Source organism: Neofelis nebulosa, chromosome 12, assembly GCF_028018385.1.
Source record: "Neofelis nebulosa isolate mNeoNeb1 chromosome 12, mNeoNeb1.pri, whole genome shotgun sequence".
Lineage (NCBI taxonomy): Eukaryota > Metazoa > Chordata > Mammalia > Carnivora > Felidae > Neofelis > Neofelis nebulosa.
Window position 1 is genome coordinate 79,321,628 of NC_080793.1, and position 144,179 is coordinate 79,465,806.

A 144,179-nucleotide genomic window follows, 5' to 3' on the forward strand; every position below is an offset into this window, starting at 1 on the left:
GTTGTCTCTATTAAAAATTAAAGGGGGCTGCCTTTATTAGCTCTGAAGAATTTATATTTCGCTTTGGGGAAAAATGGTGGTATATTGAAAGCAAAAAGGTAGGGGTGACATTGTTAGGAACTAGAGAACATTCCTTGTTTTTGTACATGCAGCGTTCTAAGGGAAAAACAGATCTTTGGGTTAACTGCTGATGAGCGTAAGACAACACCCGATGAGAGAGAAGTCCTCTGCTTTTTATAGTATTTTCCTATTTTATAGTATTTTCCTATTTTTCCTACATACCACATGTAGGTATACTTAAACGAACCCACAGAGGTGTTAGTTTAAGAAACCACTTCTGTTGAAAGGACTTCTGGTAAGAATGGAACAATTTTCAAAGTAATACTTTGTGGACTACAAAGTACTGAATTAAGAAGGGTCATTCCAGAGCCACCTGCTACTAAAAAATAATCATTCTGGCAAATTTTAAAACATTTTTCTTAATGTTTATTTATTTTTGAGAGAGAGAGAGAGTGAGCACAAGCGGGAGAGAGGTAGAAAGGGAGACAGAATCTGAAGCAGGCTCCAGGCTCCGAGCTCTAAGCACAGAGCCTGACACAGGACTCAAACTCATGAACCATGAGATCATGACCTGAGCTGAAGGTGGATGCTTAACTGACTGAGCCACCCAGGCGCCCCCAGAGCTTTTCAAAATAAAACGTAGGAAGTTTATTATTATTTTTCTTTAGAACTATACACACACACACACACACACACACACACACACATGTATATATATACACATACACACACATACACCTACGTATATGTGTGCACACATACATACATTTAGGAATGTATTTCATAGATATTACATTATATTTATTTATATTTACATTAATATATATAATACATATAACTGTATGTATTAAAATAGACCCTTTTCTTATGGTGGAATACACATTTTGTGAAGGTAGCATTAAAATAACTAGGTATATCAATACACATATACTTTTGAAAAATCAGCCTTGGATTTTTGACCATTTTTTAAAAAAAATATTTCTATTTTACTTTTTTCACCAGTGATAAAAATAACACATGTTCTACGTAGAGAAATGTTAAAAGTACAAAAAAAAGAGGAAAAGAAATTCAGTTTCTTTATTCAAAGCTAACAATTTTGATATATTTTTTTACTTGCAAAAATAACACTTTTAGTGAATGCATAGCCAAACTATTTTTGCACATGTTTCAGTTTGCAGTATAAAAGAGAAAAATTAAAGGAGCTGGGTCTGTAAATAGGAAACAGCTATTAGCAAATTAATTAATGCCTAGTGTCCTATTTGTTGTTTTACCATGAAGAATCATTATTGGCTTAGCTTAGGATCTGGGCTTTGATGAGAAATTCATTATGTGAGATATTGAGAGTGTTGTTATGTTTGCTTGTGAAATTATACTGGCCTGTGGAATTCAAGTAGAGAATCATTACCAGTAGGTAGAAGTAATTAGAGAGGACCAGAGAGACCCGTAGTTCAAATAAGTAACAATAATCAATGCAGAGGTAATCACTGCATTATTAATTTTCAAGGAAAGAGAATCAAGCTCTTCTTGCTATATTAAACAAGGGGTAATGGGAGTCAGAATACAAGCTAAAGAAAATAAAACAGAACTCTAAAAGAGGGAACGCGTAGGAAATGCAGTCAGGTGTTTGGAGCGGGAGCAGATTCCAAAATTGGGGAAGAAGCTCAAAAGCACAGGAGATCAGAAATATCTTCCTCGTCAATGTTTGGGGGTAAAAACCAACCTTTGGCTCCAATAGGGAGAAGCTGGAAAACCTTAAAGACTAAGCTACACTTTTCGTGTCTCCAACCTCACTGCAGTCTCACTCACAGGCCTACCCCACCTGTGCCTTCCAAGCTTTTCCTGTTTTCCAACAGATCCATACCATTCAGGAGGAACTCTTCAATCTAGTTCAGGACCTAACCTCACTATTAATCTCTACATAAAAGTAGACTTGTTCTAGGGGATAACATTGTTTATTTTTCTATTTTCTACCTTTCTTCTTCTATCACTGTATAGTGAAGGTAAGTCTAAACATTTTCAGGCTAACATTGGCTAAAGATATTATTGTATTATCATTAAATACAGAAGGAACAAAGTTGTTTTCAAAGCGTGTAGGAGGATACGAAAAGCTGATAGGGGGCTATAATTAAGATTCCAGGGATGATGAACTAGGGTTTGATTTGGATTTGGAGAAAAGAGAATATGCAAACATTAAAGAAAGTAATAAGATAGTTTAGACTGTTTTGAGGTCTTTTCCTTAGGATTCTATTTCATTAAAAGGATTTCTTTCTAAGAGGCTTTTAAAACATTTTTTTGGTGGGACAGCTAATGGTGTTTTTCTCAATATCCAGTGGTGTGTATCTAAGTAACAGAAAGTGAAGACTCAATTTTTTGTTGCTGCATTAGACAAGCACTTCTAGATCCTTATCTGGAAAGTACCGAGTACTGAGGAAGGTTGGTTCCCTCAGTGATATTCTCCTAAGACCAGGAGTGAGGCGAACTACAGCCTGGCTGCCTTTTTTTTCTTTCTTTCTTTCTTTCTTTCTTTCTTTCTTTCTTTCTTTCTTTCTTTCTTTCTTTCTTTCTTCCTTTCTTTCTTTGTTTTTTAATATTTATTTTTGAGAGAGAGAGAGAGAGAGCACAAGCATGAGTGGGGGAGGAACAGAGAGAGGGAGGGAGACACAGAATCTGAAGCAGGCTCCAGGCTCTGAGCTGTCAGCACAGAGCCCAATGCAGGGCTCCAACTCAGGAACCATGAGATCATTACCTGAGCTGAAGTTGGGACGCTTAACCAACTGAGCCACCCAGGCGCCCTGTGGTTGGCTGCCTTTCTTCAGAAATAAAACTTCATTTTGATAAAGAAATAAAGCCACACCCATTATTTTTATATTGTATGCAGCTGGTTTTGTGTTACATAGGCAGAGTTGGACAGCTGTAACAAAGAACAAAAGTTGTACAAGTCAAAAATATTAATTCTCTGATTCTTTTTTTGTGTGTGTTTACTTTTTGAGAGAAAGAGAGAGAGACAGAGCACAAGTGGGGAAGGGGAAGTGAGAGAGGGAGACACAGGATCTGAAGCAGGCTCCAGGCTCTGAGCTGTCAGTGCAGAGCCTGACGTGAGGCTTGAACCCACGAACTGTGAGATCATGACCTGAGCTGAAGTTGGATACTTACTTGACTGAGCCACCCAGATGCCCCTGTGCTAATTCTTAAGTTAATTTGGAGTCAGCCTTCTATACTGTAAGCATTTGGGTATATATTAGAAAGTGTGAAATTCCCTATGTAATTTCCTGTAAATTTTATAAGTATTAATATAAAATATTTTCACTTTTTCCCAATTTTAAATATTTACAACTTTTCATTATGATTTTTCTTTGACCTCTGATTTGTTCCAAATAGATTGTGTTTTCTGATCTATTTTGTTATTGTTGTTGGTTATTAAGTGCACTTAATTGTTCCCTGGCCAGAACCTAGTTTGACTAATCTCAACTATCTGTTGAGTATAGCTCTAAGTTCTAACATATGGTCAACTTCCACAAGTAACCTGTATGTACTTGAAGAAAATGTTTATTCTCTAATTGATAGGTTCAGTGCTTATTATCTATATTCCATCAGGCTTTGAATTTTGTGCTTCAGGTCATGTCATTATGGATTTTGAAGTTACTTATTTGATCTGTGTTTACTTAGAGATGCATATTTAAAATTTTTACAGGGACTATGGCTTTGTTCATTTATCTTTGTAGTTATGTTAAAATTTTCATTATATATTTTGAATCTAATGTTATTAAATAATTACAAGCTCATAATGGTCACATTATTCTGGTGAGTTTCAACTTTTATCTTCATGAATTGCCTTTTAGTCTTTAATATTGGTTTTTACCTTAAGTTGCATTTTTTTTTCCCCTGGCAACATTTATAGAACTATACTAGCTTTCTTTTTGGTAGGTGATATTCCCTGTATCTTTCTCAGTCCTTTGGATTTTCACACTTTTCTCTTCTTATATTTTAAGTATGAATAGCCTTCATACCATATGATAAGAATTAAAAAAAAATAACCTCCAGTCTGAAAAATGTTTTTAACTTAAAAGTTTAGACCACTTATATTTATAGTGATTGATAATTGGATTGAGTGCTCCATTGTATTACATGCTTTCAACTAATCAATTTTTTTTAATTTTTTCTAGTTCTTCTTTCACTATGTTTTCCTCTTTCTTTCCCTCCCTCCCCTCCCTCTCTCCCAATTTTTTTTTTTCTTTTTTTTTCCATTCCATTTCCCCCTGCCTATTTGGAAGTTGATGGTTGTATGCCACTTATTTTTCTTTGTTTGTTTTTACACTTATACTCAGAATATAAAATTAAATAGTATGTTTACCCTCTTCTTGAAAACTGATAATCTTAGAATTCCTTAATACCCATTAGTTCCTCTCATGTTAAATACTATTATTTTTTATTATTTTAAGTATATTTCAAGTAAATCTTTGTCCTGATTTTTAGCCCCCAATGTATATTAAATGTGATTCCTTTTTTTTTTTTTTTTATCACAGTCAGTATTCATTTAGATTTACCCCATATTAAGCAAAGTCTTTGTTAATATTCTTTCCTGTCAGGCATCATATTTATGGTCTGAAGTATATTCTTTAGTCTTTATTTTGTTCTTGCTGAGCAATAATTTTTCTGTGTATAGAATTCTGTATTTACAAATATATTTTCTCATCACATGGAAGCTGTTATTCAGTTGTCTTCTGGTTTTAATTATTGTTACTGAGAAATCTGTCATCTGTTAAATTCCCATTCCATTGTGGTTGAGCTCTCATTTCTCTTTGGCTGGTTCGAAGAAATTTTGTTCTTTGGTGATACGTGATGCGTTTTCTTGTGAAGTTTAGGACAGGTTAGATCTAAGAATTGTCTTAACAATTCTTTAAAAAAACACAAAAACCTCTTTCCCTTTGAATAGCACCTATTTCCTATTCTTTCTCCCCTCTTTTTTTTTTCCACCAAAATTTCACTTATGTATGTAATCTATCTTATTTCCTTTTATCATTTCTGTCTCTTGACTTCCTTTTCATATATATTGCATCTCTGTGTTGTACGCAGGGTAGTTTGACTTTCTCTTCCAGTTAACTAATTCTTCTTTTGGTTGAGTTTAATTCAGGAATCAGCCAGCTTTTTCTTAAAGGCTAGATTGTAAATCTTCCATGCTTCTGGGACATATGGTCTCTGTGACAACCATTCTACTCTGCACTGTAGCATGAAAACGACTAAAGGTGATACATGAACAAATTGGCCTGACTGCATTCTAGTAAAATTTATTTACAAAAACAGGCAGCTGGCCCATAGGCCATAGTTTTCTGATTCACACTCTAATCTATCAAGTTTTTAAAATTATTTTCCAGTTTTAGAAGTACCATTTGCTTCTTTTTCAAATTTACTTTTATATGTTTAATAGTCTCTTATACCTTGTACATATTTTCAATCATCTTTTATTAAACATATTTTAAACATATTACATGTAATTATTTTATTCTATTCCTGTATATTGATAATTCCAATATCTGAATTTTCTTTCATTTTTTTTTTATACTGCTTGTTGTTTCTACTGACTTACACTCATGGTTCCTTGCTCACTTGTGTGCTTTGTTATTTTTATTGTGTTACTCATTTTTTCCCGTTAAAATTTAATGAGGACTGGTAAAGTTGTATCATTTCAGAGAAGATTTCTATTTTTTTCTAGATTCTCAAGAGACTACCAATCAGGAAACCTTTTAAAATTCTCCTTATGAGTTGATTTTACACTACTCAGGTAGTGTGAATTCAGACTGAATACATGTATTTTTTGTGGTCACCAAATCACAAGAAATATTTTCTTCTACATATATGACAAGCCTCCTGTGGTGGCCATGAAAATGTCCCACTCATATGTCCTACTGCAGGGAGCATAATTATCTGAGGGCCCCTTTTGCTAATCTTCGGAATCCATGACTGTGTTTGCACTGAGGACACATTTTGCACGACTGCTCCCAGCGAGTGTCTGAGCACAGTCAGAATACTAATGCGGGGCTTTTTCGGCAAGATATGGGAGCCATTTAACTGGGGATTTTACCTCTAGAATTCTCCATTGGCCTGGCCAAAACTGTCTTGGACTGTTCTACAGTCTAAAACCCTTCCTTATCCTCATGCCTTGTCTCTTATAGTCATGTTACATCTGCCTCGTTCTGAAGGCTCCCTTTACCTTCCCTGGCTTCACCGCTGTATCCCTAAGAGGCATTTCTTCCTGCACATCTGATCCTGCCTTGGAATCTACTTGTCAGTGGCCTCAAACTGACACACTCCCATATTTTTGTCTTGAAAATATAAGACCCCAGATTATTTTATGAATATATATTTGTTACATATCCATACCCATATATGTGTACATATTACTGGTTACAGTTACTCACTTGCCTAGGGATAAGATATTGTTATATCTTGCTATTTTCTAAAAAGGATGTTAATCTAACTTAACTCAGTATAGGAAATACAGAACAATATAGACAATGTAGAATAACTGTATCTCAGATGCTTGTCAGGAAATTGAACTAACTGATCTTAATACCCGTCGAATCTGGCTGATTGCCCAATGGTATAAAATCTAATTGTTCCTCTAGAAGCATTAAAATGTGGCATGTATTAAACTATAACATTATCCATCTGCTGCATATGTGGACCTCATTGTTTATTTCTCTCCATTCCTAAATACCACCATATCCCATCCTGCTACTTTTAGTTACTCTTTGTCTGAGTTGTACTTTGGCATATATTGAGGGAGCTTCTGAAAGACTTTCATTACGTGAATTGTCCAAACCAATGAATGCTGTTGAAGATGTTCTTAACAGAGTATGAAAGGTGACCCAAAGGAAATTTTTTTCTCTTGCCCCAATTTTAGAACTAGTGTTTCCCTTAAACTAATTTGTTATAACTGATGCATACCCGAGTTGTGGAACTGACCATATTTTCACTTTTATACTGACTGCTTCATTTTGTCATTTTACTTTGCTTTTCTAATATATTTCATATGTATGTATACATGTATATATTTGTATTTTTATGTATTCCTATGTAATACTACATAGTGTAGCATACTTTGTTATCTATTCACCTGTTAATGGACATTTTTTTTTTTTACCCTAACACTATATGTATTTATTTATTTGACTATCTTTTTTGGTGCACTTTCTGCTCTGAAATCTGTCATTTTTTTCAGTTTTTTTTTTTTATCCTGCCATAAATATTTATCTGTATGGTTATGTAGTCTTCAGTTATTACCTTTATGGTTGGATTATTTTCCTTCAAATGGGTACACTGTAATTTACTTTTACCGTTTACATTAATGTGGCAGCGTCAGAAGTATTAAACATAAATATCCAGAAGCTTTCTCCCTTTCTCCTTTCTTCAGATCATTTTGTTTGATGACTTCTGGGTCTTTCTGTGGTGATCTGAGAATATGGTGGAGAGGTAACTTGGAGGGGTAAAAGAAGTCAAGTTAGATAGGGAAGGAAAAAGAAAGTGAATCAGGAGAATCATCTAAGAGTAGAGTTTTATCAAGGGAGAGAAACAGCTGAGGGTAGCTGCCTGTGATATGGGGGTTAGAGAGAAAAATAGATAAAGTATTTAGGATGTTTGTTGTTTGTTGTACAGGATAATCCCTTCATCACCCCTCAGGAATGCATTCTGAACAATACATGCGATTCAGCAAAGCCTTTGTAATCCAACTTGAGTTTCTTTAGGAAATAGTAAGAATCCTCATGGAAACACAATTATATTTGTTTCACAGTTATTTCGTTGTTGTTGTTATTTTACAGTTTTAAGTAAAGCTTTAACAAAAGTAATTGATATGTTTTTAATACTCTTACCTGTGCCTTTGGTGATAAAGTTGAAAACACTGTCTTTAACTTGAATATGAAGAAGTCTGGCAGAGTCGTTTTATTACCTGAAACAGAGAAATTAAAAATGGCCTGTCAACAGGATAGGGACAAATCCAATAGGGGTTATTCAGTATATTCAGAAGCAGGAACAACCTAAAGAATCATTGAATAAAGTGGAGAGATACTGTTTAGACAAATGTACCATGCAAAATATCTGATAGGAAACTAAAAGGCAAATGGTTTAAAAAATAATAGCCAATATCAGGGCACGGCTAATTTATATGTTAGCATTTTCACATTGTGTGTGTTTGAAATTTGCAGCTTTTAAGAAATAATGAAGGAAAAAATCAAGAAATAGTGATTATTTGAAATATAACTTCCAGGGTCACCTGGGTGGCTCAGTCAGTTAAGCACCCGACTTTGGCTCAGGTCATGATCTTACGGTTCATGAGTTCAAGCCCCATGTTGGGCTCTTGTGCTGACAGCTCAGAGCCTGGAGCCTGCTTTGGATTCTGTGTCTCCCTCTCTTTCTGCCCCTTCCCCACTTATACACTCTCTCTCTATCTCAAAAAAAAAAAAAAGAAAGAAACATTAAAAAAATTAAGAAATATAACTTCCAGAGAGTCATCAAAGTTTAAAGAATTTTCTGTAAGTGTTTAACTTCTTTTAATAGATGAGGAATATTTTCAGAGGTCTCTAATCAATACAAGGGCAGATGTAGACAACATGTTTAAATATTAGCACGAGAAATTGGGGTTGAGAAGCAGAACCTAATTTTGGCCATAGGTGCAACCTGGATGAAAGCAGCCTGACAGAAAGGTCATGGGCTCTTAGGCACGCCTGGGGATGTCTTACGTGTAAGGAACCGTAGCTTTGTTGGATGGATAAAGTCTAGCTTGCTTGCATACATAGGTCCATCTCAAATGATCTTCTTCGGAGGTCCCTGCTAGCTTTAGAACTCTCCAACTCATTTCAGTGATGAAGTTAGAAATGAAATATTGATGTGAATTCTGATTAAGCAATCAGCCGGTAGGTTCAGGAGAAGTATTTTCGTGATCAGTGGCGATGGAGTGAATCTCTATTCTTAACATCTCCACTTCCCTTGTGTTCTAAGAAACAGAATTAGTACAAACATATCTTGACCCTTCTTTACTATTGAATACAATAATCTAGGAATATAAGATGTATTGACAAATACAGAGATTTTGTAACATCCTCATGTAAAATCCTAGCCAGATTGGCTGTAAGTTCATCCATTACCAGCACTTCTTTTCAAGCCTTGATTATCAGGAAGGTGGTTACTAAACTCTTAACGATGTCATAGTCCCTAACACACTGTGGAGGGGATTGGGTTGATAAAATTTCCCTTTTTACTGCATATATTGCAGCAGTTGATGAATTTTTTTAAGAAGAATAATCATTTTTTAATAAAAAATGAAATTAAGCTGTATAATGCAATAGAAACAAAGATGGACATTTAATGTTAGCCAGTGTGTTCTTTACTTACCTGACTAAAACAGTATAATTCTTTGCTGCCTTCCTTATCTCTTACTATGTGTTTCTGCATATATTCAGTATACTTATTTACACCAGAGAGGTGTTTATTAAATGTTTGATAAATGAAAAAAAAAAATTAGACATGGACTTACCAAGTTAGCATAAAACCAACAAGCACATCCGAAACAGATGCTTGCTTCAAGAGCTGATAGCTAGATATCAGTCATATTTATTTCTGTTTTCATGGTTCCCAGTGAATTTCCAGTATCCTTCATCTTCTTTGTGTTCTTCTTTACTGTGAACTTGGACACAAGTGAGACACAGTCTTTAATGGTAATCCTTCAATCTAGAGGCCCCATATGAATTTAGCAACTGAAATGCTTGGATTACTAAAGTCTGACAGCAGATTTCAGATTAATCCCGGAGTTTAGAAGCTAAACTGAGTGTGGATCAGTGTTTCCCACAAAAAAAAAGTGACATCCTTTTGCAATTCAGTTTTCCAACTGATAGGGAGTGACTATTGCAGATAATGTTTCTGCATTTAAACCCATAAGAATTATTGTGAAAGCAAGCGGAACTCATGAGAGACCAGGGGGTTAAAGTGAAGGAACCCTTGCAGTGAAAGGAATCAAGGATTGTCTTTAGAACCCATGCTACCTGAGCAACCAGGTCAAAAAAGCTTCCTCTAATGAAGATCCATCCATTACCATGACGTGCAAACTCTAGCTGTAGATCACTTTCATGGTCTCCAAAGAAGCTGAGCAGTTATCAGTAACATTCAAAAATCCACTGGAAAGTCATTCATTTCACTTTATGGTCCTAATTAGCCATTTGTATAGTTCTATAATTAAATATGTTCCTTTCTCATCAAGTTTTTCACTTTAGTAATGATACCACTGTGCCACAAACAGGCCCCATGCTGCTGGGTTTGGGACTTATTCATAGCATTTAATTGGTCACCCAGTGGTTAGCCAATAACCCCTTCTATGGGAAGCAACACTCTGAATGCTGTTAATGGGCTAGAGGCACAGTGATTGCCTCCTGGTACCCAGCAGTATTGGGAATAAAGCAATTTCCTCCACTGTGTTGTGTGCCCAATAGCTAATCCTCTCAACTCCTGAAATGCACACTATTTGGTTATAAGTATTTGTGCTGGCTTACTTACCGCTGGGTTGTTAATAGGCAGTGATTCTTCAATGCTCCTTCAGCGAAGTTACAGTCTGCTTGCTGACTGCTAATTAAAACAAGTTTGCTCTCTAAGACTGCAACTAAAAGGTAGCAAGGTCATCTTATTTAATGCAGTAACCTTTTATTTAACAATGTTGATACACTACTCATATGTGCACATTTTGTAAACTGGCAAGTCTATTATTGATTGCTTCAAAAGAACAAAAATCGAGCCACTGAGTAGTCTGCTTTCCTTTGAAGTGAAATTGTTAAAACTCCCGAGTCTGGGCCTCTGTTATATAGTTGAAACACAAGGCTGGCTGCAGGATTCTATTTACGATATTTGGGTTTCTGAAAACAAGAAAAACACCGACTGTACTAACCATGAATGCTCAAGCCATTAAAGTAATACTTGGCTTCATTTCCCATGTGTTTTGTTTTAATTATAGTTTGATGTATGAAGAGACATTATAGGGACTCCAACTTAGAAAGAAAACAATCGGTAGATGGCACTTCCCAACCGCCTGTTTGGTGTAAATACACGAAGTCTTAGAAATGGGGTTCTCGACAATGAAATAAAATAAAAATCAAGGTGACTTGTCACAGGACAGAGACCATCATTTTTTTTTTTTTTTTTGCCATTAAAGTGCACCGATATTTTTATGTCACGTCTCATTGAGAGCCGGGGGAAGAGAATTCTAATTTGCAAAATTTTTGATGTAGGCTTCTTCCTTAAGATTCTTGGGATTCATCTCTAGCGATGACAAAGAAAACAGTGCAATATACTCTACAAGACAATATGGTACCCCTTCCTGCCTTGGGCACCTTTTAGAGAGCCAGGAGTGTCAAAGTGAATTATTCAGGGCTCTCAAAGTTATTCTGCCTCAAAGTTAAACATTATTGCTTTAGAAAATATAGTTCTAACTCTCAACCATAAAAACCTAGAAACAATTTTAAAATTCTCCACTCACAACCAGAAAGAGGAAGAGGCATTTTAAAGACAAAATATTGTAACTGTGGAAAAGGCTATGTTGTCTCCTGGGGCAAGGTGACATCACAAGCAATTTGTCTCTAGTGTGTAAAGCAAAATACATTTTAGAGGGGTTTATGCCACAAATTCAAATACCATTTGGGAATTAGAATGTCCTGTATTATATTCCAACACATTGGAAAATGTGTTCATATGTAGCTGTAATGATGTAGATACAAGTACATATAGTCAACAAAGAAAAAAAATCACTTTAACATTCTTTTCCTGTATACAGTGATAAATCGATACTATTTTCCTTCTGCTTCTGTGATAATAAGTAGACCACTTAGATATATATTTAAAGTGTGTAATAAATCACTAAACTGAAGTGCAAAAAATATATTGTAAGACAAAAGCCAATAAATTATCTTTAAAAATCCTGTCTGATGACACTTGCTCAGACCATTCATTGAACTGTAGTAGAAACAACTTATAATTAGTTCGACTTCAATGAATGTAGTAAGTATAGACACACCTACAGTTGTAAGTGTACATACATACATCTCTTCATTAGTAGTGATGACTTACTGATAGTGAAAAATAACAACAGAATACTTCCAGGTTGTAAATCTCTTTCAGCCATTAACAAGTTACCTGACCTTAGGCATTATTATTTTCTCTCTTTGCTCTTGTCTGCTCATAGGGAAAATAATAATAGATCTATACTACAAATAGATAACTATTATTCATTATATCCTAAGATTTTTTTGGAAATATTATTCATCTATATCCATCTCTATATCCTTATGTTATATATAAGATATGTGATACCTACAATGCATATATACAAACTCTTATTTAATTTGTATATAATAAGGAGAATTCTGAAAGTACTTTTTATCTAGTATTTTGTGCATCAGAGTACTAAATGCAAAGACTGGGGAACAGTCTAGTGTAGAAAGTAAGAGCCAAAGATCCACAGTCAGGCTTCTTGATTCTGTCACCCGCTATCTGTGTGACATTGGACAGTTGATTTAACATGTGGGTACCATGGTTTGCTTATCTTTTCAATAGAGTAAATCATATCTACCTCAGAGAGTTACTGGGAGGACTAAATGAGATAATGTACAAATTGCTTTAATAGTGTCTGGAACATTACAAAGACTCAATAAACATCAGCTACCATCATCATTATATGCAAAATCTCATTTGATTCCTGCCAAAACCCTTAATGTATTCATTCCTTTATTCAATATATATATATGTATATATATATACATATATGTGTATATATATACATATATGTGTATACATATATACACATATATGTATATATATATGCTATATATAAACATTTATAATATTTATATATATTTTTAGTATCATATGTATATCTGATACTGTAAGATGAATATAATATAATATAATATAATATAATATAATATATGTTATTTGTGCTTATAATTATATGTTATCAGGTGCTTTAAATTCCTTTAGAGGCCATTAAATTTGAGTAAATGAGCAAACAAATAAATTCTTACTACAGATGTGATCAGTGCTATGAGAGAAAGGAAGCTCATACTGCCAGTAAAAACAGAGCTTGGATTTGAACCCAGGCTTGGTGACGAGGGATTTTATGTACTTAACTGCTCTGTGGTAAGCATCACCAATGAGTGGTGGACACTGGGCTGGAACAACAGGGAAGCTAGGTGTGGAGGGCTATGAGAAGTAGTCAGCTTCAGCAGAATCAGGGCTGTTCTTTTTAGCACACAGGTTAAGAAAGAGCAGGAGAGGGAGAGAAGTGTCGTGGGGAACATGCAAGAAAAGAGCACTTGTAAGAACGTTTCAGATGTACCGAGCCTGGATTCAGTCACGGGAGCCATTTGAAGGTCAAGGCATCTGCGGCAAATAAGAAAGACAGGAAGGAGACGAAGAATGAGGAGGGAAAGGAGGGAATGGAAGAACATGAGGAGGAGGAGGAGAGAAGAGAAAGGAAAGGCTTTTCACAGTGAGGTTGGTAAAAGAAGGGAATAGGAAAAGAAGTAGGGAAATAATTAAGAAAAATATGAAAATACGAAAAATAATTAAAAGAAATTTCTTTGGGTTCCTGGGTGGCTCAGTCAGGTAAGCATTGGACTCTTGGTTTCTGCTCAGGTCATGATCTTATGATTTGTAGGTTCAAGCCCTGTGTCAGGCTCTGTGCTAACAGCATGGAGCCTGCTTGGGATTCTCTGTCTCTCTGTTCCTCCCCCACTAATGTGCACAGTCTCTCTCACTCTCTCTAGCTCTTCCTCACTCTCAAAATAAATAAACAAGAAAAGAAAAATACATTTATTCTTTGTAATACCTAGATATCTCATAACAACAAAAGAAGGGCAAAAAATATATAAGAACAGTTGAATTTGTAAGGAGAAGATTAGATGTTTGATGTTCTTCCACAGGAATAAGCAGTTCAACAAGATATTATGTTGTAGGTTTCCTGATTCAGGTAGGAAGATAAGTCAAAGGAATACACAGTATTTGAGTTTATTCAAATAACAAGATCCTAAGCTGAACTTCAGGTCAGCAGAAAGACTGGCTTTATTTGGTTGTTGCATAAAGACAAAAATACTCCCACAAAGCTACTTGGGGAACTTGTAGAGATAATTCAGGCTAAGTGACCTATGAATTTTATACTGGTATCAGTTCCTAAAGATGTTGTGAGTTTACAGTACTAGGAACAGACATATCAGGTTTTAAATGACATTAATTAGCATGAGAGTTACCTGAAGGAAGAGGGAATAAACTTGAATTGCTCCCAGAATTTTCCCATTTATGGTCAGAAAAGGTTATGATTGGGATCTCTGGGACAAAGACGTTTCATTACAAGATTTAATAAATAATATGTGTATAATGTGTCACCAGGAGCAGTGTTCTGGATGTGAAGAAATAAGATTAATAAGTTTTTTACAGTACTCAATGTATGGTGAAAGATGTTAACTAGACTTATGGTAAGAATCATTTCACAATAAATAAAAAAAAATCATTGTACACATGAAACTACTATCATGTTACGTGTCAATTATATTTAAATTTTAAAAAGATACCTCGCTTTTTTAAGGAATCTATTGCACAAAAAAGAAAGAAATATTCATTAACTTATTGAGCAGTTTACAAACGTATAAGCTTTCACTAAATATTTGTTTATTTGTTTATTCATTTATTCACAATATGGAATTTATTGTTTTTAATGCTTCCTGGTGGATTTAGTTGCCCAAGGAATGAATACATTTGATATTTTGCAGAGACACACATTTTAACCGTAGGTAGTAGGAGTCGATGCGTCTCTCTGGCTGCCTTAAATGGACACTTCACAGTGACTTAGCCGTCGGTTATTATCCTTGTCGCTACAATAGTGCAGTATTTGAGATAAAATCCTGTTTGTTTGTTTGTTTGTTTGTTTGTTTTTTGTATAAATTGGCTTCAAAAAGAAAGTCAGTGGCTAGTGTGATAAGAGTATTCATAGACCTGTCAGGTAGGTTTTCTGACACAGACCTCGGGAAAACTGAATTAATTAAAAAGAAACGCAGTGCAGTGTTTATGAGAAAAGTGACAGCTACTCTTAACTATTTCAGCATGGAGAAATGTTCTATTAAACGTTTCCAGAGGAGTCAGAGAAAGCTCCATTAGAGACGCAACTCTTGTGCGGAGACGTGAGGGTTAGGAGTTAAGAGGGCCGGATCTTCTGGTCAGAATGCACAGACTGCCCCTGGCCTGTCTGGTGGCCTATGCTAGCATATTGGCAGTTGCGACTGGAACGTATGGGCAGGCATGAGCTGTTTCAGAGATAGGAGTGACAGTGTTTGAGTATTGCATATGGGGGCAATGGGAAATAAGAGTCTGACAGGACACCCCAATTTTAAGTTTGAAACAATTGGTTCCTTAGGGATATAGGAAACAAATGCATAGGAAATAAGAGAGGAAAGGCAAGTCGGATGGAAAGTCTATACTCTTAAAATGGAGAGAATGAGGGGCGCCCGGTTGGCTCTGTCGGTTAAGCGCTGACTTTGGCTCAGGTCATGATCTCATGGTTCCAGAGTTCGAGCCCTGCATCAGGCTCTTTGCTGACAGCTCAGAGCCTGGAGCCTGCTTTGGATTCTATGTCTCCCTCTCTCTCTGCCCCTCCCCCACTCGTGCTCTGTCTTTCTCAAAAAAAACAAATAAACGTTAAAAATTTTTAAAAAATCATAAATAAAATGGAAATAATGATAATACCTCATAGGTTTGTGATGAGCATTAAATGAGTTAATAAACACAAAGTACATAGAAAAATGTCTATAAGTGTAATCACTTAATAAATATTAGCAGTTATTAAGAGGTATATTAGCTAAAATAACATATAATAAGCAGATAGACTACCATGGTAAATAAAATGCTGCATACTGGAAAAAATTCCAAAATAGCATAAAGAAACAAAAGCATACTAGTTAATTAAATGGTCACTATGAATCATGTTACATGAAATATTTATCGAATCAAATTTGTTAAAGTGATGTACAGAAGTGAAATCTGATGAGTTAGCCTTATGGGACTAAGATACACTTGTTTTCAAATTAAAATGGTTCTCTGGAAGCATTAGAAGTTGAATTTTTCTATAAACTTTGAGGTGGAAATGGGTACTATGTGCAAATTCTTCATGAGTATGTTGCATTAAAAAGGATGCTCACTTAAAGAAACAAGAAAGGGAACAACTGAGTTTATAATCTCAGGTCAAAGACATTCTGTGAAATTCCCTGTGGCCATAAGCAGAACACATCAAGAAATGTTTTTCTTTTAAGATTTTATTATTATTATTAAATTTTTTTAATGTTTATTTATTTTTGAGAGACAAAGAGACAGAGTGTGAGCAGGGGAGGGGCAGAGACAGGGAGACAGAATCTGAAGCAGGCTCCAGACTCTGAGCTGTCAGCACACAGCCTGATGTGGGGCTTGAACTCACGAACAGTGAGATCATGACCTGAGCTGAAGTCAGGTGCTTAACCGACTGAGCCACCCAGGTGCCCCAGGAAATGGTTTTTACAAAGAGACAGTGCTAGAGTTTGGTATAAGAAATGAGAGGACAGCTTGGGAGAGAACAAGGAACCAAACAAGAAGCTGGATGGAAAAGGAGCCCTCAGAGAGGAAGGAGAAGGAACACACTTAAAACAAGAATTTGCATAAGAAGGTAAAAGACAAAGGGAGCCCCAAACCCGGAGAAAATGGGACTGAAGTTTCTAAACAGATATGAAAAGGAGGGGAAAAGGTGGAAAATGAAATCAACATCATATCTCATAGGAGAAGAAAAGGGAAATGAGTAATTTATGAAAGCGTTGATGAAATAATTGAAATCACACAAATTTTGGGATAGCAAGTTAAAATGAAAACTTTTTAAGACGACAGTAGGAAAAGAGATTTTACTTTTGGCACATTCTGAAACATGAAGTGAGATATGTTTTAGCATTAAAAAAATTGATCATTTTTAGATATTATGGAAACATTTACTGCAAGTTTTAGGGCCGGGATTAAGGGGTTTTGCATCAGTTAACAGTGAGCAAGAGCCACGCAAGGATGATATTTATGTTAATATACATAAGATTAATTTGTGAAACATTCAGAGTATGTTGGAATGCATTAGATCATACATAAGGCTTTGGAAAGGTTTAAAAATGAAATGTGTAACAATCTCAAAAAATCCCAAAGAGGAATGTAAAAAATAAAACCATTTTAATTTATGGTGATACTTTACACGTAACATAAAAGATAATATTGGAAAGGGATTTCAGCATTCACAGAAACATGCAAGTAGATGAAAATTATAACTAAAACTTCTCTCTGAAACCAAATATTTAATTGGGATATAGAAACGGAGATGCAAAATCACTTACTTAAATGCATATGCTAACAGTTTCGAGTATTTAACAAAAAGGGTGGAAATACCTTAGCAAAACTGAAAAAAAAGGTATGAGTAAAGATCACTTTTAAGTTTTCTTCTGATGATTCTACGATGTTGGATGAAAAGGGTTAACCCCATAGTGGGTAATTTGGCAGCTGTGTATGGACTGTGAGTTAATTCTTGTTAGAATAGAAACAAATGCAATGTGTAGTAGGGATGATCAAGGATGTGGGAGTTTGCACCTTTCCAAGATGACAGAGAAGACGGAGGCATCATTAATAACGATGTAAAGAAAACTCTTAAGAGAAGTAGATTTGTAGGATTTAAACACCAAATTAAACATTCCCAGCGGCAAAAGTGTTAACCGAGTGCTTAGGTAAAGTAAAAGTAAAATGATATAAAGAGGAAGGATAGACAATGTCATAATTTTATTTAGAAAGTATAAGGATGATAACAGAGGGATAATGTCAGGAACGGATCCAAAAGTTGCTAACCGAATTCACAGTTTTTCAGAGGAATGATCAGCAATAGATACAGATTTAGAAGAGAAGCAAGAGATTTAAGATGGTTCAGGTAAAAAAAAATAAGTTGTTTGCAGGGCTATCTCGAAAGAAAGAAAGAAAGAAATATATTTACGTGTGTTTTTAAGAAACTTAAAAAATGAGTGATTTACGGGTAGACATCAGAGTTCAAAAAATGATCTATGATCTCCTTGGTCTGGTCACTGCAGAAGGACAGTGCTTTGGGACTAAAAACTTCACTGCTGCATTTTTCAAAACTGCTGGGTCTGATCTGGCATTCATTCTCGGACTGTTGTTTTCAAAGGCATGAGAGAGAAAGGTGAAATGATCACGACCATGAAACAGAGAAGGTTAACAATGACATGTTTTAGAAATGAAAAGAGAGGATATTAGAAACTAGATGCCACTGATTTCACAAGTACTGGTTGCAAGATTTTAAAGGAATTTTGTTGCAGGGGATGGTGAAAAATAGCACAGGATACAGTATTCAAGATAGAGCATAAGACCACAAAAGGATAGAAAATATCTGCCGTGATTTTGGTAACCATACAATCACACACCATGTTGAAAGAAGAATGGAAACATTGTACATGTGAATCAAGGGGGGAAAAAAAAAACTTTTATTCAGGCAAATCATGAATTTATTTTTTCAAGATGTTACTTTCCCAAAACAAGTTAGAATGAAGTAAATGCATTCTTATTTTTATCCAAAGGGTGGCAAGCAAAATAAACTTCACAGGGCCTAAGCAGGGCTCCCTAAATAGTCTGTTACTGGATGAAGGGACTTCAGACCCTTTAAAAAGAAAACAGTTACCAAATTTGGTTGAAGTAAAGATGAAAAAAAAATGGTAATCCATAATTTGACCCTAATCAGATTGTCTATCTGCAAATAATCATTTACATAAAGAATATGACACATACACGAACAGTATCCACCAAGATGAAATAGAAAGCAGTTGTTAACAAACACTATTATAGGTAAATGTAGCAGAGGAAATACTGTAAATGCCCATAAAAGTTTTTGTGGGGAAAAATCTAGAAAATGAAATGAAAACAAATGAAAGTGAACATGTCTGGAGCTTTGGGATTTTAGAAACACATTACAAATCGTATGAGGCAATTTTTGGTGATAAATGTCCTACCTCTAAGTTATGTCAGATTTACATCACCAAGGTGCCCTATCCTGGGGATGATACACTCTCTGGCCTTAGTGGATTTTATTTTATTTATGTTTTTAATTGTTCAACACAGAAGGCAGTTCATATGTTAGACACTTGCTGAATGCTATTGTGATTTCCTATATTTTATTTTATTTTATTTTATTTTATTTTATTTTATTTTATTTTATTTTATTTTATTTTATTTTTGTAAATAACCTCAGTAAGGCAACATGCAAGATGAAGAAGACAAACTTAAAATTCCGTATGCTGACTGACACTTCGATAGGAGTCATTTATTCAAGCAGATGTTCATTGATTTCCTGATGTATTCTGGTTACCAGGCTAGAAAATGGGGATTTGCACTGGTAAACAAAGTATATAGGACACTTACTCTCACAGCAGGCATTCGTGTTTGATTTGTTCAATACCGTCCCCAACCAAAACAAATCCTGGTATGTAGTATATGCTTAATAAACATTCATTGAATAAGTGAATGGAGTTAAGGGATTCATTTGGGAAATAGGTAGTTTAGTAAGTGTGGCAATATGCAGTGTGATCTACACAGTGTTGAGAAACACCTTGTAGAGGTACCTATTCTGTTAGGAAACTATTACAGATTTTCAAGATGAGACAGTATGAATTGAAGATAAATGTATATGTGCATGTGGGGATGGTGGGAGCAGGTGGAGGAGTGAGAGGGGATCTAAGTAGGAAAAAGTATGCCCTGAGACTCTGAGGAGACCTTAAAACAACCTAAGAAACTCCAGGGATAGGAAAGCTGAGTGTGAAGGATACCTAAGCAAAGGGTTAGAATTGAAGGTCAAGGTTCTTCGTACATTGTACTAAGGAGGTTGAATTGTATGGTAAGAGCAATGTAAAGTCATTGAGTTGTGTTGTAGAAAACACCTTCTTGACATCTTTTGTCAAGGTGGTGGAATAAATTATCTAAAACCACTCTCACCACAAACAATTAAACATTCTGACTGAAAACTAACAAAAATTCTTTTTAACATGTGACAACATTCTTTTTTTTATTTATTTTTATTTATTTATTTATTTTAAAAAAAAATTTTTTTTTAATGTTTTTTATTTATTTTTGGGACAGAGAGAGACAGAGCATGAACGGGCGGGAGAGGGGCAGAGAGAGAGGGAGACACAGAATCCAAAACAGGCTCCAGGCTCCGAGCCATCAGCCCAGAGCCTGACGCGGGGCTCGAACTCACGGACCGCGAGATCGTGACCTGGCTGAAGTCGGACGCTTAACCCACTGCGCCACCCAGGCGCCCAACAACATTCTTTTTTTGCAAGATAGGAAGAGAAAAACTCAGTTGAAGGACACAGGGGCTAAGCATTAGAGGCATAAGTATGTGAACTGATACTACAGATATGCTAAGAACAGGGAGCTATTTTATTTCTCCTGATGGCACACTTGGGCAGGGAAGGAGGCTCTGTTTCTGTAAGAGGCAGACTTAGAACTGGAACATCAGCATAAAGTCAGGGCTTTTAAAAAGCCTTGCTCTCGCGTAAAGGGTACCTAAGAACAATTCCACTTTACTGGCATAGGGAGAAGGGAGTGCAACTTGACTCTCCTTGACTTGAAGTGAACAAATACCAAAGTGTTTCCTGAAAACTTTAACCCCCAATTCTGTTTCTCTTTGTGTAGGATCCAAATTTTATGCTACTTCTATGTTCAGTTTCAGACTGAAAACAACAGTAACAACAGCAATAAGAACAACACTTAGTATCAGGGTTGTGATTCATTTAGTTTCTGTCAAACAGAGGAAACACAAAACTCCTTTAGGAAAGTACTCTTACAGCACATGCCCCACAAGATACATGTTGTTAGTTCATATTACCCAAATTAAAAAATACACAAATGATAGTCCACCAAAAGCAAGATTTGGCAGGGGGGGAAAGAAAGTTGCAGTCTCAAAAACTCCAGACAGCAAGACAATATTAATTGAAGTAATTGAATTCCAAAAAAGGCAAATGACACAATGTGTGTGTGGGGGGGTATTGGCATTTTGAGATAATTTCAATATAACTTTAGAATTGCAAAATACATTAATTGAAACTAACAATACAATAAAAGTGTCACGTGGAAGTTTAGATGCGGATAAAGAGAGAATGGATAAATGGAAATATTGATGGGGGGAAACTACCCAAAACACAGTATCGAGATAAAGACATGAAAATTACAAAACAGAGGTTACAAGAAACTATTTCATTAAAGAAGTACAATATACATCTAATAGAAGTGATAATAGGAACACTAGAGAAAATATGGTTGGAGATGATGACTAAAATTTTGTCAGAACTTATGAAAGTTTCCAAGCTTCAGGAAGTGAATTAGTTCAGAAAAGAAAATCAGAGTGATTCCATACCCAGATACATGGCAGTGAAATTGTATCCTTTCAAAGACAAATTCTTAGAAACTACTAGAAAGCAAATACAAATTTTAGCTGGAATGAAGGAATGGTCTGAAGTGCTTTTCTCAAAGGCAAAAATAGGGATCGGATGAAAATAGATTATGTTCTGTCATAGTGTTGAAGGAAACATTTTAACGGTATACCCATCTAAAAACAAACTACCTGAAGAGAAGACAAATTAAATGTTTTCATGCAAGACAGAGATCACTTATGGAAAGATTTTGAGGGGAAAAAAATTAAAAGTTTGTATATTAGGACGAAGTGAATTAAATTCAGAAAGAAGGATTACAGTGCAAGATGAAATAGCAAATTTTTGGACAAATCAAAGTACTTATGATATGAAATAATGGCAAAATATTAATAATAAGAGCAACTTTTTTGATGTAGAAATAAAAATAGCACTAATGTAGACAAGAGTAGTGCATTCATTGAGGATGATGTTTGCTTGCAAGGAAGATGGAGAAATTGAGTGTATAGATGTAAGTAACTGTGTACCATAAAATACAGAAAATGTTATGTACAGCCTTCAAAATTGTAAAGAAGGAAGAGAAAAAGAAGCATAATTTCACAGAAGGAAAAAGGAAGAAGAGACCCAAAAAAGATGCATCACAGAGAGCAAGTCCCAAATATATTTTTTTTAATGTTTATTTATTTTTGAGACAGAGAGAGAGACAGAGCATGAATGGGGGAGGGGCAGAGAGAGAGGGAGACACATAATCCGAAACAGGCTCCAGGCTCTTCGCGGTCAACACAGAGCCGGACGCGGGGCTCGAACTCATGGACGGCGAGATCATGACCTGAGCCGAAGTCGGCCGCCCAACCGACTGAGCCACCCAGGCGCCCCGAGCAAGCCCCAAATAAAAGGATACAAATAAAATCAAACATTTTGGAAATCACAAAATTTTAAGGGATTAAGTTCACTAGTTACGAGAGAGACTATGTTCATGGTCAAAAAATAACAGCAACCACACCTGGCTGTGTGCTCTTACTGAAGATACATACAAAAGACAAGAAGAAAGGTGGCAGAATGGTAGAAAAAAAATAGAGGTTGAGATTTTAGGGGTTCACTCTCCTTGTGATTCCTTCACTTGTAGTGTCCTGAATTTCCACGTCCTCTGACCCCTCAAGCTGTAGGGCTTCTGTTCTCCCCGCACGAAGCTGTGTGCAACTTGGAGAAGGCACTGAATCAAAAGCATAGCAAGCTTGCAAATCCTACCAGGAGCAGTTCTGTCTTTTGAGGGCACTCTCCCAATCCCAGTCCCTCTCCTCTCTGACTGGTCCTTCCTAGGCTCTAGGCTCTCTTCTAATGTCTCTAGCTGCTCTGTGGTTGTGAATTCTGACAGCTATTTGCTACCTAAACCTGGTAATATTGCAGTTGTCTCCACTTCCAGAAATAGGGAGAACAGAATGTTCCCTTAAGCAAGAAAACCAAAATCTTTTAGGTTTTAATCCAATAAGTAAGAAGTTTTAAAGAGCAAGTCTACTCTAGTGTCTGCCTGCTTTTACTGTTTTCCATTGCCTCCAAATAGTTGTTTTTAGTATTTTTATTCAGTTTTAATAATTATTTTCTGCGGGAGGAATCACTTAAAACCTTTATACCATTATTTCTAGAACTTCCACCCCATTTTGTTTTGCTTATTTTTACACTTTTTTAAAATGTGAAAATGAGGGTGCCTGGGTGACTTGGTCAGTTAAGCGTCCGACTCTTGGTTTCGGCTCAAGTCATGATCTCACAGTTTGTGAGATAGAACCCTATGTTGGGCTCTGCACTGACATTGTGGAGCCTGCGTGGGCTTCTCTCTCTGTCGCTGCCCCTCCCCTGCTCATGCACTTGCTCTCTCTCAAAATATATAAACTTTCATTTAAACAATGTGAAAATGAGGAGTGCCTGGGTGGCTCAGTCGGTTAAGTGTCCAACTTCAGTTCAGGTCTTGATCTCGCAGCTTGTGGGTTGGAGCCCCGCATCAGGCTCTGTGCTGGCAGCTCAGAACCTGGAGCCTGCTTTGGATTCTGTGTCTCCCTCTCTCTCTGCCCCTTCCCCACTTGGGGTCTGCCTCTGTCTCTCAAAAAATAAATATATGTAAAAAACCATTTTTTTTTAAATGTGAAAATGAATACATATTAACTTTGTGTTAAGATGAAGGCCATTCTTCAAGGTTTCAGATTGGGGTGTTAGTTTTTGGTGTGAGGTGTTTTCAACAAATTCATTCCAGAATATTCTCAAAGTTCAAGAGTCCTATCTAAGTGAATGGTGGCAGATGAACAAGGTCAGCGGAAGAATCTTTTTTTCTGGAGCTGTAGGTTAAATACATTTTCATCTTGGCTGCATTGCTGCTGAGTTCTCATGAGGCACTGAGAATTCGGCACCGATAGATGAACCATGTACACCGTTGAATGACTGCAGTCTGTTTTTTTCAGATTATCAATGCATTTCGCCCAAACCTACTAATGGTATTGGAACCACCCCTTTTGAGATTTTATCAAAGGGTATTTTCATCTGAAACCTTTTTATTTTTTAAAAATTTTTTTTTCAACGTTTTTTATTTATTTTTGGGACAGAGAGAGACAGAGCATGAACGGGGGAGGGGCAGAGAGAGAGGGAGACACAGAATCGGAAACAGGCTCCAGGCTCCGAGCCATCAGCCCAGAGCCTGATGCGGGGCTCGAACTCACGGACCGCGAGATCGTGACCTGGCTGAAGTCGGACGCTTAACCGACTGCGCCACCCAGGCGCCCCCATCTGAAACTTTTTTAATTAAACATTGTGTGTAGTGAGTGTAGTAGAGTCACATTTTTTTCTAGGATTCAGATTTCTGATTGTATAAACTGAAGACAAATAGTATAAAATTGATGCAAAATTGTATGGTTAATTTTGTTACTTACACTTTTTTAAAAAAAATATGGAACCTAAAGATGGACGTTAAGTGTAAGGATTTATTGAAGAAAACATAGCTCTGTGTTTTGAATTTTCTAGCTTTATTCTTCTTCACTAAATGACAAACCACATATCTGCATTTATGAATTGCCTGAGCATTATATTTCAAAATGTGTGATCTTGAGTAAAGGTTGATATGGCCACATTGAACTCACGGATGACTGTTATTTCTATTATTATGTATGCTGACAATATTTAGTATCTCAAAATAGCACAATGTATTTAATACTAGGGAATAAAACATACAGAGGTACAAAATGGGTACAGAAAGTTTCGGTCGCAATTTTGACCCTTACATATTTTATACACTTTCTCAATTTCAATAGCATATTTATACTGTGAGGATTTTTTTTTAATTTTTTTTAATGATTTTTTAATTTATTTTTGAGACAGAGAGAGACAGAGCATGAGCAGGGGAGGGGCAGAGAGAGAGGGAGACACAGAATCCAAAGCAGGCTTCAGGCTCTGAGCTGTCAGCACAGAGCCCGACACGGGGCTCAAACCCACGAACCGCGAGATCATGACCTGAGCCGAAGTCGGACGTTTAACCGACTGAGCCACCCAGGTGCCCCTTATACAGTGAGGATTTTATATGTAAATTTCTAGCCAGACACTTTCTGTTTAAATAATGTAGATACAGGCATAAACATATTTATAGGTGGATAATAAAGATGCCACTAAACTGTGTGGATACAGTCTATTCTTTTATATCTGCCTTATTCTTTAAGTTGAATTTTAACAGATAAAATTTAAGGATTCATTTTGCTTACCTTCCTGTTCCTATTGAAAGGAATCTATGTGCTATCTGTCTTCACTCAAAATAGACTGAAATGCATGACACTTTCCTCTTGCAGTATTTTCCCTTTCAATGAGTATCAAAATGAATGTTCTTAAAGTTTTTGAAAACAGAGTGTAGACATGGTTGGTTTTACTCTGTCTGTTGTTATTTGAATTGGTCCTTCCAAATTATAGAGTATTTATAAATTGTACTGGGTTTAGTGAGCAAAAGGGCATCAGAAACTATCTCATTTTTCCCCTTAAAATTCATCTTGGATTCTTACCATAACCATATAAAACTTTGAAAAGGAGCTGATCAAATTTTAATGCAGAATCATTGCTCAGTAATGAATGATTAACTATATGGTACTGAAGCATACTGAAAGCTTGTGAGGAGCAGAAACCCCAAATTGGTGAGAGAGGTTCTAGAAAGTTGGTGAAATTACTAAGATAATTCTTCTCTTTTTCACTTGTGACTTCGCTCAGTATTTCAGCATAAATAAATAAACAAACAAACAAATAAATAAAGTCTCTGTAAAAAATATTTAAATGTGGAGTTCAAAATAACTTGAATGTTGGGTTCAGAGAATTTTGGTTTAGGCAGCTGACTGGTTTCCTCCCTAATTACAGATTTTCTGAAATTTCTCATTCATTTCCAAGTTCATAATCAAAATGCAAAAATTGTTGAAGCAAGATTGCACCATCGGAAATTTCAGGATTACTTACTGCACTTAAAATTTCTTTCTTATCCCTCATCATTTTCACTTGGCTCTTTTACAAAAGGTAAAGTTGAGGAATGCCCCAACAAAAGATACAGATTAAGGTAAAAGAGATCTATAGGAAAAATAACATAAGGATGTGGCTTTAGAAAACAGAAAAAATTGGGGCGCCTGGGTGGCTCAGTCGGTTAAGCGGCCGACTTCGGCTCAGGTCATGATCTCGCGGTCCGTGAGTTTGAGCCCCGCGTCGGGCTCTGTGCTGACAGTTCAGAGCCTGGAGCCTGTTTCAGATTCTGTGTCTCCCTCTCTCTGACCCTCCCCCATTCATGCTCTGTCTCTCTGTCTCAAAAATAAATAAATGTTAAAAAAAAAAAAAAAGAAAACAAAAAACTGAAATAGATGGGTGCCAACATTAAGTGAGAATAGAGAGATGGCAACAGTAATGTAGAAATAAAGAAAAAGACAATGAAAATTAAAAGGAAAGAGAAAAAGGGTGTAGCAAAGGAAAGCAATAATATAGTAATCAAAGAAGGTTTAGGAAAAAGGAATTATAAAGATGTATTCCTATGTTTGACTGATATAAATCTTATTGAAAGTTCTTGTCTTTTCAAACTATGAAATGAAATGTATTATCTAGCATTTAAAACAAAAACTTTCCTGACCTTTTGTTAACAGAAATATAGTCATGCACCACTCAGAAACAGTAAATACCTTCTTTTGAATTTTATGGATTTCTAGTGTCTGGAAGTTTTATTTTTCTGGAAAGACCATCTGTGTTATTATTGAAAAAAATAAGTAATACTACCTTGAACTTTAATGCTAAGTAATATCTAAAAACCCTTCTGACTTTTTTAAAGTTACAATATAGGATAAGATTGAAGTCTTGGATTATCACTATATTATTCCAGAAAACGTTAACTTTCTGCAAAATTATGTCTACATGACACAAAAAACAAATGTATACTTTAATTCAGTGCTTCTTTGTATTACAAGCAATTAACATTTATTCTCCAAGGAATAACTTTAAGAAGAGCTGTTCTTTATTCGTGTTCCTTTATCAGTAAGTACTGGTAGTGTCTCCAATTATATATTTATTTTCTGTCTTATAGAGGTATAATTATAAGACATTTAAAGTGTGCAGCATGATGATTTGATAAACATGAATGAATGAAAGGATGCCCCTCAATGAGATAATTAACACATTTGTCACCTCACGTATTTACCTTTTTATTTTTTGGGGTGAGAACATTCAAGTTCTAATCTCTTAGCAAATTTCAGTTCTACAATACAGTGTTATCAACTGTAGTTACCATGTTATACATTAGATCCTAAGACTGTGTTCATCTTACAACTAAACATGTGGAACTTTTTGCTAACCTTTTCTGTTTTTTTGGTTTTATTTTTACTCCCTAGTCCCTGGCAATCACTTTTCTACTCTTTCTCTCCCTATTTTGTCTTTCTTTTTTTAATTTTCTTTTTTATTTTTTTTAAATTTACATCCAAATTAGTTAGCATATAGTGCAACAGTGATTTCAGGAGTAGATTCCTTAGCACCCCTTACCCATTTAGCCCATCCCCCCTCCCACAACCCCTCCAGTAACCCTCCGTTTGTTCTCCATATTTATGAGTCTCTTCTGTTTTATCCCCCTCCCTGTTTTTATATTATTTTTGTTTCCCTTCCCTTATGCTCATCTGTTTTGTCTCTTAAAGTCCTCATATGAGTGAAGTCATATGATTTTTGTCTTTCTCTGACTAATTTCACTTAGCATCATACCCTCCAGTTCCATCCACGTAGTTGCAAATGGCAAGATTTCATTCTTTTTGATTGCCGAGTAATACTCCATTGTATATAGATACCACACCTTCTTTATCCATTCATCCATCGATGGGCATTTGGGCTCTTTCCATACTTTGGCTATTGTTGATAGTGCTGCTATAAACATGGGGGTGCATGTGTCCCTTTGAAACAGCACACCTGTATCCCTTGGATAAATGGCTAGTAGTGCCATTGCTGGGTCGTAGGGTAGTTCTATTTTTAGGTTTTTGAGGAACCTCCATACTGTTTTCCAGAGTGGCTGCACCAGCTTGCATTCCCATCTCTATTTTTTAATTCCACATGTGAGTGATACCACTCACACTCACTCAGAAAGTATTTGCCTTTCTGTATGGCTTATTTCACTTCGCATAAATAATTCATCCGTGTTGTCATAAATGACAGGATGTCCTCTCTTAGGGCTGAATAATATTTAATTTTATGTGTTAATATGACATATATATATATCATATATACACATATGTAATATATAATTTTTATCCATTAATTCATCTACTGACACTTAAGTTCCTTCCATACTTTAGCTGTTAATGACTAACGCTGCAATGAACATGGGAATGCAGATATCTCTTCGATATCCTGTTTTCATACCCAGAAGTGGGATTGCTGGGTCACATAATAGTTCTATTTTTAAGTTTTTGAGGAACCTCCATACTTCTTTGTATAGCGCTTGTATCTGTTTACGTATTACCCAACAGTGTGCAAGGGCTCCCTTATTCCATGTCTTTGCCAGCATTGTTATCAAACAGACATCCTAACAGGTGTGAGGTGATATTTCATTGTGATTTTGATTTGCATTTTCCTGATGATTAGTGATGTTGAGCATCTTTACATGTATTTCTTGGCCATTTATATGTCTTTGGAAAAATATTTATTCAAGTCCTTTCCCCACATTTTATTGGACATATATTTGCCATATATATATGTGTGTGTGTGTATATATATATATATATATATATATATATATATATATGTATGTATATATGTGTGTGTGTATATGTGTGTGTGTGTGTATATATGTGTGTGTATATATATATATATATATATATATATATATGCACTATTGTGTTATTTGTGCTTACTTGTGCATTTTGGATATTAACCCCTTATCGATTTGTAAATATTTCTTCCCATTTCATAGGTTGCATTTTCATTTTGCTGGTGGTTTCTTTTGCTGTGTAGAAGCTTTTTATTATTTTTTAATGTTTATTCATTTTTGAGAGACGGAGAGAAACAGAGTGCAAGTAGGGGAGTGGCAGAGAGAGAGGGAGACATAGAATCCGAAGCAGGCTCCAGGCTCTGAACTGTCAACACAGAGCCTGATGGGGGCTCGAACTTGTGAACCGTGAGATCATGACCTGAGCCAAAGTCTGATGCTTGCCCACTGAGCAACCCCGGCACCCCGCTGTGTAGGAGCTTTTTAGTTTGATGTAGTCCCTCCTGTTTGATTTTGCTTTTGTTTCCTTTGCTTTTGGTGTCAAATACAAAAAATTATTGCCAAGACCTGTGTCAAGAAACTGACTCCCTATGTTTTCTTCCAAGAGTTTTACGGTTTCAGGTCTTACATTTGAATCTTTAATCCATTTTGAGTTGATTTTCTGTATGGTGTTAGAGGTCCAGTTTGATTCTTTGGTGTGTAGCCATCCAGTCTTTCCAACACCGTTTATTGAGGAGACTGTCCTTTCCCTATTGTATATTCTTACCTTCTTTGTTGTAAATTAACTGGTTGTATTTGCGTAGGTTTATTTCTGGGCTCTCTGTTCTGTTCCATTGGTCTGTGTGTTCAGAGAAAGTTTAAAAGACAGTTTTAAAAGTTCCCAAGTTTAAAGAAGTCAAGAAAAATAAAATATAATTTCATTAGGCTGGATAAAATTTTTACACTACAAAGTTTTACCCTGGAAGACAGAGACCCAATTTTATAAGTAGTGAGGACATAGAAAGGAGAAAGAAGATGTGATATATATACTATATATATATATATATATATATATATATATATAGTATATATATATATAGTATACTACTCAGCCATAAAAAAGAATGCCATCTTGCCATTTGCAACAACATGGATGGAGCTAGAGAGTATTATGCTAAGCAAAATAAGTCAGTCAGAGAAAGACAAATACCATATTATTTCACTCATGTGGAATTTAAGAAATAAAACAAATGATCATGAGGGGAAAAAAGATAGAGGGAAACCAAGAAACAGACTCTTAACTGTGGAGAATAAACTGATGGTTACCAGAGGGGAAGTGGGTGGGGGATGGTTAAGTAGGTGATGGGGATTTAGGAGTATGCTTGTCATGATGAGCACTGAATGTTGTATGCAAATGTTGAATCACTAAATTGCACACCTGAAATTAATATTAAACTGTATGTTAACTAACTGGAATTTAAATAAAAACTTAAAAAAAAGTAGTGGGGACATAGTAGACACTAATAAATGTGATATAATTGGAATGAACCAGGAAATCATGTGATTTTACTTGTATTATATCAGCAATTACATAAAGGAAGCCAATATCCCTGATTATAAAGTAATTTTAATGTCACATATGATATAATAAGTTCTTGAGGGAAGAGAATAATGGGCCCAGGATACTGTAAGTTTAACCTACCTAAACCTCTACTTTGCACCTGGAGTGTCCATTGACTGGAATCAATCCACATCACTGCAAATCTCCAGGTAGTCATAGAGTTTCACTTGCATCCACTGGACTTACTGTCTTTTCCTGAATGAAAGCACTTCTCTTAAAGTTCTGCCAGGCACACATGCTCATCCCCTCAGTTTCTCCCTAGTCAGGGCACATTCGTGGCACACTTCTAGCTTTGACTTCTGCAAATGCAGACTTTGACTTCTGTCATTTCCTGAATGACACAAGCTCATGGAGCTGGAAAAGCCCAGTGGGAACAGAGCCACTGAGAGTGTTACCAAGGTGGGTGGGGGGTGGGGTGGGGTTGGTGGGAGGCTATTAAATATTTCATTATTAACACCACATTTCTTAAGACATTTTCATCAGACTCATGGCTTTCTATACTATAAATGCATACCTTTAATTTTGTTTTTCATAGACTATTCTTTTTGAAAATAAAATAGTCCTGATTCTATTTAGAAAAAAAAGAAATCAGGAGAAGAAAATAAATACGATGGCTCAGAACTGTTTTCCTTCTTTTTCCTTCTTAGAGACCCCTCATTCGCCTCTGTCAATACGCCAGCTTAAATATTACATAATGCCAAGAAATTAGTTAATATAATGTCCTTTCAAAAAATCACAGCAATCAATACTCTCAGAAGAGACATACTTTCTTAAGTCAGGCATAGGAAACCACAGGCACAGTTGAGTATCAGTGAATTAAGATACTGTAGGAAAATGAGTGCGGCTAATACTCGTCACTCACTTTGTCGAACATGTCCCCTGGAGCCTGGGGACCTTGGGATCATAGCTACTTCAAAGTAGAATGGGAAGATAGAGACCCTGTTTGCTGAGTTGCCAACTAATTATCTATGAATTTATTTTGGCTTCAAGTGCTTGAAGGTCTAGATCTGAGCTCCTCAGACATGAGATGTTAATTCATAAAAGCAGATAAATTACTTCACATTTATTTCTAAGCAGCTTGGAAGAACATAACGGGAAAACACTCCACTGCCGCCTCATCCCCACCAACAGCTGCAGCAGAAGCCTTACTTGCTCACTTGGGCCGAAGTCCATTTACACAAAGCCTGTCATTGCCTGAGGTAGTTAGGAGTGAGTGGTTAGCTTCTGAAAGCTTTACCTAAACCGTTTCAGAGCGAATTTGTACTGTGATCAGCACACTGTTCTACAGGGAACATTCGTGGATCAGTCATGTTGGCACAGCCTTAAGACAGAGACGATGCCTCACACAGAAAACTGGAAGGGCATCTTGATGTAACTACTTTTCTGTGTCTATATTCCTTATAGAACTATCTCATCGGATATATCCCTGACTTGGAAGCTATTTCTTAAATAAAGGGCGATGAGGAGGTTGGAACAGTGTTTGATAATGAAAAAAAAAAATCTTTTATGTGTATGCATGAAATCTTCGTCTTTAAAATACTGTGAATTTGGCTTTGGTCTCTGCTTCAGCCAAGTGTTTATTTTACCACTCGGCTAATCAGCTTTTGGCAAAAATATATGTAATGTATTTCCCCTGGCCTGATGAAGACCCTGGGAACTCCATAATGGTGTCTGTTTACCTATCCGTCTGCCTATCTATCTATCTATCTATCTATCAATCAATCATCTATATTTATTTATTTTACCTCCCGTGATGAATTCTAGAGGTTGCTAATCATAGGGTACAAGATTTACACACTAAATTCTAAGCTCGTTGCAATAATCCTTTGAGTAGTATCAGTGCCGAAACCTCCTACGAGTCAGAATGCACGTGAGTATTAGCATTCACAGGGTTGAAGCTGGAAGAATAGATTAAACTTCATTTGCCTGTCAGTTCACAATGAACAGTCAAACAAACAAAAGAAAATACCAAGTTGAGAGAAACGAAGTCACACATGTGGGGATACTTGAAGTACTGAGAACGTTGTGCTAGGGTATGTTCTGATAGTCTCAGTGTAGAGTAGACTGCTGCCAGCGTAGAAAATATTTGTTCATGGCTCATGAAATGGTGGGAACTTTACATATTCCAGAAGTATGACCTTATTCTTCATGGACCAAAGACATGTGTCTTTTAGATTCTAGTGAATTCTGCTTTTAAAGGGAAATGAAAAAGAAAATATTATTGTCAAATCAAAATCCTGATGCCAGTGATGATTGTTCATGTGCTTTTGGATTCTACTGTCATCATGTCATGGTGGCCGTGACACCACTGGTTAAAGTTGGACACCCCAATAGCCTGCTAGTGTTATTGCACTCTTCTTCATGTCCATGAAAAAAATGTTGGGTAGGAAAAATGAACAGATGCCTGGCATACTCTCATTTAAGAAGCAGAGCTATAAGGAGAAGGAGGATGAATGTTCGATGGAAAGGAGTTTCTCTCTTGGTCCGTCATTTCGGAGAAAACCAGTGCTGGCATCTCCTGCTCCTGAATGTAGTGCATTTGAACACAAATGGGAAATCTAATGGCATTATAAAGCACCTTAAAAGGAAATTGTTTTGCCTAAAGAAGTTTACAAATAAGGGAAGCATTCATTAGTAAGAAGGCAGGGCACTGCAGCAGAGGGCCTCAAGAGAGACCTTCTCACCCCATGAGCCACGGAATGCTTCACCTCACTGCGTTTATTTCAGGAAAAGATGGCTGAATTTTCATTGCTGAAGGGTAGTCATGCTACAGGCTCTATGGTTAAGTTGCTATGCATGAAATACCTTTGAGCTGAATTCTTAAAACCTAGAAAATGAGGTTATAGAATACATGCGCAAACACACATGCACAAACATGCCCATAGACACTATATGTGTGTGCATACACAAAAGCAGTCGTCTAGAGAACCAGTGTATTTGGGGTTAACATTTTTTAACAATACATTTTATTTATTCTTGCTCATATTCGGAACATAAGGGCTGTTGAAATTTCCCTCCTTTGTTTTGATCTGTCTTTTATACTGCAGCTATGTAGGCAGCCCACATTACCTGCAGAGTAAAACAAAATTTCTTAATGTGACAGTAGGTCATGGTAGTTCCACCCCCACCTTATCTTGCCAACTTCATCTAGACATACCTTAAGGCTTTCATTCTTATCTCTCACTTAGACTTAACTCTCTACTTTATCTTTTCCACTAGTAGACTGTCTTTGAATGTTTTAAGATTCAGGACAAAAGTTTCTCCCTTCAAGAAACATTCTAAATAGCTCCAATCATAAATTAGTACTCTTTCTTTCCCTGGGTCAATAATATGTTCATTTTTTTTTTCCCCGCCCTGTGCTATAGAGGGACAAAAATCATCTGTGTTTCCAGGACAAAGGACACTGTCACAATGATCCCAGTTTTTTTTTTTTTAATTTATTTTATGTTTATTTATTGTTGAGAGAGAGAGAGAGACAGAGACAGAGTGTGAGGGGGGAGGGGCAGAGAGAGAGAGGGAGACACTGAATCTGAAGCAGGCTCCAGGCTCTGAGCTGTCAGCACAGAGCCCGATGTGGGGCTCAAACCCACAGACTGAGAGATCATGACTTGAGGTGAAGTCAGAAGCTTAACCAACTGAGAACCCGGGGGCCCCCACAATGATCCCAGTTAGGGCTACCATCATCTATTTCTGAGATTAACAGGATGGTTATTACTAACTAGCTCTCGGCTGAAATCTTGTTCCGACAATCCATTTTCTCAACTGTTGAGTAGTTCTCAACTGTTACGCTATAGCATGGAGTATAATTCAAACTGTCCAGAGGCTACATCACCAGATTTTAATGATATATTTTAACCAGAGTTTTATCAATACACTGTTAAAATAGTTTGAGAGAATGCTGAGCAGTGTGGATCACATTAAAGCTGTGGGATTCAGCTTGCTCCGAGTCCTAATATAATGTAGACTTTATACGAGAGAAAAAAATCCAGTGTGTACTAAAACGTGTAAACAATTTGCCTTTGGTGAAAGGCAGTCGGTGAGTGCAATTCAGCCTGTGGATGTTCTTCTAGACACCGTAGCACCACGGTTATACCACTGTAGTGTCTGCATCATCATTGTTATTCAGGGGCTCATTTTGGCTTTCAAACTTACACTGCCTTCCTGTCTGTCTCTGGCATTTTTGATATATGTCCACCATCCCTCACCCTCAATTCTGAAGTTGAAATGCTTTCGCAACCAAACATTTCATTTTACTTCATTTAGTGACACACGTAATCTGAACTGATTAGTCTGATTGAAAGTGAAAATGTATACATTTTGGTGGGAGTATTTTCATGTATTTGATTGTGGGATTTTTTTTTTTTTTTTCAGATCCCTGTGGGGGTGATATGTAATATCCAGTATGGTTACATTTCTACTTTTCTAGAAGCCCAGCATATTCTGAATTCTAAATCATATCTAGTCCCCCAAGGTTCCCAAGAGATTGTGGCCTGCTATTTATAATAGGTCCCTCAAAACAAGGTTCAGGATTACTAATATTCAGTGAAGTATTCCAAAAGGCAAATCTTACCCTGCCTCTTTGCTCCTTAAAACTCAGTGTCTCTTACTCTTAAAAACTGAGAATAAACTGAGGGTTGGTGGGGGGTAGGAAGGAGAGGAAAGTGGATGATGGGCATTGAGGAAGGCACCTGTGGGGATGAGCGCTGGGTGTTGTATGGAAACCAATTTGACAATAAATTTCGTATTAAAAAAAAACACAACTCAGTGTCTCTTTATCAACCTCTAAATCCAAGCTCCTCAATCACCACCCATGGGCCTTTGTGACTTTGCCTCTGTGAACATCTCCATCCACTGCTCTTGCCCAAGTCATACTGAAGTTCATAGAAGTTGCCCAAATTCTCTTGGAATCTACTGGCTTTCCATTTACTTCTCAGCCTGATGCATTTTTCTCTTATAGCCAGTTCACTAACTCCTACTAGGTTTTATGTTATTGGTTTCATTTACTTACCTTGTAATACTTGGCTTGTTTTTGTCCCTCTCATGGGCTCCCATGGTATCTTGAATTTTCTTGAACGGTAGAGTTATTCTATGCTATAGAGTCTCCTTTTCTACTAACTCTACTTTACTTACTCTGTTCTTTTATATCTTTATATCTCTTGTTGGCCTCATTGTGTTCTCAGTTTTTAGTAGAATAGACACACAATAAACATTTATTTAATAAATGCAATCAAGAATAAGTAAAATATAGTCTTTTAGGGTGCCTGGTTGGCTCAGTTGGGTGTCCTACTTCAGCTCAGGTCATGATCTCGCAGTTCGTGGGTTCGAGCCCCATGTTCGAGCCCCCTGTGCTGACAGCTCAGAGCCTGGAGCCTGCTTCGGATTCTGTGTCTCCTCTGTCTCTGCCCCTTCCCTGCTCATGCTCTGTCTCCCTCTGTGTCTCAAAAATGAATAAACGTTAAAAAAATTAAAAACAAAATAAAATATAGTCTTTAGTTGAATGTAACTCGGAGGGGGAGATTATATTTGTTGATTTTTGATGATGTAGGTTGAGTTGCATGTAGGGCTTTTATAATCCAGCATAACCAGTGTGTGAGATGGTTTAGCTATTTCTCTCAAACTCTAAGTGCTCCAGTCTAGTTTTTAATGGATTATGTTCAAATATTCCTGTACTAAAATCACTGATGAGTACCTGAAATGAAAACACCAGGTTTCGTTAATAAAAACAAAGCTCTTGTGTGCTTTATAAATCCATAACATGAATGATGACATTGACCTTTGATTAGGAAAACGATGTCTGACAATTTTTTCATAGTCATATTTTGATCATTTAATATTTTAATCACATGAAATTTTTAAATTAGTTCATTATTTATTAGTTATTTTTAGCTTATGAATTATCTCACAAGGTTTTAGGGGAGTCTGAACAGGAAGACCAAACTGATTAGAATCCCTTTAAGGTGGTTTGAATGATATGGTGTGAGGAAAGAGATGCATTTTAGAGATCCAATTTTTTTTGGTATTTTTTAATTTTAATAGAATTTCGAATTTACAATTAGTGAGAATAGTAAGTAGTGAAAAGAACTCCACTATTCTTTTTACCCAGATTCACCAATTGTTACACACACACACATACACACACACTCACACACACACACACACACACACATTTTCCTTTTCTGAACCATTTGAAAGTAAGTTGGAGACCCCATGCCCCTTTAACCCTAACTAGTTCTAAGTGAAGTTCCAAAGAAAAAGACATTCTCTCACATAAGTATAGCTCAGTTAACAAAAATCAGGAAATTCAATATGGATACAGCATAGTTATCTAATCCATAGTCCATATTTAAATGTTAAAAATTATCCTAATGATGCTTTATAGCTATGTGTTTTAAGTTTAGGATCAAGTTGAAGATTATGTGCCATATTTAGTTGTCATATCTATTTGGTCTCCTTTAATCTGGATCAGTTCCTCAGCTTTTCTTTCTTTTCAGACCTTGATATTTTGAAGAGGGAAAGCCAATTTGTTTTGTAGAACGTTCCTCAATTTGGGTTTGCCTGTTGTTTCCTCATAATTGTTAGGGCAGGAATACCACAGAAGCAATGTGTCCTTCCCAGTGCAGAATATCCAGAGACCCGTGGCGTGGGTTTGTTCCAATAATGATAAGGCTCTCTTAGTTAAAGTAATTTCTTTATCCAGCAAATATTTGTGTATACCTGTCAAGTGCTAGGAACTATGCCAACATCTGTTTTAAATATATTCGATATTTGGTCTGACCAAATTGCAGTAATGATTAGAAATAATTGGGAATAAGAGAAGACATGGACCCTTAAGGAATTTTGTATATCAGTAAAAGAAAGACATAGATGTAAAGGCTAATAATTTGAATACAATTTAATAACTATTTTTAGCCTATTTTCTTAAAGCTTTTCTAATTGCTCTTTTAAAAGAGTTATCTTCCTATTCTGCCCATCCATAACAGCATAATATCAAAGGGACATTGTATGATTTAATGTCTCCAGTTCTGGGTTTTAGTCTGTATACTCTAACCTGTTGACTATGAGAACTTAAGCAAAAGGCACGCGCTCTCAACATGTCTGTTAAGTGAGGATAATGATAGGATTCTTATTAAGTAGGTTGTTACTGGTAGATTAAATGAAAATATATTTGTGAAAACAATTGGTAATCTGTAAATTTCACACACTGGTCAGATGCATTATTTCATTTTGGTAAGTATAATTTAAAGAATTAAAATATTTGCAGCCCATAATCAAATACAGATAATGGTACTAAATTCTTCACGGGACAATGTTAAGGATCAAATCTGATAATTGTTGTGGGAAGTATGTCACACACACCAAATTGCTTATGACAATTTTGTTGATTTGTCAATATACACACTTCTATCCATATTATTTTTGTATAACTCTATTGCCTTCATTTTTGAGAGGAAACTATGTCATTGTTGTTTTTTTTAATTTTTTTTTAATGTTTATTTATTTTTGAGCCAGAGAGAGACAGAGCATGAACAGGGGAGGGGCAGAGAGAGAGGGAGACACAGAATCTGAAACAGCCTCCAGGCTCTGAGCTGTCAGCACAGTGCCCGACGCGGGGCTCAAACTCACGGACTGTGAGATCATGACCTGAGCCGAAGTCAGACGCTTAACCGACCAAGCCACCCAGGCTCCCCTATGTCATTGTTTTGTATGCCCTTCTGTGGCCTCTTCATTGTATGGCACTTAGTAACTTGGTTGATGTTGTTGGTTACATGTTCAAAAATTATGAGCTATAGTTGTTTTTACTGCATGCATTAAATATCACGCTATTGAAGTGCTTTGTAAATGTTTCTAGAACTCAGTTTATGGAGTAGGTTCAATAATCTCATGGATATATTAGGCCGGATAATGGTTGACTGCATGGAGGCAGAGGACCAGTAAATGAATAAAAGACCTGGCTTCCTACCAATTGTATTCTTGCAGAAGTCATTTGCTCTTTTTAGACCTAGGTTTTTCCTTCCTTATATTATATTATATGTTCCCTTCATTTTTTTTTGAAAAAATATTTTTTTAAAGTGTTCTCCCTTTCCTCAATTTTTGTCTCTGCCTTAAATGAATTCAAGAAAAGGAACATCTTGAACATATGTTTGAAATATAGTAGTATTAACTTAGAAAGTTATAAATTAAAACAGAATGAAAGCCAGTAAACTAGCACATGACTGTCTTAGTCATTTTACAAATTCACAAGTAATAATAAAAATGAAAAAGTTACATTGTGAGGCCTGTTTGCATTACTCATCGTTTCATCTTTTCCCACATAATCCTTTTTGGTCTCCCAAATAATAGTTACCCATGTGTCACTGGAAAGATCTGAAATGTGCATAAATGATAGTAAATGGTCTCTTCCAACTGTGACCACATCCAATTTAGCCTTGAGTAAAGAGCATTTTAACCTTGGCACACACTGAACACCATTTCCTGTCAGCTTCAAAGAGCACGCTTAAACCCAATTCCTTCAGATAGTTTCCTCAGCTTTCTTGGCTTCTGAAGAGAGTACAATTTATTGATGACTCTGCCCATGACTAGACATCCAGTGTCTGTGTTCTCAAAGACAACATTTTAGCTGCCTGAGTTTTTGGTAATAACACATAATAATCTTGTTTGAGTAATTTCTCAATAGCATTAAAGCACAGTGTATCTGATCTGTAGCCCCTTATTATGACTGATTTCTCTCATTGGTGCCTTCTAGGCCAGCAGCACATGGTAAGTGTTATTAAACCACCGTTAATATGGACATAAGATGATTTAACAAAGTAGTCAACTGGATAAAAAGCTGAATCATCTCGTGCTCAGAGTACACTGCAGAGTGAGATACAGTAGAAGAGCAGTTTATTCGGAGGAATATCTTATCCAGGGCTAAATGAATGGCTTGAGATGAATTTTCCTAATTGAGTAGAAATGTATGCTAAATACCAAATGTATGCTAAATACCAGTGTAGGCTAAATAACAAATTAAGCGCACACACACACATACACTCAGACACACAAAAACAATAACCCAAAACCAAAACTTTCTGACCTAACTCATCATAAATATTAACCTAGGAAAACTAAGGTACATGGAAGAATATAGAAACAAATCGTCTCTAGAGTCTATGATATATTTATGAGACCGAATTATGTAGAGGAAAACATGTTGACTTTTCAGAAAGAAAAAAAAAATACATGAACTTTATAGCTCTGCCACTTACTATGAGTCAGATTTTTTATTTCACTTCTTTAAACCTCAATGTGAAATGGACAAATAATACTGATTCTGAAGAGTTACTATGAGAACAAATTAAAAGACATATCAAAGTCCCAAGTGCAATGCCTAGGACTTGAGCCTTTAATAAATACCAGCTGTAGTTAATTTGTTCAAGCCCTTTGATAGAAAGAATCACTGCGTGGTATATGTACTTACTGATTGAATTGTTATTTCAGCAAAATGAAGATCTTTTTCTCTTATGTCCCCCATCCTTTTTGCTTTTGTTTTTAAATTTCATGAGTTACTGGCATGGTCATTGTAAGGTGGGCACAGAAATCAGACAAAATGAACATAACCCACTTGGTATTATATTAATAACTTGTCAAGAAATTGGTTGTCCAGCAGTTTAAAAGTAAGGAATAAAATAAGATCTAAACATTATATTCTTTCTTACTCTTTTGAAACTTAAAGATAATACTTAGCTAATGATAATGTTTTTTGTTTTTATTTTGTTTCCATTCATAGGACAAGAAGTTGTCAGGTAGTTAGTGAGGATCAATAAGGTAAGAAAATACAAGAAAACAAACAAAAATCCTGACTGCTTGAAATTTATATAGAAGATGAAATACATATGTAAGCCAATATCAAAATAAAATTAGCAAATTAATAAATAAACAAAATTTTAAGAAGACCAGCTATAACTTCAGGAGTTCTCGTTCAGATACTAGCATATCCTTAATTACAGTTTAACTGCCCTTTCTTTTGTGAGTGTGGCAGAGATGTTATAAGTAGAAGATGCTAGTACTTAAGTGACACTTTTCAATGCCTGTAGATCTAATGTAAAAATCTAGAAGGGCAGTCATGATAAGCATGGTTGTCTTCCATTTCAGCCAGAAACCATACTACCTTTCCACATATGAGACAGTCAACCATTTCCCTCACAGTCTGGGCAGAATGGGATGTGAAAATCAAAAGCTAAATCCCTTGAAAGCAGAGACAAAGTTTTCCTTTTCTATACCCATCAAAAATGGTCACCAACAAATTCCAATTTACTAAATAAAAGTCACATTTTTGATTGATGACACTATGGGAAATTTTTAGGAAAATCCCCAAATGGTTCATGGCATTGTCAACATAGTACCTTGTAATAATTTATCCTTCTTTTGGGAATGATCACTACTCATAGATTAATACTTCTGTTCCTGTATAAAGTGGACAAAGGTGGCTGTGCCCTGTGTCTGAAGAATAGTCTCTTGATGTGTACAGTGGGAAAAAAAGAGTAGTGACTACTAATCCTCCATGTGAAGCCACATTTCATTTGATTATTTGCTGACTGGCTATTTGATATGACTATCTCTGGAAAAAGATCAGACAGACATGCCTCCCTTTGTACATTCCAATAAAATGAAAGGAAATCCAATAGGATTTCTCTTTGTTCTCACATTTGTTACTCTGGGAAAGCAATAGAAAACTAATATACTAACCACATGGTTAAATTTAATTGGACATTTAACACCAGGCTCTTAAAAATGTATGTGGGTGTTGGAGAAGAAGACATCTATTTATTAAAAGCAGTGTATGGAGAAAGAAGCCTTGGCCTATACCCTCATCTCTTCCTGGGCTATGGCTAAGCTGTATGATGCCCTGCCCAGAGCTACTGACCCTCTGGAAATCTGTGGATGATGTTTGGGTCTCAAAATGTTAACTGAATAAGCAAGATCCATACTGCCCAGCCCTGTATGAGGGATCAGTCTTATAGCAATGGTCTCTCCTTGTCCACCACTCTCATAGGAAGAACCCAAGAGTATTTATTGGTAGTTGGGTTTCCAGAGAAACAAAAGCAATAGGATATATAGATATTGGTACATAGAGATATAAGTATAGGTATAGATATAGGTTTATAGATACAGATATAAGAGATACATCGATACATATACATATATAGATACATATATGTAGATATAGGTTTATAGATATGGATACAATAGATATATAGATACATATACACATATATGCATATGTATGCATATATGTGAGGAAAGAGAGAGATACAGAGAGACCTAATCTAAGGAACTGGCTCACTCAGTTATGGAGGCTGAGAATCCCCATCATCTAACATCTGCAAGCAGACCCAGTAAAGCTGGTGACATGATTCCAATCCAAGTCTGAATATCTGAGAACCAGTGGTGTAAATCCCAGTCCAAAGTCAGGAGAAGACCCATGTCCCAGCTGAAGTAGGAAGGCAGGAAGAAAAAGGAGTAAATTCCACCTTCTTCCACTTTTTCTTCTATTCAGGCCCAGAAAGAAAACTGACAGTTGTTCACCAACATCTGGGAAGGCAGTTTACTGAGCTCACCAGTTTAAATGCTGATCTCATCCTGAAACACCCTCACAGATATACTCAAAAATAATCTTTAGCCTGGACAGCTCATGGCCAGTAAAGGTGACGCAAAATTAACCATCACTCCCAGGTTGTTCCTCAAGGGTGTCTAGGCCAAACTTGTCAGAGTAGCAGGTGGATTCTCCTTAGTGCATTTTCTCTTAAGACCAATGAATTAGAAGCACTACACCAATTGTTATTGGCTCAATCACTTTTATTTGCTTAGGGGAAAATGCTAGGAATTAAAAAAACAAAACAGCCTACGATGAGGTGATCAGTGACTACTAGAAAATTCTTACTTTTCCTAAGTAAATACGGCTCATACAAAGGCTGATACTTGGTAACTTTTCCTCATCTCCTAAAATCATATCGTCAAAAAGAACTTTAGATATCCCCAGCAATTTCAGTCAATCCAACAAATATTTAAGGGGTACTTATTTCTAAAATAGTTTTAAAAAATTATCAATGTAATAAACACCACCATTAATTACCAGGCACTGTGTTAATTGCTTTATATTTAATATATTTAATGCTTCACTGTAATAATAGAATATATACAATTATTAGTCTTTTTTAATTGGATGAAAAGACAAGCCACCATGCTCTGTGTTATGCCAAGGAGTCTTCTTCCTGAACTCAAGAAACCTATAATCCCAGAGAAAGAATTTGCCAATAGCATATAGTATAGTAGTAATATAATATAATATAATATAATATAATATAATATAATGATATAGCTTGAAGTTGGAATTGAGATTACTTACTCTTCATAACTGTAGGGAGGTGATGCCTGCATAGAAAGGTAGGAATGACTTCATGGACTGGATGGGATCTGAGATAAGTCTAGAAGGATAATGTTACTGACTCTATTCATTGAGCAATTAACATGCATTAGGCTCTACATATAGCTTGTCTCTAATCATTATTATTGTACTTCTAAGAAAAGTGTTATTGTTTCTATTTTATAGGCAAAGAAACTTACCAGATAGTTCATTAGTGGTTTTCGAACTTGAAAGTGCATCAGAATCATGTGGAATGCTGGTTAAAGCACAGATTTCTGGGATCCACTCTCAAAGATTTTTTTTTTTAATTTGACACTATCTTCTATTTCTTTTATTTATTTATTTTTATTTTTTTAAAATTTACATCCAAGTTAGTTAGCATATAGTGCAACAGTGATTTCAGGAGTAGATTCCTTAGCACCCCTTACCCATTTAGCCCATCCCCCTCCCATAACCCATCCAGTAACCCTCAGTTTGTTCTCCATATTTATGAGTTTCTTGTGTTTTATCCCCCTCCCTGTTTTTATATTATTTTTGCTTTCCTTCCCTTATGTTCATGTTTTGTCTCTTAAAGTCCTCATATGAGTGAAGTCATATGATTTTTGTCTTTCTCTAATTTCGCTTAGCATAATACCCTCCAGTTCCATCCACATAGATGCAAATGGCAAGATTTCATTCTTTTTGATTGCCGAGTAATACTCCATTGTATATATATATATATATATATATATATATATATATATATACCACACATTCTAATCCATTCATCCATCGATGGACATTTGGGGCTCTTTCCATACTTTGGCTATTGTTGATAGTGTTGCTATAAACATGGGGGTGCATGTGTCCCTTTGAAACAGCACACCTGTATCCCTTGGATAAATGGCTAGTAGTGCCATTGCTGGGTCGTAGGGTAGTTCTATTTTTAGGTTTTTGAGGAACCTGCATACTTTTTTCCAGAGTGGCTGTGCCAGCTTGCATTGCCACACTCTCAAAGATTTTTAACATTGTAGATCTGAGGTGCCATTGGAAATTTTGCATTTCTACCATGTTCCCTGGTGATGTTAATGCTGCTGGTCTGGGACCACACATTAAGAAGTATGGTTTAAATGATTTTGACCCATACTAATCTCATACAGTTAGTATACAGCAGGGTTAGGACATGACTCACAGGCCTGTCTGCCTGTATCAAAAGGCTGCATTTATTCTTGCCATTGAACCTATACATTTTCTAAGTCCGTTTAGTGAATGAATGCATTTAGGAAGTCACTTCACTTTGTCTAATGCTCTTCTTCCCTGTCTCCTTTACCCCATCAGTACAACCTGTTTTCTTTTATAGCTCAAGGAAATAATTTACTCGTTGGCAGTTACATGCGCGCTAGAGCAGGTCAACAGAGACCCTCAGAGAAACACACCATACTGAAGAGTGACATCTAAGACATGACCTCTAATGAGAATTAAGCATTATCCTTTAAACTGTAAATTAGTCTTTGGAAACATCTATATTTGGTATCCGTAAAAATCACCCATTTTTTCCCTGCTGCACATCCTACATTTGTACAATGCTTTATTAAGTTTTGAAAACTCCTGTACAGTTGCACTAATTTCTTTGATCCCCACGGCAACTCTGTGTCTGTTGGCAGGGCGAATTTTACATCATTGAAACAGGAAGCACAGGATCAGAGGGTGAAGTGATTCCTCAAGGCCCATTGGCTGGTAAGCCTTATGAATTTCCATGTTGTATATCTTCTAACCAGTAGAAAAGGACTCAAGTGCATCTTTAAGGATTTAAAGGATAAGGCTTTTTGAGAACAGATTTTTTTAATTTAAAATATGGTTATCCTTAATTACTGAAATAATGATTTTCTAATCAAGAATTAACAATGGGAGTTTTTGATAGTGGAAGTAGAAGTAAAATTTTCAGTTCTAATCATATTGCTGACATTAATACAGAGGGTTAAATATGATTCCACACTAAATAAAAGTAGAAAAAGGCAAGGGAAATTCAGTATTAATTCCACTTTCTCAATATACATATATCTCTAATAATTCCACTTATATAACTAGAGATTCACTGGGTCTGCTGCCCAGAATAATGAAGATTACCCTTTTATAAAAAGAATCTAGAACACTGGTAGTTTTGAAAGATGGTTCTTTTCACTTACATTGGGCAGGAAAAACATTGTACTTCATGCAGAGTTTCAACACTAAGGGGAGATTAGTTAGGAAAATGATATTTCTTCCTTTTTTGTAATAATTGAAGAAATTTATGATACTAGGCCTTTCCCAGACTTAACTAGATTACCCTAGGCACTTAGGGAAAGAAGTCCCTAATGGAGCAGAGATCCTAAAAGTAGAACAAAAATTTCACAGTCTTTTACATCAAGAGGGACCTCTGTTTTGTGCCCGAGGTCCATTCAAATTGAAATCCATGCGGTCCCTCTTTTACACTTAGAAAAGCCAAGCTTTTTGAACATACTTTGCTCCTCATATTTGCCTCTGAGGAACTATCACAAAATGAACCAAATGTTTAACATGGCAAATTATGTTACTTATATAATAGGATTCCTGAAAATCTGCAGCACCAGGTTTTCCAGCACCCGAATCTTGAAAGGGACCTCAGAGGAGGGGAAACGTGGCAGCAGAATGTGTCGCCTAAGGTTTCCTAGCCAGAGCTTTGGGGAAGCAGCAACGGTGGCATATTCCAGCGCTTTCTGATTTGCAGCAAAGCTGAGCTAACTCGGTGTAGGAGAAGAGGTCAAGCTTTTTCTGTGGCAAACAAAGTTGAAAGCAACAAAAGCTTGGGGCGCCTGGGTGGCGCAGTCGGTTAAGCGTCCGACTTCAGCCAGGTCACGATCTCGCGGTCCGTGAGTTCGAGCCCCGCGTCGGGCTCTGGGCTGATGGCTCGGAGCCTGGAGCCTGTTTCTGATTCTGTGTCTCCCTCTCTCTCTGCCCTCCCCCGTTCATGCTCTGTCTCTCTCTGTCCCAAAAATAAATAAAAAATGTTGAAAAAAAAAAATTAAAAAAAAGAAAGCAACAAAAGCCTTGCAAGTGGTGGTCCCAAGCACTAACCAAAGAACAAGCCTCCTGTGTACTCCGTGGAGAGGTCTGGGGTCGTACGTTGGCTCTTTTAGGAACCTCCTGCATGGAGGAAAGAGCATGCTCACAGACTTTGTCTTCAAATACAGGGCTGATGACACACATCGACAAGGTCCTGTTCCTCACAGTTGAACAGATGACAGGATTTACATTTTTTCTGATCACCAAGTTGTTGATCTCCTATGAGTAGCTCAGTCAGAGGCATCCTTTTGTTCTCTATTGGGGACAGACGCATTACTGTTTATGAGCTTTGAGCATCCTACACATAAAAGTGCATCCCAAAGCTAAATTTCAACTTACTTTGTATCTGGAATCAAGGTGTTTAAATAACGCAGACATGCTCAGACAAAGACTCATTCGACTGATGTTCAGTGAGACTCTAATGACAAGAGTTTCACATCTTAATAATTGCAGCTGCACAGCACAGAAGCTTACTAGTTCATTTTTCCTCAATTAGCCTTCCCGAAAGATGCTGAATATTCAGCATAATTATTTTAGGGCCAAAAAAATTGCCTTCGGTGGTAACGGTAATCACACCTATGGCTGATCACTTGTGGCAGCAAGTCCTAAAAGAGTTTGATGTATGGGTTTTGTATTTGTTATTTACTTTACACGTAGAAAACTAGATTGAATGCAGCAGGCTGCATGTGAGATAGTTAAGGGAAAGTGTCAGAAGTTCAAGTTACAAGTTTGCATCGTTTTAATTTAAAAATGTGATTATTCATCTTGAAATCATGGTTGACTTTTGCTTTATTCTTTCTTTAAACATGTGTTGCATATTGCCTGTAATAGGCACTGTCGGGTGATAAAACTGATCTCTCCCAGGAAGGAGCTTACTTACCATTTAGTTAAAAATACTAGCAATAAGGTTCCTGTTACAGAGACTCTGCCCAGGTAATGCTGGACACATTATAAGACCTCAGAAAACCCAGTGTTGAATGAATGAATGAATGAATATTAAAAAAAAAAAAACCTTACATATATGAAGAGTAAATACAACTGTTGCCAAATAGTTACACCAATAAATATCACAGACATCCTGCTACCAGTGTTAGAGAAAGGAGGGAGCAACATGAATTCTGATGGTTAGGAAAGATCTCTTTGAGCATCAGCACCCTTATCTGTAAAATGCCTATTTATATCAGTTCAACTAAAATGTATTAATTGAGATTGTCTGTGAAAATGCTTTGTTAAACCACAGATCTCTGCTCAGTAAAAGGACATTGTATTGCATAAGGAAGAGTGGAATTTGGTCTCAGTTGATGGTCCTGATTTGGTTGGCCAGGAATGCAGTAAATGTGCATTTCTGTGACTGTAGAAAAGAGGAAGCCATGCATGCCCAGGAGACAGCAGAGGACGTTATGCCCACCTAGATTCATATATGGAGTATAGGGTTGCTACTGGAAGCATAAACTGGCATTAGAGGGGTAAAATTTGAGGACTTTGTCTTCTAGAAAACGGAGCCTAAGTGAAAAGTTTCAAACCGACGGCATGATGAAGAAGGTAGGGTTTTAATAGTGTAATTTGGAGGATTGTGAAGAGCAGAACTGCAAGTTAGGAGAGTTTAAAGTCTGGGAAGCCACCAGCAGAGTATTAGTTTAGTCAGATGATACTCACCTAAACCATGGGGGACAGGACAGGAAGCCATGGATAGATAAGCCCTTAGGGTGATCATTGAATCTACTATCTTAACATATAATATGCAAAAGATATATATATGTATATGTATATATATATATATATATACATATACATATATATATATATATAAATGTATCCCTGTGTTTGCTGATATTTCAATAATTATGGGTTTTTTTATGTAAGTATATCATTCTCAAGACTCCATTTTGCTCAGGCTACAGATAGGCAGCCTTCATGCATGATTTACTCGTTTTCTGTTAAAGCCAATTGAAATGACCATAATTCAGCTGCTAAAACAAAACAAAAGTTGATGATTATAAAGTACTTAAAGGAGATGTTTAAAATTGATTGATTGGGGGGCTCCTAGGGGATTCAGTCAGTTAAGCATCCAACTTCTGCTCAGGTCATGATCTCATGGTTCGTAAGTTTGAGCCCCACGGCGGGCTCTATGCTGACAGCTCAGAACCTGGGGGTTCTACATTAAAAAAATTAAAATTGGTTGGAACATCTCAGTTTCACTGGTGATCAGATACAATTGAAAAAATTAAGAGATGAAAAAAAGTCTTCACTGGGTTGTCCCTGATAATATTTTATAGAGATATTCTGAGGAAGTTTTCTGTAAAATGTAGGCTATGGAAAAATAAAATGAACTCACCCTGTTCCTTAGCATGCAGTTTCACTAGGTGACAGATGAAGTATCTGTAGTTAACAATAGGAAGCAATTTTTTTTTAACAATTTAAAATTTTTTTCTATTTTTTATTCAGGAAGATTAATCACATGCAAATTTAGTTATCAACACTTTGTGTGTGAGTGAAAAATCCTTGATAATGTGACCTCCATCAGACCTTTGTCATATTTTTATTTCTGACAAACTAGAAGAACAATATGGAATGATATATGTGGAAATTTTATCGAGGTGTCTGAGTGAATGTAATTAAGAAGAGGACTTGGTTTTAAATATGCTTTTGGTATCTTTGAGCATTAAATGCAATAGGTTTTGCAGAAATTAAGAAAAAAATACAGTTTCTTAAAAGAAAATAACTATTTGAAGTTAATTAAAAAAAAAAGAAAATGGAAATAGAGTTGGGAACAAGTGAATTAGAATAATAGCATGGAGAAATTGCTGGATAATATTTTGAAAGTATGGTACAGATCATCTCCAATATGGATATGGATGACTTTTCTTTAGTCCTTATTATAAGGACGCCTGGGTGGCTCAGTCAGTTAAGCATCTGACTCTTGATTTTGGCTCAGGTCATGATCTCACAGGAGATTGAGCCACGCATCAGGCTCCACTGCCTGCTTAAGATTCTTTATCACTCCCTCTGCCCCTCCCCAGCGCATGCTGTCTCTCTCTCTCTCTCTCTCTCTCTCTCTCTCTCTCTCTCTCTTGCTCTCCCTCTGAAAAAAACAACCAACCAACCAACCAATAGCTGAATATAAAATGAGAAAAAGCATAAATAAGAGTTATGAGGAATAGGAGAGTAGGCTTTAAACTTAGACATGTCCTGGATGTCTTACTTTTTTAAGTTCTCTTACTTAAAATAGTAGACATTATTTAGCAATTGACTTCTAATATTTTTCTATTTCAAAAGTTTAGGCAGCAAATGAGATCCTGTACTTCATCATTTCAAAAGAAGAGGATTTATTGATGATTAAAATGGTTAGAAATATTCAAAGAAATTGGCTATCTTCTTAGAGTTTAATCAGACAAGAAGAAAAGTATTGTGTCGGTATATTTAGCTGCTAACTACCAAGAAGTGCTATTTGCTAGACACTGAATTCTTTACATGGCTGGTGGAAATTCTCTGACAGATGATGTCTTATCCGGAAAATGGAGACCATAATAGTAATTACTGCACCTATCCTCTTAGATCCGAGCCTCTATACTTTGGAGTACCTTCCTTGAAATTTTTGGGATCCCCTTGGGTGCCTGGGACCAGCCAATAATACTCAGGAAGGGTACCCTGAGCTCAGACTCAATTCCCTGTGGGTCATGGTCAGTGGTCATGCCACCTTCGAAACTGTCCAAGTTATCCTTTGATACCTAGGATTAGCCAGAGGTGGCAATACTGTCATGGCAGGGTGTCCTGGACCTGCTCTCGTCCTGCTCCCTTTCTTCTCTCCCACCACACCTCCTGTGGTAGTCCATTCTGGCAGCTCGAATAAAATACCATAGATGAGTTAGCATATAGACATCAGAAATGTGTCACTTAACGGTTCTGAAGGCTGAAGTCAGAGATCAAGGTTTCGGCATGGTCGGACGGGGGCTCCCTTCTGGGCTGCAGACTTATGTATCCTCGCATGACAGAGAGACTAGGAATCTTTCTGGGGCCTCTTACGTAAAAGCAGTAAAGAGGCTTCACCTTCCTGATCGAATTGCCCTCAAAGTCTTCATCTCCTAATACCATCATCTTTGCAGGTTAGGACTTCAACATACACATTTGAGGAGGACAAAAACATTGAAACCATAGCACTGCCACAGGGGCTAGCACCACACCATAGATGTCCCACGAATTTCCAGGACTCATGTCTACGGGCTCAGTTTTGAGCCCTATACTTGGGCCCTGGTTTGTAGAAGGCAGCCTTGCCAACAGATAACTTTTTTATCGCGTCACTTGAACTTGGGCTATTGAAATGCTACATGCACGCTGATCTGGGTCATTCAAATTATTTATATGGGACGCCTGGGTGGCTCAGTCGGTTAAGCGACCGACTTCGGCTCAGGTCATGATCTCGCGGTCCGTGAGTTTGAGCCCCGCGTCGGGCTCTGTGCTGACAGCTCAGCGCCTGGAGCCAATTAAAAACAAAATTATTTATATAGCCATGGGCCCTGCACAAAATATTTACACAAAAGCTCTACAAAACCTGTTAGCTACATTATTATTCACATAAGATCATCTAGAATAACTGATTAAGATCTGTTGTTATAATAGGCATTTGTGAAATGTAAAACTAGTGACTGACATCAGGCAACCAACTTTAGTTTCCTGGGAAAAGACATTTGGAAAGTGACATTTTAGCACAATAAAGAAGGAAGGATGGTTTATCAGAAAAGTCACATTTCTTTAAGTATATTTTGCTTTGTACAAGACTCAATATTTTGTCCCTTTTTACCTGCAGTTCACCATGAAATAGCAACGTCTGTCATGGCCTAACATACCCGCTTTTGGTAAACTCTAATCTAAAGAAGTGTCCAGAGCCCCAGAGAAAATGCATTCTCAGAGAGGAGCTGGAGTCTGCAAAGAAGCACCACCCACACACATTAGCCCCTGCAGGTGGCAAAGCATTTACACCTTTTCCTTTTGTACCAGCCAACCATCAAGTGCTTTCTACGTCCTCCTGCTCCCTTTCCCTTTACTACCTTCTTCCAACACAAACACAACCCATCTTCGCTTTCAGAGGTCATGACAGTATATGTGCTGCCGAAGCGAGCACTAGAGGTCACGACAGTAGAACACAGTCCTATATAATCGTGACAACGGAGGGCTCCAGGCATAAAGTGTATCAGGTTCTAAAATATTGCGGGCAGGAGTCAAAGAATGAGTACTGGTTTTGGTAGAGGAACTAATTTCCTCTACCGAATATTGTACTGAAAATGGGTCATATTTGAAAAGAAAAAAGAATGACTAGGAATGAATATACCAGCTTATTATTATAACAAAATTAGTAATAAAACAGCAAGGAGACTTTGTCCATAGAATTTCCTGAAAGACACACATGAATCAAAACTAGGTTGTATTATTACTCTCAATTTTCTATCTTAATAACATGATAGTGGTCAATGGGTTATTTAAAAACATGTTTCATTTTTCTGTTTTTCATTAGAGTTCCGGTTTTCCAAAGTATTTGAAGTGTGTTGAAAGGAAAAACCACTTAGTAAAAGACATATGAAAAAGACAGATTGGAGTTAGCAGATGTTGACCAGTTTATCCAATGCAATCAATGTAGGGAAAATTGCATTTGCGATTAACAAAACTATGAATATATTTATATTCATTGGAAAGTTTAGAGGGAAAGAATGGAGAGGTCTGTATTTAAAAAAGTGCCAGTCTAAAACTCTAGAGACTACAAAAAAATGACCAGAAATGTGATATTGGATAACACACAAGTCCATCTGTGCCTCGTTCTGATCGTTACGGAATAAAGTGATTAAAATAAATTATCTCTTGGATCCTTTCCAGTTGAAACATTTTATGCTTTAAGGTCTTTATTTATATCATTCTATCAGGTAAGATTTGATAATTCAGGAAAGAAATAATAAATTTGGGGAGATAAATTGTATCATACTAATGTAGCAACACATTTCATTGTATTTAAATTAAACTTGTAATTAATAAGTACATTCTTAAGGAATATATAAAACAGTTTTGAGAGATGAGGTTTGTTTTTTCATTGTGTCTTACTTAATTTATCATAGTTAAAAAAAGCTTACTCTGTCTATAAGTAAGCCTGTATACATATATATGCATACACACACACACACACACACACACACACACACACACACACACGTATTGATTAACAGTCCTAGTCAGTTCATAAGAATTTGTAATAAGGTGTCTCCTGTTGCCTTAAAATTGCAAAAGATGTGAATTGAGAGGGAACACTCATTAGTTCAAAATATATACATTATTTTTAAAAGAACAATGTATATTGCAGGATTGAGTAAGCCATGGAAAGAAAATTGTTATGGGGGATTAGATATAACCATTGAGTGAAAAATCAATGGGATAGAATACTTGACTCCACTGATACTGTATCAAAAGGAGCTAAATTAGAGGTAATGTAATTGAAAATTCTACAGAGTTTTTTGGATGCTTTCCAAATTGCACAGGTGTGATCTTTTGGACTCAGAGAGATACTATGTTGGCAATGCAGAGAAACAGGTGGAAAAAATAACCCATCTTATGATAATGTGTGAAGACTAGAAAATATTGATGGCACATTGATATGATTAATAGGATGTAGGATTATTAGAAGGAAAACAAAATTGGCAGCATTAGTACTTGAAATAGGAACAGCTGGAAGAACTACTGAAGGTGCAGTTGGTGAGAAGGGAGAATAGACACTGACTTAAAACTTGGGTTGGAAAGGATCTGCTGAAAAAATTTGGAAATTTACTATTTTGGTGGCTTCTGAGAAAAAAAAAATAAAACTTATATTGCTTTAGCCAACAAGTTAAATTTTTCCGGAGCACAATCATTAATTTTATTTTATTTTATTTAGCAAGTGTTAATGTTGCCATTCTTTGGTGAGGAAGCAAGAAAATAGAATCATTAAGTGGCTTTCTGAATTGGTATAGATTGTGGTAACACTGAGATGAAAAAGCAGGTACTCTTGTTTCACGGAGGACTCTCGATACCATTATATTTAGTAGCTTGACACTGGAAATCTTTATAAAAATAAAGTATAAAATAGACTATGAGAGTCAAAAAGAAAGTTGCTGTTCATTATTTAATAGCTTTAGTTATAACATTGTGTACATAAGGGTAAGCATATTTAAGAAAGCTAGAAAAGGAAATCAACAGAAAGAGAGGGGGAGAACATTGGAGCACCTGGGTGACTCAGTTCGTTGAGGGTCCGACTCCTGATTTCGGCTCAGGTAAGGATCCCAGGGTCATGGGATCGAGCCCCAAGTTGGGCTCCATGCTGAGCATGGAGTCTGCATAAGATTCTCTCTCTCTCTCTCTCTCTCTCTCTCTCTCTCTCTCTCTCTCCCTTTCTCTCTCTGTCTCTCTCTCTCTCCCTTTGTCCTCTCCCCCACTTGTGCTCTCTTTCTGTCTCTCTCTAAATTAAATGAAAAAAAAAATTTTTAAAGGGGAAGAAAATTAATTTAAAAAATAAGAATAGAAGAAGCCTATAATATATATGCAGAATTGAACTGCATATAGAAAAAAATGATTAGAAAATATCCAAAAAAAATTTTTTTTTAAAGATAGAGAAAATCAGTATTAAGTGCTGCACATTTGTCAAAAGATTTTTAGGAGTCCTGTGCCTGTCACCTGGGCCCTTTGTGACCTGTCTCCACAGTATTCTAGAACCTGTCTCCTACTTTTCATCATAGAGTCAACGCCCCCCCCCCTTCTAGATCCATCATATTTTGTGAATCTGAATACTTTACCCCAGAGTTTCATCACAAACACATCTCATTCACTTATTCTATACTTGTTGTGTACCGTCTTCTAGCAGTAAATTCTTCATTCTTGGATCTTCTGTAATATATGTGACTCTTCTTTGACAACTACCTTTTTTATCTTTCTGAAATTTAGTTCATGAGTAATTCTGTGTTGCCTTTGTAAGTAGGAAGCAATGACAGACATTTTTTTTTTATTTTGAAATTTTAGTATCTATATCTAGCAAAGTGTTAGATTAGTTGTGGATATGTATTGTGGAGTAAATAAATAAGTAGATGATTGCTTGGTCCTTGAATGAATCACACTACTCCGTGTGCTATATAACATATTTCATGGTGAAGCATTTATTTTACAAAATATTTGAAACAACATTTGAAGTAAAATAAAATTCTTAGTTTAAATTATCAAAAAAAGAACAAGATATTTAAGAACAAGGTAGTAAGGGGCACCTGGGTGGCTCAGTTGATTAAGCGTCCGACTTCAGCTCAGGTCACTATCTCATGGTTCATCAGTTTGAACCCTGCGTCGGGATCCGTGCTGGCAGCTCGGAACCTGGAGCCTGCTTCAGATTCTGGGTCTTCCTCCTTCTCTGTTCCTCCCCTGCTCATGCTCTATTTCTCTCTGTGTCTCAAAAATAAATAAATGTTAAAAACTTTTAAAAAAAGAACAAAATATTAAGAGTAAGAATAGCTGTATATACACTGATGTCCCCTCTCTTTATCACAAATTATTTTCCTGGTCAAAGAAACAGCAGAACTGTTGGTAGAACCTAGAAGTATCCCTAAGAGTTCTCCATAGATGTCTGGAGAAAAAGAATATGGTGGCTTTCATTCCCTGGATACTACACAAGAAGGAATATAAAATATCTCAGTGAATAGGCATAAGGGTTTTTCAGTATTGATATAAAAACAAAAACATGTGAGTTGAACTATGACTTCTGACAGTAAAGTCGGGAATGCAAGTGAACAAAAAGAATTTTGATGAGTTCAGAAAAAATAAGAATGGGATAAAGGAGAGATAAATACAAATATATGTAGAATCAAATATGAGAAAAGAGAAATAAAAAAAAACCAATGGGACCTCAGAATAAATGTCTGTGGACTGAATTCCCCTTCAAAAAGGCAGCAATATGGTGGTAGGAGACTGAAAAACAAAAATCCAGCTATGATGTCTTTACAAAGACATCTAAAATGAATTGGCAAAGGGAAGTTTAAAATAAAGGGCAGGAAAAGCTATATCTGATGTATGTAAAATAAGATAGCAAAAGTGGCAATATTAATATTAAAGCATAACTCAATAGCAAAAGATTTAAAAAGAATAAAAAGGGATTTATTTTTAATAAAAAATTTAAAAATATATAAGCGATATGTCTATGCACTAAATGTGTATGGAGAACACATTTATGAAACAAAAAAATTATAATTACAAGGAAAATTTGATAATTAAAAAATTGTATTAAGTAATTTCACTACCCGTGTTTCAGAGTTTGCCAGCCAAGAAACAAAGCATAAGGGTGGTTAAGAACTTCATTAATACAATCAAGGTTAAGAATACACATATTAATATCTTCAGAAATACTTCTCAAGCACTGACAGTCTATACATAATTTTCTAGTCATCGGGAAAATAGTAATGCACAAACAACAGCAATAACGGGAAAAATCATGTAGAAATTTGTGTCTTTCAAAGAGAGACTGCACATTCTTCTCATGGCCAAAGAAGTGTTCTTGTTTGTTTGTTTGGTGTTTTTTAAAGAGCATATAATGGGCCCCAAAGAGTATAGTTGCATTTCATAATGATTTGTCTGAATTTCCATTATTGAATAGTAGTTTTAAATAAATGAACAAGTAAGTGAATGATTTCTTGGTTTTTGATGCTAAAAACTATATAAACACTTGCAGCTTGGAAAAAAATATATAACCTCGAGATAAAAGACAAAGTAAACAAAAAAACAAACAAAACAACAACCAAAATTATTTAGAAATAGTGAAGAGAGGGGCGCCTGGGTGGCTCAGTCGGTTAAGCGTCCAACTTCAGCTCAGGTCACGATCTCGCGGTGCGTGAGTTCGAGCCCCGCGTGGGGCTCTGGCCTGATGGCTCGGAGCCTGGAGCCTGTTTCCGATTCTGTGTCTCCCTCTCTCTCTGCCCCTCCCCCGTTCATGCTTTGTCTCTCTCTGTCTCAAAAATAAGTAAACGTTAAAAAAAAATTTAGAAATAGTGAAGAGAAATTAGGGGCCACAATAAAGCTGTACTTAGAGGACCACAAGGTGTTAAGTACTCTTAAAATTAAAAAGAAATGATATTATTTAAGACTGCAATGAACTTTAGAGGATAAAGTAAAAACAGAATGAAAGAAATAAGATGGCAGGAATGCATAAGATAAAGTACAAATTATAAAACAGAAAGCAATAGGCAAAAAAGATAAAATCAAAAGATGATTCTCTGGATAGATTCCTGAAATGGAAAAAAAAAATTGGTGAGTCTGATTAATGAAAGAAGAACTGTAAACATAGAAATGGTTAAAAATGTATGTGTAACTTTCCAGTCTTAATTTTAATATCTAGAGTGAAGGGATAGTTTTCTGGAAATATATAAACTAATACAATTGATTCAAGGAGCCAAATAACCAGAGAGGAATGGGGAAGATAACTGAAGACCTCTAGTTTTTTTTAATTTTTTAAATTTTTTATTAAATTTTTTAATGTTTATTTTTGAGAGAGACAGACTGAGTGTGGTGAGCAGGGGAGGGGCAATGAGAGAGGGAGACACAAAATCTGAAGCAGGCTTCGGGCTCTGAGGTGTCAGCACAGAGCCGGACCTGGGGCTCGAACCCACAAATGGGGAGATCATGACCTGAGCGTAAGTCAGACGCTTAACCAACTAAACCACCCAGGTGCCCCAAGACCTACAATTTTTAAACACTGCCATGTTCACCTAGTTTTATCACAATATTAAATCAAGCTTTTAAAAAGCAGAAAATTCCTTTATTAAAACTATCCAAGATAATATAAAATTTTAGAAAAATCAATGTTTTATGAAATTGTCATGCCCTTATATACAACTTAGAAAAATAATTTAAAAACTCAAATCATGATTAAATAATAGGATGAATATAAATACTAGAAGTTAAATTAGATAATAGTAGGTTGAATATAGTAATGTATTAAACTTAACTATTATCTAATACCAACACTAATTAGAATTTTCTGGAAAAATGAAAAGACATTTAAGACCATAAAAGCCATCAATATAATTCATAAAACCAACAATAAAGACTCAAATAACATTTAACAATATTTAGCAAAAGTTCCACTTAAACTGCTATGGAAAATAGGCACAGATTGCAACTCAAGTGTTAAAGACTGTTTGAACCAGGAAACTGCATTGAAGAGTGAAATAGTAATGCTCTTTTCAGTAAATTTGGGTTTACGTTATCACTGCCATAATTGAGCCTCATTTTGGAAGCAGTAATTAATGAAACAAGATAAGAAAATGAAGTAATAAATATAAATATTTAAAATAAAGAAATGAAAATATTTATGTTTGGCAAGATATATTTGCTTACATTGGAAGCCTAAGAGTCTTGGACAAAACTAACATAGGATTACCAAAAAATTAATCCATTGAGTATGTATGAAGGAAAAAGTTAGCAGTAATTAGTTCAAGATAGAAATGGAAGTGAAAAGAAGTAATTTAGAGAAAGTTAAATCATAAGAAAAAAATCTGAAAGTTTTTATTAAAGTACAAAAACAGTACAGTAAATGAACATAATATTATAAAATGTTACGTTGCATTGAAAATGTAAACACTAGGGGCGTCTGGGTGGCTCTGTCGGTTGAGCATCCCACTTTAGCTCAGGTCATGATTTCACAGTTTGTGAGTTTGAGCCCCGCTTCAGGCTCTGTGCTGACAGCTCAGAGCCTGGAGCCTGCTTCAGATTCTGTGTCTCCCTCTCTCTCTCTGTCCCTTCCCCACTCGCGCTCTGTCTCTCTCTCAAAAATAAATAAACATTAATAATTTTTTTTAAAAAAGAAATTGTAAACACTATACTATTTTCATTAAAATCAAATGATTAAAATATATGTGCAACTTACACCTAAAAAATTGAAAGCTGTACAAAATAATTTAATATTCGTTGGGAAGAAATCACTTCAGAAGAAAGTCTGAAAATAGCAAACGGCAAGGAGGAATTGCATTATTATTATATATGAAGTTTTAAAATATATCACAGTTACTAAAAAGAAATTGTATAATTTACATTTAGAGAGGAAATAATTATTTAATAAAGTACTGATAAGAGTGGCTGTTTATTTATCAGAAAATACCTGTTCGATTATTTACACAGAAAGTAAATATAAATTTGCATGGATAAGTACCTGTAGCAAAAACATACAATAAAACCATAAAATAAAAAGACAAATAAATGATTGGGAGAATATTCACAATGTGCATGAGAGATTCGTCATGCCATACCAGTAATGTGAAAAACATTATAAGTTATGTTTTAAAAAGAAAACACCATCATTCGATTTTCTATAGGCAAATGGGAACATACAAGTAATACATATACAAAAAAATACAAAGTAGCCAATTAGCATGGTTGGTTGGTTGTTATGAAAAAGAAAGTAAATTAATATGAAAGTGAATAATGATGTCATCTTCATCATTAGAATTGGCATTTTTTTTTAATTATTTACTTTTAATGTGTATTTATTTTTGAGAGAGAAAGAGAGAGAGAGCGTGAGCAAGGGAGGGGCAGAGAAAGACAGACACAGAATCCGAAGCAGGCTCCAGGCTCTGAGCTGTGGGCACAGAGCCCTACGTGGGGCTTGAACCCATGAACTGGGAGATCATGACCTGACTCGAAGTTGGATGCTAAACTGATTGAGCCACCCAAGTAACCCAGCAATTATTTAAATAAAGGGTACATGGGACACCATGGTGTGGTGTGTGAGTTCAAACCCTGCATCTACCTCCACACTGACAGCACTCAGAGCCATCTTGGGATTCTTCTCTCCCTCTCTCTCTGCCCCTCCCTGCCTCTTGTTTTCTCTCTCTTCCTCTCTCAAAATAAATAAACTTAAATAAAGGGTACAAGTAAAGTGTTGGAAAACAAGCAAATATATCAGTACATCGAAAATTATTGGTTAAAGCCTGAATAGTTACATCATTTTGTAATCTGGCAATTCATTTAAGTGAATATTCCACATAATTTTTGACCCAGGATCTCACTTTGAAGAAATTATTTAAGAGAATTAATAGCATCAGAATGTATAGTGACTTTGCATATAAACACATCCAGAAATTGTATCACAGTGTTGTCTGGTTCAGCTAAGATGTGGAAATTAAAACTGTTTTTCAATAGGGAAAGATTGATTATGGCAATACAGAATATTACACAACAAGAAGAAAAGTAAGTTACATCAATATATATAATAACCTGAAAGATGTCACTAAGTGTTGTAGTTATACATTAGATGTGTTTTGTGTGTGTGTGTGTGTGTGTGTGTGTGTGTGTGTGTTTGTGTGTGTGTACATATTGTATAAAATGTGACTCCTCTGATTTCTGGTATGCAGTTCTCAAATAACACTCTAAAAATATAATACTTGTTTACATGTTGTTACCTTTGAGATATACTCTTTTGTCTGATTTGTGCAAATAAAAGGTTATATCTTTCCTCCTGGATTCATTACCCTCAAATAAAAGAAGCAGAATGAAAGAATTGACCCACTTTGATGACAAACTTGAGAGCTGTTTGCATAGAAACAGATGTTTGGTTCTGTGGGTAGATTTTATGCAGGGAAAATTATTGAAGATAGATTGCTCACCTTATCCCTTCGATGATATTAGTGATCTTAAATAGAAACGAACCATTTTGTTGTACTGAAAAATTTATTTCTGAACACAATATCCTTTTTTCACTCTTCTCTAATGTTGTTATGCATTTCCCCATCTTTAACTATCAGTTACATTCTGAAAAACCCAGGAGTGTCTCACCAGTCTGGGCCTTACTCTGCAGCTCCAGACTAATATCCAACTAAGTATAACACATCTCTAATACCTCACAGACCTTAATTTTAACATAATAGAAGCAGAACTGACAGGAAGGGAAGATTCTGTGAGGTGTTTAAGGCTGAGCTTGAACTTTGTGTCTGATATTTGGTAGCTATGTGATTTTGGGCAATTTATTTAACTTCTTTAATTGTTAGTTTTCTTAATTAAAAATGTGGATGTTAATAGATATCTCATAGAGATGCTTGGATTCATTAGTTTAGCTTGGATCTAGTGATTAAAATATTTGTTATTGGTTTTATAGGCTTACAACATGTTGCAGTTTTGAACGTTCCAAAATACGAGTATTTTTGTGGGTATTACATTGTTATTAAAGATGCCCTGAGGGGCGCTCGAGCGGCTCAGTCCTTTAAGTGTCTGACTCTCGATTTCATCTCAGGTCATGATCTCATGTTTCATGAGTTCAAGCCTGTGTTGGGCTCTGTGCTAACTGTGTGGAGCCTGCTTGGGATTCTCTCTCTCCCTCTCTCTCTCTCTCTCTCTGCTCCTCCTCTGCTCATGCTCCCTCCCCAAAATAAATAAACATTAAAAACATTTTTTTAAAGATACCCTGAGCAGCTTCTCCATCGCAGTACCACTCACGCTTCTGACAATCTCAAGCCCTCACAAATCCTCTTTACCTCCTACTTCTTAGAACTCATTATCCTATCTCCTGATAGTTTTCTGTTCATGTAGCCTGATCCCTACTCACCATAACAAAGGCAAGAAGAACTCTCTGATGTCTACTTCTGTCTTGGCGAGGGAAAGAGATTTGTTTCACCATGGGACCATCCTTCCCTGACCAGTGAGGAGAAAAGTCAAAGTTGCAGTTTTCAGATGTACTGGTTCAGACGTAAGGCTCTATTCAGGTCACTGAACAGAACAGAAAGTTACCAAAGCAAACAAGACTAGCTCCATCAGAGAGATCACAGCAGCAAGAATGATGTGGTGGCAGAAAGTTAAAGAAGCACCAGGACCAGGGAGCAGAAAATATTTTATAATTGCAGAGAAGCCTTAGTATTTGTAGATTCTCACAAGTTCATGATTTTCTTGATGTTTTAATATATGCATATGTATAGTTTTTTTATCGAAAATATATCAAATATTTAACAGCAATACTTAAAATGTGTTCTAAGTAATTAAACAACAATAACAACAATGTAGTATTCTTACCTGAAAGGAGAGTACTGTAGTTCCGCACTGAAATGCCAATCATTAATTTGGTCTACAAAATGACAAGACACCAGGCGTTAAGGGCAGAGTTTGGCACAGTAGCATGGCCACACCAGGCCAGATTTGGTGAGTCAGGCTCAACAGAAGATAGATTTTTCTCATTCTGGGGTATGTTGTTGAGGATTCAAGCAGGAGATTTACTAGTGGGAAAGAGAATAAGTCTAACTGAATAGTTTTATGTTGGAAGAGATGATGTGACTAGGAAAGCAAACAGATCAGAACTTGACCTTGGATTTGGGTTGGGGAGAAAGAGAAGAACTTGATATTTCCTCTATTAAAATTAATATTTGAGCAGCTGTGGAAGATTTCTTGGAAGAAGATGTAGATTTCTGTGTTTGACCTACTGAATTTGTTGTGCATTTAGAACCTACAAATTGAAATATTTAAGCGAGTGAGAGATTCCAAAAAAATAATTAAAGGGAAAAAAATACAACATGAAGCAAGATCTGAAATCTTTCTGCTCTCAGTGTTAAGAGAAGTTGTTAAGATAAAAGTAGCTGCCAGTCTTTTGTTCATGGAAGTGTATAAGGATTATATATCCAACTTTTTTGGTGGGGTCTCATCACATATTAGCCTGCATGCATAAGGAAAAGACCCAGAGGTATTTGTCAGAAATGTGAGATCCTTGCTGCTAAATGTCAATCCACCCAAAGTAGGACCTTGTAGGCCCTGAAGGGTTGACAATCCTCCCAAAGCATGTTACAGCCAGAGAGCCTGGTACAGGGGGGAATAGAGCTCAATTTCTAATACGATTTAGTCTAAAGATAATTAGAAAGCTTAGTTCAGTCCCTAAAACCCTTCCAGAATTCACATGAGTTTGCTGGAACACTAATGGACTTTGCCTCATCATAAATTTCCGCTTGAACTTGCTTATTCTGAGTTATTTCAGTATTCACCACAGAGAAGTTAGCGTACAATTTTACTGCTTGGGTATCTTCCATCTCAGGGAGTGACTGATGATCTAGTTAGCGAGTCCACCCCCAGGTGACCCCACAGGTCAGTCTCCACAGATTGCCCCAAAGAGCAGCAAACACTAATAAAAATAAGATTTGAAAATGGGACAAGAGAGAAAATAAAAAGAAACCCACTCAGATATTGATAGTTTAATTACTCTTTAATAGAGAGCTGAGGGACAGATAAGAGTCAGAAACTCATCCTTCTCTTCATTTTATAAATGTTGGCATTAGAGAAACTTTTAGCTTATCCGAACTCCTCTCTCTTCTTTTATAAGGAGATTCTAGAAGATCCAATACGAACAGCAGACAGAGCCAAGGTATAAACTGAGTTTTGTTTTTGTTTTTACCTCTTCTCTTCTCCTCCCTTTTCTCTTTTGTTTTTTGTCAGATACCTTTGTTGAGCAGTATCCACTTGTAGGACAATATTCAATGCCATTTAGCCTTCTCAGTTTAGCTAAATGCATAGAGGCACTGTGCTTGAGGAACCCACGTGTCCTCACAGAGCCTGTTTTCTCACAACTAAAATAGTCATGAGAACACTTCCTGCTTCACTTATGGACCAAGATTATTGTAAATCTTAAGTAAGATCACACACACACACACACACACGCACACATAGTTGGGCTACATATAGCAGTTATAGTCCTCAAGTTTTTACAAAATAATTTCTAAGATATAGGGGACAGCTAAAAAACTACGGTTTAATTTCCTTTTTCCAGAATTAACCTCACCATTGTGGTGTGTTTGCATTGAAGTGAAGTGGAGAACAACTAAATTATGTTCCTTTATGTTGGAAATGTGAGCTAGTCTGGGAATGACCATGACTTTGGGTAGAGATTCTCAAAGTGTGGATCTCCATGACACTTGGAAGAGTTCATGAGATCAAAATTATTTTCATAATAATGGAAAGCTATTATTTGCCCTTTTCATTTTTTTCTCTCATGAATATATAGTGTAGTTTTCCAGAGACAACATGACATGTGATATCATAACAGATTGAATGCGGAAGATTTGAAAATCCAGCTGTCTTCTATCAAGCCAGGGATTAAGCAGCTTTTTTTAAATGTAAAGCAAATGCTATTCTTCTCAAATTGTTTTGCGATATTGGAAAATAGTTATTCTTCATGAAAGCATGTTGTTTATACTAACATGCAGGAGACTTGTTGCTATTTTAAACTAACCGAATAGCTAAATAAATATATTTATATTTTTTGCTCTAATTTAAAATGTAGTAGATTCTGATATGTACACTCAACATAAACAAAAATTCTTAGGGGTTTTCACTAATCCTCAGAATATAAAAATCCTGAGGCCAAAAATATTTGAGAACCACTGACTTAGAGGCTAGCAGAGGTTGGCTAGTAGATTGTTAAGAGGCAGTGATAATAAATAATCATATTAACAAGTAAAATGTTTGCAGCAATTTAGAATTTACAAATTGCTTTTCATTTCTTTCAATGATTTGAATCCATACTATTTTGCATTACTAGGTAGTATTCCTTTTCATCATTTCCGTAATCCTCCCGTGGCTTCAGTTCCCAGCTGTGTATTACGCTGAAGGCATTGGCAAGGGGCCAGTTCCCCCGCCAAGTTCTTAACACCAGAAGGGTGGAATAGTGAAGTCCAGTTCTAAAAATGAGAGTCAAGAGGAATGCAGCAAAGACGTCTTTACTTAAGGCTCAGTTTCCTTTTGTGAACCATAGTGGCCTCTTTCAGGTGAAGTTTGCTGGATTCCAATGCTCCAGTCAGCTTCTGCACCTGCTTTTCTTTAGGTCCTGCAGACTTTTTTTCCCTCACTTTGTGATGCCGTTCATAGGGCTCTCCTTGCCGAATCTGCAAGACCCACATTGCTCTGAAGGGTCCACCTATTTTATTTTTTCCCGTGATATCTAGACCTTTTAGGCCTCCTTGTTGTAAGCTGTACACCCACTTCCTGTTCTGTTCTTCTGAGTTGTTAAAATTTCTATTCCATCTCCTGTCCTGCGTTTTGTTTTGTATTTTATTTTATTTTATTTATTTTATTTTATTATTTTATTTTATTTTATTTTATTTTATTTCATTTCATTTCATTTCATTTCATTTCATTTCATTTCATCTCATTTTTGTTGGCTAGATGTGTAGAACTTTATTTACATTTATGTAAAGGAAGATAGGGGGAGAAGGGGGAGAAGAAAATTTCCGTGCTCTGTTTTATGTATGTATGTTTGTATGAAGTATGTGTGTATGTACTCAGACCGCATAGGAAAGAAATGAGTTTGTGTTATGCGGAAGAGGAAGGAAAATTATTCCACTCAGAGGAAGGAAATAAGTTCAGATGGAAGACCTGAGAAGTATAGATATGCTTCCTTTCTTGATTGTCTAACCGCAATAAATAAACTCAAGTGAAAAGTTATTATATTTTAAATGACATCTCTTAGAAAGCTCAGACATCTATGAAAACTATTCTGAGAAGTTTGGGCTGATTCTTTGACATGAGGGCTTACTGCTTATACAGTTCTTAACTCTAGGGCATTCTGAATGATGGTAGATAGAAAATACTGAAGGCTGAAAAGATGAAGAAAGGAAAGGAAAATGATCGAAAGGAAAAAAAAACATATTTGTGAGGGTCATTGTTGGTCACTAACACATAGGGAAAGGGGGAAAAAGTACTCATGCATAGGGCAGAGGCTAGAGAGAAATATAGAAGAAAAAATAATTTTTCTAGTAGGCTGGTGAGATAATGGTTTACTTTCTCCTTTCAGCATTTTCATTGATTTTTACTTGTTATATTATTTCTTAAATAACATTTTGCAACCTGGTCCTTGGGAGCTAATGATTAAATAAATGATTAATTTACCAGGTTCTAAAACATGATTTTAAAAGTGCTATCAACCTTGAGGGGGAAGAAAAATAACTAGCAGTTACGTAAACAATTAGGTTGCAAATTGAAGTGTCAACACAGGCACTAATTAGTCTGCTGAGGTCACTTTTCATAGATTTTCAAAATAGATGTCATTCAGTGAGTTCATTTACATTCTAGAGGGAAAATAAAAAAGGTGTCATTTCTTGTTCTTCAGTTCAAAAACATTTTCCCTGAGAATTGGCCTGTCTAGCCAAAATGAAACAATTACTTTTACACTCGTGGTTAAACACAACAAAACAAAACAGAATCAACAATTTATCTAAAGAGATTATTTAAAAAGTCCTCAGTCCCATCAGAGACAGATGGTTTCAAGTTTTCTTTTGTGCTTACAGAAAATTTAGCTCTATTGAATTGTTACTTTGAGCACTTTACGATAGAAGAAGAGTACAATGGACTTTGGTAAGAAGATACGTAGTTTTTAATTTGCAGAAGCAGGTGGTGCACTATTGTTGTAAACCCCGAATAAGAGTCCAGAGCAGAGATGGTAACCCTGTAATGAGTCTCCTAGAGGAGAGGCCTACAAGAAATAACACAAAATAAATGAAGCCTGCTTTAATTTTGGCCTGTTCCTTGCCTTATTCTTCTAAGATTGTACAACTTCATGGATTTAGAGATTTAAAAAGATGAGTATTTAGACTCTGTCCTAATCTATATGTTTATTGTTTATTGTCATGCTTTGTTTTCATCAGCACATAGTGAATTATTTGGGGTCAGGGTTTAAGATCTGTTCATCCATATACCCTATAGTGATTATAACGATATACAGTAAAACCTTGGTTTGGGAGCATAATTCATTCCGGAAACATGCTTATAATCCAAAGCACTTGTATATCACAGCAAATTTCAAGAACCATTGACTCTGTTGTGATCATGTGACGTTTGGCATCATGTGCTACTCCTATTGCAAGACATCGCTAATTTATCAAGTTAAAATTTATTAGAAATGTCTGCTTATCTTGCAGAACACTCACAGAACAAGTTACTCGCAATCCAAAGCTTTACTGTGTATTTTTTAAAGCAGGTGGTTTTTCTCAGTGAATAAATCAAAGGTAGTAGCATGTCACCAGTTCTCACTTCTACTTGTGTTTTCATTCTAGGTGGACAAGACGATATTATACATGTCCTCATTGAACACTATTTATGGAATATCTATCATATGCCAAAGCATGACAAAGTAAACATTGTCCTAAACCCTGGGGATATAAATATGAACGAGAGATAGCAGAAATTATGTCTTAATTCAGTGCTTCTGTTGTCACATCCCCTGTGAAAGCACCGAATTCATATAGTTCCTTGGTGGTTATATAGATGTGTGAGTTTATGAAACATAAGAGTTTTCAAGTGACAGACACATTTTTGATTTAATAAGTTGATGTATAGTGGTATCTTTTATTAGACAGAGGATGAACATTAATACTCATTTAAAGCAAAAACTTTATATCCTATCATTTACATTTTATCCATAGTGCCTAGCCTAGCAACTGTCACATAGTAGGGACTCAATAAATATTTGTTTACTTGCTCACTGAGTAGAAGATGAATAAACAGTGTTAGGAGAAAACATAAGAAAATTTAGTGGTCAAGTATCTTGAATTCACTGAGGAAGAAATCGAAGCCCAGAGATTTGAAGGGTCCTACACTTTAAATTGAATTCATTTGTGACAAATGCGATCCAGAACCCTTTTACCTTGACTGAGAGTTGAGTGTTGAGTTCCTAGGACGTGCTTCAATGCCACATCTTAGATCATTTTCTAAGTAAATTGCAAGTTGGAGAGGATAATAGCACATGTTAATTTTTAAGGTGAGTTTCAATACTTCTCTGAAAAAATAAGCTATGAACTAGCTAGACTTACTAATTGTCTGTATAGACCTGTATATTCTATGAAGTGATTATTACCTTCACCAAATTAAATTGTTTAGCTTAATCAAAGTCAGCCAGTATCCTATTGCTTAACTTAGTCACCTGCTTTGAAGCTAAATACTCTTATGAAGGGTTTTAAATATAATGAGGTCATCATGTTTTGCTTAAAGTGAACATATGCTAAGCACTCACACTTCTATTTATGATCCAATTTCTGCTTTACTCATTTACTAATATAAAACATTTTGTTCCTGTTTTGAAGTAAATACATACTTTTTTCTGTTATAAAGTCTTAATATAATTATAATTATTAGGATCTACTAAGTATTTTTGGGTCTGTAACAGACATTGCATTAGACATAGTTCAGTAGTCTGACATTATTGCTTTATTTTAAATACTTTTCTTCTTAACTAGTGTCCATTAATAATTTGTACTTGATTGAGTTACAAATTTCTTATGAATATATATGAAGTAATTGCTTTTCATTATTAAAGTGGGGATAATGTTGACTGATAAAGTTCCAGAAAAAACAAAACAAAACAAAACAAAGCATATCCTTACTTTGATATAATCTAGGTTATTCTGGATAACATAATGGTCTTCAATTATGTTTCTCTCAGATTCAAATGTAATTGGAAGCCCTTTTCAAAACTCTTGGAAGGATTCATTGATTATGAGAGTCTTGTATCCCTGTTGAAATTTCACCTTCCTAATGTGATAAGGTTGCAAGTGCAAAAATTTCTACAGAAATCTTTGTAGCAGAAATTGCAGTAAAAGCCTAAATTTCCCAATAGGAGAAAAGGAAAATGCAGTAATTAAAAACATATATATGTGTGTATATGTATATCTGTGTGTGTGAGAGAGAGAGAGAGAGACAGAGACAGAGAGAAAGAGAGAGAGAGAGATGTATTATATAATTCCAAAGAAGTTCTTTATCCAAGAGGACATACCAATCCTAAATGTCTGTACAACAAACAATAAAGCATTAAAATATGTGAGGTAAGACTTATAGAACCTGAAGGAAAGATAAACAAATCCACTATTACATTGGATTATATACCCTTCTGCCAGTAACTGATAAACAGGCAGAACATCAGCATGGGTATAGATCTAACAGACATTTGATCAAACTGACATTTATGGAATACTACATCCAATAGCAGAATACACACTCTTCTCAAACTCACATAGAACTTCACCAAAATAGACCACATGTGGAGACATAAAACACACCTTAACGCATTTCAAATAATAGAAATCAGAAAAGTTTGCTCTCAGATTCCATTGGAATTAAACTAGAAATCAATAACAGAAATAAAGCTGGAAAATCTCAAAGTATTTTGAAATTAAATAAATATTTCCAATATAACATTGGTTAAGGAAGTTGCAAGATAAATTGAAAAAATACATATTTGAACTAAATGAAACTTAAAATACAATGTATCAAATTTTGAGGGATACAGTACTAATGATGTTTAGAAGGAATTTTATAGCATTAAAAACATACATTAGAATATTAGAAAGACCTTAATTCAATAACTTAATCTTTCATTTTAGAAGAGAGAGAGAGAGAAGGGCACCTGGGTGGCTCAGTTGGTTGTGTCTGACTTTATGAGTGAGTTAGAGCCCCACCTCGGGCTCTGTGCTGACAGCTCAGAGCACAGAACCTGCTTTGGATTCTGTGTCTCCTTCTTTTTCTCTGCCCCTCCCCCAATCACACTCTGTCTCTCTCTGCCTCTCCAAAGTAAATAAATGTTGAGAAAAAATTTTTTAAAAAGGAGAGAAAGAGGGAAAAGAGAGGAAAAAGAGGGTGGGGAGGAGGAGGAAGGAAAATAAGGGAGAAAGAAGGAGAAAGAGAGAAAGGAAGGAAGGTTGAGAAAGAAAGAAGAAAAGAAAAAAGAAAGCAGGACCAATAGAAATAATAAAAGTTAGAAAATAAATTGGTAAAATTTAACACAGAAAACAATAGAGAAAAGCAACAAAATCTGAAGTTCCTTGATATGATCTAGTTCCTTGATATCAATAAAAGTGATAGACATTTATTTAGTCAATTAAAAAAAAGGGGGAGACAGAAGACACATATCAGAAATAAAAGAGAGATAATCACTAGTGATTCCCTGAACACTAAAAGGACAATGAAGGAATATTATGAACAACTTTGTACCCACAAATATGATAACTTAGAAGAAATGGATCACTTTCTTGAAGAAAACAAATTTCCCAAACTCACAGAAATGGCCTAAATAGTCCTATAACTAGTAACAATATGAAATGTTTAATAACTTTTTAAATAAAGAAACAGGTTCAAATGTATTTATTGGTGTATTTTACCAAACATATAATAAGAAAAAAAAATACCAATTCTTCTCACACTAGTCCAGAAAATAAAAGTGAAGAAACATTTCCTAATTAATTCTATAAACTCAGTATTATCCTAACACTTAAACCAGATTAAAAGATTACAAGAAAGGAAAACTACAGACTAGTATCACGACTGAATATAGGTGCAAGATTCTTCAACAAAATGCAGGCAGATCAAAATCTAACAAGGTGTAAAAAGAAAAATGCTCCATAACCTAGTGAGATTTATTTCAGGTATGGAAGCAGGTTCAGTATCAGTCAGTGTAAACCACCACATCAATCGTGTAAAGGGGAAAATTATAATTTGAGAAGGAAAACAAAACAAAACAAAACCAAAAAAGGATAGATATGTAATAGAAACAAATACGTATTTGTGGTTGCCTTTTTCTTGGTGGAAGAAATAACAATTTTTTTTCTTCATGCTTTTTAAAAAATTAATTTTATTGTGATGAATATTTTGAAAAATATACACATTAAACTTCTCTTGTTATTATTGGAGTTATTTTTAATATATTTTCTTTAGTAATAGTAGTTTTCCTATGATTAGGTAAATTCATATTACTTATCGAGTGTGTCTGAACAGGTATGTGAAACTACAGTTATTTCAAGCATCGATGGACAGAACATTATACTTTGAAGTCAATCTACATATTTTCCCCAGCATTAAGGCAAAATATGACCATATCCAGAGATGCTTTTAATTGTAAAGAAATAATTTCTTTAATTGTTTTTAACATCCTGGCAGAAATGATGTTCTCCATTTATTAGTCTTATTTTCTACATTATTTAATATGACAGTAATAATAGAAAAGATTATCCTTGAGATTAGTGTTTTATACCTTTGCCAAACTATATAGCCAAATATATATTACAAAATTTTGCGAAGAAGCTATTCCATGGAATCAAGGTTTCTATTTTATCTCTAATGAACTAATTAATAATATCTTTCCCAGATAAACTTCTTGCTCTGTGTGTGTGTGTGTGTGTGTGTGTGTGTGTGTGTGTGTAAAACAATGAGAAGCTATGAATATAATGTTTCTGCTTTGATTTTATGTACAAGCCCTTATTTTACATTATCTTTAATTCAGTAAACTATTTCACATCATTTTGGATGTAATAAAAATCTTGAATAAACAGATTTATGAGGAAATAAGTGCTCAAAATTGGGCAGTCTCTTACTTATTTATGATAATGGTTCTTATGTTTATTAACTAAAATGAGAAATATAATTATCTATTTCTTGAAAGTCTGTCAGTTAGAAGTATCTCCTAATTAAATCTCTGTGTGGAAGTGTCAGAGTATCAGCAGGATATAATTCATTTATGTATGAACACGCAGGGTTTATATACATAGTTTAACTTCTCAGAAAGATGCCTGAAAAACTTAATTTTGAAAGCAACAAATATACGAAGAAGTATGATGAAAATTATGAAAAGCAAAGACAAATATTTTGTTAATCTGCACAGAAAAAATTAATTTCGAGAAACATGCGTAGGGATTTCAATGTTAAAAATGCCATGAAAAGTAATTGCATGATTAATTATCATCAATATCATCATCATCACAATTACTTTGAAATAACCTCATGACACAATGTTCATTTTGGAATTTAAGAATAAAAAAACGAATAGCTTTACTTGAAATACTTCTTATTTCTGAAGTCTTTAATCTCCTGCTTATCTCACATTTTTCATTTTCTTTTTCTTTAGTCCTTTGGTTATTATTTGCCTAGTATATATATTTTCAGTTTTTAGTCATTTTGTGTACTTTTGGTTTTATTTTGTATTATTGGTAGTCTAGTGAAATTTTGTTTTATTTATTTTTTTTTTGTTTTAGTCCAGATTGAAAAGTCAACAATTTTTTAACCAGTTCATTTAGCCCATTTATATTTATTGTAATTTATAATGTTTTTGTTCTTATTTCTGCCACTTTATTTTCGATTTGTGTTTCCTATGATCTTTATCCTTCTTCTGTCTTTTGGATTAATGAAGTTTCACTAGGTATTTTTGTTTGTATTTTTTATTTTTATTATTATGTTTATTTTTTATTTTGTGAAATTAGAATTTTTGCTTTTTATTCTTTCAATCTTTATGTTTTAAATATAACTTTACCTGCAGTTGTTATGAAGCTCAGATTTACTTAAACAATTTTCCTGAATCAATCTTTCTCTGTTTTTTTCTGAGTTTTTCTTTTTTTTTCCTTTAGTGCATATAATGTCACAACAAAATAGTACACTGCATCTACGTTGCATTGATTATATTTATCCATTTTGGGAATTGTGTTTCTTTATTACAAGTAAAGGTTTCATCAATTCTGATTTTCTGTTTTCTCTTAAGTTCTGACATCTGGGGATTGTTTATGCTCAATAAAGCATGTAAAAGAGAATTTTGTTATATTTTTACTGTCATTTCTAGGTGTTTATATGTATTGGAAGGTTATTTTAAGCGATCAAATGAAATGAACCAGCAGACTAAATTTTTTCCTCATTTTCTTTGTATATGAATAAATCTACTTTGCACTCATTCAGTCATCACAGGAAGGCACAGAACTTCCATATGACATGGTGAGCTGCTTTATGTAACTGTGCTTGTTATGAGGAGATATATTTGTTCTACATAATAGATAATCTATGGGAGATCTCAGAATTCGCTAAATGTGCCTTAAATTGTCTGGCTTTTTCAGCCCCACACCATGCTGGATGGCCCAATTTCATTTGTTAATTCCCTTCCTTTGTTGTCTTCCTTATTCTGCTCACCAAGTTTTTCCTGACCTCAAAATTGGCATCCCTCCTGGCTAGGTTTTTCTGAACCATGTTATAACATGAGTGAACTTCAAAACATTAAGTGAATGAAGCTAAATGCAATAATCAGATATTCTATCATTTCATGTACTTGAAATATTTGGAAAGGGCCAATCTATAGATATAGAAAGTCTCAGGTTAGTGGTTGGAAGTGGTAATGAGGATTGATTAGAAATGAACATTATTTCTGGAATGAAAAAATTATTATAAAATGATTGTGGTGATAGATGCACAATATTCGGGGTAAATTCACCAGAAATACCAAATTGTACAGTTACAATGGGTGGGATTTATAGTATACAAATTATACTTCCAAAAAGCTATTTAAGAAAAATAAAGCTAAGACTTCCTGAAGTTTCTCTTTTCTCTAACCTGAAGCACTGATGTGAATCTTGGGAATAGGCCACATTTATTGCAACCTTGGAAAGGATAGCTACCTGCTAAGTGGTTAGAGAGGAGTGAGCTCAACTTGGCTAGTTTTTATCTGGAATTCTTTTACTGAGGATACAAATGTATGTATTTTTTCATTTCATATTTAAAAAAAGTTTATTGTTTATTTTTGAGAGAGAGAAAGAGACAGAGCACAAGCGGGTGAGGGGCAGAGAGAGAGGGAGACACAGATTCTGAAGCAGGTTCCAGGCTCTGAGCTGTCAGTACAGAACCCCACATGAGGCTCGCCCCCACGAACCATGAGATCATGACCTGAGCCAAAGTTGGACGCTTAACCGATTGAGCCACCTAGGTGCCCCTCATTTCATATTTTTAATACATATTATGTATCTATCTGTGCTTTTTAAAAAAAATTGAGTAGTATTCCATTGCTTGGATGTACCACAGTTCATTCATTTACCAGTTGAAGGACAAGTTAGGTTCCTTTTTTTTTGGCAGTTATGAATAAAGCCACTAGAAACATTTGCATACAGATTTGGTGTAAATATAAATTTCATTTTTTTCTTGCTGTGGGATCCCTGGTATGTTTAACTTTGTGCATATTTAACTTTGCAAGAAACTGACCTTTTTTCCAGTTTCCATTTGGCCAGCAATGTCTGAGAGTTCCAGTTGTTCTGCATCCTTTTCACAACTTGCCATTGTCCTTTTTTAAAGCCGTTTTATTAGATGTAGTGAAGTTTCGATGGGATTTTAGTTTCCTTTTTTTTTTTTTAGGGTAAATGATGTTGAATGTCATTTCCAGTCTTTAGCTAACTGTCCATGATACTGCAATATTGGAGTAATATTCAAAACACTTAACAACTACCAGTATGGTGTGGGTACCAACCAATAACTACAGACACAGAGCAGATGCATCAGAGCAGAAGTTAGCTGTAAATAACAGTCTGGACATAACTGGATATATTAGTTAACATCAGCCCAGCATATATCATTTCATATGGATATGAACATAATTATAGGATAATTTCTAGATGTAGAACTGAGCGGGGAAATAACAACTGCTTTTAAAATGTGGGTACTTTTTTTTGCTAAATTTCCTTTCATAGCTGCTATGCCAGTGAACACCACTATCACAGAGGAGGAGACTGGTTGCTTTCTCACATGTTTGGTGCAGCAATGAGATCGAACTCTTTGCTCTTTGGCAAAATGCCCAATGAAAACTGGTCAGAGAAATTTAATTTGTGTTTTTCATATTACGATTGAGACTGCCTTTTCACATGTTTAGTCATGTATATTGTCTTTTCAGTAAATTGTCAGTTTATATTTTGTGTCTTTTTTTTCCTTCTAATGCATTCACAGTGCTTTTCTTAGGGGATTTTAACAAGTTTTCATATGTATAAACATTATTGCATCGTGACATGATTTATAAGTAACTTTTTTCTAGTTACAGTTTGTGTTTTGGCTTTTTTATTGTGAGTTTTTCCATGAAAACTTTCAAAATGTAAAGGTTAAATAAGTTAAATTTAGTTTTTTCTTTTATGAATTCTAGCTTTATGACTTATTTATAAAAGTCTCCCACATTCTATAATTAATTTTTAAGTTCTATATTTTCTTCTAATTCTATTATGCTATTTATTTTTCTTTTTAAAATTTAAATATCTGATCATGTAGAATTTATACTGATGTGGATTATTTTGCACAGTTATTTATTTTTTCAAGTATATTAATTGAAAAAAAAACCATCCCTCACTGAGTTGAAATATCACCTTCATCATAATAATAAACATAATTATCACATCTATTTAAGTGAATTGAATTTTTTATTTTGTTCTATTGATCTATCGTCTACACATATGATGGTAATACACATTTTAACTATTGTAGTTTTAAAATATATTTTGATTATTGGGGAAAATTTCTCATATCTCTCTCTTTCTCTCTCTTTCAATATCTTGCATGCCTTTTTAATCATCATGAATTTTTGTTAGAACTACATTAAATTTATTAATTAAATTATGGAGAATTGACATCTTATAATGTTGAAATTTTCTGTCTAGAAACATGGTACAACCTTCATTTAGTTCAGTATTTTTTTTTTAATCTCTTAGATGCTTTGTCTCGTTCTATCTTTCTATTTATGTAGATTTTTAAAAGTTTATTTTTAAGAATTTTACTTATGATTGTTATGATTATTTTATTGTAAATCGGGTCATTACTTGTTATTTTTATAAGGCTGGTGAATTTGTATATATGAAGTTTATTTTTTCTGTGTACTGGTAATGTCTCCAGCCCCTTCACTGAATTGCCTTTTTGCTTATGATGCTTTTGAAGTTGGCTTTCGTGGGTTTCCTAGGTAGCTGGAGATTTTATCTGTAATTAACTAATTTTATTAATTAATTAATTTATTTATTTATTTCTCTAATTGCATCAGTTAGATCATTTAGAACAATTTTAAACAGTAATAATTTCAGGGTAAATTCTTGTGCTTTTCTTGACTATAAATGGGTATATGTTTAGTGTTTTTTTTATTTCAGAATGATGCTATCCTTGGTATTGTAAACGATGTTAAAGAAATACCCATCTGTTTCTGTTTTATTAAGGATTTAAAGTTTAATAAAGAAAGATGTGGAAATGTGGGTTTTTAGTGAGATGATTATAAAACATCGATAGGCATGATTAAGTTACTTTTTTTCTTAGATCTATTCATATTGTAATTTATATTAAAAGTACTATAATATTTCCATAATTTTATGTGGTTTTTATTTTCATTGATATTCATAAGTGGCATCAGGTAGTTCCATATTTTTAAAATTTTTGCTGCTCTTGGGAACAATATTAAATTTTATTTATAAGAGTGTTTTAGAAGAAATTCCTTTTCTATGCTCTTAAGTATTTTAAAAATGAGATTACCCTTTATTTTGGGATTTAGCAGAATTTCACGATGAATCTATCTTGACCTTATGTTTTCTATGATTAGTTCTTTGCAAACTTTGCTTTCCCCCACATCTATTCTAATTGCTTTGTTTAGATCTTCTATTATCCTACGGTCTGTTATAGTACACTTTGAATTATTTAATTGAGGTTTTCAGATGTTTTGCTTAGAGTTAATAAATTTTTTTATGGATCCTTTAATTCTCTCAATTTCTCTAGTTACTTTCTATATAGTGTTTCTTATTTGCTCATTCACCTTCCCTTCATTTTCTAATTATTTGCTTAATAAGGTTAAATAGTAGGGTTTTTTTTTTCACTTTAAATTTTTTTAAATTATTTATTATTGAGAGACAGAGAGACACAGAGCATGAGCAGGGGAGGGGCTGAGAGATGGAGAGACACAAAATCTGAAGCAGGCTTCAGGCTCTGAGCTGTCAACACAAAGCCCAACATGGGGCTCAAACTCACAAATCGTGAGATCGTGACCTGAACTGCAGTCAGACGCTCAACCGACTGAGCCACTCAGGTGCCTCTTTTTTTCACTTTTAAAAGAATCAGCTTGTAGATTTGTGTTTAACTTTTTTTGTTTCTTTTTATAATTCAGTATTTTCTTTTTTTTATTAGATTTTGTGTCTGTATTTTCCCCTCCATTTTTGAGTTATATATTTATGTTATATATACATTTTGTTTTTATGTTATTAAGACATAAACATTTAGCACTGTGAATTTTCCTCTGAGCGTTGCTTCATATATGCCCATGAGTTTTGATCACTTTTTTTTTTCATAATAGTTTTTAAAATACATACTTCAAAAAGTTTCCAGGTGAGTCAAATATTTCTAGTGTTTTTAATTTTCTACATTTTTTGATTGTCATCACATAATTTCTTTAGTGCACCTTTATGTTTGTTTTAAGGCCAAATACAAGTCAATTTTTATGAATGTTCCATGAGCAACAGTATTTAGGGTAGTGAGTTACCAGTAACTATATCTAAGTCCATACCTATAGCATACATATGTATATATCTATATCTCAATTAAATAAACTTCACTGGTTATACTGTAGTTTTTAATGCAGTTTACAAAATATTTATGGTTTTTCTTACTTCTGGACATAGTATAGAATTGTATCTCTCTGCCCCCACCTTGTGGTTGGGTGGGGCAATGAAAAGAATGGCAAGCAAAAATGACACATGCCATTTAATTGCTGGAGAGATGCCCCAAAGTGTTCTTTTCCTATCTAACACAGAAACTAACCACATTAGAGACCATGGACAATGTGCCATCTGGTATCCCTGAGTGAGTACTCTGAGCAGAGACCCCATCTAATCCTGGAAGACATGTGATAAAAGCAAAAAATAAACTGTTGTTTTAAGCCATTGGGATTGAGGTCCTGTTTGTTATTGCAGCTAAACTAAGCCAATATTGACTCAATCTTAATAATCTTACTTAATTTTGTTCACTTGATTTATCATTGTTGGGAGAATTACAGTTTTTGTCTACTGATGTGTTTTTGCCAATTTCTGCTTGAATCTCCTATAGTTTTTGTTTTATGAAGATTGATCTTAAATTAACTGGCATCTAAATTTTAATAAATGCTATATTATCATATTAATTGTACTATTTATCATTATGAAATCACCTCTTTATTTTCACTTAATGCCTCTTTGCATTATTTGTTTTAATGTTTTACTGTATTTTTGAGAGTGAGGGAAAAAGAGACAGAGCACGAGTGGAGGAGGGGCAAAGAGAGAGGGAGACACAGAATCCAAAGCAGCCTCCAGGCTCTAGCTGTCAGCACAGAGCCTGAGACAGGTCTCGAACTCACAGAGAGATCATGACCTGAGCCGAGGTCGGACACTCAACCAGCTGAGCCACCCAAGCACCCCTGCATGGTTTTAAAGTGAATTAAAATAGCAACACATGATTTATTTTTGTCTTTGTTAGGTTTTTGTGGCCATCTTTTTTATTTTCAATATTTTTAAGTCACAAAGTTTTAGGTATATTTCTTCCATAATCATAGAGTTTGGGAAGTGTGGAACATTTTTGCATAAATATCCGAAGGATGTATGATCACTCTCAATTCAGTCTTACCGTATTTTAAGACTTCTGTTTTTAAAATAGATTAAAAATTTTTTTCAATGTGTGGTTATTTTATGGGTTTGTTGTTGTTGGCTTGACTTTTGTTTTTTGCCTGATAGAAAAGTCTTCAGTTTCTCTGGTGGTTAACTTTATATTGTATTCTTAAGAATACACACACACACACACACACACACACACACACACACAATGTACAGATATATAGTATTTCTTAAGTTTTCCACTACACACAAATTTGTGATACAATTTATATATTTCTTCCTTCTTACCTTCTTCTTTCTCTCCTCCACCATCTGAAATTTCTTGTTTATTATATATTTTTCACAGTATTTTAGTGCTTACACCCATATAAAAGTATATAAATTTTTTAATTTGTAGGTTTGTGAATTCTATTTTGAGTTTTAGCACATGCCGTCACCACTATGCTTTTTTTCTTCCTCGAGCTCCCAATTTTTCTTAGTTTTAATATTCCTTACCATAATTTCTCTTTTTATTAGGACTAAACTTAAACAGATGTTTCCTAGCATTGGCTTGGAAATGTTTTGCATACTTTCTTGGTTGGTTCTATTATATCCCTTAAGGAGAATTAATGGGAACCTTGTTCCCTTGGTTCCTGTGTGTATACACTCATGCTTATTGATGGTTATTTTTGTATTAGAGTGAGGATATTGGCAAGTAAAAAAAAAATTCTTTGTTTTTTTTTTTTTTTCATTTTTAAAATTGTAGGTATTGCTTCACTGACTGCTAGCTTTTAATGTGGCTGTGGAAAGATCAGAGATCAGGCTGATTTTTCTCTTATAAGTGCTTTTATTGCTCTTCCAGTTACTTCTTCAAATTACTTCTTGAAATATACAAGATACTTTTTTTTTGAAGTATGACAACTTTATTAGACTTGGGGCAAGATTCTTTAGTTGGGTCAGTTTGGATATATTTTCCTAGTGTCATGGTAATATGTAATATGTATGTAATATGTAATTAATATGTAATTCTTCTTTGAAAGCCTGTTTTCTTGAATTACATCTTTTAAGTGATTGTTCATTTCTGTTATTCCCGTTTTTTTTTTTTTCCCATGGGTTCTAATAGTGCATTTGGAGAATCTCTTTTTGCACCTTCCATATCATTTCTTTTAATTAGTAAACGTGATTTTTACAGCAGTTTAGGTTTACAGCAAAATGGACAGAAAGTATAAGAGGTTCCCATATACTCCCTGTCCTCATACCTGCATAGCCTTCTCCATTATCAATATCCCTCACCAGATTGTTACATTTGTTATTATTGATGAGCCTACACTGACACATTATTATCATCCAAAGGCCATAGTTTTCATTAGGATTCACTCTTAGTGTTGTCTATTACATGGATTTTGGCAAATGAAAATAACATATATCCATCGTTGTATCATTCTGAATGGTTTTAGCACCCTGCAGATTTTCTGTACTCTGCCTATTCATCTCTCCTCCTGGCACCTGGCGACACTAATCTTTTCATGATCTTTAGAGTTTTGTCCTTTCCAGAGTGTCGTAGAGTTGGAATCAGACAATTTGTCGTCACTCCAGATTGGCTTCTTTGACTTAGTAATATGTAGTTAAGTGTTCTCCATGTCTTTTCATGGCTTGATTGCTCATTTGTTTTCAACACTGAATAGTCTTCTGTTGTCCTGATATCCCACAGTTTATTCATCCAGTCACCCCCTGAAAGACCTTTTGGTTGCTTCTAAGTTTTGGCAATTATTAATAAAGCTTCTATGTAGATACATATGCAGGTTTTTGTATGCTTTCATTTTGTGTGTTTTAGCTTCTCAATTCCTTCGGGCACAGACCATGAAGTACAAGTGCTGGGTTGTGTGGTAAGGGTATGTTTTATCTTCTAAGGAACTGCCACACTGACTTCCAAAGAGACTGAAAAATTATAAGTTTAATGAAGAAGAATAAAACCTATTAAATGTATTTGTAAACAATAGAAAAAAGTTACTCACAGAACAAATATATTTATTCATATTGAGTCCAGTTTTCTTCAAACAGAAAGCTAAATTTTTGATCCCAAGTGCACTATCTGAAGGAAGAATTGATTTGAAAACTGAAAAAAAACAGAGACACAAACATGTAGCTCAGTTTTGAGGGTAAATTTATTTGTAGAGATTTAGCTTTTTATAACATTAGTATTCATTAATCTTTTTATATTTGACAAGTACTTCATCATTTTTTACAACTTATTTCTCATATAAAACATATGGACCACCCAACAAATAACTAAAAACAAAACAAAACAACTCTCCTTATTTTAGCCTCTGTCTATGCCAGTTCTGCAAATCATTTTGTAAAGCTAACAAGGCTCCTCTAATCCTATTAGGTGTATAAAATTTGTATGAAACCTCTCAACATTTAATAATGTCAAAATTCCATTGAAATGCTTAACTCTTATTTATTTTCATGGCACCAGGCCAAAGGGAAATATGCAGAGACTTAAGTCCATGGACAGAAGTGAAACTAATGTTTAAAAACACCTTTTGTATGCCAGGCATTCTTTGGCTTACAAATATTCTATGTCCTTCTTCCAACAATTCTGCAAGATAGGGATTGTAATCCTATTTGTAAGTGAGGAAATAGATGCTCAGAGTATTTGGTAAAACAGTGATAAAACTGACTCTAGTGGGTGATCTCGCCTACTTCAATATGCTGTATCCCAACAACAGTAAAAAACACACTCCAAATTCTTTCACTGACTAGGAATATCAAATAAAAGGACTCTGGAATGTGTGTCTGAAACATTTTGTGTTTAGTGATGAGCAATAGCCTGATGCAATGGGTAAAACTTGGTCTTGTAAAAAAAAATTTTAAGTTTATTCATTTTTGAGATAGAGAGACAGACAGCATGAGCAGGGGAGGGGCAGAGAGAGAGAGGGAGGGAGACACAGAATCTGAAGCAGGCTCCAGGCTCCAAGCTGTCAGCACAAAGCCTGATGCAGGGCTTGAACTCACAAACCGTGAGATCATGACCTGAGCTGAAGTTAGATGCTCAACCGACCAAGCCACCCAGGCGACCCAAAACTTGGTCTTTTGACCAACGTGAACATTGATTAAGAGATTGGACCTCTTCTTAATAGATATATTACCTTAGGCCAATTATATAATATTCTGTGTTTCAGTTTTCTCTTTTGCAAAATACAAGTAGTAATAACTACCTTGAAGTGGTTTTTTTTATTTTTTTATTTAAAAAAGTTTTTTTAAGTTTATTTTATTTATTTTGAGAGAGAGAGAGAGAGAGCACGAACTGGGGAGAGACAGAGAGAGAGAGGGAAAGAGAGAATCCCAATCATGAGTTCTATGTGGGGCTCGAACTCATGAACCGTGGGATCATCACCTGAGCTGAAACCAAGAATCAGATGCTTAACTGACTGAGCCAGCCAGGCACCCTGAAGTCTTTTTAAGAGAATTTTCAACCATCTATTTTAATCATGTAACAGTTTTTCTGAAACACCGTGGTTTCAATAAAACTGCATTTTAATATATTAGAAAACATACCTGTTTCAGTTGTACAAATTGTTGTTTTTCCTATATTACTAACCCGATTTCTCTGGCTGCTAAAATGCAAAGGATTTTTAAAAAATATACACATGGTTAGATTTCATTAATTCTGTATTTATCTAGAAAGTAATGCAAAGGGTCATTCTCCCAAGAGTAACTCCTTTCTCCTTTTCCTTTTTTCTTCCTCCCTTCTTCCTCCTTCCTTCCCTTGCTTTCCCCCTTCCTCCTTCCTTCCTTCTTTCCTTCTTTCCTTCCTTTCTTCTTTTCTGGCCTATTTGTTTACAATCAGACTGAGGGGAAACTGGTGAAAAACCATGCTCTGTGCCCCTCGTATCAAATGTTTTCAGTTTTCTTTAGCTGTTTTGTGTAACAGGATTTTATGATTTTGCTCTAAGCCACCTGGGTGGCTCAGTTAGTTAAGCATCTGACTCTTGATCTCAGCTCAGGTCTTGATCTCAGGGACATGAGCTCAGGCCCAGCTCTGCACTGGGTGTGGAGCCTACTTAAAAAAAAAAAAAAAAAAGCTCTTTAAAAAAATAATGAATTTTGCTTAATCATTTTAGTTTATGGGTCTCTGAAATGAGACTTAGCGAAAATGTCACGCAAATACAGAAAATATGCCCCCAAATCCTACAGAATCAAGGCTTTGATGTTCTGATGTCTAGGGAATTTCATTTGTGTGTGAACCCAAATTTATAGTATAAAGTCAGGTCAATTTTCATAAAATAAGCTTGATTGGAAAAGCACTTGTATCTCCTGCTGACCACCCCAAATCTTCCCTACAAATTGCAAATGCTGAAATTTGCGATTTCTTTATATTACCAACCCTTTAAAATTTAAATTCTCCATAAGGATAACCTAGGTAGTAATCATAATCATGAAATTAATATCCAGATTGTTTTCCTTTAACCAGCACTCTGGAGAAAATGGATCTGCAATTGAACAAGATCATAGAGGCAAAGGGAAATTGGAAGCACGTTGAACAAAGTAAAGGACAAGTGTAGGTGGGTGGGGCCTTACACCACAAAGCACTAGAACATCGGGGATTAGGGCCTTTGTGTAGGTTTGAGGAAAGATGCTGAGGCACAGAGGACAGATTAAGGATGAGATTTTTCTCACTGGCAGTTGTGCTTTAGATATGCGTTGCTTGTAGTGAATTAAGTACTTTCTTGGAACGCATGTGAGACTCCATTTCCTGGGTTCCACTCTGGAGAGTGATTTTTTGATCTGGAACGGGCTGTGGCGTTTGCACTGCTAACAGTGTCCTAGGAGATGCGGATGTGAATGATTGTGCTTTGAGTGCCAGTGGAGGATACGCAGAAACCCTAGAATTGTGGCTCCCAAACCTGGATGCGTGCACACTAGAATCACCCAGGGAGCTTAAAACCATCCCCTGGCCACTTGCTCAGAGATCATGATTGAATTGGTCATGATGAGTGAAGGCAATCAGGACTTTTTAAAAGTTCTACCGGATGATTAGTATGTGCAGCAAGTTTGAAACCACTAAAGGACAGTGCTAAAAGGGCCACCCTTGTAGTGTGAATGATGAGGTTGTTCCTTCAAGAATGAGATTAACCCAGGCCCCTGGGTGGCTCAGTTGGTCAAGCATCCGACTTCGGCTCATGTCATGATCTCATGGTTCGTGAGTTCGAGCCCCATGTCAGGCTCCGTGCTGACAGCTCAGAACCTGGAGTCTTCTTTGGATTCTGTCTCCCTTTCTCTCTGTTCCTCCCCCACTTGTGCTCTGTCGCTCTGTCTCTCAAAAATAAATAAATGTGATTTCTTTTTTAAATAATGATATTAACTGCAGAGTGCTAACAGGCAGGCAATTACTACCCTGTTTCCACAGATTATTCTGAGGGTAGGCAGACCCTGTGCTGATCTTCACATTGTTTTGAAAGAAGATAGAAATCCAATATTTTGAGAAATCTCTATAATATTCAAATATTGACAACCATTTCAGATATACTTTAAAGTACCATGTGAATAAAATGTAAGGTGTTTGGGACCCAAAATAGCCCACAAGACACAGGTTGTAGACTTTTAATTCTGAGAATTTCCAAGCAAATGGTCTATTGGTTCTAATTAGTGTCCAAATATGTGTGGGTTTTTCAGGTAGAATGACATGTAGTTCTTAAAAACAAATTGAATTTACAGCTAAGTTGAAGGGATGACCTTTTCTGAATTTGATTGAAGGCAGTAACCCAGATGAAAATGGCTTGAAAACTTTAAGTAGGTACTCAACTATGATGAATTATTATCATTTTGAGACAGTAAGTAAATTCTTAAGATTTGAAAAGAAAAACCACTTTATTTTTTAACTGTTTTATGTTTATCATTTATTTTTTGAGAGAGAGAGAGAGAGAGAGAGAGAGAGAGAGAAAGCAGGGGAGGGGCAGAGAGAGAGAGACAGAGACAGAGACAGAATCCAAAGGAGTCTCCAGGCTCTGAACTGTCAGCACAGAGTCTGATACGGGGCTCAAACCCACAAACCGTGAGATCATGACCTGAGCAGAAGCTGAACACTTTACCAACTGAGCCACCCAGATGCCCCGAGAAAAACTACTTTAAAATGAAACTCATTGTCCTAATGATTTGGGTTCTAACAATGTGCCTCACCAATGTATATACACCATTAAATCAGATCACTCAACATCTAATTTTGTCTTTATATCTATCCAGAATATTAGATTGTGCTGTAACTGTAGGAAATTTTCTGTCCCACAACTAATCAATTCAGGGATAACTGCCCTGAAATACTGTACATTTTGTAACTATAAAAATTTCATGCTGTGTGTGTTTAAATTTGCAGTGCTATAAATGATGATAACTCAACTAAAATATTATTAAAATTAAATATGTAAAGTTAAAAAGAACTCTAAACAAAACATTTTGTTTATACTGTTAGAGCATCTGTTAGTCTAACAGACCCTTCTGTGTAATTATTGATGAGGTCTATATAACAGCTCTCTTACTACTGAATTAACTGAGTTTTTAAAAAATACAGCAAGTCTGTAATTGAAATATGTTTCAGAATTTTCACACACATGCGTTGCAAAATGAATGTATCATATAAATGTAAAGCATAAAAAGGAAGATGCGTCAGGAGTCCTTCCATACTGTAATAAATACATAAAAACAAATACCTCTTGCCTTTTACCTAGCATCCCATTATTATTCTAAGTACTGCAGGTGAAATGGAGACTCAAGTATTTCCAAGCGGAAGGGCTATAATATGATTTTACATAACGTTAACGCACATTCTGTGCCAAGAACTTTCCTCCCATCCTTTGGTTTTAATAGGGATGCGATAACAGAGACTCCGTTTCTCCAATCAGCAGTCATATGACCCTGACAGCTAGTTACTGTGCTTTTGTCTACATTCTTAGAATGCAAATCAGAACAAAAAGAAACCTACAACTGCCAAAAATGACTTACAGCGGGGGTCAAAAAGTCAAATGTCTACAGGGGACAAGCAGGTGACATAAATGGGGGAAGAAGGCCAGAAATACATGCCCAGTCAGTCTACAGGCAGAGCAGCTCTTCAGATACAGCTAATGGCTCTTGTGAACAGTTGTAGGCATGTGTTGTAGTATCAGATTGTACAACATAAGCCAGAAATCTGGATTTTTCAGGGAGAATATTCTGCTTTTTAAACATTTCTCATGTATTGAAATGCCTTTATGACCTGTATAAGCCCAATAAAATATCTGTGTGCAACATCAGTCTCTGGCATAAAGGGACAGAGATTGACAACTAAGGAAGCGGAGATAAAATTCTAAGAACAACTACGTTACAGAAAACACATGTTGGAGAAATGTTGTATAAATACTTGTGTGCAGAAACAAGTTCTTTGCTAAAAATGGGTGAGAAAAAGTTGGTTAAGTGTAAACGAGGTGGGGACTGGGGGCTGTGATTACTACAGACTTTTCATTCATTCATTTGTTCATTCATTCATTCATTCAGCAAATATTTACCAGGTCATGTTGTAGATACTGGGAATATGCTACTTAGAGAGAGAGAGAGAGAGAGAGAGGGAGAGAGAGAGAGATTTTTTCCCTTGGAGTTTACACCCCGCTGAGGATATAGCCAAACAAATAAATACCTGATAAGCATTAAGACCAAGCTATAATGCAGTAAGTGGTATCATAGATATTCAATTATATATGGGATTATTAAGTTGTGAGGTTTATGAAAAAAAAATGTTCCCTTCTTCTTCCACCTATTCTGTAAAGAAAAAAGATAAGAGTCTTTATATGCATTAGGTTTGTGTCATGGGTTAAAAATAGATGCTTATTAAATGATAGAGACAGAAAGTAGAACGGTGGTTGCTGAGAGCCAGGGGGAAGAGGGAATGGGGAGTTAGTATTTAACGGATCTAGGGTCTCATTTTTCCAGGGTGAAAAGAGTTCTGGAGAGGGATACTGGTGATAGTGGCTCAACAATATAAATGTACTTGAAACTCATGAAATGTAAACGTAAAAATAGTTCAGACAGCCAATCGTGTTATTTTATTGTGTCTTTTAGATCATTTTATTTTTATTGTATATTTTACCACAACAAAAAAATGGGGAAGAAGAAAAGCAGGTAAGGGCCAGAATGTGGCCTGCGGGCTATAGTTTGTTGGCCCCTAGTTCAGCATATATCCTTCTAGGTTATCTCATTCTGATAGGACATTGCCTTCGAACCATTTTACAATCTGTAAATTGTCAATAACTGATAGCAGTGCAGAATAATAATTTTCTAAACACAAGAAAATAAGTTCTGTTCGATGAAAATTCAATTACTTTCTCCCCGTAGAAAAAGTCATTTCTGTGTTTGTCTGTAAATTCATTTCAACATTTATTTTATATAAATTTGTGTTTCTTTAACTTTTCTTTTGAGCTGTTATGGCATCCTGACTGGTTTCCTCATTTAATCAGTTAAATGAAATCATACATGTTTGTCTTATAGCTTTAGGAGGTTTATGATTTAACCTCTTTTGGAAAATCATCCATTAACATCATGCATATTGTTGACACCTATTTTTTTGAGAAAGAAGTTGTATTACTATGTACATTTATAGAATTGTGTGGCTGTCCATTATAATTTCTTCCTGGGGATATTAGTTGAATGGGACATTTCAACCAAATGGTTTTTTTTTTTTTTAATTTTTTTTAATATTGTGTTTTCACTTTAAAAAATTGACTGATTTGGGGCTCCTTAGTGGCTCAGTCGGTTAAGCATCCAACTTCAGCTCAGGTCTTGATCTCGCAGTTTGTGGGTTTGAGCCCCACATCGGGCTCTCTGCTGACACCTCAGAGCCTGGAGCCTGCTTCAGATTCCGTGTCTCCCTTTCTCTCTTCTCCTCCCCCACTCATGCTCTGTGTCTCAAAGATAAATAAACGTTATTTTTTTAAAAATTGACTAATTATTATCAGCAAAGTGTGTGTTGTACATGGAAGTGAAAAAGTCCCAAGTGAGGCATTCCAATCTTGTCATCCCCTGTCCTCACAGAAGGTAAGAACCTAAGACTTCCCTTCTTCCAAGCTGAGATGCAATGATCAATTACCTTCTATCTGAATTTGTGTTACTTGCAAGTTGCCCCTTGATGTAAATGAAGTATTGAAAAGTACCCTGAAGAAAACTAAAATGGAGTAAGGGGATGGTGGATGGGTAGAGTCTGGGGTAGCATCACTAACTTTCATGGAAGCCTCTTTGGCTGCCAGCGATAGCATCCATCTGGTCTCCCATGCAGCAATAATTTATACCATATAAACCTCACAAAATCAAGAAAAGCATGAGAAGTTTTGTATATGTCAACACAGAGCAAGTTCTGTGTTCTATTTTTGATAGTTAGGTGCAACTTAACGGGGGTCACACTTTCACATGAGCTGGTTGATGCAGAAAGGAATTTATTAAAGGGCAATAAATGGCTTTCAGGCTGAAGACACAAGTTTAGACTGAATGGGGATGTTGGTTTTTTAAAGCCACCCCATATAACTGGGGCTCAAAGAGAACCGATGATCTTGCCAGCATCAGAAGCCTTGCCTAATTGGGAAACCCAAGTTATAGCTAGCTGCTGGCTCCAGATCAGTCAGCATCTACTAAAAGGCAACCAGCAAAGCGGAAGCCTCAAGCCCTGCTTCGTTTCCCACTGAATTCAGTGCAGGTTGTCCGCTGGCATCTGATAGGTGTGACCTAAACCACAAACCTAGGTCTAGGGAATTCTGGGAAATGTACCTCGCGACCCTCCACCTCTGTGATACAGGAAAAGACTAAAAACGAGGTCAGAATACATGCTGGGCGAGTTAATCTATGTATCCAACACACCACTTTCCCCAGATTATTCACTCACAGGGGTGCCTATTCTAGCTCTTCCCGTTCTCCAGTTGTTTTCGGAAAAGCTAAAGCTGAGGGTGATGGGAGTGGGGAGATGTCCACCCTCAGGCACCACTGCCTCCCGGCTCTTTTAAACCAACAATGTGCTGTGTATAGTTTAAGGTTTGTTCAGCAATTGTGAATAAAGCTGGCATAAACATTCACATACAGGATTTTGTGAGAACATAAGGCTTTATTTCTCTTGGATAAATACTCAGGAGTGGCATGCTGAGATGGGTGGAAAGTATATGTTTAATGTTATTAGAAACTGCCAAACTGTTTTCTAAAGTGACTGTACGATATTGCTTTCCAACCAGCAAGTTAGTGGAAAAAAAAAGATTGCTTAGTTCTTTTTCCACTTATTTTGCAATAAATGAGAGTTCCAGATATTCCATACCATCACCAGTACTTAGTATTGCTAAAATTTGGTTGTAGCCTTTTCTTGTAGGTGTGTAGTGGTAACTGATTGTGGTGTTAATTTTCATTTGCCTTTAATTAATGATGAATGATGTTGGGCATGTATTCATGTGCTTTTATGCTATCCGTACATCTGTTTTGGTGAAACATTTTAAAAAAATGCACGTGTATTATTTCATTGGTTTTTTTCCTGCTAATGAGTTATGAGAGTCTGATTTGGTCTGAATGCAAGTGTTTTATAAGATATGTGTCTTACAAATACTTTCTCTTAGTCTGTGGCTGGTCTTTACACACACACACACACACACACACACACACACACACACACACAGTTAAATATGTTAATTTCTTCATTTATTACAGTTAATGAACCGATCTTTTTCTTTTTTTTTCTAAATTTATTTATTTGAGAGAGAGAGAGAGAGAGAGAGAGCTAGCGGGGGAGGGGTAGAGAGTGGGAGACAGAGGATCCGAAGCAGGCTCTGTGCTGAAGGCAGAGTGCCCAATGCAGGACTCAAACTCACAGACTGCAAGACCATGACCTGAGCCGAAGTTGGGTGCTTAACTGACTGAGCTTTCTAGGAGCCCCAGTGAGCCAACTTTGATGCATTATTAACTACATTCTGTAGTTTACATTGAAACACACTCTCTGTGTAGTATTGTTACATGGGTTTTGACAAGTGCCTAATATCACATGTCCATCAATATGGCATTGTACAGAAGAGTTTTGCCACTCTAAAAATCTCCTGCGCTTCATTTTTTTTATCCCACCTTCATACTTCTGAAACCCCTAACAAACAGTGATCTTTTTACTGTCCCTAGAGTTTGCCTTTTGCACACACACATAAATTTCATCAAGACAGGAAAAACAGCAGATTACCAGCTGTGTTCAGATTGGTTTCTTTCACTTAACAATATGCACAAAAGTCAGGTGGATCAGCACAGATGTGGGAGTCCTCTCCCTGCCAAGAGAGCCCTGAACAAAAGACTCCTGCAGTTTTATTGAACTGGGGGATGGGAAGGGGAGTTAGGAGTACTGAGAGTAGAGAAAAATGTCTTAAAGGGTCCCTCTGCACCCCCATAAGGAGGCTTTGGCTGAGGTGCCTGCAGAAGGTCTTGGCTTAAGGATCCAGATCAAGAGACCTTCAGAGTGAAGGCACCAGGCTAGGAATGCAAGTATCCATAAGAACATGGCTGCCCAGGGGAACCTGAATCCTTGACTGCAACGCCCTTCAGAGATGGCAGAGGCTGGAGGAAGGAGGGCAGTGCTCCCCTCAGAGGCCTGTCAGATAGAGCTTTGGTCACTGCCTGTGGGTAGGCCTGAAAAATCACAACTAGATTTTTTTGGTCAAATGCCAGGTCCTCAGAAGATTTCATTCATTTTTGTTTCAGTATGCTATTCCCTGATGACATATGATGGTGAACATCTTTCGGGTGCTTATTTGCCATCTGTAAATCTTTGGTGAGGTGTCTGTTCAGATCTTTTGTCCATTTTTATTTATCGACATTTACTTATTTATTTATTTGAGAGAGAGCAAGATCTCAAGCTGGGGAGGGGCAGAGGGAGAGGGAGAGAAAATCTCAAGTAGGCTCTACACCCAGTATGAGCCTGATGCTGGGCCCTGATGCTGAGGCCCATGGGTCTCACCACCATGAGAGCATGACCTGGGCTGAATTCAAGAATTGGACTCTTAACCAGCTGAGCCACTCAGGCACCTCTATCACTTTTAAATTGAATAATTTCTTTAAAATTTTTGAGTTTAAAGATTCTTTGTATATTTTAGATATAGGCCGTTTATTAGTTATGTGTTTTTCAAACATTTTCTCCCACTCTGTGGTTGTCTTTTCATTTTCTTAAGAGTGTTTTTTGGGGGCGCCTGGGTGGCTCAGTCGGTTGGGTGTCCGACTTCGGCTCAGGTCATGATCTTGCAGTCCATGAGTTCGAGCCCCGCATCAGGCTCTGTGCTGACAGCTCAGAGCCTGGAGCCTGTTTCAGATTCTGTGTCTCCCTCTCTCTCTGACCCTCCCCCGTTCATGCTCTGTCTCTCTTTGTCTCAAAAATAAATAAACGTTAAAAAAAAAAAAAGAGTGTTTTTTGTCAGAACAGATGTTTTGGATTTTAATAAAGTGCAACTTTACTTTTCTTTTTTCTTTCATGGATTCGTCTTTTGGTGTTGTAACTAAAGCTTCTTTTCACCAGACCCAAGGACACATAGAGTTTTCTCCTGTGTTATCCTCCAAAATTCTTGTAGTTTTATATTTTACTATTAGATATATGATCCATTTGAGTTAAATTTTATAAAATGTGTAAGGCCTTTGTCTAGATTCATTCCTTTTTCTTTTGAACATCCAGTTGTTACAGTACCAATTGTTACAGCAACAAGAACAAACAAAAACAACACAACAGTGAAAACTGCCCTTTCTTCATTGAGTTGCCTTTGCTTTTTTGTCAATGATCAGTTTCATATGGGTCTACTTCTGGCTCGTTTTCATTAATCTTTTTGCTATCCTTTTACTGGTATCATGGTGTCTTGATTACTGTAGCTTTGTAGTAGGTCTTGAAGTTGGTTAGTGTTGGTTAGAATAAAGTTTGACTTTATTCTTCAGTATTGTGTGTTGACTGTTCTGGTTTTTTTGGTTGTTGTTTTGTGTTTTTGTTGTTCTGACACAAATTTTAGAATCAGTTTGCAAATATCCACAAAACACCTGGAATTTTGATTGGGATTTATTTGAATCTGTATATGAACCTGGGAAGAACTAACATCTTAACAATATTGAGTCATCCTATCCATGAATATGGAATACTTCCTTTTACTTAGATCTTTTTTGATCTTTCTCAGCAGAAATTTGTGGTTTTTCTTATATTGATCTTGTACATGATTTGTTAAGTTTATACCTAAGTATTTGATTTTTGGAGGGTGCTAATGGAATTATTTAATTTGTTTCAAGTTATATTTCTGGGCAAAGGGTTGTTTATAATATTTCCTTCTTACCATTTTAATGTCCATGGGACCAGTAGTGATGTCTCTCTTTCATTTCTGATGTTAGTGATTTATTTCTTTTCTCATTTTTCTCTTGGTTACCCTGGTTACAGGTTTATAAATTTATTGATTTTTCTAAAGGGCAATTTTATTTGTTCGTTTGTTTGTTTCATTGGATTACTCCTTTGATTTTCTGTTTTCAGTTTCATTGGTGTCTGTGATAATTTTTATGATATTCTTCCACTTGGTTTGGCCTTATTTTAAACTTTTTTTACTCTAAATTTGTCTCTTTCTTTTTTTTAAATTTTTTAATGTTTATTTTTGAGAGAGAGAGAGAGAGAGAGACAGAGCATGAGCAGGGAAGGGGCAGACACACACACACACACACACACACACACACACACACACACACAGAATCCAAAGCAGACTCCAGGCTCTTGCTGTCAGCACAGAACCTGATGCAGAACTTGAACTCATGAACTGTGAGATCATGACCTGAGCCAAAGTTGGACACTTAACTGACTGAGCCCCCCAGGCACTCTTCCTCTAAATTTCTAAGGTGGAAGCTTAGGTTGTTGATTTTAGGCATCTTCTAACATAAGCATTTAATGCTATGCACTTCCTTTTAAGCACTGCTTTTGCTGCTTCAACAAATTTTGTTAATTAGTATTTTTTTTGTTTTACTTCAAAATATCTTAAAATTTGCCCTGAATCTTTTTTTTTTTCCACTCATGTGGCATTTAGAAGTGTGTTGTTTAATATCCAAATATTTTGGTATTTTCTGGACATCTTTCTGTTACTGATTGATGATTTAATCCATTGTGGTACGAGAATTCCTTCTCCTTCTCCTCCCCCTCCCCCTCCCCCACCTCCTTCTTCAATAGATATGAGTTTCTGATTTATATTTTTTTCCTTATCCCTGAGGAATTTTTTTGACATTTCTCACAAGATAGAACCATTGTTAAAAATTCCTTTAGTTTTTGTTTTTCTGAGAAACTCTTTATTATTCCCTTCACCATTGAAGGATAGTTTCACTGAATGCAGAATTCTAGGTTGGTGTTGTTTTCTTGTTTTTCTCTCAACATTAAATTTTCCATTCCATTTCCTTCTTGTTTGCATGGAAGCTGATGAGAAGTCTGATATAATTATTATCCTTGCTCCTCTATAGGTCAGGTGGTCTTTCTTTTCTCTTTGCCTTTTTCAAGACTTTTTATGTATTTTTAATTTTCTGAAATTTGAATATAATGTGCCTAGTTAGATTGGGGTGGGGGACTTTTTGGCTTCTTTCAAGATTTTTTTCTGTATGTTTAATTTTCTGAAGTTTGAATATAATATACCTAGTTAGATTGGGGTGGGAGACATTTATCCTGCCTGTTCTCTGACCTTTGGTCTGTGTTTTGGTATTCATCATTAAATTTGGGGAATTCTCATCATTGTTGCTTTCAGTAGTTTTTATTGTTTTCTTTTCTCTTTTTCTCCTTCTTCCGGTAGTTCCATAATGTGTATGTTACATATTGGAATTGTTCCAGAGTTGTGTTGTTTTGTTTAAATCTGATTTTCCATTTGCATTTCAGTTTTGGAATTTTATATTGACCCATCTTTAAGGTCATGCTTCTTTTTTTGGCCATGTCTATAGTGAGCCTATCAAAGGAATTCTTCATTTCTATCACAAATTTCTAGCATTTTCTTTTTATTTTTTCAGTTTCCATCACTGTGCTTACCTTATTTATTTTTGCATGTTGTTTTTTTCCATTAGAGCTCATAATATATTAATCATAGTCATTTTATTTGATTTATTTTTAATGTTTATTTATTTAATTATTTTTGAGAGAGAGAGAGAGAGAGAGAGAGAGAGAGCATGCACGCGCGCACCCGAACATAAGCATGAGTGGCGGAGGGGCAGAGAGCAGGAGACACAGAATCCGAAGGAGGCTCTAGACTCTGAGCTGTCAGCACAGAGCCTGACACAGGGCTCAAACCCAGGAACTGTGAGATCATGACCTGAGCCAAAATCAGATGCCTAACCAACAGAGCCACCCGGGTATCCTATAATCATAGTTATTTTAAATTCCTTAACTGAGAATCCAAAATCTGGGTTTGGTTCTGATGCTTTCTTTGTCTCTTCAGATCGTGTTTGTTGTTGTTGTTGTAATTTGTTTTTCTGCATTTTAGCATGCTTGTAATTTTTATTGAAATTTGTTTGTGATATACAGTAAAACCTTGGGTTGAGAGTAGCTTGTTCTATGAGTGTTCCACAAGGCAAGCAAACATTTCTAATAAGTTTTAACTTGATAAATGAGCAATGTGTTGCAATACAAGTAGACTGTGACGCCATATGTCACATGATCACAACTGAGTCAATGGTTCTTGAAATTCGCCTTGATATGCGAGTGCTTTGGATTACAAGCATATTTTTGTAATGAATTATGCTCACAAACCAAAGTTTTACTGTATTTGGCAATAGAATCTGAGGTAATCAGGTTTTTAGTATGAAATTCATGTGAATTTACATAGGAACTTTGTGTTTAATTTCTGTGGCAGCAGATGTTCCCTCTAGTTTTCGTGTTATATTTCTTTTTTGTTTGTTTTCTCCTCTGTTGTATTGGGCTCTCCCTATGAATTCACTCTTAAATAGGGTCTGTGTCTTACAGCTCATTCAGTTGTAATTCATTGTTGTACTGTTGCATAGTTGATGTGGTATAAGACGTTGGAGAGGGGAAACATTCCCAGGGCCATGACCTAATAAAACATTTATTTGCCTGTAAAAGAAAAAACCAAAATATTCCCTCCTCTTACAGGAGATAGGAAAGCTACAGCACTATGGAATCTTCCAAATGCCCATCTTCCAGGTCTAGTAAGGCTCTGGTACAAGTAGCTTTTCCTGGAGGGGATGCTTTTGTCATAGTTATTTTCCTCTGGGCATGTCTCAATATGGTTATTTTTTCCTTCTCTATCTGATACAAGAGGAGATTTTTCTCTGAATTTCACCAGAAGCACCTGATGGGGTTCCTGAAGGCAAAACCCAAAAAGTGGGGGAACTCCCTTAGAACTGTCTCCCAGGATTTTTTAACTCTCAGCCTTCATGAATTCATCAATTGCCATTTAAGTGCAATGGCAGCTTCTATTTCCAGTAAGCTGGTCTCAGCTATGATTCTAGTTTTGAGGTGGTAGTTTGTCTTCAATTACCTGATGGGCCTAAGAAAAGTCATATTCTGTTTGTTTGTTTGTTTGTTTAGCTTTTTTTTCCTCTTATTTTGAGAATAGAAATAATGACTTTCAAGCACTTTACATGACTCAGTTGAAACTGGAATCCTCTGGAGTGTCTTTTTATTTTATTATTTTTCATCAGTGTCTTTCAAAGTTTTTTTTTTCTTTTTCTTGTCTTTTCTTTTCTTTCTTTCTTTGATGAAATTGAATATATATTATACTTTTGATGTCGATCTAAGAAATCTTTGTGTACCCAACATGACAAGAACTTTCATTCATTTTTCCCCCAGAAGTCATGGTTTTAGGGTTTGCATTTAGGTTTAAAACCTCTTTAATATCAATTTTTTATATGGCATGAGGTATCACTTGAGGCTACTTATTTCTTTCTTTGTATCTGGGTTTCTAATAGTTTCAGTACCGTTTGCTGAACAGGCTGTATAATTTCTTCTTTGAATTGCCTTTGTAACTATTGAGACTATTCTAAGCTTCTCTCTTCTGTTCCATTTATTTATATTTTTGTCTTTTATCAATACCACACTGTCTTGAATCAGGCATTCTTATAATTTTGCATATCTGTCAAAGTGATTTTGGCTATTCCAGTATTCCAATTCTTTTCACCTGGTGGAAAAGGCAATTAGAAAATTCTATCCTGCTCTATCCTTTCTTTCTCACGTGGGGGTGGGGGGATAAAAGGCCAATAAATGTTTCTTTTTTTAAAATTTGTTTCAAGTTTATTTATTTATTTTGAGAGAGAGCAAGGAGTGAGAGAGGTAGAGAAAGAGTCCCAAACAGTGTCCATGCTGTTAGCACTGTGTCCAATGTGGGGCTGGTCTCACAAATCATGAGATCATGACCTGAGCTGAGATGAAGAATCAGGAAACTTAACAGACTGAGCCATCCAGGGGCCCCAGCCAATAAATGTTTCTTAAGGTCACAGCCCATTCCTTTATCCACTTTAAATGGAAAAAAGAAAACCAGAAACTCAGACTTAATCATAAGATTATGGAAATATTTCAATAGGAATGCGAGGGGATATCCTTACCTATTCCCTATGTTAAGGAAATCGCATGGAGTCTTTCCTGTTTAGTATGACGATAGCTGAAGGTTTGTTTGTAGATTCTTTATCAGGTTGAGAAAGCTGTCTCTATTTTCAGTTTTCTAAACGTTTTGCCTGAAAGGGACACTGACTCTTGTCAGAAGCTTTTCCTGTAGTGATTGAGATGATATATTTAGTTTTCTTTAATTTGTTGATGTGGGGAATCACATTAATTGGTTTCTGAATGTCAAAGCAGCATTGCATTCCAAAGATAAATGATTCTTGGTCTTGGCGTATTATCTGATGTATATATAGCTGGGCTTGATTTGTTCATATTTGGTTGATAATTTTTATATGTATGTTCATGAGGAATATTTATCTATTATTTTCTTTACTAATAATATCCTTAACTTATTTTGACCTCAGTCTCATAAAGTGGCTTGGTAGTATTTCTTCTTTTACTGTTTTATAGAGAATTTTGTGAAGAATTAGTAGTCATTTCTTAAATATTTTGCAGATTCAAGAATGAAATGATCCAGACCTTAAGTTTCAAGGTCTGTAAAAGGTCTGAGATTTATGCTACTTGCAAGATAATAAGTTATATTGACAGTTTCATGGATGCTGGTAGAAGACATGCAAATCTTGGCTCATAGATGGAGCATAATTCATGTCTCATGATAATAGTAGGCATGATTATCATCATTTTTGCCTCAGTTTTTCGAGCCCAGTTCCTACAGGATGACACAAAGAGATCAGAGGAGCCCTGGACCGGAAATGAATTTCATTATAGGAGACAGCTGAGTTTAGGGGATTTAAAATTTTCTAATGGGCAGGACACATGCTTATTCTTTGGTCTGGAGAAAACATTGGCCCTAGCTTTCAATACTATTGGCCCTACAAAGATCCTTGACAACATTGTGTAGATAAAATGGGTAATCAGTGCCTTATTCCAAGACATGTAGATATGCAAGAAATACAAATTCAACAATTACAAATTCAATTTCTCTAATAGGAAGAGTATTATTCATATTAGCTCTTCCATTTTGAGTGAGCTTTGGTAGTTTCATTTTTTTTTTTTTAAAGAAAATAGTCCATTTCATATACTTGAATCAATTCAGTTATATGAATTGTTAAACTACTGGGCATAGAGTATTTTTTTAATGTTCTTTTTTTTTTATTCTTTAAACTTACAGAATTTGTAATGATTTCCTCTTTTTTATTCCTGTTATCAGTAATTTGTATTTTCTCCTTTTTTTATTCATCAATCTGGTTTAAGATTAATCAATTACATTGATCTTTTCAAAGAACTGTGTTTCATTTAATTGATATTTCTTAATTTTGGCTCTGAAATTTCATTGACTTATGTTTCTGTTTTTTGTGTTTTTGTTTTTGTTTTTGTTTTGTTTTTTGTTTTTTTGCTGTTTAATTCCCTATGTTTGCTTTGTGTTTAATTTGCCTCTTTTTAAATAGATTCTTAAAATGGATTATTGATTTGAGACCTTTCTTCTTTCCTGATAAAAACATATAATACTGTAAATTTCTAAGCATCAGCTTAGCTATATTCTACAATTTTATTATGTTTTGTTTACATTTTTATTCAGTTCCAAATATTTTAAAACTTTTCTTGATCCATGAATGCCTTCTTCTTTGCCCTATGAGTTTTGTATATATTCCAACTGGTTCTATGATAAGCTTTCCCATTTTATGTTTCATTTATTTAACTTTCCATTTTTATTTTTGATTCCCTTACTTCATTCTTGATAACATTGTTTGGCTATATAGCCCAAGTCACTAATTCTCTCTTTAGTTAACCTACTGGGTTTTTATTTTACCAGTTTGTAGTTTTTAATTATGGAAATTAAAATTTTTCTTAAGTCTATTTATTTCTCATGGTGACTATTCTCACCATCCCTATAATTTATTTTATTGCTTCTTTAAACTTTTATATAATTATTTTCTCTATGGGATAATAACAATCTTGGCAAATCTTTAGCAATCCAATATTTTACTGTTCATCTATCTTGACTTTCAGTAGTTGTCTTCTCAGATGATGCTGTGCTTTGCTTAGGGAGTGTGTGTGTGTGTGTGTGTGTGTGTGTGTGTGTGATCATGAGAGGTTTTAATCACTGGAAATTCTGTTGCCTAACTTGGGGATACTTTGGAAAGAGAGTTTGACTTTGCTCTGAGGCCCTAACTCTTTTTTTTTTTTTATTAGCGTTTGTTTGTTTATTTTGAAAGTAAGTGTGAGTGCATGCAAGTGGGGGAGGGGCACAGAGAGAAGGAGAGAGAGAATCCCAAGCAGGCCCCATGCTGTCAGCACAGAGCCCAACACGGGGCTTGATCCCACAAACCACGAGATCATGACCTGAGCTGAAACCTAAGAGTCAGGCGCTTAACTGACTGAACCACCCAGGTGCCCCATGAGTCCCTAACTCTTTATATTATTATCATTTTTCTTTTTGAGGCCCTTCTCCTGGAGGCCATTTCCAATTCTTGGTCCTGTGTGTTCCTACTTTGCCTTTCAGTCACAGACTTCTGGGTTTCTGGTCCACTTTACTCCTCATCCCCACCCATATAGAATGGGGTTTTCTTATTTGTTGCTTTTGGAGGTATGGGGAGACCAACAATGCTACCGAGAGTGTGTCCAATCTGGGAGTGTAGTAGTGGATTAGGGATAGCTATTCATACGTTAGTAAGCATAGGGAGCACCAGTTAGTGTAATCATTATATATTACTCACTTGAATTCACAATGATCCAAACTTATTTTTAAGAGATTTCTTAACTAGTCTACTCACCCAGGGCTCTCTCTTCCACATGACTACCAATGAGAAAATTCATTGTATTGTATCCCTAATTAAAATCTATATTGATCCCCCATGCTTGCAGAATAAAATCCAGGCTCTCCAGCATAGCATTTAAGTCCTTTTATCATCTGTTTCAACTATATCTTCTTAAACATTATCCTTCTCTCCCACTTTTCTCTATAACCACATGGGTTGCATCAGAGCATTCTAAGTTCTACTGAATATGCTGTAGTCTTTTATCAGCTATTATTCTTGGTTGTTTCTTCTTTCTACACTATCCTTTTTCTGTTGAACATCAAGTACATTTGTTTCTTCCTTCAAACTCCTATACAAACAGGTGCACTTCTGTGAAGGCTTATCTAAGTTTCCCTTTGTAAAAAACATGTTATCTCTCCCTTGTCTTCCATACACTCAGAGCCATTTCTTTATGCCCTGTTCATGGTTTTAAAGTTAATTTTTTATTTGTCTATTTTGCCTTATTGATGATGATATTGTTAAGAATGGAGTGAGTATCTGCAGAGTTTAACCATCAGTATATGCAGGTGGGTAAAAAAAAAAAAAATGCTATGGCACAGCCATTGATAGTATGTATCCAGATAGAAACAGTATGTTATATGGAAGGTGTCCCATAATTGAGGTAACAAAATACATTTTGAGTTACACGTATTACCACTTATTCTCTGGCCAAATCCAAATGTTGACTACATTAAGGTTTACTTTTACAATCTACAGAAAAGTAAACACTAACTTCCACTGAAATATATTAGGTATATAACATTTTCCTACTTTGAGGAACATTATGAGAAAAGGGCTCTGAGAAACACAATGTGTGTGTAATGAAAAGTGTCTTTTAAGATTGTTGTTTATCGCTGTTACTTTGTAACAGCGTATTTGAGAAGGACAGAAAATTCTGTTTTTTAAATCAAGAATGATTAATCGATCCCAAAAAGCTAGTTTATTACTCCTTATATCCTCTGACTCATACATTGTGTTTCCCTCTGCTTTATTTTCTAGAAATTTCTTATTTTTTTATGTGTGTAACAAATTTCTCAGAACTGTATTGGTCATTCTGGCATGGATTTTATTTAACTTTACCTTTACATTAATATACTTTTCTTTATTTTCCCCTTGACTTTATGCTTGTAATAATCATGGTCATCATGTTATATTGTGTATATTATTACAAATCCCTCCAAATACTTTTTGGAATTATGAGACTTTATCACTCATTAAATTAATTAGTTCTTTTAGGTTACTCATACAGTTATGATAAGTAACTAAATAGGAGTAAGTGAAAATGCATTGAAAATTATTGAACCTTTATTTATAAAAAGTTATTATTTCATACCATAGTTAATGGTGGTATACCATTGTCAGTGATTTATAAGGAAATTAGAGTCAGAGACTTAATCTAAACAATAATTTGTATATATGACCTCTTTTTAAAACTAATAAATTATTGAATAATTTTTAATTAGGCAAATTCTCAGAGTGTGGAACATTATTATCATTATTATTATTAAAAATCTGTACTTTTACCTAGCACCAAATCCATGCCTATAATAAAAGTCTATGGGGGTGCCTGGGTGGTTCAGTCAGTTGAGTCCTACTCTTGATTTTGGCTCAGGTCATGATCTCACAGTTCATGACTTCAAGCCCCTCATTGGGCTCTGTGCTGACAATGCGGAGCCTGCTTGGTATTCTCTGTCTCCCTCTCTCTGCCCCTCCCTGTTCACACCTTCTCTCTCTCTGTCTCCAAAAAATAAGTAAACATTAAAAAAAAAGCCATCGCTTACAAAAATAGTGTATGGATGCATTTTTAAAAATCTCCCACCTTCCCCAAAGAGAGCTACATTGAGGTTTCTACACGGGATTCTTACCTACTGTAGTATAGAGTAAATAGCATGGATTATCATCTTGCTCAAATTAGTTGAAGCTGAAATATAGTGTACTCGATTATGAAGTCCTGCAAATGTACCAGCAACTAGGTTGGAGGAGGGATTATATTACATAATGTGTTCTTACTAGACATTCATTAAGTATTACTTTTATTTTCTTTCCTTAGATAAATTGAGAACTATATGAATAAATAGAATTTATATGAGCACCCTCTTAAGTTTGGCTTGTTTTCTAAAAGACCTCTAACAACATTTGGCTCAAAAATCTGTCATTTCATTGATTTGCCTAAGTGTTTCATCTCCAGTATGCTTAATCTTCAAAAAAATTCCTCTTTGTTCCCTCAGCTTCTCTCTCCTTACAGGGGAAAACGACAACAGCAACAACAACAACAAAAACAAAAACAGTGATTGACTTAATTTTTATTTTGGTGTAAAAGACTATGTTCCTTACCCTAAAAAGTTAAAGATTTCTTTTCTCTGTAATTTTACAAGATGTGTTTTATACTTCCTGTAGATGAAAATAGAAAATTAGAAAATAAACCACTTCTTTATAGGAAGTTATAAAAAAAAAAACTCTAGATGCACCAATTAAAATATGCCTAAATCAGTTGTACATTTATCTAAATTACAAACATGTTCAACAGCCACTCTCATTTTAGAATGTTCACTTTTAATCTTTGACATGGATACACATCAATTCAATCAAACTGCATAATTTATTTTATCAGAGATTTTCTATGTTTGCCTGCCGGCTACATAGAACCTAAATTAGAATTTTTCAAATTATACAATGGATATTCTCACTTGCAAAGATATTTAAAATTTTTTGGCTATCCAAAAATCAGTTAGTAGATACAGAATTTACATGAAATTATTCTGTGGCTGCTTTCTCAATATTATAGAATGGTATACAATTATTTCTAAAATAGTTCTTTTCTATTTTAGTTATGCTACTTAAATATTATGTCTTCAGTTTTCAGTGTCAATTAAACATGACTGTATGTGCTTATAAATTTTAATGTCTAATTAAATTTCGATGTTCAAAACTTCATTATTCAATTCTGAGATCTATGAATCAACAAGAACTTGCTAATAGTGCCAAGAAAGAAAATAGTATTAGTAGAATCGCTAACATAGATGCAAATGCTTATTCACACACATTCAAATCAATTTAACTAACTTTTTTTTTTTCTCGTAAGCCTCATGGATCCAAGGTACTGCTTTCCTCACGTTGATGAATTACAGCAGCTTTTCTCAATTAGGGAGCAGTTTTGTCCCCAAGGGTACATTTGGCAGTTTCTAGAGACATCTTTGGTTAGAAGGTGGGACGTCCATGAGGTGGAGGACAGCATCGTTGCTGAACATCTGAGCCTATACAGGATATGCCCCTTTCCCTAACAAAGAATTGTCCAATCCAGAATGTCAACGTTGCCAAGATTGAGAAACACTGCCTCACAGCCTATTAGAGAAGATGATGTAGACATCCAAGTAACTTTTTTTTTAACAATAATTACCAACTGATTCATCCAAAGAGGTCTTCCATTTACCTTCCCTAATTTATTTATGATGATGATTGCTATTGCTATTTTTTTAAGTAGGCTCCATGCCCAATATGGGGCTCAAAGTCACAACCCTGAGATCAAGAGTCGCATGCTCCACTGACTGAGCAGGTGCCCCATTTACCTTTCCTAATTTAATCTTCACCTTAACGTGATTTTACCTTCACTTCCTTGTCAGTACTATGTATTTTTATTTTTTCATTTTAAAAAAGTTTTAATGTTTATTTATTTTTGAGAGAGAGAGAGAGAGAGAGAGATTGACAGAGCATGAGCAGGGGAGGAGCAGAGAGGGAGACACAGAATTTGAAACAGGTTCCAGGCTCCAAGCTGTCAGCACAGAGCCTGATGTGCGGTTCGAACTCACGAACTGTGAGATAACCTGAACCAAACTCAGACATTTAACCGACTGAGCCACCCAGGTGTCCCCCAAGTCAGGACTATTTAAATAATTTTATAGACATATGAGAAATCTATATCTCATTTAGAGAATACTAACAATAGTCAATCACTTCATTCAAAACCAATGTTAAACTAACCACAGAACTATTGGAATTTTAGCCACATGCTACAAGTGATGGTAATGTCACATTTATCTTAGTTCCATAACTACATATAAATAATACAGTAGAGCAGATAATTCACCAACTAGCTGTGTTTGTAAACAGAGAAGGAATGGACTGCCACAGTGAGTCCCAAGGTTCACTCTCAGGCTAAAAAGCAATTAACTTTCTGAATATTTACTGTTCTGTGTACTTTCTAACACATTTTGGTAAATACGATCTCATTAATTCGAGCTACTACCCTGTGAAATAGAAATACTACATGCATTTCATACTGGGAAAATAAAGCCTAAGAAATATGGCAGAATAACACAGAATCTGTCAGCACACTGGGTTTGTATCCTAAATGTGCCTTGTCCTGGTTACAAAGTAATGCTCTGCCTGGCTGCTTGTGATCTCTTCCTATTTTTTTCTCAGAGATGAAATACTTTAGTGTCTGGGCCAATAGAGAATACTCCATAGTAATGATTATAAACTTAAAACAGTACATAAGTAATTTTCAAGGGCTAGTATATAAATTATAAGTTTTGAAGACTAAGTGTAATGTAGTTAAAATGTACTTATTAGGAATGGCTTTGGCTCGGGGCGCCTGGGTGGCTCAGTCGGTTAAGCGTCCGACTTCGGCTCAGGTCATGATCTCGCCGTCCATGAGTTCAAGCCCCGCGTCGGGCTCTGTGCTGACAGCTCAGAGCCTGGAGCCTGTTTCAGATTCTGTGTCTCCTTCTCTCTCTGCCCCTCCCCTGTTCATGCTCTGTCTCTCTCTGTCTCAAAAATAAATAAACGTTAAAAAAAAAATTAAAAAAAAAAAAAGGAATGGCTTTGGCTGCAATTAATACAAAAACTTGCTAATAGTGGTCTAACCAATAAGGATTCCTCCCATCATGAGACCACATGAGGCAGTTCTTCTCATTCTAGTAGGAATTGCAGTCACTCATTCTCTTGGCCTTTTTGTCATGGTTGGAAGCTGTCTGGAGAATCTGCAAGCGTTATTTTGTCTGTCACGCTACAGAAAGCAAAGAAGAGAGAAGCATGGCGGACTTTATTTTTTATGATGAATTTTTGGGGATATAAAGCAAAAGAGCTTTTCTGGAAGCCCTAACTAGACTGGCTTTACATTTTATTGGCCAGAAATAGGCCACACAGTTGTCTTTGGTTGCAAAGGAGGCTAATCATTCTTTGAGTTCTTTCAAGAACTGGTTGAGAAATCTCTTAATGAGCCAATGAAAAGTAGCACTACAAATTTTATAGTTAAAAAGCAATTTCACATGTTTCATTTCATTTGCTGTATATCTATAATAAAAATAACAACAGATTATTATGTAAGTGTCTTAAATAGTATGCATTTATATAAGTTAACAATGATAGTTAATTCTTTTTAAGCATTTGATCTGCTCCAAGTGTCATATGTGTAATTCTTATAATGCTACAAGCTGGGTAAATTTACTGTGTCTGTTTTAATACACATCTGTTTTATAGGTGAAAGAATTTAGGTTTAGTGAGATTAAATAATTTGCTAAGGTCAAACAATGGCTCAGAAAAGGAATGGAATACAAGTCCGTTATTCGACTAACTTCAAAGCTGAAATATTAATAATTACATAACTATTGTGATTTTTACACAACTCATCCTTTTCTTTCTCCATTTATTAGGCCTATAGACACATATTAATATTACCATGGAATATTGACTTTAATATCATTTACGCTTTGTTCATCATCAGTACCACTCATGGTGACTTTACATTTGAAGTCGGAGATTCTGGACTTTGCTTCCCGATATTGCGATCCCTTTGTCCTAACTCCCCTATTTTCCCGTCCACACTTCCATACCTCTGCTGTACCGTCTCCACTGAACACCTGTGTGGCCTTCTCTCCATCTGCCTTGTCCACGTCCCTGTTTCGAGCCCTTCGCACCAAAAGAAGTGCCTGTTCTCTTTCAGAATCCATGAATATTCATTTTTGCCTCTTGTTAAGATCTGTAGGTAACTCAATATTAGCCATAACCTGGAAACTGTTCAATAAGAATATAGACTCCCCAGGGCTGTCTCAGAATGATTACTATGTTATGAGCAGATGCTGGAGAGACTCAAGCCGTGAATGATGGGGCTGTAGAGAGGGAGAAGGAGATCGAGACTGGGAGCCAGCCTCTAGGACTTGGGAGCTGTAAATCTAATGACTGTCATTTAACACATATTTGAATAAATAAAAATATGTTGAAAAGATAAACTAGCGGGTGAAATATATCACATTTGATACTAAGGTGTTAATTTATTCTTTAAACAAATAGCAAATCAGTGGATCTACTACATACTCAATGAATTTGGCTTATAGAAAACCAAAAGTGTGATTTTTAGATAGAAAATGAAGGTAACCATCACTTGTCAAATCTTTCTTATAGCTTCCCTGGGGAAGAAAATGTATTAATCTAAGAGGATATTATTTTTGTTTATTGGAATAATAGGTTTAAAAGGTACACCTAGTATATAATAAAGATTGATTGCACATCTATGAGGATACTGATTCTTTTATCATCAACAGAGGAAGGGGTTAGGAACCTGGGGCATGAACTGTACCTAAAAGGTAAGGGGATATGACACCGTTGGGGTAAAGATGCTATCGATGAAGGACGGAGAACATAAAGTGAAAATTGAAAGTTTTCACAGATGTCAATACATGACATTGCACAATCATGTCTTACACTGGTTTACAAACATGAATATTGGCCTCATAGAAACTTTATCCACTGTGGATTCCATATATATATATGGACATGCATATATGCACATATATAAATGCATATACGGGGCGCCTGGGTGGCTCAGTCGGTTGAGCGTCCGACTTCAGCTCAGGTCACGATCTTGCGGTCCGTGAGTTCGAGCCCCGTGTCGGGCTCTGGGCTGACGGCTCAGAGCCTGGAGCCTGCTTCCGATTCTGTGTCTCCCTCTCTCTCTGACCCTCCCCCGTTCATGCTCTGTCTCTCTCTGTCTCAAAAATAAACTTAAAAAAAAAAAATTAAATGCATATACATATATGTGCACATTTATTTTAAATATATATATAGTATTTACCATATTAACCAATTTGAAGTGTACAGTTGAGTGATGTCAAGTATATTTTCATTGTTGCGAAACAGGTCTCTAGAACTTTTTCATCACACAAATCTGAAACTATACCCATTAAACAACTCCCCTTTTATCTTTCCCCCTGTTCCCTAGTAACCACCATTCTACTCTGTTTCTATGAATTTGACTAGTTTATTTCATGTGATAGAATTAAACAGTGTTTGTTTTCTTGTGACCGGCTTATTTCACTTAGCATGATGTCCTCAAAGTTCATCCACGTTAGAACACGTGACAGGGTTTATTTTATTTTTATTTATTTTTAAGGCTAATAGTCCATTGTATGTATTTACCACATTTTGTTAATCCGCTTATCTATCAGTGGACATTTTGGCTTTTTCCACCTCTTGACTCCTGTGAATAGTGCTGTTGTGAACTTGGGTGTGCAGACATCTCTTTGAGCCCCTCTTTGAAATTTTTCTGCATGTGTATGAAAAGTGAGATTTAGGGGTCATATGGTAATTAGTATGTTTAATATTTTGAGGAACTTCCACACTGTTTTCCATAGCAGATGAATCATTTTACAATACCACCAACAGTACATACAGTTCCAACTTTTTCCACATTCCTTACCTAACTTGTTGTTTATTTTTTTATACTAGTCATTCTAAGGAGTGTGAAGTGATATCTTACTGATATTTTTATTTGCATTTCTCTGTAATTAGTGATGTTGAACATTTTTCATACGATTGATTATTTTTATATTGTCTTTAGAAAAATATCTATTCAAGTTTTTTACCCATTTTTTTTCCTTTTTTTAATGTTGATTTATTTTTGAGAGAGAGGGTATGTGTGCAAGGCAGGGGAGAGGCAGAGAGAGAGGGTAACAGAGGATCCAAAGCAGGCTTTGCACTGACAACAGAGAGCCTGATGCAGGGCTCAAACTCAAGAACTGTGAGATCATGATCTGAGCCTAAGTCAGACGCTTAACCAACTGAAGCACCAGGTGCCCCTCTACCCATTTTTCATTCAGGTTATTTTGTTGTTGTTGTTGTTGTTGTTGTTGTTGTTGTTGAATTGCAAAAGTTCTTTATATATCCTGGTATTACCCCCTTACAGATACATGATTTGTAAATATTCTCTTCCATTCCATAGGTTGTCTTTGCACTGTTGATTACGTCTTTAGACGCACAAAAGTTTTAAGTCTGATGTAATGCCATTTGCCTGTTTTCCTTTTGCTCCCTGGGCTTTTGGTATCACATCCAAGAAATCAGTGGTAAGTCCAACGTCTTGAAGCTTTCCACCTATATTTTCATCGAGAAATTTTCATTTAGAAATTTTATATTTTCATCTAGAAATTTCATCTAGAAATTTTCATCTAAAAATTCATCTAGAAGTTTTTAGTTTTACATTTTGGCCTTTACTCCATTTTGAGTTAATTTATGTGTATGGTGTAAGGTAAGGGTCCCACTTCATTCTTTTACATGTGGATATCCACTTTTCCCACTTCACATTTATTGAAGAGACTGCCTTATTGAAGATCATTTGTCCCTATAAATCAGGGTTTATTTCTGGATTTCACCTTCTATTTCATTACTCTGTTGTCTGTCTTTATGCCATTGCCACACTGTTGTAATTAATTAAACTTTCTAATATGTGTATTGATCAGGAAATGTGAGTCCTTCAATTTGTCCTTTAAAAAATAAAGTATTATGGTGTTTTGGAGTCCCTTGAGATTCTGTATGAATTTTATGATAGATTTTGTATTTCTGCAAAAAATGCTGTTGGGATTTTGAAAGACTTTGCAGAATATGTAGATCACTTTAGGTAGTATGGACATCTTAATAACTTTAAATCTTTTAATCCATGAACACTGTATGTCTTCATTTGTGTATTAATTTCTTTCAGCTATGTTTTGTAGTTTTCAGTGTATGGGTCTTTTACCACCTTAAATAAGCTTATTCCTATTTTATTCTTTTAGAGACTGTTATAAATCGATCTCTTTTCTTTTTAATTTTTCAAAATATTTATTTATTTTTGACAGAGAGGAGAGAGAGAGTCAGAGCCTGAATGGGGGAAGGGCAAAGAGAGAGGTAGACACAGATTTTAAAGCACAGTGCGGGCTTCAAGCTGTTAGCACAGCGCCCCATGTGGGGCTCAGACTCCCGAGCCGTGAGATCATGACCTGAGCCGAAATTGGACACTGAACCAACTGAGCTACCCAGGTGCCCCTAAATGGATCTGTTTTCTTAATGCTTTTTTGGGGTTGTTTATTGTTAGTGTATAGAAACAACAGAGTCTCTGTGTGTGTGTGTGTGTGTGTGTGTGTGTGTGTGTGTGTGTTGATTTTGTATCCTGCAGCTTTACTGAATTCAGTTGTGAATTCAAAAATTTTTTTTTTTTTTGGTCGTAAGTTTAAGGTTTTCTACATATACGATCACATCAGCAGCAAATATAGATAAGTTTACTTCTTCCTTTCCAATATGGATTTTTGCTTTCTTTTGTTTGCCTGATTTCTCTGGCTAGGCCTTCCAATGCTGTGTTGAATAGAAGTGGGGAGAGTGGGCATTCTTGCCTTGCTCATGTTCTTAAGAGGAAAAGCTTCCAGTCTTTTAACAGTTGAGTATGATGTTGGCTGTGAGGTTTTCTTAAGTGGCCTTTGAGGCAGGTAATTTCCTACTACACTATGTTTTCATCATTGCAAGGGTGTGGAATTTTCTCAAGTGCTTTTTCTGCATCAATTACAATGATTATGTTTTTTTTTTTTCATGTTTGCATTTCTTTCTGTTATTGTGGTGCCTTACATTAATTGATTTTCATATGTTGAGCCATCCTTTCATTCCAGGATTAAATCCCACTTGATTGTGGTGTATAATACTTATAATGTACTGTTGAATTCTGTTTCCTAGTATTATTTTTTTTGAAGACTTCTGTATCACTATATATCAGGACTATTGGTCTGCAGTTTTCTGATAGTCTCCTTAGTTGTCTTTGTTATCACAGTAATTTACTAATTACTACTTAAGGACTCACTATTGTCATTTTGTAAATTATTTTCTGTATGTCTTATAGCATTTTTTCTGTCCCTGTTTTCTTCTCTGTTTCATTTATTTATTTATTTTTATATTATATACTTCATTTCCTTTTGTGTATCGTCTATAGATTTTTTCTTCTGGTTCCTATTGCAATTATATACAACATCCTAATGTTACAATATTCTATTTTAAACTGATAGCAACTTCAATTGCATATAAATACCACTACTTCCAGCTCCGTCCCCTTCATGTTACTGGTGTCCCAAATGCATTTTATACATTATATATTCATAAACATAGCTTTAAGAGGTTAGTTTTTTGTCATTTATTTATTTACTTTTTAATATTTATTTTTGAGAGGGAGAGAGACAGAGCACGAATGGGGGAGGTGCAGAGAGAGAGGGAGACATAGAATCTGAAGCAAGCTCCAGGTTCTGAGCCATCGGCACAGAGCCCGACGCGGGACTCGAACTCCCGGACCGTGAGATCATGACCTGAGCTGAAGTCAGACACTTAATTGACTGAGCCCCCAGGCACCCCAGTTTTTTTGTCTTTTAAATTCTATGCACCAAACTCACAATATAGTACACTTTCCTATATTTATCAAAAGGAGGTAACTATTTATTTGTGTAATAGTACACAATATGATATCTCTCTATATTCACCTTTGCTGGAGAGCTGTATATTTTCATATGCTTTTGTATGTCTATCTATCATCCTTTATATCAACTTGAGGGATTACCCTTCACATTTCTCGTTTTGCAAGTCTCGTGGTAAAGAACAACCTCATCTTTTGTTCATCAGGGAAAACTTTAATTTTTCCTTCACTCTTAAAGGACAGTTTTTCCAGATACAGTATTCTTGGTTGGCTTTTCTTTCCTCCCTAGCAATTAGAATATATCATTCCATGCTCTTCTGGCCTATAACATTTCTGCTGTAAAACCTCCTGTGTATCTAATGAATCACTTTTCCCATGCTGCTTTCAAGATATTCTCTTCGTCTTTAAAATTGCATTTTGACTGTAATATGTTTTGATGTGGTTCTCTTTGAATCAATGCAGTCAGAGTTCCTGAAGCTGTCGAATCTGTATGTCCATGTATTCCCTCAGATTTGTTGAGTTTTCAGCTATTAGTTCTTCAGATCAGCTCTCTACCCCTTTCTCTCTTCTCCTTCTAGTATTCGCACAGTGTATATACTGATCCATTTGATGATGTCTCATAAAGTCCTTAGGCTCCCTTTGCTTTCCTTCATTCTTTTTTTCCCCCTTAGACTAGGTAACTTCAAATGTCATGTCTTCAAGTACTTTGATTCCTTCTTCTGCATGTCAAGTCTGCTGTTGAACAGTTCTAACAATTTTTTTCAGTTCAGCTATTTTATTTTGAGCTCTAGAATTTGTCTTGTTCTTCTTTATAGTTTCTAGCTCTTTGCTGATATTCTCTTTTTGTTCATTTTCCTGATTATGTTTGGTCATTTATCTATGTTCTCTTTGATCTCACTGAGCATCTTATTATAGTTATTTTAAATTGTTTGGCAGGCAGCTCCTAGACCTGTGTTTCTTTAGAGTCAGTTTCTGGAGTGTTATTTTGTTCCTTTCGTAGGCCAGGTACCTTTATATTTTTGTGTGTCTCATAGTTTTGCTTTGTTTTGTTTTTCTGGAATTTGGGCATTGAGCAGGGGGAGAAAGAAATCTTTCCCAGTCTTTCCACACTGGTTTTATGTAGGCAAAGACTTTCATCGGCCACTTAAACCTTTAGCTGATCTCAGGATTCTTAGGTCTCCTAAACCTTTTTGGTATCTTGCTCTCTCGACATCTACTTATAGAACTGCAGGTCTAAGGTACTACTTTATTTTCAGCAACTTCCAAACTCTGACAATGGTCTTGTTAGTGCTCTGTGTCAGGTGAGAGTGAAATGCATCTCTCAGGCAGCTCCCAGACAAGTCAGAACATTGAACACGTGGTTCACTCTCTTGTTTCTATCCTAAGAGAGCCCTGGTAAGTGATTTTCTCTCTGCTGCCCCACACTATACAGGGTAGGCATGCCAATGCCACAAATTTTCCTACCCTTTTCACTAGAATTCCATCTGGGTGGGATTTACAGTGGCTTGAGTACTATACCTTTTCAGCTGGTTTCTAGAATTCTCACAGAGCTGTTTTATGGGTTTTGGTCTTACATTTAGGTCTTTAAATCCATTTGGAGTTAATCTTTGCGAGATGAGTTTCGGAGTTAAAGTTTATGTTGAACTAGATCAGCTTTCACTAAGAAATAATAATTTATGTTGTTTACACTCTTAAGAAATTAAATGGACAAAATATAAAATTTTTTCATCATCTAATGAAATAAATTATTTCAAATGGGATAACATATTTCAAAATAGAAGAAAATACATTCATTATGTTTTATAGAGCTGTGAAAACACAGACTAAGAAGACCTCCAGGAAAATGAAGAAATATAACAATAGGATTGTTGAGGTAGGAAAGTGACGTGAAAACTTGGAATCATAGAACCCAAAGAATAAATAAAAATATAACCTTCAAAAAGGAAGCCAAAAATTACTCAAGAGAAAACTTAGTCTGTAAAATTTAGAGTCATAGCAACCAATTCTGAAACTATGGTTTCTGAACTTGAAGGATGAAACATGATAAGATGGCAATTTATACATGTAAAACTTTTCCTTTTTCAATATCCAACCTAAAAGTAATAATGCCTGTATTTAAATTTAGTTTATTTTTCCTTAATCCATTTTGTAACTTAGATACGAGTACCAGTTATGTTGGTATATATTTTACTTTATGTGTCTTATATAGAAGTGTCTTATGTATTATGTGTACTACATAAATATTAGTATTTTGGATTTTTTAAAGTGTTTTATTTATTTTTGAAGCAGAGAGAGATAGAGCATGAGCAGGGGAGGGGCAGAGAGAGAGGGAGACACAGAATCTGAAGCAGGCTCCAGGCTCTGAGCTGTCAGCACAGAGCCCGTTGCAGGGCTCAAATTCACAAGCTGTGAGATCATGACCTGAGCCGAAGTCGGATGCCCAACCCACTGAGCCACCCAGTCGTCCCAGTATTTTGGATTTTTAAAAGAAAATGATTATGGTATGATAATGAGAACTTCATTTTCAATTCTAGGAAATTTGTAGGAAGACCACTCTAAACTTTGTAGACTTTAGGGAAGAGCCCAGAACTGATATGTGTTTCTGTGTGTGCACACACATTTATTATTTTGGACATCAGTAGTTGGTTCGTATCACTCCGATTCTTTCTTCTTCACGTTGAAACAGCTCAAAGCACCAAACCCATTCTCCAGTGATTGGGACAAAAGTAGGTTTAGAAGAGTGGGTTGCTAGGAGACGAGTATCAGCATCATCTATGACCTTGCAGGATGTAAAAAATAAGTATAGATTTATCGAACTCAGTGGCACGTTGTTTGCGTTCTCTGCTCTGGCTGTCTTATTTCATTTCTGTCTACCTCAGTGTTTTCCTCTTTCTCTGTTCTCTCCTTTTCTCTCACACAAATGTGAATACATAAGGCCATACAACTGCCTTTCTTGATACCTCCTAATTCCTCAAAGTTATTACTATGCTGCATTTAACCATAGCATTGTCTCTTAGCTAACAAGGCACTCTAACAGCAGCGTCAGCAAATCCTGATCTTTTTAAAAGGCTGATTCTTCATACCATCGCTGTAAGAAATATAGAAATCAGTTCTACTGGGAACAACATTATGAAAAATGTATAAACATCACAAAGTAATTTTGCTGTCACATTCAAAATGTTTTCTCAAAGTTGCATCCCCAGTTTTTCACAGTTGAGGGGGCTTAGGTTAAATAATCTCATGCAGGAGAGAACTCTAACATTCTTGTCATCTTCTTGGAGTTATCTTTTTTTTTTTTGAAATTGTTTATGATATGGATTTCATATAGAAAAAAAGTAACAACAGAGAAAGTGAAATTAAAATCCTAACATCCTAAGCCACTTTTGTATCTGTAGATTCCTAGATTTACTTGTTCTTAAATAGATTATAAATAATACTGTAAATAAATGAGGTGTATGTGTGTATGTGTGTGCGTTTGTGCACGTGTGAGTGCGTGTGTGTGCGTGTGATGTTTTTCTCCATAGGTTGGAATCTTCATTGGAAGTTATATGAGAATGTACCCCCCTTCTATCTCTAACAAAAAGTTCTATACTTTAGACTTGCTATCATCTCTATATGGTTTAATTGTAAAATGCTGAAATACATGTGGATGTACTTATATATCCCACCAGTACAAATGTTTAGACTTTTGTTAATTATTAAATCAGAAAGAATATTATTTAATCTGAATTATAATATCTTTACCGAATTCATTGGAGAGTATTATCAATACAAATCCAGGTTACTTAAATGAATTGTAAAGCTTTATATCAGTGTTGTGATTGTACAGAGAATTTTGTGCAGAACTTGGTATTTCTTATGGACTAGACACTGAAATTAAAAATAATATTAGTTCTTTTTGAAAATGTCTTAGTAATAATCAAGAAAATATAAAATAGTTACTTATGTTTGTTGTATACATACTTATTGAACTTCTAAGAAAGAAAATATAAGTCACCAAATTCCTAAAACCTGAGAGGACAGAAAGATGTTCTTAGATAATTCACTTTTATTCTACCAATATATAAACTAATCGTTGCAGATGCACTGGTCTTATTTTCTGTGTGCTTAAGGCATCAGTAATTCTCATAATCCCTGCTATAACATGTAGGGCAGTGATGTTGAACTGGTCTATATAAAGACATAGTGATTCTCCCATGAATTTTGCAAAAGGTATTTAGAGATTTATGGAAGGAATGGATACTTAAGGAATATTAACACATTCACTGAAAATGATGAGCTCTAAGAGTTAAAACCAAAACCTTCATATGGTGTATATTAAAACTCAAGTGAGAGAAGTAAGTAAGCATTTGGCCAAAGGGTATTGGAAGTAGCTCTTCTTTTTGTTTGTTTGTTGTTTGTTTTTGTTGTTTTGTTTTGTTTTAAGTGTAATTATGGAGTTGTTACTTGTGAAAGGCATGAACCAAAAAGGCTGTGTGAAACTAGTATGGAATCACAGGAGTGAGTTCTAGGGCAATGAGCAAATGTGAGATCAGACTGTAGAAAATAAGATTTACTAACAGATGAATTAGGGGAACAGTGAGGAGTCAAGTATTAGGTGTAACATCCGTGACAAAGCATTTTGCGAAATAATCTTATCATCTATGGGAATACGGATGCTTTTCTTACTTCTAGAAGTCACTAGTGGAGGAAATAAATGCAAATTGTATTTCATTATGAAATAAGATGAAACGTGCACTTGGTATTTATTAATTAACCATTTCTAAAGAAACCATTGAATGCCTATGATATGCTAAACCTTTTTACATCTGACCTTTGAGTCTAATGGGGGAGACAGGTATGTAAAAAGATAATTACAGCACCAAGAAACAAAAAGTGCTAACAAATGTAGGAAAGATTGCTGTGGTGGCAAGGTGGATTTGCTTATAATTGGCATATACGTTATTATTATAGTGGTTCCAGGACATGTTTGAGATGGTCCATAGAAACTAATATGGTACTTGGGATTTTGTACATTGTAAAAAAAAAATAAAAAAGAATGAAAGAAAGAAAGAAAGAAAGAAAGAAAGAAAGAAAGAAAGAAAGACAAAAGAAAAAAAATCTCTGCAAAATGATGATTTTGTTCTAGTGACTAGTTCATTTTATAAAAAGAAACCTGAGAAAATGATCCTAGAAGACCTACATTTTCATCAAAAGTCATACCTTCTCCAAAAAGCTTTTGTTTTTTCCCTTCATAACCTATTTAAACTTCAACATAATTAGAATAATTATAAAATTGATTGTGCTCATTGTCAATTATATTTCTGACTAGGAGTTCACACACACACACACACACACACAGCCAGAAGTAATACCAAGAAAAAATTCTATAGATGCAAAGTTGTATCAGCCAGATGTATCTATAATTATTTAGAATAGCAGAGCACGGCTCTGAGTTTCACCTTGAATGCATGCACATACTTTACACACAGACTCAGTGTAGGGTTCATGGGTCTCAAAAGGTATCAAAGGATATATGTAGTGGTGAGTCACACACAGAGAGTTGGGACACTAAGGCTTTTTTTCCAGGAAGCAGCTTTGTTTGTGCCAGCAAGGGCTCAGTGGGCTAAGACTCAAAATGCTGAGCCCCAAGCTCAGCAGGGGGGGTACCTTTTGTACAATTTTTGCTCCTTTGTCTCCCATATATGGTAACATACAGTCTGAATGGGTGGTCTGTGTTACAGAGTCATGGGGAATATTGTGCACAGGCACATAGCCAGGTTTCCTTCCCTTGTCTTGAAGTGTTCAACACATTCCTTAGGGAGGGGCTCTACTACATACTCAGACTTAAAACATGACTGCTGTATTCACATTTTACCGCTCTAGACTAATGTGCAGCTTAAAGTAAGATTATATAAATAGGATTCAATATCACTTTTTTCCCTCGAAGTTTGGAAAGCATTTTTGGAAAAAGTGCCAGATCACCATGGGTGTGTAGAGCTGAATGGGGAATTTTTCCCCACTTTTAATTTTTTTCGCTAGCACCTAATCATTCAAATACATTTTTCTGACATTAGATATGGATATGAAGTATCATAAAGAATGCTCTCTCTTGATAGATATCATAAAGAATGCTCTCTCTTTTCTCTGAAGAAAATTATTTATAAAAGCAGAGTCTATGGGCAATAATCTTCCCCTTCATCCATTCAAACTCACAGATGCATCTTCTCAGAACAAATAAAGTACATCAGGAAGGAATGTATGGTATTAATACATCCTCCCATCATTCTTTGCTTCAGGACTGACTTAACAGTTTGCAATTATCAGTTTTTTATGCTTCTCAGGAAAGCCATAAAACAAAAGAAAACAAAAGCTATAGAAATAATAGAACGGGCATTTAAAATGAAGCCTGAGAATTTTTCTAACAAAGGAGAGAAATCTTATTAAATATAGAAGTTCTAAGATTATTTTTTGGCCCATGAAATTTATGAAATCATAAGCCAATGTTTAGGAAACTGAGGTAGGACACTTAAAACAAAAATATTCAGGTAAGTACAAGAGTACAATTGAAAGCAGTGTTTCTAATTCAAGGCAGTGGATGGAGGTGACCAGCACATAAAGAGAATATTTCCCAGTTTTGTACAGTTGTTTCTTGCTGAATTAGCAGACCCACAACTATTATCTCCTGTGACTTCCTGATTGGTCTCTAGGTATGTCAAATCTTGGAAAGGCTGATGGTCTTGCAATCTCAGAGCTAAAGTGGGTCTTGTATGTAATTGAAACATTTAAGGATGTCTTAAGTGGCTGCCTTTGAGCCTACAGGGAAAGCACACGAAATCTAGGGACAATGTGGGATAGCCCCAGTGGTCTGGTTAATAAAACAAAGGACATTGCAGAAAGTTAGTTATCAGAGACCTTGAAAGCTTTGTACCACATTGCTTTACATACAACAGCCATTTTAGCTTTAAAATTGCAGGATTAACAACCCTGGAAGGTTTAAGAAAGTAAAAACACCCCCAAGGTAACAAGCAGAAATTCACAGGGGCCTCTTTGGGTGCCCTATTGATTCTGCTAATTCAACAAGGGATAATTGTGGAAAGTTCCCAGAGACATTTAAAACTCCCTACAGCGCAAGGTTTCTATCAAATACTGGCCTATGGGCAGAGGGTCTACAAAGGTTCTTTGAGCTTGCACAGCAAAATGAGTATTGGAGTTTTAACCCTCAACATGCTATATGCAGCATCTTTGATTCCCCAAAAGGGGGAAAAATTGTACTTCTAAAGCAAGTAATTTTCGATTGTAACAAATCTGCAAAAAAGTGATCTTGTTTTGCCTGTGCTAATTTAAATAAGAGACAGTTCTGCTATTAAATGGTTCTTTGAAACACAAGCAACTATAATTGCATCATAGTGTATTCTGAAAAATAAAATTGAGTAGAAGTGTTTGCCTTTTTTTTTTTGTATTATTACAAGGGCTTGTAGTTAGGGCACATGTTTAGTTATATAAGAAGGTCTTTTTTAATTGTGAGTTTGCAAAGGATCTTTGTCAATGATGGTTATTTTTTTTTTTTAAGTTTACTTATTTATTTTGAGAGAGAGCACAGTGCATGAGTGGGGGGGGGGCAGAGAGAGGGAGAGAGAGAATCTCAAGAAGCCTCCATGTCAGTGTGGAGATCAACATGGGGTTCAATTTAACGACCACAAGATCATGACTTGAACCAATATCAAGAATCAGACGCTTAACTGACTGAGCCACCCATGTGCCCCTCAGTGATGGTTATTTAGAAAGTTTTTTTTTTCTCCTTACTGATTGTTTGAGACTGGTTTGATGCTAATCTTTATACCCTCTCCTGACTTCTGAGCTCTAGCCAAATCGAGAACAGCCATAAAAATGAGGGAAACATTAAAATATCGTACCCCCTGTAATATGGTTTATATTATATCAGATGAAGAAAATTGGACTTTGAGAACAAAGTGAGATCCTCAAGCAATCCTTGGGACCTGTATTTTGGGAGAGTTGGATTCTCTGGACAGAATTACTTATTCACCCACATCGGGTATAATGACTTTTCCTATACCCTAGAACACAGCAAGCAAGGGCTGAGAGTCTTAACCTTATTTAAATTCATGTGGGCTTTGTGTGTGAGGAGGGCCCAAAATGGCAAGAGAGATCACAGATCACTGGTAGGAAAACTGGTGACAGGGAGTAAGAGAGACAAAGAAGTCTGGGGCGGAAGATGTGGTCAACTGTGAGCTATAACCTTTCTTTGCCCAGGGTGCCAATTAGAAAAGTTATTCTTCCCAGTGAGAAGAGTGAGAAGGAACCTGAATATGGTATAAGTTTCCTCCCTAGTACTTCTTTGACAGGACGGAAATGTTTGCAAAACTATCATTTTTATGGGTCAAGAAAGAAATGTGGAAAAGAAAAGGGTTATTTCCGTTCTTACAAATCTAGTCTTGCCTTAATGAATAGCCTGTTTAAAACCATGAAGGACGGAATTTGGTCTCCTATGAACCCTGGCTCCTGGGACGCACTTCATGCATAATTTAAATAATACAATAATTAAGAAATAAAGATTTTAGGGGCAGCTGTGTGGCTCAGTCAGTTAAGTGTCAGACTCTTGATTTCCGCTTAGGTCATGATCTCATGGTTTGTGAGTTTGAGACCCATATTGGGCTTTGCGCTGATGGTGTGAGGAGCCTGCTTGGGATTCTCTCTCTCCCTTTCTCTCTCTAGCCCTCCCCTGCTCGTTCTCTCTCTCTCTCTCTCTCTCTCTCTCTCTCTCTCTCTCTTTCTCTCCCTCTCTCACAAAAAAAATAATAATAAAGTCTAAAAAAAATTGGAAAAGAAAAAATAAATATTGAAGAAATCCAAGTACATTTTATATACATACCAGTTTAAATTATGGGGTACTTCTGGCCTTTATTGCCACACCATTTTTTTTTTCACTTTTCCCCAATTTCTTGACTTAAGTATATTTTAGTAAGGTAAACCTCCCTAGTCTTAATAAGAAATGAAAACAATTTAACTTAAGGTATATAACAACAATACATAAACTTGGCAGTTGTCTCAGAAAAGGTACCAGTCACTGTAGCTTAAGGCTAACCTTACGTAACTCTGTGCAGATACATCCATCTATTTAAGTTACCTGAGGAGAGCTATGAGAAAATGGCGGGGACATTTCTGAGTCTTACTGTATGCCATAGTGAGGGACTGTTAGCAAAAAGGCTTCAAGTTTGAACATCTAAGAGTTTGCTCTGGATCATCAGAGAGGTATGACCCACAGAATTATGTTGCCTTCTATGAAAGTTTGCAAACCCTAGTGAAGATAGGAATGGTATCTGCTCATTCCAGTGTCTTATTTCAATGTCTTAACTTTTGGTGGTCTCTTGTTATTCTTGCATGAATTAAACTTTCATGCACACGTGGTTATATGCCCCTGCAAGTAGTGCTCAAATTTCTAGATAGGAAGAAGTTAATTGGCTTCTTTTCATTTTCTTTTTTAAAAGTTCATTTTAAAGAACCTTGATGTTTTTTTCCCCTAAAGAGGGAAAATAAACCATTAAAAAAATGATGATTTTTCTTGGAATTGAACTCAGTGCCTATGGAATAACATGATTCTTGCAGTTTTTCTCTCTCCCAATTCTGAAAGTTCCCTTAACTTTTGTAGGATCACCTAGAATATCTCTACCTTGGTTTTCATGACATCTTCTACCTTGGTTTTTATTTTTTTTAAATTTTTTTTTAATGTTTTTATTTATTTTTGAGACAGAGAGAGGCAGAGCATGAGCAGGGGAGGGGCAGAGAGAGAGGGAGACACAGGATCTGAAGCAGGCTCCAGGCTCTGAGCTGTCAGCACAGAGCCCGACGCGGGGCTTGAACTCACGGACCGCGAGATTGTGACCTGAGCCGAAGTCGGCTGCTCAACCGACTGAACCACCCAGGCGCCCCAACCTTGGTTTTTATTTTGTCATCACTTCCATCCCATTATCCTAATTTACATAATCCCTTGTTTAAGGTGATAGGTAAAAGATTTAATCTCTAACAAGGACAGTGGATGATGTGTTTTGGACAATTTCTGAAAGGCAGAAAAGAAGATAAGATTGTATTGATGGACATATGGGGGAAGAAGAAGGCATGGATTAAACACCCAGATGAAAAAACTGCCAGCAGAGGTTAGAGCTGCTGGTTCTGAAAAGATGCACTAAGTTCAGAGTGGGCAGGTCCTACCAGAGTCAAAGGAGGGTTGCAATCAGCAGAGCTAATTGGAGGCCTGTGCAAGGCACACAGGGAATCCTGGGAAGGTAAATCCTCCCAGTTTCTCTCTCTATTGTCCAAATTACAGAGCTCTGGCACCAGCACTTGTCCTGACCTGAGTCGGACAGCACAAAGCTGCTTTCCAAAGAGAGTGGTGGACGTGTGGTGTGGATTGGGCTTGGAGAGATAAGAGTATCTGTATTCAACATAGAAAAGTAGATCAATAAAGGCAGTTTCACTGCTCCACTCAGGAGGAGTAAAGCACAGCAAAGCTGTTCCCCTTGGAGTGAAGTCCTTCTTAAGTTTGGAAATTATGGAAGCCCTGATCCAATGGCCTGCCTTCTATGCTCCACAAACGGAAGCCCACGCCAAAGGGAATCACTCTCACACCATGGCCCACTTTTATGCCTTCTGTTCGGTGGAATCGTATTTTGAGTGGAAAGCTGAAAGAGACAGATACAGAAAGTAGAACAATAGACTGGAGGAAATACAGGAAATGAATGGATCTAAGAGAACATATTGCCTATTATAACAGATATTCTGAGGATCATTAAAAAAACATCATATTCCTAATGCAAGCCCAGGCTACTATGAATAAAGAGCAGGCATAGAAGAGGAAGAAACAATTCTTGCTAATTAAAAACATGATTGCCAAAGTAAGTAAAAAATAAGTACAAAGTCAGGCAGATATAATATGTACTGAGGTGCATTATAGAATAAATGAAGAAAGGGGTCAATGAATACATGAAAAACCCACAATTAGACACATTATTCTGAAATTTCTGACTTTCAAGTATAAAAGGATGAGCCAAAATCTTTTAAAGAAGAAATCCAGAAACCTACAAAAGCAAAGTTTTCACACTGGCATCAGACTTTTAAGAGTGGTATTAAATGCTAGAAACTAATGAAACAGGTTTGAGTAGGATTTGAATCCGGAAACTATAAATTATATATAAGGGTAAAAATAAGCATTTATTTTAGATATACAATGACAGAACATTTAGTCCTATACAAATCTCTAAAACATTACTTAAGGTTCTGGTCCAAAAAATGATAAAAGAAACCCAACAAAAAGGAAAATACGAGATCCAACACAATAGAAGTAACTTAGAATTTTATTTGGAAAAAAAAAATCTTAGAAATACAGTACAACAGACATAGGCTCATTTGTCCACTATAGACCAAGAAGTAAAAAAGGCTTTTTGAAGGATTCCGTGGTGGACCCCAGGAGTGGGAGTGGGGGTGGGACATCATAAGGCATTTAAGCCCTCCATGGTAAGATAAAGCTGTAGTTCTCTTCTGTCCAGAGAAAATGAAAATAAATAAATAAGTAATTGAATCTTACAGAAAGAAGAAAAGCAAGAATGCAAGGATTCAAACATGAAGCAAACTAAAGTGTGACGTGGTGATGAAGTGTAAGAAAAAGGAAACAATCTGATCGTAATGGTTAGGAGATTCTATGTTCAGGGGTATGGATTTAGGAACCTAGAGTTATGTGTTGGCTTCCATTTCTACTCCTTCTAATCGACTGTTTAGTGACCAACATTTATATCATCAAAATGTCAATGACTAATGATTTTCAATGTTTTCAATTATTTTGGAAAAATTCCAGAGCATTTAACGGGCCTATTTTGAACCTGGACGAGATAAACATTAGAGTTCACAGACACAGAGAGTGAGGAAAGAAGTGGAACAGTAAAGCAGCATCACTGCTTCAGCTAATGTCTGGGAAATTAAGATAACTCTTTAAATTGAATGGGCCAAACCTCGAGAATAGGTTTCATTAATTAAAACTATAAAGCTAACTATTGAAACAACTAAAATAATAGTAATATGTATAAATGAGGAGGTAGATGACTAAAAGGGAAACTGAAGGTGTGTAAGGAGGATAATAATTCTATTTTATAGCAGGGTTCCTGGGTGACTTGGTCAGTTAAGCATCTGACCCTTGGCTTCAGCTCAGGTCGTGATCTCAGTTCGTGGGTTCAAGCCCCAACTCGGGCTCTGTGTCAGCAAGGGTCCTGCCTGGGATTCTCTCTCCCTCTTTCTCTGCCCCTCTCCCACATGCTTATGTGTTCTCTCTCTCAAAATAAATAAGCTAAAAAATAATTCTATTTTATAGCTCGAATTCAAAATATCTAAAATTTATCAATCAGTAAATGTTAAGAATATTGTTTAGAATTATGATAGTGATCATCAAAACAATTAAAACATAAGGAGTTAAAATTGGTTATATCTCAAGAATAGTAAAGGGAGAAGGGAGTGGAGTGAAAATAAATATTTTACTCTTTACTTCCAAAAAATATATTTGCTTTCTGTTATGATGTATAAATATGGGTTGTAAACAGGTATTAAGGAGTCCCACTAAGGCAGTGTTAAAATCTTGTGTCAAAGATGTTTTTAAATCTAAATTAACAGGAACTTTGACTCATAGTGGCTTAAACCATGAAAACATTGATATTATCTTGAATAACCTAAAGTCTGCAGGGAGGATGGACATCAGGAAAGGCACCTTATATAGTTGGTTGTCTCTTTCGGATTGTTTAAGCATGTCAGTGATATGATGGGTGTTATAATTTCTTTACATTTAATTATTGTAACATTCTCAGTACTTTCGATTTGCCCTCAGGACCCATCCAGTTATGAAATACCTGTAGGAGTGCTAGGTATCCTATCCAAAAACACTGGCAGCGCTATAAGAAGAAGAGCTAATTCTTCTCGTAATTCCCTTTCAGGAATGAGAAAATCTTTCCCAGATGTTTTCCTTTTAGCTCATTGACCAGAATTTGGTCACATACCTTTTTCCATACCAATTAATAGCAAAGACAATATTAACACGATTTGTTTAGAAAACTTACGAGCTGCCACAAAAGCTAAGAATAAGTCCATTTTCCTTGATTCATACAAACTTTAATAAAATGGGTCCTTTAACAAAACCTATTCTGATAGGAATCAAAACAAGCCGGTGACCGCTGGATAGGCAAACAAGTGTATCCATGAAAGAGCTTCAAACAGAATTACTGACATAGTGGAGACTGGTGTCTAGCAAACCTTCGTTTTGATCCATATGCTCAAATTATCTCCTAAATTTCCTTTCCCGGAGACTAGAGTGATGGTCTAAGTCAGTGGTTCTTATGCATCAGCATCACCTCCAATGTTCATAACACAGATTACTGGGCATCATCCTGAGAGTTTCTGATTTAGTAATCTAGGTGTTGCTTAAAAATACTAATTTTTTAACAGTTTCTTAGGTGATGCTGATGCTTTTGGTCCAGGAACTGTCCATTGAGAATCAGTGACCAAGGTGATGCTCTTTGTGAAGTTTCATCTTGGTATCTTTGGTGCCTGGCACAGTGACTGAAAAATAATAAGTGAAAAATTGTAGATTAAAAAAAAAAAAAAATATATATATATATATATATATATATATATATATATATATAAATTCTATCTAATGTTCAGTAAATCTTAGCTTTTCTTTAAGTCTAGATTTATTATAATTACAAATTCTGTTCTTCATTGCAATTAAGAATTTACTGTTGTCTACATCCCCTGAATGCATATATATTAAAAAATAATGTAATGTTAACTAATTCCTTGTTTTGAGATCTCTGTTCATTTGTCTGCATGCATTATGCAAGTATATTGCACTAATATGCCTGATTTGGAAGATAAGCATCCAATACTAAAACAATTCTATACCTAAGTTATTCCAGTGCTCTTTTGTAGTGACCAGCATGTAGCCAAAGTCTCATAAGTATGCCTCAGGCTTTTTGCTGTAGGGAATTATTTCCTAAGCTTATTTGACTACAGAATACACTTAAACATTGGCAGAAAATCAAGCAAAGCTCATGAGATGTACTGTCCATTTGAATTAAAATGGACAACATAAATGATCTCACAGATGAATTATTTGCTATAAGAAATAACTGAACCCTTATTTATATGCTTTTTGAGAAACATTATAAAAACAAATTAGAACAATTAAGTCATTTTTATTATAAATAATAAGAAAATAAAGTAAAATAATTTACTTTATATGTTGGTATAAAGCATAACATAAAGAACACGTTAATGTGACACCATTGCTTACAGTCATTTCCTCCTTTTATACTTAATATTATGAATACTTTTACCAAAATTATAACTTTGTATGCTAGATATAATATTGAGTCAATTGTCTGATTTTTTTTTCAGTTTAATGTATGACAATTCGGTTTGCATAGGTCTGTGCTTTAAAAATCATACAACAGGCTGTATTTCAACAATTAAATCTCTTGAATTAGGGTATTTCAAAAAACTATTTACTTATTTCTAATGCTTTTATTATTTTATTTTATTTTATTTTATTTTATTTTATTTTATTTTTAACGTTTCTTTATTTTGAGCAAGAGAGATAATGTGAGCAGGGGAGGGGCAGAGAGAGAGAGAGAGAGTGGGAGAGAGAGAATCCCAAGCAGGCTCTGTGCCATCAGCAGTGGAGCCCGATGCGGGACTCAAACTCCCAAACTGCAAGATCATGACCTGAGATGAAATCAAGAATCAGACACTTAATGACAGAACCACTCAGGCACCCCAACTATTTATTCATTTCTATTAGAGCACTGATTATCTAATATTTTAGAAACGAAAGGCTTCAATTGTCAGTCTTTCCTTTGGTTTATTCTGACCCCAAGACAGTGTTTTGTATTTAAAGCTACTTTCTTTCAACTACAGATACATGTGTTTTCAAAAACATTAGAATTCAAATACTGTTAAATAGTAAGTGTATGTAAAACTTAGAAACCGAGACATAGACTGATATATATATAACTTACTAACCATGTCAAATCTGAACGTGCTTGTGATGGGATCTTGAGATTTTGATGAAAACTGTTCAAACTTTTATTTGGGAGCCAACAATCTGCTTGAAAAATCTGTGGCCAGGTTGTGCTTGAAAAGCACCCTCTCCCTGGTTTTATTTATTTCTTCTTCCTCATGAAACTTCCCTTTGTGTAAAGTTAGCTCTACTCAAGTTGGCTCTTTCTTTCCTCGGTCTCACTTTTGTGCTTGTGTATAAAAACTTCTGGAATATTTACCCCAGTCCTCTCTTCATGAAAATGATTGGGTACTCCTGAAATACTTAGAACTTTATTGTCCACTGTGGCAGCCACTAGACACATGAGACTATTTAAATATAAGTAAAATAAAATACAATTCAGTTTTTCAGTGGCACAAATTATACTTCAGGTGCTCAATAGGTACATGTGGCCAGTGACCTCAACATTGGACAGTGCAGGTGTCAAACATTCCATCATCAGAGAAACTTCAGTTGCAAAGTACTAGCTTACAGTCTGCGATGTGCAATATAGTATCTCTTTTGTTTTTTGTTACATTTCTCCATGTTTTCTCTTCTACATCCATAGGAATTCAGAATAGTGTTTGTCATCTCATAGGTGTTCAGTACTTAGGAGCTCATGATTTTTTCTGAAGTGTAGTTGAGTATGATTTAGCCTCTTACTTGTAATTACTCAGTAAATACACATTTTTTTTTTCATTTTTTTTTCCTCTTGGAGAAGAAATTAGAGAATCTCTAATTTCTCATTTCTGTATGTCAAGAAGTGTGACCATGTCAGAAGGCAGATATGCTAAATAATCAAATTGCAATCCTATTCTTGTGCCATTAATCAACCACATTGAATAAAGTTGATCTTTTGCTCTAACAAGATAAGGTATTCTGTTGACTTTTATCGCCTCCTTTAGTGTTCCTTTTAGGATTGGGTTACACACCTAGGGAGACAGTAACATGCTAAATTTTGTGAGGCTCCAGGTAAGACAATTAAGTTTGCTTCTGTTTGCATGCTCCTTGACTGGGAAAATATGAGGTGGACCTTTAAGGAAATAGTACACCCTAAGTGGCATTCCTTGGTCCTGAAGTTCCTTTTTTTTTTTTTTTTTTTTTTTAATGCTCAGCTTCCAAGATTTGAAAAAAAAAGGAAAAAAAAAAGGTTTGCGTTGCATGTATTGTTTTTTGAAAAATGGAGATTCTTATATCACAATGAGTATCTAATGAGTATAGTATCCTAGAGTGATTTTTTTTTTCAACAGTCATTTCAGAGAAAAATAATTTAATTTGGGAAACAGCATTAAAACACAGAATTTTCTAAGTGTGAGTACTACAAGGGAAACTGAAGCCTCACTGATGACAAATATTCAGAATGACAAACCTAGGTGAGAAAGTGACATGTTCACCTCTAGCATGATTTACTGTTTTGCTAAGAGGTTTTCAACAGAATGAAAAGATATTTACAATTCAAGCAGGTAACTATACAGAGTAATGTGAATTTTTGAAAAGATCAAGTGGATACCTTTATTCTCACTTACAGTGCAAGGTATACTGTACAAATAATTTTTACTTTTTTCCCTATGAATCCCTCCATTACTTTGCATTCTAGAAATGTCTGTCTTTTAATAGCCTCCCTTAATGGTAATAGCTGTGTTTCAGTCGATTTTAAAGAGAAATTGAAACCAAATGGCACAATCACATACAAACTGCCCTACACTGCAGAAAAAAGCACCTTAGGTAAAGGCCCTCAAAATTTATATTAACTATTACGTAGGAACACATAAGACACAGAGAAACTTTGCTACTACTGATGATTTTTTTTTCCTATAAATGACAGTTAGAGAATTATTAACATACCTACTGCTTATATCTGCTCATTAAGACATTGCTAGTCTAACCACATATGGTATCCTCCATAATTTATCATAATATGTAGAAGTGTTACCTTCAGGCAGCTGATATTATGAGAAACAATTAAGTAAAACACTATGGTGCTATCTCTGTGGGTAGAAAACAATTCAGGAATTTAAATATCTGCTCCACCCAGAGGGGCAGCCGGAATCTGCCTATCCATTGTCCTGGCTGAATTTATAGGGCTTGGTTTTTAAATTGTAAATTTCATTTGCAGTGGGATGGATGGGAATGCAATGGTCTAGCCCTCTACTCATCAATAAAGATTTCTGTGCATCTTTCTCTCACTGAAATGTTATTCCTATGGTTTGTATTTCCATACGAATCAACCCTGTAAGGCTATGGAGCCAAGACAGACACAGCAGGAACATTTCTCTCCTTGTGTGCTTCCATTTTTAAGCTGACATTAAATAACACTACCTAGAATAATGAGGGAAGCTGCATTGGCTTTTGTGGCCTAGAAAAGTGACAATGCTAGGGGAAAAGCCAAAGCAGAATGATCACAGTGAATTAAAAAATACAAAACCTAAACAACACAAATTAAGAATAGTGACCAGTGGCTTGATGATCCAATGTGATGTTTATTGAAGGCTGCTGTTTTAATCAAAAAGAGGAAGATTTTGCCAGTCACTTTGGGTTTCAACTTTATAGTATTTAGTGGGTAATTTGCCAGCCATCATTGTCATGTAAGTGTTTTCTTATTATCACTGTGTTTGGGATTTTTCTCTTAAAGGAACCTATGCAGAATCCTTTGACCTGTGCATAGTGAAGAAGTTTAGCTCACATTCCTTCTGTATCTCAGACAGACTATTGTCTATGATGATCATTCAGGAGCCTTTACTACATCCTTGAAGTCCACCAGTGTTGATGTTTCTCTTAGCCCATTCCCCTACAGAACGAGAAATGTCACAGGAAGATTGAAGCATTGAATTATGATTTGAGAAATTCAGCTCAGCCTTGGAATCTGGGCCAGTGCATTTAATTGAGACCACATTTAAATTTCTTTGATATTTCTTTATAGAAAGGTATAATGCCCCAAAGGGGAAGCATTTCATCCTAGTTACAGTAGCTTTGTTAAGTAAGCAAATAACTACCTACCTGTGAGCAAAAGAAATGGACAAAATATAAGCTAGTAGCTCTATCCCCTTTGCATCTAGAATAAGCAATTGCTTCTCCACGGTTATTTCCAACCAGGAATTAGTCATGCTGAATAAATCACTTATAAAGAAGTCATAAGAAATAATTCAGCTTCCTTATAAAAGCAATTGACCCCTGTCTGTTTTCAACTCTAGAAAAATTTTCCTTGGCTTCCCTTGATTGATTAGGATAGGTACAACCAAGAACAGTATGATTTCCACCATGCCTGGCATGTGATAAAGTAGTGGTCATAGAGTTCATTTTTGGGCTTCAGAGTTAAGAGGACTTGTGAATCTGGATTTGCTGAGGCAATTGCTTTTACGATGGAGGGACTGGATTTAAAGACCCTTTCTTTCTCCCGTTGAGAATATAGTTTGCACAGTAACATGCTGATATACATGGAGACTACTCTATGGGAGAACACAGATCCATAGTCTTAATCCAACAGAAGCATCATTTCCCTCACAGTCAGAAACATTGAAGGGGAGGGGAGAGGTGGGTCATGAGACAAAGTGACCATGATGAAAAAGGCGTGTAAAATAGGTGCATGATACTACTCTAGGTTATTCTGAAAAAAAAAATAATAATAAAAAATAATAATAATGACAATTTTTAATTGTTCTTTTAGATTTTATAGCAGGCTTGTATAAATTTTCCTTAGTATTGGAGAGTTGAGAATGACATGTTCATTTGCTGAGTGAGTTATTTATTTATTTATTTATTTATTTATTTATTTATTTATTTATTTATCTATCACCTACCCTGTTCAAAAGAGTATTTATGATAATAAAACCAAATCTAATAAAAAAACCCAAAATACTTTTTTTGAAAAGTGACAAGACTGGCAATAAGAGCCAGAGAAGAGTAAGATAAAGATAAATTAATATTTCAAATGGGAGCAATGTCTAATAGATCACCAATTTGTCTCTGGGTTTTGGTAGTCGAAGGGAGAAACATGAATCAAACTTTCATATTGATGAGGGAGCATAAGGCAAGCTGAGGGCAAAGTACAGGCTAGCATACCCCCCCTCCCCCAGGTGGAAGGAAATGTCAGATAAAATTAAATTTCCTTATAACCTGAAGCCCATTGACAAATACTTGAGGGCAGGCAGAGTAAGATATTTCTCTAGGAACTCCCTACTATCGTAATGCTAATGCTTTACTAGAGGGAAAAAACAACCTTACCTTGACAATAGCTAGGCCTCCAGTATCTTGTGAGTCCTCTTTAGCATATGAAAATCCCTTTGGAAACTTCCCCTTAACTTTACCTCCCCAACTCCGTAGTACATAACCAATCACTCTTCACACCCCCAGTGCAGCTCTTTCTGCCCACAGGTCCTGTCCCAGTGCTTTAATAAAATTACCTTTTTGCACCAAAGAGGTCTCAAGAATTCTCTCTTGGCCATCAGCTGTGAACCCCCAACATCACCCCAAAACCTCATCAATATAATCCTTACATTAAAAAAAAAAAAGAATATTACTAAAGATGTAATGCAACTATATTGTGAAGACTGAGACCTGAGAGAAATTTATCTTATAGATCATTATAAAGATAGTCCTTTATGACATGATTATTCATGTCTTTAGGGGGGTGTCATTACAATAATATAACAAATTATATCAGGCTGTGACTTATTAGATTCCTAGGTTGAGGATGTCATGCCCTAAACACAACTTACTGAATTCAGTTCTATCATCAGCCAAGAAGAAACAGGTAGAGAAGGTAGAGAGAGAAGAGAGGGGAAGGGAAGTCCAAAAATGTTGTCTGCATAACTCCTATGTACTTTGGAAGAATTGAATCATTGCATGCATGTGTGTACTCACACGCAATTCATTGTGAAATTAAAATGCCTAATCATACAAGAAATTCTGCTTAGGAAAAGTCATTTGTAAAGATCTCTTTATATAGTAACAGTGTTCAGCCACCTATTCTCTTATAGCATAATAGGGCATGACCAAGAATAAAGTATAATAATTATAGGGGATACAATCCTTCAGATGTGTTATTGATGGAGGAACAGAGAATTTTAACACTGAGTAGAGCCCAAGAAAGGGTGCCCTTGATGAAGGAGCCAAAGGCAAGCTGGGGGCAAAGTGTTGCAGGATTTTTTTACCTCAATACCCGGGTTCATTGTCTCACCACTTTGAAGAATGAAGAGGTGGACACGAAATAAAATGAGCAACAGGCAAAAGTTTATTAGAGTATAATATTAGAAAGTAAGAATAGCAGGAAAGCTCTCTTTACAGAGAGGAGACATTCTAAAGTGAATGCCTCTACTGTAGGCAAGCGTCCTTGTTTTAAAAGGTTTTGGTTAGGGGCGCCTGGGTGGCTCAGTCAGTTAAGCGTCCAACTTCGGCTCGGGTCATGATCTCACGGTTTGTGGCTTCAAGCCCCACATCGGGCTCTGTGCTGACAGCTCAGAGCCCGGAGCCTGTTTCAGATTCTGTGTCTCCCTCTCTCTATGCCCCTCCCCAACTCATGTTCTGTCTCCCTCTATCTCAAAAATAAATAAACATTAAAAAAAATTAAAAATAAAATAAAATAAAAGGTTTTGGTTAGCCCTCCCCTCCCCTCTGTTCCCTCTCAGGTCACACCCTTATTGGCCTGATAGCTCTAGGTGCTTAGGTGGTCCATTTCTGATTGGCTCAATTCCATTGTATGAGGGGCCTAAGGCCATATTTGGGTCTTTTGTCAAATTCCTGAGGGAAACCTGAGGGGCAATAGGTGTGTCTGTTACACACCTTAAGAGGAGTTCTTAAGAGGAACCTTACCCCTGAAGGGGTTTTTCTGTGGTCAGACACTCCCAGTATCCTCGAACATCAGGATCCTATCTTTTCCTATCAGGATCCTATCAGGATCCTTTCCCCATCCAGGAACATCAGGATCCTGTCTTTTCCTATCAGGAAAAGGATCCTATCTTTTCCTATCAGGATCCTATCAGGATCCTTTCCCCATCCAGGAACAACAGGTCCTATCTTTTCCTATCATAAAAGCACAAACTAGCACACCCACCTCCAGGCGGGATATGTGTGACATTCTTGAGACATTCCTGGTTAACTGATCGCAGTCTTGCAGGACAGGAGTCTCCATCAGTTTACAAACGTCTTAATTACAAGAAAATTACAAGAAAAAGGCAATTAACAATAGCCTAACCTTCAGAAACCCATTGACTCAGTTTCTGGGGCCTTAACATCATCCTCCCCTCCATAGTGCTTTGGAGAACAAAGGCAAGAAGAAAATGTAGATAAAATTAAATTTCTTTGTAACCGGCAGGCCATTGACAAATACTTGAGGCTGGCAGAATAAAACCTTCCTCCAGGAACTCCCTACTGTCTTAATGTTAATGCTTTGCTAGAAGGAAAAATAACTGTAGCTCAACAATAGCAATGCCTCCAGTATCTTTTGAGTCCTCTTTAGCATATGAAAGTCCTTTTGGAAACCTCCCTCTTAACTTACCCCCCACCCCACCCCACCCCAACTCCCAGGTATATAATCAGTCACTCCTTACAATCCTAGTGCTGCTTTTTCTGTCCTCAGGTCCAGTCTCTATGCTTTAATAAAATCACCTTTTTTTTTTTTTTTTTTTTTTTTTTTTTTTTACACTGAAGAGGTATGAAGAATTCTTCCTTGACCATCAGCCCCGGGGCCCCACTACTCCCAAACAAAACCATATCACCCCAAATTGTTTTCTACTTACTACTCAGATCCAAATCTACATATTGAGAGTCCTAAAATCTTTGTGGTTTATTGATGGGTGCTTTGGGGGATTTAGCACATCTTCCAACTCAATGTGGAAAATCTTTCTATAGTTTTCAACAATGTCTTCTTGGACACATTCACTTCATGTTTTGTTGTTGTTGTTTTTTTTTTTTTTTCTTTTCTTCCAGTACCAGTAAGTCTATTTATTTATTGTATTTTCCCGGGGGAAAAAAAAAGTCAGCCTGTGTGTTATAAAATGGTGGCAAATGATAAAGAAAGTACCGTCACAGAAAAATCAACCATCAAATAAACTCCCCAGTGATGGAGTCACCAAAGCCCATGAGGCTCAGTCTTCTGCAGTTCAGGACTGAGGGGAAGGTATCAGGGAAAGAATAGACAGGTATATGCTTTCCTCACCTCCTTCCTTCCCTGTAAATTTAAGAGTTCACACAAACATAGAATTCTATTTGTCTGTCTCCTGTTACACAATCTTGTGGCCACTTTGACATGAGTTTCTTGCACCTGAATAAAAGTTCCTTAATGACTTAAATATACATTCCTCTTCCCTTTCTTGGTCTCATGACTTGGCTTTCTATATGGAAGTCTTGCTCTTGATTCTCTCTAACCTAGGATTCGATTTTAAGGTAGGTTTGATCCCTCCAAATACAGTAGTTTAAGTGTTTGGCATGAATCACATCAAGGAATGATGTTGACTTACGAGGTGAGATTGGGAACAAGGGATAGAGTGTTCCTAGCTTTTCCAGGAATTTTGCACAAATCACTTAAGATTTGTGGCATCACTCCACAAATTAATTGTGTATGTGTGTGTGTGTGAGCTTTTTTGAGATGGGGAATGGTGATAAGTTGAGAGGGAATAGGGTAGGAGTAAGAGTTTTAGGGTAGAGGATCTGGTCCCAAACAGAAATAGGGGGAGGTCAAGACCAAATAAAGGGTGGTTCAAGACCCCACTTTGAGAACAGGGGCCCCAAGCTTACGTTTCAGATCTCTTTTCCCGGTGCAGAACCTTTTGTCAAAGACACTTTGGCTGGTTTTCTCTCAGTACAAAAAGAAGTTTGTAAACAACAAGAACACGGAGAAACACCAACACACTATATTTACACAGACTAGCCCACCTAGCAACCACCAAATCAGTAGTGAAGTTCTACAAAGCCCAGACAAGTATAATAACTACAAGGGCTGCTGACTGGACATGCAATCTATGCTAGTAGGCTGAGTCCAGGCCTCAGACCCCTGGTCAGGTGGCTGTTGGCCCTTGTGGGGCAAAGGAGTGGCTCCCACTTCATTGTTATGTTTGTTTGTTTGTTTGTTTGTTTGTTTGTTTTTATTTGTTTACTTATTTTTAATGTGGTCCAGCCTTTGTTCTTTTTCCTGTGTGTTTTTCCCCTTTATTTCCTTTGTAGAAAGTCATTTTTTAATCGACACAAAATTCATTTTGTTCTAATGTCCACCCATTGTTCCTGCCTTGTAGAAGTTTCACAGATTGATTCTAATCCCTATTCTATTTAACATTCTATTATATATTTTAAAACACTGAACATATTACTCTTCTCAATAATTTTGTTTTAGAGATTAAATATCTACACAAATATCAGGCAGTGTTCAGTTAATATAGGTTTTAGACTCTCTATCACCCATTCACCTTACTTACAATGCGTTTTGGCTGTCGCCCTTCCTTTTACAATTTTACATCAAGAAGGAAGGACAAATTAAGTAGAGTATGTGGGACAGAGAATGACAGGGCTAAGGGTGGTTTGGCCTGTGCTAGTGCTTGGTGAAAGCACAAATGCATAAAGAAGTACAGACTTTTTTGAGGAGACTCATCTAGTTTCACGATCTTACTTCACGCTGATTTGTTTAACGTCTCTACCGCATGATTCTCTCAACCAGCATGTCATTGCATAATCTTAAAATTTCTTGAGAAATTGCTTCATCTGGAAAATGTTCTCCCTCTTCCTTCTTCCAGCTGATTCCCTCACTTCTCTTCTTCCTACTCTGCTACTGCCTGGAACCGATTTGTGGAGTAAAACATGCAGTGGGGAGATTATTCTTTTTCCTTGGGAGAATCTGATTGTATTAGTGATTAGAGTCAGCTATTCAAATAATCATGGTGCCAATGTTAATTAATCCATGCTTAAATCTACTAGACTCTAATGTTGTTTACATTAACCATGGGTAAGTTCATTCTCCATAAAGTTCTAATGCAGTGGATTGTTAGAATCAATATGGCAATTTACATATATCCTTCTTAGGGTTAGTTTTTAGCTTCATCTTATATTTCATGTGTCAAGATCTTTTAAAATCCTAACTATAATATGTTATCTTTCAGTTCGAAAACTATTTTCATTCATGTTATTGACTTTAATATTCTATAAAGAGGATAGAGCATGCACCTAGGGAAAAATCTCATTTGACAGCAGTTTGACATCATATCTTTAAATAATTCTTTTTGAATAGTTATTCTAATTATAAATCAATTTATTATTGTTATTGATTTGCTCAAATATTTCCATAAGACATGCTTGATATAGATTACTCTCATTGTAATGATCATAAAAGTAATTGGCCATGACTCAACCACCTCCTATTTAAATGACCAAAACAAAAAACAAACAAACAAACAAAACCCAAATCTCTAAAACTTTGTGCTATGACTAGACATGGGGTTAATTTGCAATCTCCTTTTCCAAGAATTGGATATTTGCCAGCTTTTTTTTTTTTTTTCATCTTGCCATTCTTCATGATTTTTTTTTAAACACTAGGATTTTTTTTTTTTTTTTTTTTTTTTTTGGTATGGTACCATTGGCAAAGTTTCCTTCCACTGCTCTGAATATATTTTCCTGATTCTAGAGATTTGCCAGTTTGAAAGAGGCTGACTTGCTCAACCCTTATCTGCTCACCTATCTTTTGTTTCATTTGTCTTTGAGGCTTGAAGAAAAGAAAAAAAGAAAAACTTTGATATAAAACAGACAAGTTTCAAATTTCAATTGCAACACTCACTGGCTAAACAAATGTGTCCATATTAGTTTAAACTGGTATCCTCATGTGAACATAGTAAGAATATAATATATGATGAACCGTTTGTTTTGGATGGTCAGTTAGATAGTCAGTTTACATTATGCCATACAAGAACGCAATGTGATGTATTAGTATCTTGGCTAGTTGAGCAGGGTAAGAAATAATCTCCCTGCATCTTCCTTCACATGTAATTATAGGCTGTACTTGCAAATGACACTCTAGGTCTGGAATATTTTCTCTCATGTCAGTGAGATTTCACTTATTTCAGCTTTAGAAATGAAGTAACTGAGTTCTAGAATAATGAGGAGACTTAAAGCAAGTTTTCCAGTTTATTAAGATCTTTTCAGTAAAAGGAAAAAAATAAACTAAGAGTTTGCATCTTTGGTGCAGTGATTTTCAGGTAACCCATGTGCCTTGGGCTGTGAGTATACACTGTAGTGATTATTTAAAGATGAACACACATTCAACTTGACTGACTGTTCATTTTCATACCTGGGATATTAAAACCCCAACCTAACATACTTAACTGAGTTGCAGAGTATTCTGATCATTTTCCTCAAGTAGCCATAGTCTCAGACCTCAGATATCTGTATAAAGTGAAGTAGAAGCAGGTATTCATATATTCAGAACAAAAGTACTCAGAGTAATTATTGACTCACTGACGAATAAATCATACAAAATATTTTGGTAATTACTCAGTTCTTAATTTATATAGTCATAGACTTGAGCAACATTCTCAAAAATGTATCATTCATCTAACAAAATAAAACCCTCTAAAAGCTTTATGAGGATTAATTGAAGTCCTGTAATTGATTTTATGAGAAACACTCTTGAAGATTTGTGCCTTTTAACAGAAGATACCAACAGAGCTTTCGTCTAAGATTTTAGAGGAGAGGAAATGTGAAGCATTGCATTGGGGAAGAGTTGCAATAACTTCTGTACAGCCTCCTTTCACTTTAGGGGAAGGGAAATATTATTAGGCTTTAGCACTGAAAAGAGGAAGTGTAAACTTTGGGAAAAAATAACAAATGGACTGATGAGACAGCCCAAAATAGGGTATTCTACTAAGAAACTGAAGAGAGTGAATGTTGTATTTCTGATCTCAGGTAATAAGGATCTATGTTCTGTTTTTTCACCAGTAGGGTGGTACTCTTGCAATGAGGTCACTTTAAAATCGTATTCTCTTGGGGCACCTGGGTGGCTCAGTTGGTTAAGCATTAGACTCTTGATTTCAGCTCAGGTCATGATCTCACGTTCCATGAGTTTGAGCCCTGCGTTGGGCTCTGTGCTGACAGCATGGAACCTGCTTGGGATTTTCTCTGTCCTTCTCGCTCTCTCCCTCCCCTGCTCATGCTGACTCTCTCTCTCTTTCTCAAAAATAAACTACAATAAAATAAAAATTAAAAATATAAAATGGCATTCTCTTAGAATGTGCCTTGTGTTGATGAAGCCTGTATGTACTATTTAAAAGACCCAAGAAGAAAGTGAAATTTTCTCTTTAATCCTCAAGGTGAATATCTGCAAAGTTGGTGTCACTTTTACTTAGGGAAAGAAGTATTGGATTAAGCAATTTATGTTGTGCACTGAACTAATGCATGCCAGAGGGAGGAGTTCACAACTGTTTAGTGGAAGGAAGAAAAGGTTGGATATTGGAACCCCCTTGACTTTAATGTGAGCAAAGGGGTCCCTGTGTTTAATGGTTTAAAATTAAATTCTTTCAACTCTTCTTGATCTACTCTTTAGGCATATGCACCTTCAAAATTGTTAGAGTAAAATAATAAACATTTAAAATCTCCAAGCAGCTCATGTAAACTATCTTTGCAAAAAAGTCTGTTCTTAGGAGATTTTGCTCCACTTGCCTGAAAGAGTCAAGCGACTTCTTCAGATGCTTAACTAACTTTGAGAAAATAGGTTGGTTAATAAGATACTTTGGCTCAGAATATTTCAGCTGAGAATTCATTTCTGACCCTGCCCAAGTGAGGACATGTAGAAGTATTTCACAGACACAATATTTAAGTAAGATTGCAGTTGCCAAAAGATAAGACATGAAATTTACTAAAATGTGCAATCTGATGATGTTTGCATAAAATTCTGACATTGTAGCATTTTCTCCGAAAGCTCAGAGTTGCACAATGAATGTTTGGTGAAGGGAAAACTAAAAACATTCTTCACCAAGTCATATAAAGCTTTCAAGCATGCTTATGGTACACTTGAATCCAGTGATGAGAAGGTGACGAATGATACTTTTGTAAATAACTTGATGCATCTTAAAAGCAACTATTTGTAGACTGGAAGCGTAGGCAAATCAAAATAATAACCACTGCCCTGATTTCAAGATTTTTGAATTTTGAAATCACTTCATACAAAAAGACGTGGTCTGCCTGAAAGTTCTGTTGAAGTCCATGGAAAAAGGAAAGGCGGATAAACGGAGAGAAATTGTAGCCATTTGGGGTTTATACATCACGGTTGGCAGTCTGGATGATACTGATTTTGGAAGAAGAAATTGATATAATAATGTTTTTTTAAAGTTAGATTGTAATTCAAATTGTCATTATAAGTGGGTTTTGTATAACCAGGAGATTAGGAAAAAATGATATATATTCCCTGGTTTGGACCTTCATGGCAGGGTTTTTATTTATCTTTTATATGCAACCTGGCATTTGTCTGTTACTTTACTGTTTTACCTGTTTAAAAAATCAAATGAAACACTCTAAAAGTCACACCTCTGAGCAGTCAAGATTTTGGTTTGGCATCTCATCTTTGTTTTACAAAAAGATAAGTGACACACAGGTAAATGTAAATTTAGGTTTTTATCAACCCAAGGTTTATTTTTAGGGAACAAAACAATCCTTGAACAGCTGCACATCCATCATTTGGCACTGAATCTTGTAATCCATTATTCCAAGGCACATGGTCTCTCCCTCAGCCTTCCTCTCTCATCAGCTTTTGCCCTGGAAATGTTGCTACTCCAGCCACTGGGTTGAGTGCATGGACATCTAAGGACTCAGGTGGCTTTTTAGGCCACCACCGCCACCCCTCCCCCCCCCCCCCCCCAACACACACACACGCACACACACTAAGTGGCACCTGGGTCCTTCAGTTGCGCCCTCTTTCCCCTTTTCCCTGTTTGAGTGACCAGAGAGTGGACTTGGCAGTCCTTGCTCTTTTGGATTGTTCTTCAGCAAGAAACATCTGCCACTGGGTCTGGCTCCTCCTGGCTCCGGGATAGGCTGTTCCCTAACCAGAGCTGCCCTAAGGGCATCTGATTGGGCTGATGCTAAGTCACCAAAGGAGAAACGTGAGTTGATGCTTAAATCTGACTTTAAGTCAGTCCTACTAGCTTTAGATAGGACTTCACTATAAGATACAGAAGTCGTCCCTCTTCAATGTCAATAGAAAGAAACGTGTTTCCTTTCAGGATTAATTATGTACATTCCAAATCCCACTACTGTGCTCCAGGCCCTGCACTGGGCGCTTAGGGATATTATTCCTAATCCTCATAGAAACATTCATGTTTGGCCTGTTTGGCAGAAATGGTAGCATTTTGCAGAACTGGTGGAGCAGTGAAGCAGTTATTCAAGGACACAACAATAAGCAGAGCTGGGTATCAGACCCAGGCCTCTCTGGTTCCATTAACCCACACTGTTTCTCAGTCTTCATGGGGAGGCCGTGTTGCTGTGACGGCACAGATCTGTCCTCCAAGTCACAGGCAAAAAGGCACATATTCCCAGCGGCAAGAACATGCAAAACTGTCATTAGGTCTGTCCTAGCATTTTAGTAAGTGTGATTCTCCCATTCTTTATGAGGGACTGGTTCTGCTGCTGTGCACGAAAGGCATACCCCTCTTTCTGTGTTCTTTATTTTATCAACCTCCCTCCTATCCTTTGTTCCACCACCACCATACATTTTACATCCATATGTTTCATAAGCTCCATGCAGTAATACTTGTAGCAGACAGATGCCTTTTTTAAAAACCAATGTAGGGGCGCCTGGGTGGCTCACTCAGTTAAGCATCTGACTTCGGCTCAGGTCCTGATCTCGCGGTCCGTGAGTTCGAGCCCCGCGTCGGGCTCTGGGCTGACGGCTCGGAGCCTGGAGCCTGCTTCGGATTCTGTGTCTCCCTCCCTCTTTGCTCCTCCCTTGCTCACACACTGTCTCAATCTCAAAAATAAATAAAGATTTAAAAAAAATAAAAAAATAAAAACCAATGCAAAAATGGTCATATATGATACATTTTTGTATATAACATGTCATTAATATGTATTTATCAATATACAAAATTAATATCTTTAATGGTGTTATATATTTATTTAAACATATATATCTATTTTAAACATATATATTATTATATGTTCTCTCTCTCTCCTCTGTCTATATATATATATATATATATATATATATATATATATATATATATATATTTTAAACACACACACACACACACACACACACACGCACACATTTTGTCATTCCCAGGACTGTTGGGTCTTCCAGAACAGTGTAGTGCCTGCTGTCTGGTATTCTGTTCCTTCAGTCCACAGAACTTCCATTAGCATTTCTTTTTGTGTGGGTATGTTCAATAAAAATCAGGTCTCTTCAGTTTGTCCATCTGAATGTCTTCATACCGCCTTCATTTCTGATAAAAATATTGCTGTTTCATCTTTCAGCACTTTGAAGTTGCTCTTCCATTGCTTTCCGACTTCCACTGTGGCCGATGACAAGTTAGCCATAATTCACATCAGCATCGCCCCGTGTGGACAGTGTTGCTTTCCTCCAGCTTTATGACATGTCCTTGATTCTCAGCAGTGTGGCTGTGGTATGAGGAGGTGTAGTTATCCTGTGTTATTTTTACTGTTATTTTTTATTTGTGTTTTGAGACAATTTACCAAATAACTCACTGGCTTTGTAAATCTCTTCACCTGTTTTATTTTCCACATTCTTCCAACTTTCTCGTTCTTTCTCCTTCCCACCGCATTTCCTGACATTTCTCGTTTTTTCTACTTTATACTATCTCCTCTCATTAACCATATATCTTGGTCTTAACGTTCCTTGGATTCGATACCTCTCAGTTATGCTCCATATTTGGCAGATTTTACCTCCGCACTGCCATCCAAGGACCCTCTAGCAATGAACACTTTACAGATTTGTTATACTAATTGCAAAGATTAGTGATGCATGGCCACATGTGTTTCTGAAATTAGGCAAGTGGTTTTCCTCTCAGACACTTTGAAGTTCCATAGATAATTGCTTTTTTAACTTGGCACGTGTTAAACTTTTTTTTTTTCTTAGTGTTTACTTTTTTTTTTTTTTTTTTTTTTTTTAATCCAGGCAAAGGTACCCTGGATCATGGGGATAAGTAGCTCAGTCTTTTGAGAATCTTATATTCTATTTGGAAACAAAGACCAGGAAACAAATGTTACAGTCTAACGTTATAAACTTTCAAAAAGAATTAAAACAAAGCAGTGTGATAAGAGGCAATTTACTTGTGACTGAGAATTCCATGTGGGAGTATATAATTTTTCAAAGAGATACCATTTGCGCTAGGTCTTGAAAAACTGAGTTGGAGTTCAGCAGATGGAAAAGTGGGAGAGGAATTCAGAAGCAAAAGAAACAGAATGTTAAAAGATACAAAGACTTGAGAAACAATGTTGTTATTTGACAAAATCGCTAGTTCCATGCATTCACTTGATCCTGGGGTGACTTCACTGGGGCTGGGAGATGCAGGATATGAGTTAGGAAACAGAGGAAGTAGTGATTTGTCTGACATGCTAAAGCATTTTTACTTACTTCTTGTGGTAGACAGATCAGGTCTCCCCAAAAGGTCCACATCCTAATCCCCAGAACCTGTGAATATTTTACTTACATGGCACAAAAGGACTTTTCAACTGTTATTAATTTAAAGATCTTAAGATAGAAATATCCTGGACTATCCAGATAGACCTAATCATAACGGAAGGAGGTAAAAGCCAAGAAATTGCAAGGTAGCCTTGAAAAACTGGAAGAGGAGGGGAATCCGGATGACTCAGTCAGTTAAGCGTCCCACTTCAGCTCAGGTCATGATCTCATGGTTCGTGAGTTCAAGACCCACATTGGGTTCTGTGCTGACAGCTCAAGCCTTGAGCCTGCTTCCGATTCTGTGTCCCCCCCTCTCCCCCACCCCCTGCCGCTCTCTGCCCCTCTCCCACTTGCACTCTCTCTCGCTCTCAAAAATAAATAAAAACATTTAAAAAATTAAAAACTGGAAGAGGAAAAAAACAGATTCTCCCCTAAAAACCTAATATATAATAATAAGTTTGTGTTGTTTTAGGTTACTGAATTCGGGGTAATTTGCTCCAGCTGCAGTAACAAACCAATACCCAACTCCATGCACTTGTCAATATTTTTATAGATGTTTTAAGGAACTTGAAGTAATATCACATCATATGGTGACAACACAAATATTTTGACTTAGAATTAGAGGAAAAGAACAGAGGTGGGGAGACTCCTTAGAGGCCATGTTCATAGTCCTGTTGAAAAATGAAAAGGGATTATATATAACATTAGAGGTAGTTGTGAAGGGAGTCGCAGCTCTCATCTTTCTGGAAGGAAATGCTTGTGATTGTCAAATAAGCATACCATTACTTGACAGTATAATACCTTGAGTACTGGGACATCGATCAACTAAGATATTTCAAACACATCCAGAAAGGAAAAGGAATATATATACCTAGCGATCATCTATCATCTATTGGATACACTGTTATAACTTGTGTTCCATGTCAGTACTTCTATGGACCTACCTCTCCTGACTGACAGACTCCATATCCTTCTTTTGTTTTCTTTCTGGCTTAGTTATTGTCTCTTGCTGGAGAAATTTAGTGATTCCTATATCTCCTAATCTACTATTTATTTCTGGCTCTGGACCAGTGATCATTAGTTGATTGTAAAATTATTTTTTTAATAGATGAAAGAGAAGATAATAGAAGAGAATATGAAATATCAAAACACTTCACATGAATTTACCAGTATTGTTTCAGGAAACTGTTACCATTTGATACACACACTTGAGTATGTGCATGTATATTACTGCTAGATCACATGGAAAATGGTGTCTATACGATTATGCACATAAAATGCATGAAACACACTACTGATGTATTTGCGTTTAGACATACTATACCCGTGATTAAGGGGCCACCTAAGGCTGTGGTCCAAAGGCCAGAGATGAAGGAAGTATTTGAGGGAAGTTTTGTCAGTAGGATGAAAATGAATTTAGCTAACAATACATTGACGAAAGTAAAAGAGTTAACGCTCAAAAACTGTAATTGTTTGGTACAGAAAAGCTTTTAGTATCATAAAATAAATATGTTGCATGTACTTTTAAGATCTGTGACACTTTTTGTTTGTTTATTTTACTGATATTTTCAAGTGTGGCTTTTAGCATCTGAGGCCTGGATAATACAAATTGAGCACAAAAATATGTGTGCCAGAAAATAAAGATGTGTTCCAAAGCAAATGTAATCATGTTGAAAGGACACAGACACTGGCATGAAGGGGCTCCACAGGCCAACTTGCAACAATTTAAGCATCAAAAATATGATGAGAATTGATCATAGCATCTACATATTTTAAAATCCACAATCTACATAATCCACATTAGTATTCAAAGTGATAGAAGATATGTGGGGCCAGGAATGAGAAGGAAAACTTCTTAAAGAATTCCAACTAAAAAACGTAGAAGGAAATAAAAATAAAGAGAATATGCCATTTTCCAACCCCAGTTAAAAACAAATGATTCAGATAAGGCTCATCAACCACTGATCGATCGATTGGCTGAGAGATTGTTGAGGAATAATATATTTACCCTGTGCCAAAATAGCAGCCTATAGATAACTTAATGATTAGAAATTCTAACACACTCCTTTACGGTAGAGAGGACTAGCGTTCAACAAGTGAAAAATGTTATCATCACTGGTCGTGAAACAATCCTGTGTGGCACGTGTGAAATACACAATAGAACTAGCAAGTTTTCTGGCCAGCAATGTCTAACGTGAATCTAATTCCATCTCTATATCTAATTCCAACTATATATAGTCCATCTTTTATATCTTTATAAACTTTCAGTTTACAGAAAATGCAGGAGTAGAGGAGCATATTAAGAGGAAACAATAAAATTCAAATTACAGGAGAACATTCCATAAGAAAACTAGCTTGGATTCTTTATAAAAAGTCAGCATTACTAAACAAGGAGGGAGGCTATTGTAGATAGAAAGGAACTAAATGGACACAATGATTGAATGCATTCATTGTGTGAATCTTGGTTTGGATTCTAGATTTAAAGCCCAAACATTTAGTTCTCTCTGCTTTCTGCCATGTGAGAATACAAGGGGATGGTTAAACAAGGAGAATACAAGGAGAAGGGGAGTCTGCAACTCAGAAAAGTTTTCTCAGCAGAATTTGACCTTGTGGCTTTCTGATCTCAGACTTTCAGCTCCAGAACTGTGAGATTTATATTTCCATTGTTTATAGTTGAAAAGAAAAGAAAAGAAAAGAAAAGAAAAGAAAAGAAAAGAAAAGAAAAGAAAAGAGAAAAGAAAAACACAGAACAAAACAAAAACAAACAAAAAACATTTATAAAAAAACATTTGGGGGACAATTTGGGAAAATAGACTAGGGACTTGAGATTAGATATTATGGAGTTATTTGCTGATTTATTTTAGGTGTGACCATGGTATTGTGGTTAAATAGGAGAATGCACTTATAAGGAGATGCTTGAGAAATCATTATAGAGTGAAATTTTCTGTCTGGAACTTACTTTCAAATGATTCAGTTAAAATAAAATATATTAATTGTTGAATCTAAGTGAAGGAGATGTGGGTGTTCATTCTTCAAACTATGTTTTTAAAACTGTTCTTTAGATTTGAATATTTTATAATTAAAAGATTTGAGAACAAGGTTTTCACCTTAAGTTTGAATCTTTAAATTTTTTTAATGTTTTTATTTATTTTTGAGAGAGACAGAGCACGATTGAGGGAAGGGCAGAGAGAGAGGAAGACACAGAATCTGAAGCAGGTTCCAGGCCCTGAGCTGTCAGCACAGAGCCTGACACAGGGCTCGAACTCAGGAACTGCGAGATCATGACCTGAGCCGAAGTCAGACGCTTAACTGACTGAGTCACCCAGGTGCCCCTGAATCCTTAAAGATTAAAGTGTTCATAAAGCACCTTTTTATATACTTTTCAAGATTTAGTCCCTTTCTCTGGATGGTATTCTGCTGCCATAAACACTTTTCTTTTTCCATTTTGTAATTGGTATATAGCTCACATACGAAAGCACCATCCTTATAAACTGCAATCAGTAGTTCTCAATTTATTCTCAAGGTTGTGTGACCATCATCACTGTCTAATTCTAGAATGTTCCACCACCCACAAAAGAAACCCCATACTCATTAACAGTCAGTTGCTCCCCATTTCCACCTACACTCATCCCCTGGAAGCCACTAATCTATTAATTTAATGTTGTTTAGGTCTCTATGAATTTTCTATTGTGGATATTTCAGATAGATAGAATCATACGTTTATGTGGCCTTTTTGCCTTGGCTTCTTTTATTTGGTGCCATACTTTCAGGATTCATTATATTACAGCATCCATCAGTACTTTATTCATGTTTATGGCCGAGTAATATGCCATCGGATTGCCATGCCACGTTTTGTCTATCCATCATCAGTTGGACATTTCACTTGTTTCTTCTTTTCAGCTATTCTGAATAATGCTTCTGTGGTCATTTGTGTACAAGTTTTTATGTAAACATGTATTTTCAATGTGGGGAAGTATATAGCTGGGAACAGAATTGCTAAGTCATGTGGTAACTCTTAACTTGTTGAAGAGCTGCCCAACTTTTTTTTCAAAGCAACTGCACCATTTTACACTTCCATTAGCAATGGATGAGGGTTCTAATTTTTCTACATCTTGACTAACACTTGTTATTGTTCATTTTTAATTTTTTTTAAAAGAACAGTTGTTCTTAGGTTTGTTTATTTTCAGAGAGACAGAGACAGTGAGTGGGGGAGGGGCAGAGGGAGAGAGAGAGAGAGAGAGAGAGAGAGAGAGAGAGAGAGAGAGAATCCCAAACAGGCTCTGCACTGTCAGTACAGAGCCCAACATGGGGCCTGATCTTACAAACCGTGAGAACATGACCTGAGCTGAAATCAAGAGTTGGATGCTTAACCAAGTGAGCCACCCAGGTGCTCCCTGTTATTGGTAATCTTTTTGATTATTGTCATCCTCACAGGTATGATGACAATTATTTCTTGTATATAAGGATATCTTTTTTATAAACTTTTTAAAAAAGTTTTTTGAAATACTCATTAAGGGATTTTGTTTTCCAGAACTAGTACATGGGTAATAATATTTCAAGACCTAGTTGTCAGAAAATATTTTTATTGTTTCTCAGTGCAAGTGTATGTGTGCATAGGACTCATTGTTCAAAATCATTTTTGATTAGAACTTTTAAAGCTTTGTTTTCTAGCCATCAGCATGGATATAACATCGGATGAATCTCATCACTTCATTGGCCATGTGTATGTGTGTGTGTGCACATAATGTATTTCTCTTTAGAAGCTTTCAGAATATCCTCGTTATACTTACAGTTTTAAGATTGCACAAAGTTGTGTCTTAGTGTGAGTCTTCCATATTTCTCTTGCTTGGCCTTCAATAGGACTTTCCATTTCAAAATTTTCCTTTTAAAAATTAAAACTCAGGGGCGCCTGGGTGGCGCAGTCGGTTAAGTGTCCGACTTCAGCCAGGTCACGATCTCGCGGTCCGTGAGTTCGAGCCCCGCGTCAGGCTCTGGGCCGATGGCTCGGAGCCTGGAGCCTGTTTCCGATTCTGTGTCTCCCTCTCTCTCTGCCCCTCCCCCGTTCATGCTCTGTCTCTCTCTGTCCCAAAAATAAATAAAAAATGTTGAAAAAAAAAAATTAAAAAAAAAAAAATAAATAAAAAAAAAATAAAAATTAAAACTCAGGAAGTATTCTTCTATTAAGTTTTATTTTTTCATC